General features: G+C 40.2%; 1 protein-coding gene and 1 long non-coding RNA gene across 2 annotated transcripts; both read right to left on the reverse strand.

The window, feature by feature from the left end:
• Positions 1–1496: 1496 nt before the first annotated feature.
• On the reverse strand, positions 1497–97669 carry LOC115788528 (retinoic acid receptor beta). Its single transcript, XM_030741587.1, has 8 exons — positions 96981–97669; positions 78935–79083; positions 55316–55457; positions 26354–26514; positions 9963–10139; positions 5867–6071; positions 2391–2549; positions 1497–1821 (listed from the first exon to the last, which is right to left on the reverse strand). Exons 1-8 carry the CDS (start codon positions 97135–97137, stop codon positions 1583–1585), a joined length of 1389 nt encoding a protein of 462 aa, XP_030597447.1. The 5' UTR covers positions 97138–97669; the 3' UTR covers positions 1497–1582.
• On the reverse strand, positions 88048–91204 carry LOC115788529 (uncharacterized). The gene is made up of 4 exons (XR_004020597.1): positions 90465–91204; positions 89968–90080; positions 89581–89683; positions 88048–89296 (listed from the first exon to the last, which is right to left on the reverse strand). It is a non-coding gene; the product is annotated as an uncharacterized LOC115788529 (long non-coding RNA).
• Positions 97670–144179: the final 46510 nt, after the last annotated feature.

Here is a 144179-nt window from a genome sequence, read left to right on the forward strand (position 1 = left end):
TTTCCTATGCAATGAAAAATTATTCTCAACATTCTGACTGTGCTAACTTTCAGTTTTTCCTCCAAATACAGTTATGTAGCACGACTAAATTGTTTTAAGCGTAAATTACAGCATTCCTTTGTGCATAAACCACATTACCACCAAAAGTACCTGGAACTTTAACATCCCCAAACTGTTTTCAGTAAACTAAAAGCTGTTTTTGGACTGTTGTTTGGATCTTTTTGTGAAGTAAAAATAATTTCCGTGTGATCTAATTCTGCCATGCAGTGGAGATGCACTGGCTTTCTTCTAAGGTTCCTGGTATCTTATGGAAGTATCTGTGGTGGAAATGCAGCTACAGACTCAGTTAGAACCAGGCCAGAACTATCTCTGCTTAGCAGAAGGCTAATCTCCCACTATGGAAACAGATGGTGTCTTTTTCCAGGTTTTACAGTTATTCCATCGTAGTTTCCATGTGGAGACAAATGAACTTAAATGAGCAGACAGTAAAGTGTACCAAGGCTAAAGCTGAATCTTGGTAAACCTGAACTACAGCGTAACGGGATCCTATGTGATCACAGCCCGTTGCAGAAAAACCTCTGGCATCTGTCATCAACCTAATTTCCCCAATCGGTTTTGACAAGAGTTAAACTGATTTGCTGAGGAGATACAGCCACAAAATGAGTTGATTTCATAGACTGGTGCATTTTAAATCTAATCTTCTGCATTAGGTCTCAGCAGTTTACCTGGAGATTTGAAAGTAAAACAGACATGGCCAGTCTGAGTGCGTATCTCAAGGCTTCTGCTGCTGTGCTTTCCTCCTTCGAGGAAACAAATGAACAGACTCGGCTGTCGATGTCGAGAGAAGCTCTGCATTCTGGCGGTGCGGACGTGCACTCATTCATGGAGAAACATGAACCAATAAATGTTATAAAAGACACAAACAGTTTTAAATATAATAACAAATGTAAAATATTAGACTTCCATAATGTCTATATGCAGTAACATTCTAGATAACTTTTTGAAGGACTTAGTCTTAGTAAGGAATTAGTCCTCCTTTAAACCTTGATGTATCACCTCAGAGATAATATTTAAGACAATGAATAAAGCACCACAAAATTCATCTTGGAAACAGAGACCTAACCATTCAATGGTATGTACAATGCATATATGCCAACAATACGAGAGAAGAAAAGAGATGAGAGAGAAAAAGACTGAGAGAGCGAGAGAAAACACTTATCAAACTCCCGTCATGCAGATAAGAATTTACACAGGAGACCTGAGGAGTATCATCTCTGGTGGTTTGTGAGAGCTGTGCCCTTCCTGTCAGTCTCAGAGGCATGCCAAATAAGAGCTCAATTCAGAAATTTACACAAAGCACTGATCCTTTGAGGCCTCTGTGTTGACATTTTCTTTTTTAATGAGAAAATTTCGGGGAAATCGGAGAGAAAAATAAGGAAAAATTGGGCAGATAATGTAATACCAAGCTAAGGAGTCGGGGTAGATAGATTTTAAGGGAACGGCACCTTGCCCGGCTTTTCATTTTTTAACTAAAAAAAAAAAAAAAAAATGCCAGAGAGTTTCAGAGGCTCCTGGGTTCCCCCTAGGGCTCGATGCTGGGTGGTGTGGCCGTAGCCTCCTCATTGTCCAAGGACTTAGGTGACTCCAGAGTGGCAGCATCCTCAGTGGGGCTCCCCTTGCTGCTGGGGCTGGACCGCACCTCAGCTGAAGTGCTGCTGCTGCTCTGGCCATCCTGGCCCTCCGAGTTCTCCAGCATCTCCTGGATGAGTGGTGGCATGGAACCTGGGATCTCCATTTTTAAAGAGATGACCCGTTCTGCTCCTGCAAGACCACGGAAAAAGAGAAATATTTTTAAAACTGGAGCATTAATCCTTACCATCTACAATAGCTGATAGTTTTATGGGCAGCAAGAATAGGGAAATTAAAAGTGAGGTGCTTGCTCATTTTCATCTTTCCTTGATATTATTCATGGAAACATAATAACACTGCAACAATGAAACTAAAGTGAACTGAAAACAAAAAAATATATAAATAAATAAAAAAAGAGAACAAAAAACTGTAAGAACTCGGGTTGGGAGAAGGTTCCAGGAAAGAAGTTTACATTCATAAGCGATACTTTTCCATAAACGATTCCACAAAGAGTTTGGGAGATTTGGATTTCCAGACCTAGGTTATTATTGTCATTCTCTGCAAAAAAACAAAACAAATAAACCCCCTGAACTTTGGTGTTGGTTGATCAGCAATAAAATCACATTTTATAAGTAACTACTCAGCATTAGAGTCTATACACGTACTAAATCCCACACCTGCAGCAGACCTCTCCTTTAAAAAACAAACATCCTGCTGTTTGTAAGGGCGACCATCATATCTCAGTACACGGTCCGTCCTACCTTTAGCACTGATACTGCGCAGGTCTGTGATCTTCATCAGGGTTTTGGGGAACATGTGCGGTTTGCTTGGCCGACGCTTCCTCACATAGATCTTCAGCGCTTCGAGCAGTGGCTCCTGTAGCTGGTCCACTTTAGAGGGCTCCTCTAGGTCCTGACGATCTGACACACACACACACACACACACACACACAAAAAAAAAAGCAAGTCAGATTTGAGACTCAATTATGACAAATCTGCGTCTTTTATCTGATGTAGACAAGCTTGGAGCTATTTCATATGTGCACGGTTGGTTTGATTAAGATGGAAAAGTTGATCTATTATGTCAAATCATTCATTGCAGAGGAGAGATTGCAAAGAGAGTTACTTGACTCTTGTTCAACAGCTTGAACAGAAAAAAAAATGTGTTTGAAGGTGTGAATACAAATGAACTGGGTCTTATGTAGCGCTTTTCTACTCTACATAAGCACTCAAAGTGCTTTAAATAGCATGTCTCATTCACCCATTCACACAAGCACTTTCTATCTAACACAGTCACACTCCGATGAACACATCAGGAGCAACTCAGGGTTCAGTATGTTGCCCAAGGATACTTTCACATAGAGTGGAGCAGCCAGGGATTGAACTACCAGCCTTCCAATTAGTAGATCACCTGCTCTACCTTCTGAGCCACAGCAACCCCACAAATACAAGCTTATGAATGGCTAAAGATATCTATTAAAAATCCTGATCCCACACTGCAAGACTGGACAGTCTTGCAAAAATGACCAAAAGAAAAGTCATTTTTATGTATTCTAAAATTTGTCCCAGTGAAACACTTTCTCCAGTTTACAATTTCAGCAGCAAACTTTTTGTGCATACACATGTATAGTCTTTTTATGGAACACCTATAAATATACATTAGCAAATAAGACACTGCAACTTTTTTCCGCATCTTTTCCTCCTGCCAGCTCCATATTAAACCCCCTTTGTCCAGTGTATCTACTTTGCACAAGTCCAAATCATCTCAACCTAAGCTGTCCCTCTGATCCAGTCATTTCTAATCCTGTCCATCCTGCTCACTCCCCCTGAAAATCTTGACATCTTCAACTCTACCAGCTCCAGCTCAGCTCCTTCCTTTTGGTTAGTGACATCATCTCCAGATCACAGCAGATCTCACTGCCATCTTGTAAACCTTACCTTTCACTCTCGCCGTTATCCTTCTGTCACAAATCACCTCTGACACTCGCCTCCACCTTCTTCACCCTGTCTGCACTCTCATCTTCACCTTGTGCACCGTCTGGTGCTTTGGCTGGTTGATCCCAGGTATTTAAACTCATCTACCTTCAGTACCTCTGCTCCTCGCAGGTTCACTGTTACACCTGTCGCCCTCTCATTCACTTACATGCATTCTGTCTTGCTTCTACTGGCCTTAATTCATCTTTTCTCCAGAGCATACCTCCACCACTCCAGACTCGCCTCCACCTGCTCCCTGCTCTCTTTACAGACATCATGGAGTCCATGGAGACTGCTTCCTGACCTCAGTCTACCTGTCCATCACCATCACCAACAAGAAGGGGCTCAGAGCAGATCCCTGATGTAATCCCACCCCAGCCTCAAACCCATCTGTCACTCCTACCACACACCTCATCACTGTCACTTTGTCCTCATGCATGTCCTGCACCACTGTCACATACTTCTCTGCCTCCCCTGACTTTCTCATGCAGTACCACAGTTCCTCTCTGGGCACCCTATCACATGCTTTCTCTAGATCCCCAAAGACACAGTGCAACCACTTCTTACCTTCTCTATACTTCTCCATCACATCTCTAATTAATCTCTGGTTAAAAGGTCCGCAGACGTCTCTCTTAGAATCTCTGCAGGTATCTCATCTGGACCAGCTGCCTTTCCACTCTTCATCCTCTTCATGCCTGCCCTCATTTACTCCTTAATAGTTATCTGCACTTCCTCCATCTGTCCTGTCTCTCTCATTTTTCATTCACCAGCTCCTCAAAATATTCATTTCATATTCTCAACACACTGTTCACTTGTTAGTACAATTCCATCTCTATAACCACATTAACCTGCTACACATTCTTTCCAGCTTGATCGCTCTGTGTTGCCGATTGATACAAGTCCTTTTCTCCTTCCTTAGTGTCCAGCCTCACATACAACTCACCGTAAGCCTTTGCCACCTCTCTCCTTGTGTACGCCCACCCTTCCAGTACTCCTGTCGACTTTCTCTATCTCCACTGGCTATCCCACTTTTCCTTTGCTATCTTCTTCCTTTGAATACTTTTCCTGTACTTCCTCATTCCACCACCAACTCTCCTTGTCCTCTTTCCTGTACTGTCCCTCCAATGCAGCTCGCCTTTAAGGGAAATTTGAATTAAAAAGCACATAATAATATGAACCCATCCTTTATAACAGATTTGTTCATTTGAATGAAATTCAGTTCAGTGAGATTTATTGAGCTGATAATTTGTTGCTATATAATTTTGTGTATTAGAAGTAATGTGAGGGAAATCTTAAGTATTAACAATTACCTGAAACATTAACAAGCAGATGAATGAAACACATTCTCTTCTGTGACTGAGTCTGAAGCATCCCGCCTAATCTCATGTGATCTTGAGCACACACTACACCATCAGGCCATAAGGTGGCAGTATGTACACTCAGATCTAAAGCTGGGGAACCTGTAGTCAAGGTGTGTGAATACAAATGCACCCTTTCATGGATTATGCAAGAGCCTGTAATATGTAGCGAGTCTTTGTGGGTGAGTACATACATATTCACTGTTGAATGAAACCCAGCAGCGATGCAGTCTGAGTGGTGAAGAAAATGATGGCAGGAGGGAGAGAGGAGTGATAAAGACAACTGAAGATTTTTGGTGGAAATACAGTAAATTAAACATCATTCCCTCTAATTTTATTCATGTGTTTGGCAGTCTGAACATTGCTGCCTTACTCATAGAAACCTGTGGCTGACCTACGTGGTTTCAGACTGCACTTACTTTCATCTCAAGCTTGACTGCAGTTCCACTCGATATTTACCTCCAACACTGTCCTCCAACTCCGACACTTCTCCATCAACTGTTCACCATCAGTTTTTGCTAAGTATATGATGCAATCAGGCTGCAAACTGCATTCACTCTGATGTTTCTATCTTTGGCTGATATCAGTCTTTCCTGAGATGAAGCTGCCCACTGGTTCCCAAACTCAGATTGAGGGCAATCCAAAGGTTCACAAGATCAACCTGAGGCCATGTTGATACCTATCACCTGTCAAGGCTCAGGCCTCTGTGGTCAAAATCATCATAGGTGATAATCCTAACCCGATATTTTCAAGAAATATTGATATTTTGGAAAGAAATTCCTCTCTGATGTCTACTCTTACACTGTTGTCATTTTCTTGTCATTCTTTGCTACTAACTCTAATCAACGCCCCCTCCCCAGTTCCTCTTCTCACTAAATGCCCTGTGCTCGTTCCTGACTCTCCCACCTCCAGAGATGAGACAGATAGCGCTGAGGAGGCCTGTCTCCGTGTCATCCATCTCAATGGGCAGAAGCTGGTTGGCAAAAGTGAACACCAAGTCAGTGAGTGGGCCGAAGCCAGCGTTATGCATCTGCGTCCGGTTGAGGGTCAGCCCATCTGAAAAGGTCATGGTGTCCTGGTCAGGAGTGTATCTTGTACAGATGCGCAGGATCTGAGAGGCAAGTAAGGCAGAGAGAGGATCAGTCAGCATTAATTTAGTGAAAGGAAGCTATAAGTGATATACAGTCCGCGGTTTGTTTAGAAAATGCTGGTTTTCAAGGGGACCTATTCTGCTCACTTCCAGCACTTTAGTTTTATTCTGAGGAGCTTTATGTGACAAAGTGTAGTGGATCATTTTAGTGCCAGAGAGACAGACATGTTTCCCTGTAGTAGGGCTAAATGCAGACCACATGCTGAACTTAAAAAGACAAATTAAAGTTGAATGAAAGTTACTGTTGCTCTGTGGCTGCTGGCTGATGAAGCGTTGAATGATTTGCTGACATATTCAACCTAAAAAAATGAACTGAACGCACATTTATCTACATAATACACCTAACAATGCACTCCATTCTTGACTACAGATCATTATTTACCTTGACATGCTGCTTCTTAACAGTGACCAGCTGATTTAACCCGTTTCACATACACGCCAGCAGACACAACCCACAATGAAAACAACGACCTTCCACAGACTCAAAGAGAGTAACCTTTGGATCTCCCTGCTGCACTGTGCATTTGTTTGTGTGTATGTGTGTGTGTGTGTTCACCTAATGAAGCAACTGATGGTGGATGTGAAGCTTACAGTAGCCTTTGAAGCTATTTGAGTGGGCTGGCTCTGACAGTGAGTGGCAGGCATGTCTGCAACATGAAAAAGAATAAAACATGGCTACTGGCGGTGACTCGCACCGGCTGGCCAGGCCTGTGCTGAGACACACATACACACATCTACACACATTGTGTTTGATCTTTCCTCTGACACTCCCTCACCCAGCCCTTGTGCATAATATCTACGCCCTTCACCATAAAAATGTGCGGGTGAGCGGATGTTGATGGTTGAGTCAGAGCCAGAAACTCATCACGGTCGGCCTTCAACTTCTCACCTCTGTGTCCCTGGGAGTTCACTCCACTGCTTTGTCACATCTAACAAGTATGATGGGTCAATACAAAGTCTCAAACTCATCTACAGCAATACCCCAAAAATAAAAAAAACTACAAAAATACATAAACTGAATAATAAATACTGTTGTAGGAGCCAACAAGTCCGCAGAATTTTACATTCCCTCTCAACAATGCATATCTTTCAGTACTGTACTGTATGTCACAGCCGGTGCTGGAAATCAGGTCCTTATAATCACCTGACTGCAGAGAGAGTTTAGGATACTACTTCATTTTAGATAATGGGTTTAATACTGGTTAATGAAGAGTTCGGACTATGGCGTATGTATTTGTTTACTGTTCATAAATTCTTGCTCTCACTTGGCTCAGCCACAGTTTGCCACCTTGCTATTATTAGAAAAGAGGTCCCAGTGGCCCACGAATTGTCATGTTTACTATTGTAACTAAGTGGAAACCTCCAGAGCTGAAAAATAAAGCCAACACCAAGTGCCAAAACGTGCAGTTCCTTCAGTGGCCACTTGAGGCTGATTCCAAACAAGTCAGATCCTGTAGAGTCTGTAAATTTTACAGCATCAAGAAGCATATTTACAACCACCTTACAAAAATGTATTTGGCTTTAACAGACAGTTTCCTCCTTCATAACAACTCTGACTGGGGTGAATTGTCTTATATCTCATCCACCTGGATACTGGTGTAAGGGGTGTGTCCTCTTTGATTGACAGGTGCCTAGACACAGCTGGAGCTGATCATGGTCTGCCAGGCCTCCCCTTCGCTAATTTGAATCACTAAACTGGCCCCTCCAACAGAACAGGGTGGAGGAGCCAGTTTAGTGATCCCAATTAGGGAAGGGGAGATTATTAAGAAGAAAAAGAAAAAGGGGAAAAATAGGAGAAAAGATAACAGTAAAGGACAAAGCACAAATAAAAGCATAATGGGTCACAAACTGCTGCTGCTGCGCGTGTGTGTGTGTGTGTGTGTGTGTGTGTGTGTGTGTGTGTGTGTGTGTGTGTGTGTGTGTGTGTGTGCGCGTGTGTGTGTTCGTGTTCGTGTAGAAAGGCAGACTTGGGGCCCCCCCAAGAGGACCCAAGGCCACGCATCCCAACAACAACTGCATGTGCAACCCCCCACCCTCCATGATCATGTCCTACAGTAGCCAAGGCTCAGAAAGCCTCCAGGCCCAGCCATACACATACTGGCCACACAGACACGCCACACACAGCTATGTTATGTTGTGAAGCACTTTGTGATATTTGTCTTGAGAGGTGTTAAATAAATAAAATTTTACTTACTTTACTTATACATAAGCACGCGCACAAAGATAAATGCAGAAAGACACACACTTCCCATTCTTAATCCATAGGGTTTATTATGATGTTGGCCCACCCTCTGCAGCTATAACAGCTTCAACTCTTCTGGGAAGGTTTTCCACAAGGTTTGGGTGTGTTTATGGGAATTTTTGACCATTCTTCCAGAAGCACATTTGTGAGGTCAGACACTGACATTGGATGAGAAGGCCTGGTTCACAGTCTCCGCTCTAATTCCTCCCAAAGGTGTTTATCAGGTTGAGGTCAGGACTCTGTGCAGGCCAGTCAAGTTCTTCCACTGTGCTTTGGCACTGGTGTGAAAACATGTTGGAACAGGAAGGGGCCATCCCCAAACTGTTCCCACAAAATTGTCCAAAATGTCTTGGTATGCTGAAGCATTCAGAGTTCCTTTCACTGGAAAAACACCAACAAGCACTCATACTGTCTGTATCGTTTTTAAAGGGTGGCCATATATCCAGTATTCAATATAGTACACAAAGTAGTGGATTCTGTTTTTGTGATCATTAATGAAGAGGTAACAGAAAATAGAAGGACACGTGTTCATGTTGCGTTTAACATTCTGGGAAACAAAAAAGCCTGAATTTTAGTCCAGCTCACAAAGTAAAATACACAACAAACCTGCTATAAATCAATCTTCCTTCATTCAAACACCACAAAAGCCAAACATGCACCATAGAGACGGGAGCCATTTGTTTTTTCCATCTCACTGCTGCTGTTACATTAGTACAGCGTATCGCTCCACTTAACAACTGCTAAATAACAAACAAGCATTCAGCTGATGACAGCCTGGAGATATTCCCACATCTGTACTCAATAAAGAGGACACCACATCATTAACAAATGCAGAGTGACTGCCCACTAATAAAAAAGGATACTGGCATGAAAAAATAACCAGGTAAGAGGCTGAGAAATGTCTGTGTTTCAACTAATCTCTGCTACAGACGGCTCTTCCACATGATGAAATGAATCGACTGGCACAATCAATTCATCGACTTCTTCGGACTAGCTCAGTAGAGCTGGCCAATAGGAGTCCAATTGTGCTTGGGGTTTAGGGACTTTAGGGTTTGAGTACTGAGCTATTGTGAGCTGGGTTTGAGATTACAGCCACTAATGGCCTGAAGATTTAGGCTGTTTTACACACCACGCAATTTAAAAGAAGGAATTGATTTTTACACAAAACTGAAATGAAAAAGCAAAAAAAAAAAAAAAAAATTGAATATACTCAGCTAGACAAGTTGAATTCATATAACTGCTATCTGTGTTTCCCTGAATAAACCCTGGCAACCTTTACAGGGTGAACTGTGCCCCAATAAACACACCGTAAGAATTCAGAACAAGTCTCAACATCAGGAAGTGAGAAGATCTCACAAACACCTTCCAGACGCAAGGATGATGGATGATATTTCAACACTGTGTAGGTCCCATACATATGGCAGTATTGACAATAAAGCTGACTTTGGCTTTTACTATATATTGTTGGCATCCAACAACAACTTGTATATTAAAAAAAAAATACTGCTTCAAAAGATAAAAGAAGCATTAAAATGTGTCTGCTATTGCAACAGGAAGCACTGTGCAATCATTAAACAAAAAGTTTGCTTCTTCAAAATAAAAGCACCCACCAGAATGTCCAGACAGGCAGCTTTCAGGAGCGTGATCTGGTCTGCAATGGTCAGCCCCGTGAAGCCAGGCACTCGTTTGGCAAACTCCACAATCTTGATAATGCACTTAGTGGCCAGCTCGCTGAACTTGTCCCACAGGCCCAGGTCCAGCCTCACACGGTGGTCTGCACTTGAGTTCTGCAACACACACATATACACATACAAACACAGGGAACAAATTGTCAGGCTAAGAGGCAGCTACTTTTGTCATTGCTCAGACTGCTGCTAATGATCCCCTCAGTGAGTTCTCTTCACTCCGCTCTATATGTGTCACACTTACATATAGAAAATGGGTGCCATAAAATCCAAGCTATCAAAAACACAGGCAAGATTGTTGTTGAGAATATGCTGAACCGAGCCTGGTGGCCAGGCCCCGCAATAATGAGCCTAACAGTGTCAGAGGAATGCTTTGGCAATGATGGGATGCAGCAACAGAGCAGTGACAGGTAGTGCAGAGCGGCTTGAAGCCAGCGGTGTCATTAATACAGCTACAGCTATACGGTGCAGAATCTACCCAAACACGAGAGGGAAGCAGGGACAGTTGGAAGCCATGGACCAGTAACAATAATGTGTGAAAACAGGAAAAAGTGGAAGTAAAAGTGGTTCAGGAGAAGAAAGAAAGAGAAGAAATGACAAATGAAAGGGAGAAACTGTGGGAGGGAAAGGCAATCCTTGGATATTCTCATGGGAATTGATGTGTACGTTAACATGCAGTAAATTGTGAATAATTGTCAGATATTAAAGGTTCCAAGTGTTGTGGAAAAAATGGGCAAAAGCACTTATTCACGGGCCATTTTCAGGCCCTTTGATCGGTCAAATAAGCAGAAAAGTCATGGTTAAAGGGTTAAGGTAAGAATCACTGCATGAGACTGTTGATTTGTGGAGTTTATACCAGCTTTCATTTAAAATCACAACACAGTCTGTGCCATCCACCTTTGTTATTTTTTGTGCTGATTATTACTTTAGTTATTTGCCAAGAAGAATCATAGATTGACTTTCAGCAGCAGGGGTGGGCAATTAATTTCACCAAGAGGTCACATGAGAAAATGGACTGTTGTGGAGGGGCGCACCAATAAGCTGAACTCAGTTCTGCTCAATATTCATTTTATCTCTTTATAAACTGCTACTGATGAGAGTAGATTAGTAGTTACAATTGAAATGTGAAATAGGCACAGCAAATACATCAACATTTTATTATTATTTAATCAACATTCCCTAAAACAAAATGTGCATGTTTTTGAAAACTATATACAAAGTTCTATTTTGCTATTTTGATTTTCTTTTAATTATGTTATATGCAGTTTTTCAATTCTAAATATAGTCTGTTTAGGGCTTTAAGAAGTGCATTCAAGTCCGGTTACATGTCTGAGGTGAAAATGTGAAGGACACCGGACAGGTGATTCACTGAGAGAGGATCTGTATCTGGATTTTATAACCCAATCCACCACGAATACAGAAAAATACTGTCAGATTTCGATCCATAGTGTAATACCATCTGGAAAACATCTGATAGGCAACAGCTTAATTTTTCAGTATGACAATGATCTCAAACACACAGTAAAAACATGCCTGGACTGAAAAAACACACACATTGAAAAACTATCAGTCATAGACTGGTTACCCCAGACCTCAACATTACAGAAGCAGTGTGGGATCATCTTGAAAGGTAACAGAACATAAGGCAGCCAAAGAAGAGCTTTGGATGTCCTTCAAGAAGCCCGGAGAACTCTTCCTGAAGACTACTTAAAGAAATTATGAATACCTGAGAGAGTTTAGGCTGTGATGAAGAATAAAGGTATTGTACAAACTCTGTTTTTGCCTTGTATACTGTATTTCCATGTATGTTTAAAGATGTTTCAATAAAGTTCTGCACCTATTTCCCATTTTCCTAGGAAAATATAAAGAAACAAAGGACAACTCAAGACTTTTGCACAGTACTGTACCTGAGAAGATGGCATTGAAGACATGACATGGAAGACAGTCACATTTAAATCAGGAATGTTTTTGAATTTCGTGGTTGTCAGGATTTTTTTTTAATCACATCTTTAACATGGATAGGCAGTCAGTGTGGTAAACTAATCAGGTGAGGAGCAGGCGGAGGGTGAAGTCGAGAAAACAGGCAAAAAGTCATACATGGAAACCACTGGGAACGCAGGAAATGCTGCAATGGAACAGGGCAGGATATTAAGGAATGAGAGAACTGGTTGGCTTACTGAACACAAGTGATGCTACCTGGAGCAGTAATCGCAAAAAGTAGGCACTGAAACAAAGACTGGGAGCAAAAATAACAGGGATGAAACAGAGGTAGTAGGACTGGCAAATGTATAACCAAGGAAACAGAGAAGTAGCATCTTTGGGGGGACTTTGCCTTTAGAGCGTTCTGTCACACTGTGGGAAGTATTATGAGGTGTATTTTAACACAAACTATACCTTGAAAACAAACATCCAAACCCAACCATATTGTTTTGGGGCTTGAACTGAACCAAACAGCCTCTATTAAAAAAATCAACCTATTTTCTCCTCCATCCATTTGTACCCTTTTGCAATGCCATCCAGAGTAAGTATCTGGTTAGACACCATGCTTCTAAGGGTACGTTCACACTGCAGCCTGAAGTGAGGCAAAAAAATCGGATTTGGGTCTTTTCTTTTCTTTTCATGATAGTCTGAACAACACAGATCTGATTTTTTCAAATGCGACCCAGACCACTTGGATATGTGGCCCTGAATCCGATACGTAGCCGATCTTTTCAAATGCGACCTGTGTGTGTACGGCCAGGTCGCATTCATCCGACATGCGTGTCATTGATACTCGACAAACGTCACTATTCTGTGTCCTGCTACGCGAAAGCGGGAAGAAAAACAATTTACTTCCGCAAACACTGAGCACGCTCGCTAAGTGTGATGTTATTGCGTCCTCTACTGCGCATGCGGGACACAGGTTTGTTTGCAGTTCACACACAGATCACATCCAAGTTGCATATATTTGGAAATGTAATGTAAACGAAATGTAAACGACCACACAAAAAAAAATCGGAATTGGGTCACTTCAGGCTGCAGTGTGAATGTAGCCTTAGATTTGTAGGGCCAAGTACAATAACCTCAGTTTTATCTGAATTTAGAAACAGGAAATTAGAGGCCATCTAGGCCTTTATGTCTTTAAGACATTCCTGCACTTTAACTAATTGTTCTGTGTAATCTGGCTTCATGGATATAGAGCTGGGTATCATCTGCATAGCAATGAAAATGGATGCAGTGCTTTCTAAGAACACTGTCTAAGAGATAAATGTATAGTGTAAATAAAATTGGTCCCAGCATTCTATTAGTCTATTAAACAGTCAATTAAAATCATAAATACAATATCTGAGAGATGCTGACAGAGTGCTTAGTCTCATCAAGCAAACTCTTTGGACAATTAGCTTGTTTAATCTTTGTTTATTCTTCATAAACACCAGAAAGCCTGTACATTTGAATTAGATATACAGACCATCAGAAGAGACTAATTAGAGTGTTTGTGTATTTTGTCTATTATAATATCTGAATAAAGTTTTAACATGTTGTGATATTTAATGTGGTTGCATTTCAGGGTTTTGTTTGAAAAATTAAACCTGCTTTCAGTTTTTGCTGTTAGAAGAAGGGAAAATGAAAATTCTTATATGTATCATAATGTATTTAACAACAGCAGTTTATAGCACAATAGAATATGTTTACATCAGTAGTTAATAGGTTAAGCCCAGCAGGGTACCTTCTTGGTTGCCAATCCAGTGCAAACATATACAACAGGGGGCTCAAACTACAAGCCTCGAGGGCCGGTGTGTTGGATCAAGGACACATCTAAAACCTGCAGGACACGCCCCTCGAGGCCTGGAGTTTGAGACCCCTGATATACAGTATATCTGACAAGAATACAAGAGAACAAACCAAAGATAGAAACAGAGTTTAAATCTTTTTTTTCTAAAAATGCGATAACCTTATTTATTCAGTTCTACCTGAGAAACATGCAGTAAAAGTTATCAAGCCTGATTCTGTCATTTAGCAGCAGCATCATTTGAGTAAATACATAAGTACAATGTAATAAAAACAGTTGAAATGTGTTGTATTCAGTAATATTTCCAAAATATCCCATTTTTATTAATGCAAAAAAAATTTCACAAAGAAAAAAAAATCATATTTAATTATCTGAGCTATCTTTAATTAATTAACTAATATTTTTTCATATTGCTGATGTTGAGTTACATTTACCCACTCTGTGGAAGAAGTTGGCTAATATTTACTCAATATCTGGAGGGCAACAGAATAAATCATATCAAATCAAACTGAATCTTTGTATTTTCTGGGCCTAAAGAAACCGCATAAATTCAGATTTTAAACAGTGTCAGTGATCTTTAAACTAGCTTGTCATTTTGTTGCCTAATTTATTTATTTTTTTAATATATATTTCTAATCTACTGCAATATCATGGTCTTTTTATAGATTACTTACTAACAGATCAGCATGCATAAAAAGAAGACCAGGTAACCATATAGTTGTGAAACTCTTAACATGTTTATTAATTCCATGTAAAAACTGTACAGCTTAAACAAATTGTTATCAATATTCCTTCATTCTGTGAGAATACTTGTACGTGCCACTGTACAGGGCAACCAAACAAGCATGGAACAAGCCCCTGGAGAATTAGCCAGACCAGTCCGAACATTCATTCCCACTGCAAAGATTTTGATGTCACTGGACCCTCTGATGTATCCATCCTGATTTTGTAGATTTTCATCCTTTGTAAATCAAGATCCTCACACTGTACCCATCAGCATTCTGAAAAACCAAAAGTGAAAAGCACCAAATGGATGATTTTTAATGTAATTCCTGGAATTGTTATGTATTCCTTTAAGCTGCAAGAACACAAAGCTAAATAAAAACTGTTGCTGTATGCAAAAAACTGGTTAAGTTACTGGTATTTACACAAAAAATACCTGGGAACTGAATTTACATTTCTTTTGATTTCTTTTTCTGGGCAGCTGTGTTTGGGAGGAACAGCGTGTTGCGCACTAATTGGAAGGTTGGTTGTTTGATTCCCACCTCCAAAGGTCAGGCAGTCTTTGGGCAAGATCCCAAATTACCACTGGTGTGGGTCACACAAATTTTATAAATTAAAATTATACCTTAAAGTTGTAGAAGACACTATGACCATGTGTGTGAATGGGTGGCCTATAGTTAAAAGAGTTATCGAGTGCTCAGTCGGAGCAGAGAGACTATAAAAGTACCAGTCCATTTACGGAGTACCAGCCCATTCATTTAGAAAATAGGTTCTGCAGATGACCACACTTGAACACACTCAGTAGCCTCTTGAATGAAATTCTGATGTACAATCTAATGGCTTCATTCAGTTCATTTTTTTACCTCCATCAAGGAGTTTGTTTTTCGTAGCATTTCTGTGCGTCATTCTGTCTGATTTGAATGAATTTTGATAAAACTGTAGGGTGGGGTCATGTTAACAGTCCTTTAAATTTTGGCTTAGATCCACCAGGGTCTTCAAGATCAACTTAAAGGATAAGCACATTACAAATGTACTGCTATGCATATATATATTGTAAATGTTATTTTTGCAAATTTTATATGTAAAATGTTATTTTTTGATGATGTGGCTCATTAATTGATGAGCAGAAGCTGTTTTATATCATCACCATGCACCCTAATCGGTCGTCTGCCAAAACTGATTGCAGGCGCCGCCTTCAGTTAGTCGCGCATTTCCATATATACGATCAAACAGCTTGGACAGTGTGGAGGTCAGTATTTTAGCTGACCTTCCTCACAAAAGTTTTCCAAATGAAAGTGAAAGTGATTCACATGATTAACGAATGATGAACTGGAAAAATCGCAAAGTTACGCCTGAGGCATGAGGCTATATGTTTGAGCACACCTACAGGGAGGGATGTAGCAACAGGTCCAGTGGCAGTTCAAGCTCTGAGGAAGATGGCAGTGTGAGGAATACCTTCTGTATTACACAAAATTCTTCATTTCATCATACCATATGCATCGGGCCAAGATTGATTCAGAAAATTGGAGCAATCGCAACGTAGCACAAGTCTATAGCAATGATAGAGATACCCTAGCTCTCAGATCCAGAGCTCAGTTTTGTCTTATGAGACAAGGATGGCTAAAATTAACTTTGATGATATACATTAAAATAATCCACAATCTGATCAAATGAATAGCCAGAAAAAAAATCCACGGTGTTCTTATCTTTAATGATTTATTGGTTGAAAAGTATGAGTCTTACAAGCGTGGCGGGTATTATCAATGTGTAGAAAATATCTACAAACAATTAAAATATTATGTCAAATTTGATCTCTGACCTCTCCTTCAAGGTCAACAGATTGACCTGAAGGTCAAAGTGATAATACCATGGAGAGCTACAACAGTTTGTGATCAAAAACTTTTTTCACTTGCTATTTATTACTAAACATTTAAACAAATTTTAAATGTTTGATTGAATAAATGAAATGAATGCTACACATACTATAGCCACATAAATAAATATACTCAAAATTATGTTAAAATACAAAATACAATGTTAAAATAGAATACTTTAAAAGTAAATACTGCCCGGAGAGTGGACTGCCTTGATGGCGTTTGGACGTTAACTCTGTGAAAGAAGTGTTAGGAAATTCTGTTTATAGCATAGTGTAAATAATCAAAACTAGTGGTTTAATATTGTACTACACCATTAGCTGCTTTAGGTTTAAATGGTCTGGTATTGTAAATGAAGTGGTTTGATGTTTTCACACTACAAACCACATTCACCTGTTCACACACACACGCACGCACGCACACACACACACTTATTCTGTGCATTTCAGCACTATCTCCCATGCACACACTCATACTCCGTTATATACATTGGAGCAATTTAGTGTTATGTTGCCTGAGGACACTTCAGCATGTGAACTGAAACCGCCAGCCAACCCTCTGATTAGTGGACGACCCATTCTACTTCCTCAGCCACTGGTGCCCCAATTAAGTAATAAAAAAATAGTTTCCAGTCTGAAGAAAAAAATCCTTAAAATAAAAAAAAATTAGCAAAAAAAGAAACTCACTGAAGAGTACCTCAATAAAATAGGCTGCGACCTCAACTATGGTTCTGCCCTGGAAATGGAAGAACAGAAGCCAGGGAGTGTTTTCATTTAGTACATGAACCTTGATTCAAGGTACATCCATCTGATTCTTTCACTCATCCTGGATCTTAAAGACAAATAATGAAAATAACATTAAAACCTCAATTGGTAAAAGTTGTAGATGCTGTTCTTATATTATTAAGAGGAAATATTAAGAAATATGGGACAAAGAGTCAACCTGAAATAGTATGACTTTATTACAAATTATCTTTGGGCAGGCGGGGTGACTTCTTCAGTTTTAGCTTTGTTTAGTCCATCTGCAAGAATGTCTGGAACCCAAATCTGTGACTGGTGCAGGGAGAACATGCAAACTCCTCATAGAAAGGCCCTTACTAACAACAAATTTCCAACCCCAAACCTTCTTCCTATGAGGCAGCAGTGCTAATCACTGTACCAACGTAACTGAAACAGTACAACATAATATAAAAAGTTAAAATGTATAGCCTACAGACTAACATAGCATTGTTCTTACAACTTAGTTTTTCCACTAACTTACTGATCTCGCTTAGCATTAAAAACAGAGTTCAATGATATAAGCTGCAACCACATAAAAAAAAAAGTTTTGATAAAATAACAGCAGTTAAAAAAGAAATAGTCTACCTTTTATCAAAAGTGAACAGAAGGCAAAAATACAGATTTGTCTCTTGAAAAACATCCATCCATCCATCCATCCATTCGCTTCCGCACATCCTGTTAAGGGTCGCGGGGGGGCTGGAGCCTATCCCAGCTGTCATAGGGCGAGAGGCAGGGTACACCCTGAACAGGTCGCCAGCCTGTTGCAGGGCCAACACAGAGGGACAGACGACCTTTCACACTCACATTCATGCTCTCATTCACACCTTGAAAAACATACTTTATAAAATTGAAACAAATCACTGTAACCAATAAATAATCACCTTGAGCATTAAAGTATGTTACTTGCCAACTTGTTAGCTGGAGGAGGGGGGAAACGCCGCAGAGACCTGGAAAATCACCTGATACACGAGCTGACTACCATTTTCAGTCTTTGGTGTATTTTTAGTCTAGTTCAAACCACAAGAGCACAAAAGCACAGCACAAAGCATAACTTTGACTTACATCAAAAATTAACATGGTTTGGTAACAGTTGTGCAAAACAACAATTAAACAGGTCTTACCTCTGACAGCGTGACAACTCCTGAAATGTGCAGCAGGAAAATTCCTGACTGGTGTCCGTGTGGTGCAAATGCAGTGGATTGAAGTGTAAGGGTGGTTAAAACCAGGCACGATGCCTGGATTCTGATTTTGGACGGGTCAGAGTAATTTAGGCTCGGCCTTGTAATTACAGAAGTTAATAGTTTTAATATTGCCACTTCTATTTACTACAGGTGGGTACATGTGTATGTATAGATTAAGAAAACGACATCTGAGCTATCATTATTATTTTTTTCTGTGGATTGTAAACTACAATATAGGCTATCAATAAACTTAAATACAATTAATTAATCCAATACAATTAAATAAATATTGTCATACAGATGACAGAGAAAGAGACTAATGGGTGAATTATATTGGCTTAGCTTTTATCAACAAACACAGCAGCACACTGTGCTGTAAATTCATTAACTTATCTCAATAAAAACCACCTATGCTTCTAACGGGCAGGAAGGATGGCCCCTTAGGCCCAACCACAATGCCATGGTAGACTAAAACAAAGACTTCCCACTGAGTAAACTTTCCTTTATGCTAAAAACCAATTAAATACCACTCATTGTATAACAGCTTATTGAATACAGCCAGAACCAAACTTGAACTGGTTGATTTAAACTTAATCAGCCGGTTTCCCAGTCATGAAATAAGCATGGTCCTAGACTAAAAGGAAAAAAGTCAATGAAGACCAAAACAGGAAAAAGTATTTAGTCCAGGATTAAACATAATCCCTGTCCGGGAAACTGGGCCAATGTGATTGTAATGTGTTATTTGTCTTCAAATGTATGGAACAGTCAAAAACAGTCAAACATATATGGTAAATGGACTTATATAGTACTTTTCTGCTCTAAATGAACTGAAGACCACATTCAGTCTTTCCACCACTTGGTCCATCCCTTGCTGTGATATACTGGCTTGTCTGCCTCAGTGACCTGGAGAACTATAACAGCGGGAGCACAGGAAGTATGAGGCAGGGAGAGCAGCACAAATGGCAGCAGAGGTGAGAACTGCAGAATTGCCCTCCTGAGACCAGGTGAACAGTCAAGAAAGCTGGGACTGTGGTCTGAAAAGACACCTCCACTGTGCAGCACAAAACATCAGCCCCACCTGTCACTTTAGAGAAGATGCAGATAAGAAAGGAAAAGAAGGCAACCCTGAATGACAGAAGTACTGGGAGGAGGATAAACTTCCTGAGAGCACCCAAGTTGAGCTAAGTTCCCCAAGAAAGGAAACTTGCATGACTACAGGGAACTCATGCTGCTGTCTGATCCTGGCAAAGTTCTTAACAGAATTCTTCTGGACAGAATGAGAGCAGCAGTTAAATCCAAGCCCTACCAGGCAGGCTTCAGACAGGACAGGTCATGTACGGACCACATCACCACACTATAAATGATCACTGAGTCAATGTCACGGACTATGAGAAGGCCTTTCTGTTAGGAGGCAACAAGAAAGATGGAATGGATGAAGTGTAGAGGTGAGAGCAGGGAATCTAAATGTAGGTTCAGATGGTAGTGGAATTTGAAAAAAGGATGGAAATGGCTGTGGTGAACACATGCTTTAAGAAAAGGGAGGAACATAAGGTGGCACATAAGAGTGGAAGAAGGTGCACACAGTTGGAGTATATCTTATGCAGAAGGTGCACTCTGAAAGCGACAGGAGACTGCAAGGTGGTGGCAGAGGAGAACACAGCTAGGCTGCATCAGGTGGTAGACTGTAGGATGACTTTGGACATCAAGAAGAGGAAGCAAGTGAAGGTAGAGGCCATGATTAAGTGGTGGAAGTTGAAGAAGGAAGAACATTGCTCAAAATTTAGGAAGATAGGCTTTGGGTGCTAGGGAAGAGTTACCAGATCCTCTTGACAGAGGAAAGAGAACAAGCAGATTTGGTGGTGGAATGAGGAAGTACAGGAAAGTATTCAAAGGAAGAGGTTAGCAAATTAAAAATGGGATAGTCAGGGAGATGAAGATAGTAGACGGTGAGTACTGGGAGGCTAGGCATCCAGCAACAAGAGAGGTTGCAAAGGAAAAAGCTTATAGTGATTTGTATGTGGGGCTTGTGTTGATTGACTTGGCAGAGAAATCAAGCTGGAAAGGATGTGCAGCAGGTTAGGGTGATTAAGGAAGGAGCATTTTAAGGAGATGATGAATATACAAAATGAAAGAGGTAGGAAGAAAGCTGGAGGACAGTTAATGAATCAGGAAATGCTCAGGATAAGTATGGAGGAGGTGAGGGCAGGTGGATGAAGAGTGGAAAGGCATTGGTCCAGGTGACATCATAATATATGGTATCAGTGATGTTTATAATGATGACTGAAAGAAGTATAAGGGGCTGATTCTGTAAATCTGCAATCTCCACAAATTTTCTGCTAAAAACAGAAGGATTCTGATGATAATAAATGCAGGTCAGAAAACATGTAGCTGTTGATCACTCATTTATCTGAAGTAGGTTATGACTCCTTGAAGGTACAGTACCAGTCAAAAATTTGGACACACTGTCTCTCCGTGGCTGTGTGTGTGTGGTTTCTTTTAAAGAAAAAAAGCAAGTAACATGTCTTACATAAAAAAAACAAGATGCCATGCATTATGCAATATAAAAGCTAACAAATGACAAAGAATAATCATTTGGAAAATATGTTAGCATAAATAATTATCAATAAAGGTAAGCCTCCTTGCTTATGAATGTGTATGCGTGCTTACTATTGATGCACTGCACACATGAAGCAAGCTCGAGAAATGTGGCATGGTCCCTTAGTGCCTGCATCAATGAGCTCATTTTATTATGGCAATACACAACTAATGAACACTAGTGAAAAAACAATATTTTGGATTATCCGCATTGTAACGAACGACAACAAGAAAGCAGCAACATTCAGCAACGCACGATGTGTTTGCTGCTGGACGACTACGATAACAGAACTAACCAGGTAACAGCTAAATGCTTAGATTCTCATGGACACACACAAGTAATATAGTAAAAGAAAGTGAAAAGTAACTGAATATTCCTGAATTGTGGACAGTCCTCTCAAGCTGTTCAGACCACATGCTCTCTGCCTTAGTGAACCTACTTAATTGAAAGATGAGCCAAATCTCCTGATTGGTGCAGAGCGAGGCCTGCATTATCACTGGTTATTAGGCTTAATTCTCTGTATCCAACTACAGACTTTTCTGTGGATGTGGACCTGTAATGAAGCTATGGACAAGTGACTTTTGAAGAGGCATACCTGACGAGATATGGAGATGTGTAGGAGAGAGGGCAGTGGCCTTTTTGTTGTTGTTGTTGTTTTTTACCAGACTATTTAATCCTGGAGAGTGCGAGTATGCCTGAGGAATGAAGGAGAAGTGCACTGGTCCTGATTTTCAAGAACAAGGGTGATGTGCATAACTGTAATAACTACAGAAGGATGAAGTTGATGAGATATTCCACAAAGCTATGGGAAATGGTTGTTGACGCTAGGCTGAGAAGAGAGGTGATGATCAGTGAGCAGCAGAGGTTTAATGCTGGGAAAGAGCACTACAGATGCAATGTTTGCTTTGAGAGTGTTGATGGAGAAGTATAGAACCGGTCAGAAGGAGTTGAGTGTTGGGGTAATTTGTGACAGAAGGATAACAGCAAGGGTGAAAGAGAAGGTTTACAAGATGGTGGTGAGACCTGCTATGATGAATGGTTTGGAGACAGTGGCACTGGCAAAATAACCAAAAAAAAAAAAAAAGTACATGGAGCTGGAGGTGGAAGAGTTGAAGCTGTTAAGTTTTCATTGGGAGCAACCAGAATGGATGACTAGAAATGAGTATATGAGAGAGACAGCTCAGTGTGAGTGGTTTGGAGACAAAGTTAGAGTGACAAAGCTGAGCTGATTTGAATATGCACAGAGGAGGGACATCTTCAACAAAGGATGTTGAAGGTGGAGCTGCCAGGCAGGAGGAAAAGAAGAAGACCTCAGAGAAGTTTCATGGATGCAGATGGTGGATGGTGACAGAAAAGGTTGCTAGGGATAGGGTGAGATGGAGGAAGATAATCTTCTGTGGTGAGCTGGATTGGCCACAACCTTCAGAAGCCTAACAATACCTAACATCACTAAGCAGGCTTTGACCTGGAATACCCAGGAAAAGATGAACAGAGCAATGCCCAGGAACATATGATGCAGAGACACCGAGGCAGAAATGCAGAGAAACGGAGGCTCGAATGACATTGAGTTGGCTGATGGGTGGGCTGTCAGTGGCCTATGTTCCTCATGGGGAAAAGGGGCTTAAGAAGAAGAAGAAGACATGTTCACCCATTCATACAGAACTTTGCACTGCCCGCCTGCTACACAGCACTACCTGACAACCCACTGCACCTCCTAAGCCACAGCTTAATAATTCAATAATCCAAAGATACCATCTGCTGTTGTCAAAATGTTATTTTTAAGATAAAAAAAATTAAAACAAAAAACAAAAAAACATAACTGGTTGGTAGGATTAGAAAGCTTTGTTTTCTCTTATAGGCAAGAGCTGGTTTATGGGCTCTGTAAAATAACTTGTAAGATGTGCTGTGTTGGGACATGTCCAAAAACAGTGTTTGTAATTTATATATATTTTAAATACAGGGATGAAAAAGCAAACTAACATAATCTTGCATCAGGATGACTGACACAAGATTATGTATGTCTGCATGTGGACTTTTTCATGTTGCTCTATACAAATAAAAATACTAACAAAAATGAAAAATAATACAAAAAACAGATGATTGATTTGTCTGTTACAGACGACAATCAGAGTGTGAAGCTGTCATAAATGCCTGACTGTCAGTTTAGTAAAGTTGCACAAACAGCTGGGTACAGATACTGTCTCAGAAAGGTGTGGAGGGGAACAGCTTTCTGAAGCTATCCACCACCTGACAAGTACTTCAAATTATATCCATAATTTTAAAGTATTTGGTCTTGTAAACAGAGCAACAATGGAAAAACATATTGATTTAGGCTGACTGTGTATGGGAAGATGAGACATCGGTGAGTCCATAAAGAAACAAGAAGCAGGTGGATAAAGACAACCTAATAAGACATCATTACCTAAAATCTAATATGTACTCATTTTGTTGACAAACTTCAACATCTGTCTAAGCCCAGCCCCGGGAGCCTTTTTCAGCCCCAACAGCCCACTGAAAAGACAAAGACAGCAAGAAGAATCCGGCTTTACAGCCCATTCATTCCTCTGAGGTTGTTACTGAGAGGCAGTTAGCACCGCCGATGCTGGACACCATCACACGCAAATAACCTATTGTGTGGCCACCCGACAGACAGAGGGAGATAAAGCGAGACAGAAAACAGCAGAGAGGGGGAGAGAGAGAGAGAGCTCATTAAATATGATCTTGGGTTAAGTGAGAAGCACATTAGGGCTGTGCTTAAATCACAGACAATGAGGTCTAGTTGACACAATGGCACTATGGACACACATAACACTGACTGACATCCAGTTTCATAGGGAAGGAGGAGGTGGAGGTGCAACACACCAAAACAGACACACATATGTGTGTGTGTTTTTGCTCAATGCACCTATGTTGGGGACGATGGCTGATATTAAAACAACTTATCTTGTTCTTCCTTCTGGGCGTAAAGGGAAAGGCTAGAATAAGGGGAATTTGGGAGGAAGAGTGGTGAGCAGTCTCCCTCCCTCCCTCTCACACACACACACACACACACACACACACACACACACACACACACACACACACACACACACACACACACACACACACACACACACAGTTAATTACACCAGTACCATAATTCAATAGGGCAAAACAAGGAAGTTGCTGGGGAATTCTAATTTCATTTAGGAACATTTATCCAAACAAATAAGACAAGTTGCAACATTAGAAAAGACACTGGTAGTGTAGAACAGAGGACTCTGCTGTACATCAGCAAGCTCATATCTACAGATGCAGAGAGGGAAAAGGCAGTAAAAAAGCAGCCAGCACATGTGAAGGATGGCAACAGCACACAAAACTCTAATGTGGCAAATATCACCAGGCTGAGCTCTGTATTGCAGCAGCATAAGCCGCCATCATCAGTGCCTGGAGCCAGTCTGGCTCAGTGCTTTATTTTGTCTTTGAAACCACCAGGCTCATTTTTCATCACCATCACTGTCAATGAAGCACTATTCATTGTTGAGCTAAGCCCTGTCACTTGCACAGCTATCTCGGCTAACCCAGCAATGAACTCCTAAATAACTGCAGACTAGGATTTGAATATTTCACCACATAATTGGAGCATTAACATAATCTAGGGGTGCGGGAGCTCAGCTACTGTTTCCGACAAGCAGGAATCAAAAGGCGCATCAGGATCCAATCGTTTGTAATAATGAGGAACTTTTCACAGTCTGTGAGCAAGTATAATTACCACGAGCCAGATTATAGCATTATATGAGGCCCAATTGCCACTCCAACAAACAGCAAACACTGGGTTATATCATCGCTGGAAAGCAATATTTTTGCCATGTCCTACTCTATTTTCAGCTGTGGACTTTGCCTCAATTGAAACTGTTGTCTCAAGAGGGAGGAGATAAGATAAGGGTGGTGTAGAGAGGGTTAAAGTAATTAGGAGCTTTGTCTTGGCATTGAAGGGAGAAAAATACACAGTTATGGAGATGGAAGCTCACAGTACACTGAGACAACAGCGTCAGTGTACAGCTGCATACACTGGAGGGAAATTGCTGCACTGTAAGCCAATTTGCTCCATATTAAGATCTCGTATCCAACGCCACTCTGGAGTTTATTATCACCCCACCAAAAAGAGAGTAACTGCCTGTGGATTTTTTTTTAAATCGCATTATAAAGAGTATTCAGTTTGATTGGTTGAGATGTCTAGAAGTATCACCACCAATCAACACCTCATTCTCCAGCTACCAAACACTGTTAAGTCAGTTTAAAAACCAAAAAATTGTTCCCATATGTACCTGTCAAGCAAAGCAACTTTATCTCAACTTGCTATCAAACTATCAGCCTGTCAAAGCATCACAGAATTTAACTGATTCTCCTCTGGAGAGTTTCTAAACATTTCTATGACCTCCGACTTTCTGCTAAGTCACAACGAGTGCAGGACCAGTCCTCAGCGGGAACGCTCGTCTGCACTCAGACACGTTAAACACAGGGTGGGCCGCTTTGAGACTGGACAAACAAGGCCCCGACGTTTTGATTGACAAGGCCCTTCGTGGATTAGCAGGCTGTGGCTATCTGGTGTTTTCATTGCTTTTTAGTTTGACATTTGATGAGACTGTGAAAAACTCTTGTGGCCTTGATGTCTACATAAAGATGATGGGAGGAGAATAAAGAACTTGCAAGCTTTGACAAGCATTCTTCTACACTCAGCTTAACTTGATGCACAAATCTGTGGTTTGATTTACCCAAGAAGATCATGACAAAAGTCGGATTAACCACATTTATTCCACTTTTCAGACACGTCAAAAACTAGAGGCCCGAGTGAGCCCCAGCCAGATGTATGGGCGGCTGCCTGGTTTGCAAGAATTTTCCTGATGAGTCTTCCAGTATTGACCACTTTTTAAGTTTCTCCAATCTGTTGCATCATATAAAAACTGTTGTAAACAAACACTGTTGTCATCAAACTCCAAGGTTGAGAATCATGACTTGGCTGATCAACAATGCTATTCTGATGCTTGACTTTTACTTTCTTATCATCACACTTAATATCCAATAAACTGCTACTAAGAGAGGAATAACAAGTGTCAGCAGGGGTCTGCCAGGACTATCAGAGGCATACATCTGAAGTCTCAAGTTGCATTACGGGGAGATTTAGAGTACAGTGCAAGATATTGATTATCTTTATGAGCTCTACACTTGTGTTGTATTTGCAAGACCAGATCAGAGAAGCACATTGCCATATAGGGATATGGTAATACAGGGGTATAAAGTCAAAGAATCATTGTTATGCATGAAAAAACGTACAACTAAACGCTCACTGATCTGTTATGTATATGTTTACATGCAGAAAGATGCTGTTCAGGCACCTCATGAAAACACACTCACCGTAGTGTATTTGCCAAGCTGGCATAGGGAGGGGAACGTTTCTTGATGAGCCTTACGGATCTTTTCAATGATGGTCTCCAGCTCAGCTGTCAGCTCATAGCTCTCTGCCATATCCGGCTTTGGGCTCTCCTTCTTCTTCTTATTCCGGTCATTTCGAACAGCTGGAGGAACACAAAAGAATTGGTTTATCCTCATAACAATTGTAGCTCTTGGTGAATCTAAACAAAATGAAAGGCACGCTTGGGTTCTTGTAATGATCCTGTCAGCCTGCGTTTTGAGTTCTCTATATAGTTTTGTTCATTATGATGTTTTAGCTTTATTTCCAGTTTTTTTTTCAGTTTAGGTTGTGTTTTCTTTCATAATTTGTATTATAGTTATTGTCTATAACTATTCCTGAGTTTCAGTTTTCCTGCCCTCCTGTGTTCCCCGTGTCTGTTAAGCCTGCATTTCTCTGTTAGTCTTGTGTTTAGTTACTTCCTGTTTTATTTTGATAGCTTCTTGTCTAGTTTCATTTTCCTTCCCTCCTGTGTTTCACTGGAGTTTCCCATTTCCCAAATAACCTTGTGTAATTTACTTTTAAGCCCTTTGTTTACCTTGGGTCTTTGTTGTGTCATACTGATTGTCCTCCACTGGTTCCCTGCCTGTAAGGTTTTCCACCTGCTTGGCTTCATGGACATTATTTTCTGCCACTTGCCATTTGAATTTATGGAGTTTTCTGTTTTTATTTTTACTCTGATCTCCAAGTCTGCATTTTGGGTCAACACAACATATGACATGTATTGCTAGTAAACATTTTTTTGATTAAATTTTAAAAGTGTAAAAAAAATGTTTAAAAAAGTGTAAAAGTGCAGCTAGTGAAGATATTGGCAACAGTGTACAAAGCCCCACAGGTTAAATGTCAGAAGAGAAAGAGGAATTCTAGATGGTGTTATGATGAGGAATGGATAGTTATGATATTAAGGACAAAAATGCAGAAGCACTGATGGTAAGTGCCTGCGGACTTAAAAAAGACAGAGGAACATAGGGTGACATAAGTCTTGATGGTTCCTGGGTTGATCCTGAGCATCCTAATCAATTTCCTCTCACCTGAGAATGAATATATAATTATGTATATACGGTACCAGTCAAAAGCAAAAGTTTGGGCACACTCACCCATTCATGAATGGCTAAGTTTTGGGGGAAATTGCCCCAAGTGTTCCATTTACCATCTGGACCAGTGTTGCCTTTGCCTTCCACATCCTCACTAGCTCTTCTCTCAGTCCTTGGTATTTCTCAAGATTCTCATGCTTCTTCTTCCTGATGTTGCTATCGCTTGGTATTGCTACATCTATTACTACAGCCTTCTTCCTCTGCTTGCCCACCGCTGCTGTATCTGGTTGGTTAGCCATTACCAGTTTGTCCGTCTGTATCTGGACGCCCCACAGGATCTTAGCTTGCTCATTCTCAACCACCCATAGGTTGTATCCCATTTTGACCTTGGGACTTCCAGGTCATATCTGGCATATTTTGGCTTGTACCATGATAGTTCCCGTTCTTGCTCTTCTTCTTTCTCAAGTTTCTGCTCCCTGAGGTATTCACTAAGCACATGATCAGTTGTGGCCATCTTCTTGATGTACGCATGGATCTTTGTTGTTTTATCCAGGATATTGGTTCAGACATTCACTAATCCTTGATCTCCATCCTTCCGCTTAGCGTGCTGTCTTAGGGAACTGGACTTGGGGTGAAACCTTCCATGCATGGTAAGGTGCTTTCTTGTCTTGATCTCAGTGGCTTCTATCTCCTCCTTTGGTTAGCTTATTATCCCAGCAGGGTATATGATGACTGGCTAGGTGATGACTAGGTGTTGTTTGTCCAAATCTTGTTCTTCCCATTCAGCTGAGTTCTCAGGACTTGCTTTGCTTTCTGCAGGTACCTGATAATTGCAGCTTTCCTAGCAGCCTCTTTATGGTTCCCATTTGCCTGTGGGATTCCAAGGTACTTGTAGCTATCCTCAGTGTCTACAATGTTGCCTTCTTTTATTGCAACCCCATCAGTTTGGACTACCTTCCCTCTCCCTGTTACCATCCGGCTACACTTCTTCAGATCAAATGACATTCCTGTGTCATTGCTGTAGATCTTAGTGGTGTGGATCAGTTAATCAATGTTTAATTCACTCCTGACATACAGCAACTGCAGACCTTGTTTGTCTCAGTTAAAGTCAGTGATCATGATTCAACAATACGAAAGAGACTGGGTGAAATGGCATCCAAAGGGGAGTACCAACATGAAAACCACTGCTGACCAAAAAGAAAGCAAAGGCTCATCTCACATTTGATCCCAAAAACATTTGGGAAATTATTCTGTGAACTGATGAGACAAAACCAAAATGAAGGTTTTGGCATTTGTTCCCATCTATAATGTTATATCTTGCAAAAAAACTGAGGCACTGAGGCATCACTTCTTTAACTGATACAGTTGAGAAGCTTTGTAAAAACACATGCACACAATTCACTTACAAGACCACCACAAACACAAAGAACTATATAACATATACACAGTGTTGTGCCACACTGCATTACTTGCCTGGTGGCTTAGCTACAGAAGAAATGAGGATATACACCAAGAGATCAAATAAAATTGTTTTATGTTGAGCAGTAACTTAACTTGAATATTGTTCCACGCAAGCAAGTTATTAAATCTGGAGCTGGCATCAAGGTGTAAGGGAGCGCAAAGAAAACATGAGAAGTTAAAGCCTGAGTTCATTCATTCATGAAGTCTGTACTCCAGACACAACAGCAGACAGAATGACTTTTGTATCAGTTGAGAAATGTGACTAGAATACAGACTAGACCACTATGATGTTATTTATTTTACAAAGTGAAAGAAACTGCTTATTATTGTAAATACTCATTCATGATAGGGTCTACACTAAAAAGAGAGTTGTCACTGTCTTAGGTACCAGCCGGAAGGGAACCAGTAATGTTTTTCTGAGGATACGTGATTGATACATAACATAAAAAAATAATACCTCTAAAAAAAAGGAGAGGATGAGGGCAGGCACAGACCAGAGATCATCTGATCCTTGGGACAGAGAATTGCTGAACAGATAGTATAGTCAAGTACAGTCAAATTAGGTGCTGTAAGTATAATCTACTATGTTGTATTTACCCCCAAACCATCTAATGCACAACTAGCAACAAGTCCAAAAACTACATTTGTCAGTAATAATGCGTCTGTCAATTCCACAGATCTATGTGCACATCCTGTTCCCTTAGAACAGTGGTTATCAAACCTTTTCTAGTTTCACGCCCCACATGTCCTACTTACACAGCAGACAGTGATGGTGGACAGTTTCGATACCTAACATCTGCTCATGGATTTTCCTTGTGCCGCTGTGAGAATTAATCCGATGTTCAACATTTGCATGACTTTTATCCCAGGTCGTTCGCACCCCACCTGTCATGACCCTGCGCCCCAGTTTGACAAACACTCCCTTAGAAGAACCAGTTTCTTGAAAAGATCACAAAAAGGACCTCTTGTGTCATCTATTTACTAACATTTCCTAACAAAAGCGCTGGGTCACACATGTTGGACAGTAGACTTTCACCATGGTGCAAATTAAGCCACTGCAGAGACTTGCAGATGAACATAAATAGGAACTGGAGCCACTGCAGTATTTCGCTATATGGTTTATTTGCAATTTTGTACACAAGAGAAGTTTGTGGGTATAAACTTCAACAAGGAGGGTAACATAAAGTCATTGCTGAAATGGCTGGCTGTATCCAGTGTGGTGCTGAATTAATGGAAAGCTGACTGGAAGGGAAAAATGTGGTAGGAAAAGGTGCACAAGCAACAGAGATGACCACAGTCCTCAGCGCAGCGTCAAGAAAAGTTGATCCATCAATTCACCCATCATCCTTTTTATTCTGCTTAGCTAATTCAGGTTCATACTGTGGGGGCTGGAGCCTATCCCAGCTGTCACAGGGAAAGAGTCAGGGTACACCCTGGACAGGTCGCTGTCACAGGGTTCAATTCAAGAACTGCAGAGCAAACTTGGATTCCTTTGGTATCTTTTTTATTACAGATTTTTCATAACCCTAATGAAATATTTTAATAGCAACATCATTAAAGTTCTGTACTTTCAAAAGGTCCTTTGAAAGGGTTAGATGTTGTTGCATCATATCGCCTTCAAGAAGGTACATGCTGTCCTCCAGAGGATGGTAGTGATCTTGATTCTCCTCCAGGGTTAAGGCCATGTTCTGTGGGAAAATAACAGTAAATCTTAGATTCTACTAAATGTAAGACAAGGGAAGATAATCTGTTACACTGAAATATACATAGACTGGTGACATTTAAGGAGAGCTTCCTCAGAAGCAGAGTTATAGTCTAATGTGGGTTTACAACACCTTAGAGAAGAAGGTGTACACAGTTTTAGTGCCTTCAGGTGACTATTGTGATTTGGAGCTTTATAAATAAAACTGAATTGAACTGAAAATTGAATAATATTAAAAAAGAAAATCACCCCACGGCATAATTTATTTTCCACTATTTGGCCACTTCACTTTATAAGGTCAGTGTTAATTAGTAAAACAAAGGTTTACATATTTTACTGTGGGCTGTGGAGAGGAATGATGTATATATTTGAAGCTTGCTCAGCGAGAATGAAAAATATATCCCTTCTGTGAATCACAACACTCCAAATAAGTATTGAATTACCAGGGTATCATTGGAATATTTCCATTGTTACTAGTGTTTAGACACACTCATTACAGTAAATATCCATGCACACACTATTAAGAGCATAATCACTACTTCAGATACTGACAGATTTTTTTGCTTACTGATTTAGTGGAAACAATGGCAGCTGTGTGTCAGTCCTGAACCCTTTCAATTCTCAAATATCTCTCCATCACATGGGCATTCTATGTATATGAATGAAATTTTGGGATTTTAGTGATTTCATTGAACCATTCTTCTTCAAGGGTGGAATGATTGTACAGCACAAGGGTGTGCAAGTTTGAACTAATTTTGGACATTCTCTAATTCACACATGCTCAATATACATATACTCTCAAATATATGCATACACACCCACTAAAATTTAGTTAAATGTCCCTTAGCAAGTTGGTACCACTTAACAAGCTTCTGGCATTATTCTGGCTGGATATTTGACCACTCATCTTGGCAGAATTGGTAGTGTTCATTTTGGCTTTTAAGTACAGTCTACAAATTTTCAATAGGGTTCAGGTGGGGGCTTTGAAAAGGCCATTCCAGAAGCTTAATGTTAGCCTGCTTGATTCAGTTTTGTTTGTTTTCCAAAACAGTTTTAATGTGTGTTTGAGAAGGAGTCACAAAGTCATTTCTAAGGCTTTGGGACTCCAAACGGAGAAAATTTGGAACAGTGATGAACTTTCTCGGGATTGGCCAGCCTACCAAAATTACTCCGAGAGTGCATCAATGAGTCATCCAGAAGGTTACAAAAGAACCCAGAACAACATCTAAAGAACTGCAGGCCTTGTTTGCCTCAGTTAAGGTCAGAGTTCATGATTCAACAATAAAAAAGAGACTGAGCAAAAAAGGCATCCATGGGAGAGATCCAAGTGGAAAACTGCTGCTGACCAAAAAGAATACAAAGGCTCATCATACATTTGCCAAAAAACATCTTGATGATCCCCCAAGACTTTTTGGAAAATATTCTGTGGATCGACGAGACAAAAGTAGAACTTTTTGGAAGGTTTCTGTTCCATTACATATTGCTTAAAACAAATACAGCATTTCAGAAAAAGAACATCATACCAACAGTCAAAAATGGTGGTTGCTTCAGGACCTGGACTACTTGCCATCATTGATGGAACCATGAATTCTGCTCTGTACCAGAAAATCCTGAAGGAGAATGCCCGGCCATGAATTTGCGCCCTGCTGCTCAAGAACACTTAAGCAAGCAAAATTATTGTCTGCATGCTCTGTTGTGCCAAACAGCTTTTCTGTGCCAAGAGGAGCTGTATTTTAGGCTCCTCTTGTTAATTTATTCCTTTATTTTCTTTATTTTCAAGTTTTAAATAGCATGGCCCAACAACACCAGAGCCGACAGGTGGGAAGTGCCAGGGTGTGCGTGGGGGTCACCAATTGCTGCATCTGTAATAAAATACGAAAGCATACAAAAAAGAACCCAAAAACCAAAACAACAAACAGCATGTATTCACGTGTCTTGCATAGACACTGCATGTAATAGGGTCATGGGAAAACTTTGTGTCACACATAACACTCGCTTGACTACCTACAACATGTACAGCAACCAATGAGTGATCTAATTTTCTGTGCTCTCTACTCCCTCAGTTAATCAGTTATCATGACAACCAATGACTGTTGCTGGCCAAACCTTGTATAAAGTTGACTGTGATCCGAGGCACTATATAAGGAGAAATCACCACATTTTAAAATGAAAAGAAATTTGTGAAGAATGTGTCTTCCCAACCGTGCACTGAAAGCTCTAACAACCAAAACAAGAAGCATACTACCTGAACACGATGCGCTTGACGTAATATATATACTAAGATTTAACAACTGTTTTGTGAAGTGAAAGAATATAATTGCTTGTTTTTTTTATTTTGTAATAAACCTGATTAAAAGTTGTGAAGCAGTTTTCAGTAGATTTGATTGGTGAGTTTTTGTCCCAGTAACCATTAAAATGAAAATGATAGTTCATTCCCCATTTATTTAGAGAAAGGCTTTTAAAAAAAAAAAGCACTCATACTCAATCCTAGATGGTTGCTAAGTTGAAAAATTCTTAAAAGACTTTGTTGCAATTGGCTTAACTATTGACAGATGACACAATCATTTGCCCCCCCCCATAGTAAATTTTAAATTTTTGTCCAAATTTTCGTTTTTTGGGAAGTGATCTCATGTAGTTTTCAAAATAGCTTGTTTTCTTTAGAAAACAAATTAGTTCTATTTGCACACAATAACAGAATTATTTCAGAAAAAACTAAGATTACCAGGGTCAATCATAATACCCCTGAAAAACTAACCTTTTTATTGAGCCATAGCACAAACCACTGCCGTGCAATGATCTGTTTTAACTTTATAATTCCCAAAGCTTTTAAAATGAAAAATGAGGGTTATCTTCCAATTTTCACACAGTATAAAATCAGTTTAGACTTGAGAAAAACAATTGGTCACAAAGCAGGAGATAGATATACAAAGTTATTACAGCATTTTCAAGTGTCAAGAACTGGAGTGAGAAGTATCAAGAAATTCAAAGAGTCACAGTGCAGAACAGGCCTGACAGAGGTAGAAGTGAAAGATTTCAAAGACTGGAAAGAAAACTAGTAAGAGATGAGTCTAAAGACCCCAGAACAACTGCCAAGACACCAGTGAATGATTTAGCCAAGTTAGGAACTGTAGTCTCAAAGAAGACAGTTACTAGAGCCCAGCCCAGGAATGGACTGTAAGGTTGCAGACCAAGAAAAACACCACTTTTGCAGAAGAGACACCCTCAAGCCGGACTGAAGTATGCTAAGCACAACCTGGAGAAAGATTATGCATACTGGAAGTGCATCCTTTGGTCAGATGAGACAAAAATAGAGCTCTTTGGCTGTAGAGACACTGCTTATGTTTGGAGAAAGAAGAGAGAGGCGTACAACCTAAAGAACACCATCCTCACAGTGAAACACAGTCGTGGGAGTATGGTGTGGGGATGCTTCAGTGTGGCTGGAACTGGGAATCTTGTCAAGGTGAAAGGAATCATGAAGAAAGGATATGTGAAGATTTTAAAGAAAACTTCAAGCAGTCAGCAGCAAGACTGGGTCTGGGTCATCGCTTTGTCTTCTATACATTGCTTCTGGTGAAGAACTACCTCCCGAAGACCAAATTGAACGTTATTGACTGGCCTGCATGAAGCCCTGACTTGAATACCATTGAAAATCTGTGGGTTGAACTGAAGACCAAGACCATCAAATCTGGAGGAGCTTGAGAGATTCACCAAAGAAGACTCATCCCTGTGAGACTTGGTGAATATTACAACAAATGACTGCAGACTGTTATTCAGCAAAAAGGATACACAACTGACTATTAGCATCAGGGGTGCTAATATTTTTAACCCTGGTAGTTTTTGTGAAATAATTTTGTTTTTGAGTGCAAAGTAAAATAATGTAAGCATCAAAATAAAACTGGTATGTTTGGAAAAACTGTGATAATAAAATCTTGCTCTGTTTAATAGCACTTGGGAAAAATTTTTAAAAATATATAATTCTATCTTCATCTGTAAGTCATAGAGCTCCTTGATCTATCTAAAGAGTTAGTGTCACAACCTTTAAGGAGATACAAAATACTTATGTACACAAGGACCTAATATTAATCAACTTACTGGCCTCTCCGAGTAATGCTGGTGTTGAACCAGAAATGAACGTAAAGAATCTTCTGCTAGGCAGAGCAAGGACTGATGACTCTTCTTTCTTCTTCTTTCTTCCAATAAATAAAACATAAAATAATAAAAAATATTTTTTTAAAATAGAATATCAGTTCAAATGCATGGCATTTAATAGTGCTGATTTATTCTTTTTTTTTTTTTTTAAATCAGTTTCCAAAATAAGTAATAAAACTATCCCAAAAGCTCCAAAGAATAAAAATGTAAATGTGGGATATAAAATCATGTTTCTCTTGTAAGTTTTTTTTTAGTAAATTCAACAGTTGGTCAATATATTGATCAACTTCTTTTCTTATAAAAACCTGGTTGCAGCAAGAGGATTATGTCAGGCTAAATGAATCAAATCCCAACCCCTAACAAACTGCTCAAAGAAGTGCCACAGGCTTCTGAGCCTGTAATCTTATGATCTTGATGATTATAACAGATTGCATAGTTGATCTATGACCTCAAACAAAGGCTTCTGTGGCTGTCAGGCTTAGCGCAGGACAATACTAATATTACAATACTATGGAGCACAATATTTTTCAACAGAGATTAGAATATACCATTGGGGTTGAAGAAAATGCAGCGCACTGGTTTGAACCATGGTTGTCTGATAAATTCCATCCATCCATCCATTCGCAATTTAGAGTAGCCAATTAACCTAACCCCAGTAAGTGCATGTCTTCAGAATGTGGGAGGAAACCGGAGTACCCGGAGGAAACCCACGCAAGCACGGGGAGAACATGCAAACTCCACACAGAGAGAGGGAGAGCTGATAAATTCCAGTTTGCTCAAATAAATGATGAGTGTTCCTCATCATCATCATCACCTTATGCCAGAACCTAGGATGTAACCTGATGTGCACCTCTCGAGAAATGGGTCAACGCAGCCTGCAAGGACTGTGATTGGCTTGTCAGAATAGATGTGAGGGTACAAAGAAAAAAAATACAGGGACAAATATGTTTGCCACGAAATAAAGCTGACCACAACAAAGAGCAAGGACCCAGGAGGGAAAAAAGTCCCAGTATTTTATTTGATTCTGTCGGTCAGCATCACATGTAAAACACCAGGACACGACCTCATGGTAATTAACACAGTGCATATAGCACAAGCATAAATGCCAGCAGTGACGTTGGCCACTTACTTAGGTTACGTCGTGAGCTGCACAAAAACCCAGTGCAGAAGTCTAAATCAGGCCTTAGCTGTTGCCCACTTCCACAGCTGAGAATGGCTTCCTTGACGAAACCCACACTGGTTTCAAAAGCAGATACCCTGACTGTCATGACTGAGACTATAAAAAACAAAAACAGTGGCTTAGGTCTTCACGCAGCTGAATGTCACAGGATATAGGACACACAAAGTTGTGAGTGGACCTGGCTACCTAATCTGAACCAATTTTGTGGGAACGGATAACTGTGGTTGTCAATGCAGTATTGACACCTCTGAATTCAGCACTCACAACATGAGTCTGGGTGATGAGAACAAATATCAACAGGACAGAGGGTTGCTGTTGTTGCCAGTTTTGACTTACCCAGTGCTGTTAGAGGAACAAGTGGAGGCATTCAGAACTTGTCTCACTCATTTTCGCTTGTGTTTATCTGTTCTTTTCAGGTTATGTCCCCACTCCCTGGGGCTCGCGGTATCAGCAGCTCCTATGGTCCATCTCGGCTGACTGTATATGAGGGATTTCCAATGCTGGGTGGCTTCTCATAGCCTACATGTTATGTTGTATAGGTCTAACAGTCATGTGACATCAGACCAGTGGCGGTTTCTGATATGGGCGACATGGGCAGCTGCCCAGGGCGGCATTTCATCTAGGGCGGCATGACGCCCCCCTTCCCCCAATGCATTGCGATCGCCGCAGCAACGCCTACCGCACTGCTCCACTTGTGGGGTAATGGGCGCCCTCTGCTTGCTGTGTATTGCATGTAGCTTTCTGCAATGGTCAGACAGGTTGTAACAGAAGGAAAGGGGCAGGCGGGGATTCTCTGTCTCGCTGTCACTGCTTCACTCGATCGTCACACACACACAGCGCTGCCCCGCCCCCTTCTCCTCTCAGCCTGGGGTGCGAGTCAAGTGAAGCAGTGATGGCGTGAGAGTGAGACAGTCAGCCGGGTTCATTCATTCATGCCTGTACAGTTTTGGCCTGGTTACAGCCAACAGTAACTGCTGAATTATAAACAAAGGCAACTCACCCAAAGCTCTGTATATTTACCTCCGCCAAGGAGGTTATGTTTTCGGTTGCGTTGTTTGTCTGTCTGTTTGTCAGCAGAATTACTCCAAAAGTTATGAACGGATGTCACTGAAATTTTGTGGAGCGGTTGGAAATGACAAGAGGAAGAAGTGATTAAATTTTGATGGCGATCCAAATCACGATCTGGATCCAGGAATTTTTTTTAAGGATTCTTCAGTATTGCGGGATACAGGCAGAGCCTTCCCCTTTAAGAGACACCACCCACTTTTCTCTGCCCCGTGTGTGTGTATGCGGGCTAGCGTGGGAGACGAGCGCGAGGGAAAAAGTGTGTTCGGTGGCGGTGGAAAAAGGAATAAAAGTTCTGTTGCTAAAATCCTTCGACTTGCTGCATTTCTCCGCCTTGCTAAAGGTGACCCACATGGATGAGCAAGTTAGTTACCAGCCACGAGCCAAGCGAAGTAGAGACCAGAGGTCTCCCTACTACGGTTAGGAGCCGCGATCTGGTCGAGATAACACACTATTGCGGGATAGGGGGTTATTGTTGTCTGGGAAAGATGAAAGATTATTTCAAAGTATTTAGATACACGTATTACAGCGTCAGTGACCCTATGGCCTTGGTGGAGGTTTGCGCTCTCTGAGTGCTTCTAGTTAAATATATATCACACCTGGTGCTATTAACATGAGTTTCAATGGAGGTTTTGTTGTGTTGGGCTGGCAACTGTCAGTCAGATCTGACAACCCTGTGGATGGGCGGGGGTTATAACCTATTCAGCTTCAGTGCAAATTACGGCAGATGGAAAGGAAAAGGTCAAAGCCATCAGGTGTGCAGTTTAGGAAAAAGAGAAAAGAACAACAGGAGAAATAAGCAAAGATGAAGGTAAGCAGAAGCTGTGTAATATTTCAGTTTCTTCCATGTTTTTTCAAATAAAATTTAAAAGAAATTCTGAGTGTGCCTGTGATGGTGGGGAGACCTTCAGTTAAAAGCTGTCTGTCAGACCATGGCAGAAAGCTACATGCACCACACAGCAGGTGCTCATTACCCCCCAAGTGGAGTAGTGCGGTAGGCGCTGCTGCGCGATTGCTATGGGGGGTTGGGGTGGGGGTGGGAGGGCGCCGGCAGGGATGCTCGCCCAGGGCGCCAAACAGGCTAGGACCGCCACTGCATCAGACCCAAGTGTGTCTGCCCCTGGCAGAAGTCACACGGGATGTTCTATGTGGTGCATGCGGCGCAGCGTTCTCCAGCAGTCCCAAATACATTTTCTGGAATTCACAGTAGTGTTTTTCCCCTTGATGTGCTTTGCTCAATTTCTGTATGGAATCAACATCATGGAAATACGACTACAGTGTTCATATCAACCGTCATGGGGATTGTATTCGTGCTGGTAACAAACACTGGGATCCAAACTGATTCTATGGAGCAGCAACTATTTTCTGTCTCCAGGAGAGACACATCCCAGGGCCTCCCAAGCTGGGGGTGGATCCGCTGTCCAGGGGTGCTACAGAGATTGGGCTTTACATTCAGCTCTTGTGGAACAGGTGTTGATACAGCTTGATCAAGCTGCGACTGATCTGTGTGTGTCAAGAGAAAATATGCAGTGTCTGCTTTTTTTCCCTTGGTGGACGATCAAAGCATATCCTTTAGACATGCATTTCCTTCCCACACGTTCTGATTATGTTAGCTCTGCATAGCCTGGAGTAAGAACATTAACAATGCACTCTTTGATTTATTATATCTGTATACTGTATGGCTGATAAGTTGATAAAACTTATTATGTGAATTTCAATATTTAGTTTACTGTATTTGTTCTTTTTTGTTAAAAAAAACCTTATATATATTAATAACAGGAGCAGTTTGTTACTCTTAATATTTTTATAAGATTCATAAAAGTGAGAACAAGTGTAGGCGACAACAGTAAGACTGAACAGATTAATGTATGGTGCGTCACAAAGATGGCCATGTTTTTCAAAGCACTGGGTTCCCCAGAGAGCAGGCTGAAGCTGCGATACCTCATGTACAGTGTGGGAACATTCTTGACAGAGAGCCAGACAGTCCTCTGTTAGGACAGCAGATTGGAAATGTTATGCAAGAACACTGGAAATGTAAACATCCCAGAGCGTATTGTCAAGACTGCAGTGACAGGCAGCCTCTTCCTGTCCCATCCAGAAAGCAGGATAAACACACTGAGTCTAAACATAGACTCAGAGTTGATGCCATGCCATGCCATATTCATTGTCCATGCTAAGTTCCATAGTTTATGTTCACGTTATGTTTATGCTAAGTTGCTATTAAAGCTTTAAATTAAATTAAGCTCCTCGCCTAATGAGTCCTGCATTGGGGTCCTCTGCCTTGCTTGCCACAGCCCCAAACCTGACAATCAGAGCTCCATTGATGATGATGATGATGATGATGATGATGATGGCATGGCATGGCATGGCATGGCATGGCATGGCACATAAAGCACACAGCAGGAAGCAAACAATGACGTGACAAGGACCAAGGGGAACTGCAGACAATAAATACACAAAAGGATGATGAGGGGAGTGGAAACATGTGAGGAGCACAGCTGGACACAATAACACTGATGAGACAGGGGAAGCAAAACTAAACACAAAGCACAAGGAACACAAGACTGTCAAAATAAAAAAGGAAGTGACTCACCATGACGCACACATAAAATTAACACAGAGGGAACCTAAACCTGACCAAAACAGAACCTAAATACAACACACAGGGAACACCAGGATGTCAAACTAAACACAAGACATGAGACGAGGGACTAAGACATGAGAACAAAACATACATACTGTAGGAACAATGACAGAACAAGAGGCCATGGGAAGCAAAACATAACACAGACATGACACCGGAGGGATTACACCTGAACACAGATCATGGAAAAAAATGAGAGGGAAACAGGAATTAAACACAAATAACTTAACAGAAAACTATGATAACTAAAAATCTTAATTCCTAACTAACAGCATAAGTCAAGAGCATAGAGTGCACTGGGCCAACGGCCCAGGAACATGACACTGATACCATAATTCACGATGGCAACGAGTAAATAAAGAGCAGACAATCCAGTTTAATCCAGTGGATCAAGCAATATGAATGCATATCACTGTAATGGTTATCTTAAAAAAAAAATCTGTTTAAATTCGAAAAAGTAGTTCCAGTCATTGTCATAATTTGATCAACTTGAATTTTTTATTTACTAAATTCAATATTTCACTATTAAATCAAATTAATTGTCTATAACCTAACAAGGAAAAAATCAGCAACTGCAGATAAAAATAGGACTCAGACAGACATATGGATCTGTTATATTATTTACACCTAGAAAGGCTAATAATGTTAAGGTTTGGACTATAAATTTTTAGACACTGCTCAACAAAATGCTTGTTAAATTTTTTTTTAATGACTGTGTTTGAACATATGAACATATTTCAACATAAAACAGAACACAGTGATATCACTCAGTGATGGTTCAGCTTTCTGATGACAGTGTTTAAGATCAGCGGGGAAAGTTAATCTTTCTGTTTTTCCAGACAGGATTTTAGGCTTTAGAAGTTCAGATCATGAAGATGTTAAAGCATGATTTGAGGCTTTGCTGATTATGGAAGCATGGTACTTTCTTTCATTAAAAATTCTCTATTCCTCCAGGTCTGACACTTTTCCTCTAAGGCATAAAAATTGCCCCTTACGTTTGTTTCTTGGACGGCTGCTGTTGTAGTGACGGAGCACATTGGAAGTTGCTGTAGACTGTGATATGCTTGCTTCCATCTTGGTGTTCAGAGATAGATCCAAAATGTTTGAGTTACCTTCCACTGTAAATGTTAAGAAGGAACTACTGAAATTTGAATATGCTTAAAACATTTTGAATTCTTCCATTACGAAATTCCAAAATATTGGGATATCATCCAAAAATAGTTTCCACAACTTTATCTTTGATCTGAAAGGGTTCACATTTGTACTGTAAACTGCCTCTGCCTTCCAATATGCCACAACCAGCGATGCATATGCTGGAGCAGCTGCTGTACCATTAATTAACAGCCTTAATCTGCATTAGTAGCTATTTTCCAATATTTTCTGTCTCTTGGTGTTAAGCAGGTAGTGTACACGGGGCTAATCTGGGCCTTTATCCCTGAAAACATCCACCTAGTTACAAACAATGCTCTGTGGGTCACAATCAGTGAGCTTAAACTGAAATAACTCAGGGGAACTACTTAACTGGTAATAATTCCCAGTGAATTATTCTACTAATTTATTGTTAATATAAAAATATTGAAAGCTGTGTGTTTAAACTTAAAAATTCAGTTAATCCATTAAGTGGTTTTGCAGCTCTACCTTAAAAAAGCCTTGGAATTCAGCACCCTGGGTACCTACAAAATAGAGCTTTCTAAGATGTTTAAGGTGGTTTTTAAAAATAGGCCAATGTGAAGCTAAATCATTGTCTGTTGCTAAATTTAACAAAGTGGTTTTGATGGATAGTCAAACAGCTACGAAATATACAACTTAAAAATACAACTTAAGGAAAACCCAGTTTTCTGTGGCATGCGTGTTCCTCCTAACGCGGCTGAATTGGTTGAAATAGAAACCAAAACCTACATGTTAAAAAATGCTTTCACCGATCATCATTTCAGACAGTAGTAAAACAGCTGATACGACTGTTTAGCTGGAGGACCTGTTTATCCAAACTAGTGGTGAGTAGTGACTTTTACAAAAAAGGCAAGCAGAGAACACTATGTATTATTAGCATTTTTTTTTCTTAAAGACTCATAATCAAATGTTTGTTTAGCCCAGATTTTAATGAGCTCAGAAAAACAGGCCAACGTCTTTATTTAAAAAAGTTTATTAAATAAGTATTCCACAATTTCTATATAACTCATAGAACACTTTTAATGAAACATTAACCTGTGATATCATGAAATCCTATATTTAAATTTGAGCAAATACAGGAGTAATTGGTGTTTGATATTGACCAATCTGAATAAAAAATACCACATTTACAGAAAAAAAATCAGTGTTGGCCACAAAAACTGTATTATCTCAGAAAAGGTTGAGCAGGTCACGAGAAGACTGAAGTGTTCCTGCACAAAGTATTTCAGTGCTTTCAATGACTTAAATCCAGAGTTGAAAGTTAAACAATGTGGGTGTTACGTAGGCACACTTACCGTGGCTCACTCTGTCAGGCTGTTAGGGAGTGCTGTGAATAAGGAAGTGTTGAGTATTTCTGGAGTGCTCTCTAAAGCGGATGAAGGGGTCACTGAGTTGAATTCAAACACACTTTACTGTCACACTCCCAACCCTCAGCTTTTCAGGCCACTCATTTTTCCTTTTACTCAGTGCACAATGCCCTAGAATCTCATCTTTTTTCCTTCTCTTTCTCTGTTTTTCTATGGCTGTCTTTAGCCTCACTGGTGCAGACTGGCATTTTTTTTATATTCTGCTCTGTTGCTACAGTTAAATTTTGTGTGGCAGCAGGCATGACTGGCAGTTCTTTTTTGGTAACATCTGTGTGCTACCAAGCTCTGCTCTGCTCTACAAGGAAACAGATGCAGCAACAAATAAACATCATCTATCTGGGGCTCACACACTTAACATGGCAGCACCCTAAATCTGACCATGTGGATGTTGAAGGAGCTGTTTGAGTAAAGTGTATACACTAACGTGCAAAAGTCTTGAGTCGCCTCTGATTTCTTTGCTAGGAAAATATAAAACTGTCTTTGTAGAATTCTAATGAGCACGCTTTCATGACATTTTTTAAAAAAGTAGTCTTCAGGAATAGTTCTCCACACTTAAAAGCTGTTCCTTCGATGTTTGCTCCTCAAACACACATGCCTCACGTGTGGAGTGGACGCTACAAGAGAAAGATGAAGTGAAATAATAGTAATCAAGCTGGTGAAAACGTGCTGAGAGAGAGAGAGAATGTATTGTTGTTTACAGGTTGTGGTAAAGCTTTTGCAAACATACAAAGAAAACCCCTTACTGTAGCGACCATGGAATACCTCAAACTGCAGCAAAGAGGTGCTGCTGACCATTTGGAATTAGCTTTCTCGGTGCTATGTTAGTTCTCCTGCAAGTTGTGCACTGCTGTTCATGCGTGGGTAAACACAGAACAAGACATAAAGAGTAAATAGGCTGGTACTTATGTAGCAATTTTTAACTGAGTGCTTCTCAAAAAAATAAAGATTTTTTTTTTTAAATTGAAGTGTTATCACCCATTCAGTCGCACTTTCATACTGCACTTTATTATATGCCTTTAAGCACTTTCTAACTATCATGCATACATGTATGGGTGGATTTCAGTATCTTGCCACTTCAAAAGACCACTTCTCTATATGGACTGGAGGAGGTAGGGGCTGAACTAGTAATATTCCAATGAGTGGACAACCTGTATTCCCGAGCCACAGCATCTCAAGTGAATGGTATGACTCATTATCCCAATCCACCCGATCCAGATCCATTTGACTCCAGCTGGTGAGTCCACAGCCCACCTGCCCATTTGGAAAATTTTGCTACCTAGCATCTACATTAATATTATTATTTTATTATTAGCCATAGCTGCTAGCTGCTACCTTAATCATAACAGATTGCTAGTGTGGCTATTGGATAAAGGTACTTTCAGCTGCTCCCTTATTTCCACAGAGGCTGCCACAGTGGACGGATCCGCACGCTTGATGTGGTTTTATGCCGAACGCGCTTCCTGATGTAACCTTCCCAGTTATCTGGTCTTGGGACTTCCCTGAGGCTGGGTTTATGTCTATCATTTAATTGCAAATACAGCAGTTAAGCGACTAACATTAAATTGTGCTGCCAGGTTAATATTCATGCTGACTGTGCAAACTTGAACTCGGAGCTTTACTGACCTCTTGAAATTCCTCCTAAAGTGTTGTTTAGTGCTGGGAATGTCAACAACCTAAGCTGCTAGTGAGGGGAAGTGTTGTGTGCCTGCCTGTCTGCAGCAGTGACTGTAAAAAACAACATCCTAAAAGCTCCCCAAAAGTGACGCCAAAATGTCTCTACTGGCCTCTGTATCGCTGTACTTTTTCCTTAAGTTAAATCTGTGTTTTATGAGCTAAATGGTAAATTAACATCCTCGGCTAGCTGTGGTTTAGACATTAACTCTGCTGCTCTGACTGTTCTGAACAAAAGTAAGTAGCCAAAGATGAGGCACTGAAACGGTTTATAGGACAAACAGAGAAAACATCATTGGGCCTTCCCTGTCACTTTTATCATGAGCGCTATAATGTAAGAGTAACAAGCTGGACTCTTCTTTAGCTCCTGAGCAGAGCTGATATGATTGTTACAGTATCTACCTGCAAACAGCAGCACGTTACTGTCTCACTCCACCTGCGCGTGGACAGTAACACTAAAATAACATTTGGAATCAATGATTTTGCTGCCATTTAAAAAAACGTGGACTTCAACAATCCCTTATTAACTGTGGATTTAATGCCGTAATAACTAAACATGAATTACTAAGAAGAGTGAAAACATTCGCACAGTATTCTGGGCTGACATTCACAAACTGCCTGTAATATCAGTTCACTGGTTTCTCAGTTTGTTGACAGTAATTCACACGTCTGAAATACTGAAAGCGCGGCTGAGGTCCACAAAATGAAAGAAACAGGGTTTTAATAAAGCTGTCTGTATGTGGCCGAGCTGTTTATCTCTGTAATGTACATTAAAACTAATTTAAGTCTTATAAAATCAGTCTGAGACAAACAGTCCTTCCTTTCTTTGTTTTTATTTTAGCACAAACTCTTTTAATATATTAAGCTTTGGTGCAGCACCCTGTATAGCCTAAATCCTTTGAAAGAAATGACAGGAGCCATTAATATATGCTGTCCAATGCTGAGACAGCTGATCAAAACACTGGTGATAATACCTCCATATGTTTTACTCAGTATTCCTGCTACCACAAAGCAGCAGCATGACTGAAGCCGGACTGGAAACCTGCACCATCATCTCATCTTTGCGGCTCTGCATTTAAAAAGCACCAAGGACTCAAAGGTAAAATACTCTGATGGATAGTTTGTTACCATATAAAGCTGTCTTTTTTTTTAAACAGTTCACAGGTCAGTTGTTAACAGACTACAGATTGTAATGTAAGAGCAGAGAACCTCAGGACCTGAAGTCTGTCTGAACAGGGAAGGCTCAGACTTCAGCTTTGAGGGATAAACTTCACAATTAAGAGTTTTTGATGAATTTCTCTTCATAATTATAGGAGCTGCCCTTAGATTCAGAGCTCAGTGCCACCCAGTAATAACATGATGAATACAATTCTTTGTTTTAATATTGGAGTATATTTGTATATTTGTAGTAAATTTTATAACACGAAAAAAGTACAATGGTTAAAAACTACTATATAATATGTACTGCCAGTGAAACCTGCAGCACTTTTACTGAGAAAGCTAAAAACAGACTAAAAAGGCATTATCTAGCCATGTAATTAGTATCATTATATACTGTATATCCTTATCCTACTTACATACGGCTCTTTACATTTGGGAGCACATTTGGTGTTTAAGGAGATATTTGAAAGCTGCTGATCTCAGACCAGCAAGGCTTTTATTTTTAACGCTGAAAGCTGTTAGGTGCATGAAAATACACGGTACATGTATTTTCTTTGACAGCATTAAATAAAATGTAATACACAGTAGTACTGCAAATGAGGGAGGGATGATCCCTCTTCCACTTAGCGCTATTTGGCCAAGTGTGCCATAGTTTCAATATTTTATATGAAATAAGCTCAAATTTCAGCAGCACAGAATGCTGTCAATTTAAAAAATATTAGATTAAATAAATATTCCACTATGGTAGAGTCCAAAATATTAATCATAGACAACAAACTTCTTTGCTTTCCTGCAGAGCGTCATTTGCAGAGCATCACCCTCTTTCACCCACATCTGCAAACCCCATTCGCTCACTGAGAAGTACACTTTCCAGTTTGACAGTTAGTAAATCTATGAAAATGACTCAGCTGTGTAACGTGTTCTACAGCATCTTGAATCACTGGTCCTCGACTGTGAATGATATGGTCAATAATGGTCAGATAAGGGTTGTGGAGTGTGTGTACTCCCCTCCATCAGTCTATCACACAAAGCCAACAAACTGTGTGTGTAATTTCTGCACGATGTGGCAGACAGCAGCCCGGTGCGTAGCTGCAATTCAGCAATGTGAAAGAATAAGCATATCTCACCTTTGTAAGGAATTCTGACGTCAATGCTCAGGCAAGTGGTGGACACAGTATTTCTAGGATGCTCTGAATCCAGATAACTTCTCTTATTTGGCTTGATGAAAAGCTGGAATGCAGCCGATCCTGATCATCCTGCCCCATGCAGTGTGATCTCAGGGCAAAGGTCACTTTCACACTGCTCACAAAGTGCCAGGTTTTTTCCATCTTCTGGGGTGGATTTTCCTCTATGGGAGCTTGTGAAATTATAAGTTTTGCTTGATCCCTGCAATGAGCTCTAGACCTCCTGATGTTTCTGACTTGATGTCAGATCCGGGAATCCAGACCCAGCTTGGCTGTGATGGTCTCCCTCACTTGTTTTTTCCTCAGGGTGGATGTAGCTGTTAATGTGGATTTTGGGCATGTTAGTTGTTAAATCAAAAGAGCAAATTACACTTCTATGAGACTAAATGCAAGATTTTATTTAAAATGTTCTATTTTCACATTACGAAGCTGCAGAGTGCTCTGTGAGTGTATAATGGGTGTAACACTATTTAAAACTTCAGTTTGTTCAAAATCCTCAGTTTTATGCTAAAATATGCTTGATATTTACTGTAACTCTGGGCCTCTGGAGTGTATGTGGTCATTACTTTGTTTAATCTGAGGATATCTGAGGATAAAACCTAAATGGTGACTAAGTATCCATTCAAACATACTCACTATGAGAGCAGCAGTTTTGTAGAATTGCTAACTAGCTAGCTACAAACTTCTGACATATAATTATGTGTGCTAACTGCTGATCTGGCTAACACATTAACAGTACAGCTACAAAGTTACATAGGGTTTGATGCTGTATACAATTACAGTATGTTACAATGTGTGCCTTTTAAAATATAGTGAAGTAGTTATATTTACCTTAATTAAATGAGCTGTCAATCAGCAGAGATCGTTGAAAATGCAGCAGCCAGGTATATAATAAGTGCAGGTGTGGGTAGGCAGGAGTTCAATCCAGCATGCAGCAACTCCACCCCAAATCACTACTGAGCAGACTCTGGCTCCAAAAGCTGGCAAGATGGCAGCTCCCACAACTGGCATGTCCATGTTTTATACAGTCATTGGTCTGCAGTGGTGCTGTGTGAAGTAGTGTCAACTGGAGGAGGTGAAGAAGGCATTGTTGGTATTGATACTGCTGCAAATGAGTATCTCATCTGATAGTAATTTTTTGTATCAATTCATATCTAAGAATCAGTTTTTTCTGACAACTCAGTTGTGAGGGTGGCAGGGGTCAAGGTGCTGTTATAGTAACAAGTGTGTGAAGTTTGATGGTTCTAGCTTGAACAGTATGCATCTAAAGAGTGAAGATTATCGGAAAACTTGACCTCTGACCTTTACCTTCATGTCGAGGTCAGCAAGATTTGAATTTGTGCATTTTTAGTAGATAAATCTATTGTGTGAATTTGAAAATCCTAGTTAAGATCCTTCTCGAGTTATGGCCAACATTAAGTTTTTGTGGAACAGATGCTGCTACCACGAAGGCGATGACAGTAGCTCAACTTTTATCTTCAAAACAGCCGAGCAAAAAGTGGCTGTAATTTCTAAGTAGTTAATGAAATATATTTGTAAAACCCACTGAATTAAAACTGAGAGTCTGCACTTTGATCTCATATTGATTGTTTGATTTAATATCCACTATGTTGGTGTACATAGGCAAACTTACAAAAGTTGCCATTGTCCAAAAGCTTATGGACATATGTATACAGCCACTTTACTACTTCTCCTTTGACTTTGGACAAGGACCTGGATAGAATAGAGGACTGCTCTATTAAAATAATTCTTAAGTTTTTGCATGTGAAAAAATAATGACACTGAATATAAGCTTCAGAAACTCATTTTATGTTTCACAGAAAAAAAAATACAGAAACATCTTGTGCGTAATTACTGACATCGTGACAGACAATCATTTTATTCTTTTCTGTCAAAAAAAAGCACATTACAGCACAAGTCATATGTCCAAAAGCAAATGTTCCACCTTTTGACTCAGACTCAGAGCTCTCAACACCCTGTCGCCACTGTGAAGTACCAGTACAGATAGCAGAGTTTATTGTACGGGGTATTGATTTGGTATGTTTGTCTGCCTGTTTGTTTAACAATATCAGAGCAAACTACCAGTCTGATTCATACCAAATTTCCACGAAAGATGGCAAGCGATCTTTAGATCACCTGATTGAATTTTTGCCATAACTGGGTCAAGTTCAGAGGTCAAGTTTTCCCCCAAATCTTGTGAATGCAAAAACTCGAGAATGATGTGAGCTATAATGCTTAAATTCACACCACATATGCATCCACCAAAAATCCCCACCACTCATGGTCAGAGGTCAAGTTTTTTTGAAAATCTTGTGAATGCGATAACTCACACTATAGATGCATCCAGTGGCGGTTTCTGATATGGGCGACATGGGCAGCCGCCCAGGGCGGCATTTCATCTAGGGCGGCATGAGCGCCCCCCTCCCCCCAACGCATTGCGATCGCCGCAGCAACGCCTACCGCACTGCTCCACTTGTGGGATAATGGGCGCCCTCTGCTTGCTGTGTATTGCATGTAGCTTTCTGCCATGGTCAGACAGGTTGTAACAGAAGAAAAAGGGCAGGCGGGGGATTCTCTCTCTGTCTCGCTGTCACTGCTTCACTCGATCGTCACACACACAGCGCTGCCCCGCCCCCTTCTCCTCTCAGCCTGGGGTGCGAGTCGAGTGAAGCAGTGATGGCGTGAGAGTGAGACTGTCAGCCGGGTTCATTCATTCATGCCTGTACAGTTTGGGCCTGGTTACAGCCAACAGTAACCGCTGAATTATAAATAAAGGCGACTTTTGCTGGCAGTCTCTCGCCAAACCTTTCATCCTCACGGACACTGCCATATCAAGATTAACGCGAAGTGTATGTCCTAATATTGAAAAGTTTTGCGAGATCTCGCAAAAGTAACTCAGGATCTCGCAAAACTTTTGCGAGATATGCAAAACTGACTCTTTTTTTTTTTTTTTCCTCCCATGTTCCACAGAATGAATCTGTGCGTCTAATAAAATTAGATGCACACAACTGATAGAACACAAAGCCAATTTCATTTATAATACTGTAAATATGGTCATTAAATCACAGTATTTGTGTGAACCCGAATCCTGATAAAAAAAATAACACAAATACGAATCTAGACAGTTTGGACAAATGTTGGTGGATGGCGCAGTGTTGCCAGATTGGCAAGGAAGGAAGAATTGTGGCAGATGGAAAGGAAAAGGTCAAAGCCATCAGGTGCACAGTTTAGGAAAAAGAGAAAAGAAGAAGAGGAGAAACAAGCAAAGATAAAGGTAAGCAGAAGCTGTGTAATATTTCAGTTTCTTCCATGTTTTTTCAAATAAAAATTTAAAAGAAATTCTGAGTGTGCCTGTGATGGTGGGGGGACCTTCTGTTAAAGCCTGTCTGTCAGACCATGGCAGAAAGCTACATACACCACACAGCAGTCGCGCATTACCCCCCAAGTGTAGTAGTGCGGCGAGCGCTATTGTGTGTGTGTGTGTGTGTGTGGGGGGGGGGGGGGGGGGGGGGGGGGGGGGGGGGGGGCCGGCGGGGATGCTCGCCCAGGGCGCCAAACAGGCTAGGACCGCCACTGGATGCATCTACTAAAAATCTTGGACAAGTCCAAATCTCAGCAACCTTGATCTCAAGATAAAGCTCCAAAGAAAATTATGTGCATGGAAAATAGGACCTTTGTGTTACCTTGGTGATTCAATGTTTGGAGAGTGACAATTTTGTGAGACAAACAACGTTCACATCAGCTAAAACATCTGCATGGGGCGGGGTTTGTTTTGCCCAGCACTACTTCTTATCTATTGCTGTCATTTTTATGGCACAATGCTAAATATAATTCTAGAAATTATGCGAGATATGTCACAGTTATAGATTTATATTCATTGCATATATTTAAAAAGTTCAAATACTGTTCCTGCACATAGACGCTGTGTGGCATGGTCATACACATCCAGCAGGTGCCAGTAGTAACTTTGTCAGAATTCCCTGTGACAAGACCAACATTGGGCATTATTTTACATGTGGTTTTGTGATGACTTACTCATACATAATTGCAATGAGAACCATCAACCAAGACAGAAATCTTCAAAATTGATATTCAAATGATACTGCTAATATAGCTGTAGCATATAGCTTCCCATTGCTGCAATTCAGTTTCATACAAATATGAACAAATATGCTCTACACACATAAACTTTGCTTGCCTTGCTAGCTAACAGCTATATCTTACACCAATAAAACTAGTAAACAACTGTGGTGAATATGACAAAAATGTCCCCGGCTGTGATGGATATTCCTGCAAATGATCCTACTTAAATCACCACTTTTAGGATAAAGAGCAGACAATTCATTGGCAAATATCCATGTTCTAGTCTAGTTGCTATAGTTTTGAGTATTCACTTTGAATAGCCCTTCCAGTGATCTCCCATTCACAGTAAGATATGGTTGCTCAAAACATACGTGAAAGCACTGAGCATCTAGTCAGTTAGGGTAGAAGGCTGAGGACAACACAACAAGAATATAGAAAGTAGAATATTTCCCTTTTTAATCAGGAGCCCTGTGGGGGGGCTTAGCCTAAGGATATCAAGATATTGTATTCTCCACTACTTCTCTGCTCAGATATAAAACTGCATCACAGAAAGGGATGGACCCCCTCCCCACTGAGGCTAATGGAGCATGAAGTGGACCTGAGCCATAAATGCTGATGCAATCAAGGGATACCAATAACCTGTGAAATGCAAACTGTTCCTATGGATGACTATGAAGCAGAAGAAACACGAGGGCCTTAACAAAAGCAAGTGACTAAGTACACACAAAGTGTCTGAAAGAACTCTTAGAATACCAACCAATATACCAATATAGTTTAATATAGAACAAAAACTATTGGAATGATGCTTTGATGATTGCTGACTAAAATATGGATCAGTATGGAACGCAGTATTCCATAAAGCATAAGTCAGAGTAGCAATACTTGCCCAGCAGCAGCGTTGCCTCGCTTAAATGTTATCCCTTCATGCTTGCCCACTTGTATTAACAGCTATATTAATAGCATTTCACGCTTTTAAGACTGCAGTGTGTATATGGTTGTACTGCCTTTGGGAAATCAGTTCCATGCATATATCTCTGTGTAGATTCTCAGTTATCCAGGTCATAGTAGTCTCTGGAGCTTGAAAAAAGGCGACTGGACTTCTTTTTGTTTCTTGAAGACGTTTCACCTCTCATCCGAAAGGCTTCTTCAGTTCTCAACCAAATGGTGGAGAGACCCAGGTATTTAAACCCCTGTGGGCGTAGTCCCCTGGAGGTGGTTATGACCCTCTATTGATCATGTGCTGAACACATGTGCCCAGGTGTGAAGGGGGCGTGGGTCATATTTAATCAGTGGTTTCAGTTGAAACCAACTTAGGACTCCGCTCCATTGTTTCCTGTGGCCTATTGAGGTCACTGGAACAAAGGTGTGAATGGGGGTTGAGACGTCTGGGAAGGGAGCTCAGGACAGCACTGTAAGCGGGGGAAAGTTGGTGACGTAATCCACCTCCTCTGTTCAATGATGGTTGTTCACAGTGGACATAGATGGCTTCTTTCACTCCTCTTTCAAACCATCTGTTTTCCCTGTCCAAAATGTGAACATTGGCATCCTCAAAAGAGTGCCCTTTTTCCTTCAGATGCAGATGTACTGCTGAATCTTGTCCTGTCGAAGTGGCTCTTCTATGTTGTGCCATTCGTTTGTGAAGAGGCTGTTTGGTTTCACCAATGTAGAGGTCCGAGCACTCTTCACTGCACTGAACAGCATACACTACATCGCTGATCTTGTGTTTGGCGGGTTTGTCCTTGGGATGAACCAGTTTTTGCCTTAGGGTGTGACTTGGTTTGAAGTATACTGAGATGTCATGCTTGGAGAAAATTCTTCTGAGTTTCTCTGACAAGCCTGACACATATGGGATGACAATGTTGTTCCTCTTGTCCTTCCCATTCTCTGTAGTTTGTGTTTGGCCTTCATTCCTGTGCATCTTAGCTGATTTGATGAAGGCCCAGTTGGGGTAACCGCATGTTTTGAGGGCTTTCTTAATGTGTGTGTGTTCCTTATGCTTCCCTTCTGCCTTAGAGGGAACACTTTCCGCACGGTGTTGTAGGGTCCTGATCACCCCAAGTTTGTGTTCCAGAGGGTGGTGGGAGTCAAAGGGGAGATACTGGTCTGTGTGTGTGGGCTTCCGGTAAACTTCAATGTTGAGGCTTCCATCTTCCTCGATAAGCACCGCACAGTCCAGGAATGGTAACTTGTTATCTCTGGTGTCCTCCCTGGTAAAACGTATGTATTTATCCACTGAGTTAATGTGACGAGTGAAGGCTTCTACTTCTCGGGTTTTGATTTTGACCCAGGTGTCATCTACATATCTGTACCAGTGGCTAGGTGCCGTCCCTTTGAAAGAACCAAGAGCTTTACTTTCCACTTCCTCCATGTAAAGGTTGGCTACAATGGGAGACACTGGGGAGCCCATGGCACATCCATGCTTCTGTCTGTAGAATCCATCATTGTATTTAAAATATGTTGTGGTAAGGCAGAGATCTAAAAGTGCACAAATCTGATCTGGGGTGAAGCTGGTTCTGTTCAGTAAGGAATCGTCTTCCTGTAGTCGTCTTCTGACGGTCTCCACTGCCTCAGTTGTAGGTATGCAAGTGAAAAGTGAAACCACATCAAAGGACACCATGGTTTCATCTGGATCCAGTACAAGATTCTGGACCTTGTTAGTAAAATCTGTAGAGTTTTCAATGTGGTGGGGTGTGATGCCAACAAGCGGTGATAAGATGGTGGCGAGGTGTTTGGAAATGTTGTAGGTGACCGAGTTTATACTGCTGATAATGGGTCGAAGTGGGACTCCTTCTTTGTGGATCTTTGGGAGTCCATAAATGCATGGAGTGGCTTCTCCAGGGTACAGGCGGTAGTAAGTGGGGGCGGTCAATGGCTTTTTCCTTTTCAAGTTGTTGCAGGCAGCAAACAACTTTTTTCTTGTAGTTGCTTGTGGGATCACGTCTCAAGACCTCATAAGTATTGTTGTCACTGAGGAGTGTAGTAATTTTGTTGTGGTAATCCGATGAATTCAGCACAACCGTGCACCTCCCCTTGTCGGCTGGCAGTATGGTGATGTTTTGATCCTTGCTTAGGGCTGTGATGGCCTTCTTCTCCTGAATGGTGAGGTTGGATGGAGGAAGTCTTGCACTGGCGAGAGTGGCTGAAACTTTCATCCTGATCTGTTCTGCTACAGGATGAGAAAGTTTGTTATTTCTTATAGCGGTTTCTGTTGCTGTGATGAGGTCTACTATAGGAAGCTGTTGTGGGGCTATGGCAAAGTTGAGTCCTTTGGCTAGCACATTTTCTTCTGGTTTGGTGAGGACCCTGTCTGATAGGTTCTTCACCCACTTTCCTTGGTTTCCATTGCTTATCGTGTCGTCCTGTTTGTTAACAGATGAATGGTATGCCTTGGTTTGCAGAGTTTGATAGTTGGTTTCAACTGAAACCACTGATTAAATATGACCCACGCCCCCTTCACACCTGGGCACATGTGTTCAGCACATGATCAATAGAGGGTCATAACCACCTCCAGGGGACTACGCCCACAGGGGTTTAAATACCTGGGTCTCTCCACCATTTGGTTGAGAACTGAAGAAGCCTTTCGGATGAGAGGTGAAACGTCTTCAAGAAACAAAAAGAAGTCCAGTCGCCTTTTTTCAAGCTCCAGAGAGTACCATGCATATACAACATCATTATCAATTTTTATAATGCTTAATGTCAAAATCACAAAACACTCCAGTTTGGGCTTCTCTTCATTGGTTGCCAGTAAATTTTAGAATTCATATTAACATTTTAGTTTCAACTTTTAGGGTCCTACATGATCAGCTCCCCAGAATATCTCTGACTTGCTGAAACCTCATTTTTCTTCCCAGGCTCAGGTTGATGCTGGCCCCGCACATTCAATTTAAAACTCGCGGGAATTGGGCTTTCCAGGCAGTGGCACCAAGACTGTGGAACTTTCTTCTGCTGTCTTTACGCTGTAAAGACTCCACTGACTCTTTTAAAACGCAGCTGAAGGCATTTTATACATTAAAGCTTTTAATTAACTTGGTGTTTCATTATGTTTTGCATTGTTATGTTACTTTTATGTGTGTATGCGTGTTTTTTGTGAAGCACTTTGTGATTTTTATTTGTGAAAAGTGCTATATAGATAGATACATTTACATTTTTACGAAAACAGTCCTTGTCATGTGATCAAAATTCCAAAGACCTTTAGCTGCAAATAACTTGGAGTAACTGTTTTCTGTATGACTTTATCAATCACATACATTGTTGTAAAGTAGCTTTGGTCCAGTTTTCTTTACGTTGCTTCAGCTCATTGAGGTTTGCAGGCATTTGTTTATGCACAGTTCTAAGGTCAAGGTCAACGTTGCAACACCTTGATTCTTTTCTTTTTTACAGTTTCTCTGAGCATTGCATGGGGTGAACTTGGATGTCCACTCCTGGGAAGATTGTGGCAATGTGTCAACATTCACCTCAATGTTCCAGACAAGCGACCTGCCAAAAGATGGTCACACTTTCTGATGATAAATTAATCAAATGTAATTCCTACAGAAGTGAAATGTGTATACTGTACTTAGTTTTTGACAGTCCTGACTTTCTTCCTTTGTGGAATACGGTAAGAGCCCTCAAGTTTGATCATTTTGGCCATTTAGTTCATATTTCGGAGCCAAAAGTGACTATATTGGACAAGAGGGTGGATCAGGTGAGCGACACTTCTTAATAAATGATTTATTTTCAAAAGGATCACAATCCCACAGAAGAGAAGGAGTAAGTTTAGCTCATGCTCATTTCTATACGGTCCTTGGTCACATAGCACTAAATCTGTTAAGCTAAACTACAAAAGCCGCAAAGGCACTAAATTAGCATTTGCAAATTTGTGTCTAACAGTATTTCCAATTCTATCTTTCACTTGATCTTTTCTTGTTGTGGATATTTTATACTTATTAAAACAAATATATTTGGAAAACAGACCATTGGAAATACTCTCTTTCAAACCAATGGCAAAATTTAATTGCTCACATCAGCACTCAGTGTAAATTGTGTCTGAAACTCACACTCTTTGGACATTCCGACTGCAAAGCACTTCTGCAGGCGGCAATACTGACAGCGATTCCGCGTCACCTTGTTGATAATGCAGTTCTTGTCCCGGTGACACGTGTACACCATGTTTTTCTGGATGCTTCGGCGGAAAAAACCCTGCAGAGACAGACACACAGACAGAAAGGAAGGCGGGTGAGGGGTGGCGATGTGTTCTAAAATCTTATCTTCTATAGCTGCCTATTTGCTAAAACATCCACACAGCTCCACTGAAATTCACTGGATATCATAATGTCACAACACTGTTTAACAATGTGCTGGATGTTTTGTCTTTTAAGACTGAGAGAAAAGAGAGCCAGTGTGTCCCAGCTGGGAGCTCAATGGAGCTTCAAATGCTGGATTTAAGCTGGGAAACGGAGTACTAGTGGGAACAGACAGTGAAGAACCTCATAGTATCAAACAGTAAGGCTGCTTGTGCAGTGTGGAAGACTAACCAAGGACTCGAAGTGCCATGTCTGAACTTAACAAGGTGACATGAAACTTCTGTGGAAGAGCTAAGGCACCTTCAGATGAATGTTTTATTAATCCAGTACTACAGCACTGTATGGATTGCAATTAAATGCATTCAGTGAGACTGAGTCCAAAAAGATACAAGCAACTAAGTACCAAAAAGTCTTTAGATAGTGGAAAGGTTTGTGTTGATGGAGAGGATCATTACAGATTCAGACACGCTGCTGTGGGATGTACGTCAAGCTCAGGAGCCGTATTCATAAAAAAGTGATTTATTTCTTCTAAACAGCACTAAAAGTTCCAAGAGTTCCCTCAGAGTAAGAGCTGCTCCTGAAATTCAGTTCAATTCAGTTTTATTTATATAGGGCCAAATCACAACAAATAGTCACCTCAAGGCATTTTATATTGTAAAGTAAAGACTCTACAGTAATTACAGAAAAAAAAACAACTATAAAAACAAAAATGACCCCCTGTGAGTGAGCGCTTGGCGACAGTGGGAATGACAAACTTCCTTTTAACACATGCTTTCTGCAGGTCAATTAATGCGCCATGCACAATATTTCTCTTGTAGTTGTTGGACTGCAAACACGGTATTGATGATGGACATGCCAGAAAGCCGAAAAGTTCCTCACTGATGGTCACAATCTGCCTAAGTCAGTGTTCACTGACTCTTTCACAAAAGTTCATATTGTGGCATGTTTGGCATGTTGATAGTTTCCACAGTTCATGATATGTCCTTGTTCTTGTATATGGGCACTAGCACGCTTTTCTGACACTTTTTTAGGATCTTCCCTTCCTCTGCAATCTTGTTCAAGGCCTCTTTCAGGTAGTTCAGATCTACTATCCCCATGCATTTCCAGACTTCAGCTGGTATGTTGTCCGGTCCAACTGCATTGCTGTTCTTCATTTGCTTTGGTGCTCGCTGAACTTCTCTGTATGTGATGTTTTCATAGTCTTTGTGCACTTCATCAGGTCACTGTTGTCTTACTCCTCTTGGATTTTCTTCTTTCATTTTTGGAAGTTGTCTTTCCTCCGCTTCACTTTCAACAAGAATCACCCCATCTTTATCTTTGATCAGTTTTGTTCTGTAGATATCTTCTGAGTTCTTGTCTCTCTGCTTGGCCATTCTCAGTACTCTTCGCTGTCCCTGAATGGAGTCCAAGTCCTCATACAACCGAGGCCACGACTCTTTTCTTTGCTTCATTCTACATTGTTCTGTTGGTCTCTGTGTTATCCAGGTCTGTCGTTCTCTTTGCTGTTTTCTTTACTTTTCCCTGATGTTCTCCCTAATATCCCTCAGATCCTGGGTCAAAGTCTCCCAATTTGGTGTTCCATCTCTCATTCTCTGTGGATCTTGCTCGTTGCCTCTGCTGTGAAGGCTCTTCTATTCTGTTCTCTTTGTTGCTCAGTTTCCACCAGTTTGGAGACCCCAGGAGTTTGTTCTCTCTTGTGTTTCAGATGTTTCATTGGGCAAACCAGGTGGGCTGTTATTTGTCAGTTCAGGAAAATACAAACAGGAGAGCTGTTTTTATTACAGTGTTCTGTAAATACTTTCTGTCATTGAGTCCTTGAAAGAGGAACAAGTACTGTGCTAAAATCAAACAGAGCACAGAGAGTGATATTTGGACTGGGATTTGAAAGTCATTGCCCTTCTGTGGGGGTGGGAGAGCTGTTTGAATGATTGCCTAATGTGCAGCAAAATAATCCGCTGTAATGCTAATGATAGTCTGGGCTCTTTTAATTGCAAAGGTAGTTTTTTTTTCTATCAGGGCACACTTTTGGAGGAGAGATTTAAAAAGATAACATGAAGTGGTTTGCAGCAGGCAGTTTACTGTATTTTAAAATCCTGCAGTCCATGCATTGTTATTAAAACTGGTACGATGATACTGTATAAGCTGATGTCGCATTGACTACATCACCACAAGAAATGATATAGAAAAGGTTTAAACATCAGCTGTAAACTATCTCTTGATTGCGCAGTTAAAAAATGTCTCCCATGGTCTCATAGTATCTATCCAGTAAATCAGACAAATGTACTGTGGTTTAAAATTAAAACGAAAACAGTTGTGTTAACTAATCAAGTTGTTGGACTTTTCATGGGGGAAAGTTTAGCAGACAATTTTTTTTCTTCTTGTTTGCAGGTAAGAGGAAGGTCTTCATCACTGGATCATTAAGAGGTGATGAAAATGTCACTGCAATGCAAATGATGTGCACCAGCAAGCAACAAGTAGCAAAATGGGAAAACCAACAATCCCTCATTTTAATGCGAAGGATTATTTTGATGCTAACATTCTCAAAATATTTGTTTGTGATGGGGATTTGTGATAGAAGGATAGCAGAAAGAATGAAAGGGAAGGTTTACAAGATGGTAGTGAGACCTGCTATGATACATGGTTTGGAGGCAGTGCCACTGACAAAAGGGCAGGAGGCCGAGCTGAAGATGCTAAACGTTTCATTGGGAGTGACCAGAATGGACAGGATTAGAAATGAGGGACAGCTCAGTTTGAGATGGTTTCGACTTGTACAGATGATAAAAGATGTTGAATATGGTGCTGCCAGGCAGGAGGAATAGAAGATGTCAGAAGAGGTTCAGAGATGTAGTGATGGAGGACATGCAGAGGGTTGGTGTGACAGAAGAGGATACTAGGGTTGCCACAGATGATCCGCTGTGGCAACCGCTAAAGGGAGCAGCCGAAAGAAGAATAGTTTTGTGCCGTGAATTTGCTGAGAGGTATGACAGACTAAATATTAGTGACACATCAAAGTGTGTAATTTTTTGCAATCTGCATGATCCATTGCAAAGGAAGAGCCAGGTACTGACATTCAGAAAAAAATTATGTAAACAGTGGAGTCTCAGGGTGTTTTGTTCCCAGCCTGAAAAAAATGAAAAGATTTGAGCTGCACCAGCAGGATAGTCTGGAAGGCAAATTTAACCACATACACACTGTATTCTATAAACTTTTATCTACCTCTAATCCACAGCCACAGTACCCAGAATAGACCCATCCAAGTACAGTGATGACATGCAACCTCCACACAGAAAAGCCCCAGTCAGGGTTTGAAGTAAGAACCTTCTGGCTGTGACAACAGCGCTGACCGCTGAACCGCCATGCCATCCCAGTGTGGTGCTCTGTGTCCCTATTGGTCATGAATGTTTTGTTAGGAACAAAGAAAAGATACTTTATCCAGTGAAGAAACACTATAGGGGATCAAGTCATTTATTATTATCATTTTCAGTTCAATTTACTCACCTTGGGAGAAGAATTGAGAACATTGACACTGTTTTTAGGGGGGAAGAAAATCTGACACTTGCACCTGAATTTCAAAATTAACAAAAGCTCAGGAATAAAACAGATTTAAACTATAATGTAACCCCATGTGGACTTGGGTTTGTGTCCCATGAGGTTTATTATTTGCTTTCACTGTCTTTAAACTTCTCTTTCACTCTTTGTGATGTTCATTTATTTTTGGTTAGGTTTATCCAACAAAGCTCGTTGGTTAGATTCACAGACACTCAAACAGTCTGCAGTTTAATCAGTTATTGTCTACACTGAAGCACTAACAAATATTTAAAGCTTATTTGCAGTGTGTCCTGTTTTTCTCTCATTGAAAATATAAAGCATATTTTAATTTGCTCTGCTTCAGGAGAAGTTAAAACAGCGGATGAATATTCTCTTGGAGCCTACCCCATAGCTGTGGACCTTAGTGCCTTTAAAATATTTGCGTGACTAACATATAATACTTTTAAATGCCTTTTAATCACCATACCTTTCATTCTGAAGCCATCAATAATCGCCATAGTCCAATGCATCATATACTCATTATAACTATAGTTGTTTGTGCTCCAAAAATGACCTCTAGATTCATTCAGTTCAGCTCAGTTGTTGCACTAATTCACAACAACAGTGGCTCCAAGACACTTTAACTGTAAGGTAAAGACCATACAGCATTGGAGAAAGCCCTAAAAATCAAGTGACCCCCCCTATGAGCAAGCACTTTGTGACAGTGGGGAGGAAAAACTCCCTTTTAAACGGAAGAAACCTCCAGCAGAACCAGGCTCAGGGAGGGGCAGTCATCTGCTGTGACCAAGTGGATGTGAAAAGAAGGCAAGAGTACAGGGTGACAGGACAAAACACAAATTAAGAGGGAGAGAGAGGACAAGATTTTTAGCTATGTGGGGTGACACTGCATGCACACTGGACAGCCTATTCAAAGGAAAGCAATCAGGAAGATGATCAGAAAGATTTGGGACACAGCATTAGGTTTAGGGACATGTTTGCTGACAAGCGTAGTCGAAGAAAGCAGGTGTGCAACTAAAGGAAGTAAAGGTGTGCAATATCCTCCTTCACAGATATTCATTTACAATCATTCTGGGGTCTTTTACAATGATCATATACATCATCCAGAACCTTTTGCACATGGCTGCAGGCATTTCTGCCTGAGGAACTTCACTATGGAGGGGTTAAAATTCCATTTGCAATAGCTGCCTGTGACAGATGGGACCTTGCATTTTCTTTAGTGAAGCGGGATGCATGATTGGTTAGAAATTAGATCACAGAACTGAAACTGCAGTCTCCGTAGCCCATCTTGCCTCAGACTCAAGCATCCGTCAACTGCCAGGCAGCACCCTTGGCAGCACAGATACAAGCTAAAATCAGCCAATTGTGTCTGAGCCATGATGGCACGTGGCTGCTCCGAGGTCACCTCCCCTCATTTGGTACTATTCATTTCTTTAATAGAGGCCTTTATACTGGCTGATGTAAGCTGAGTGAGCTGGTAGACATTACCTGTGAGGTCTGATGGATAACAATGGCAGCAATGAGCCTGCCCATCAGCTGATGTATAAGTGTGTTCAGGTTGGATTCCAAATCCAAGGTTACTCGGGTGCTTATGTCATTCAAAGCAAAGAGCATGCAGGTCACTTAGCCTTGGAAATCTATGTGTGTGTGATAGTATGCGAGTGTGTACGGGGAGTTGGCCCTGCAGAAAGTCATGTGTTGGGCGCGCGCTACAAAATGTTTCTCAAAATTTTCAGGCATACACAACTTGGTAAAGACTTGTTGCCAGATCAAGACCTGGGCTGCAATGCTCCTCATTTACACTTTCCTCACTCACATTATATTACAATACTGTGCGGAAGTCTTGAGCCCCACTCATTTCTTAATATTTTGCTTCCGAAGAACAAGACTTTCCTGTAATTTATTAAAGTGGTCTTAAGCAATAGTTCTTTAGAGTTTTTCTTTGGACACTGGCTGCTTTTTCACTCACTTTCAGTCCAGTCCTTGTACCTGACCACTTTCAGAGGTGTTTTTGTTTGTTTTTTGAGCAACTTAACAGTGACCTACGAATCACTGAAGCATTAAGAAAGGCACCTAACTTAAGGGATGACAGTATTGTGTCTACATATAAATGATAACCTAGGAAAAAAAATTATTTTAAATTGTATCTTTAGGCACTTTGTTACTAAAAGCCTGTTGCAAAAACACATAATTTGTTCTCATTTCTTTAGTGTTTGTGGATTATGTTCACATGCAGCCTCTTCACATGAGAAGAGCTTTAACCTACATTTGTACATGGCACAACTAGCTGTGTTCACAGACATCGATTTCTGGAAGTATTACTGAGCCGGTTATACTTTTATGAGCTATATCTAAACAAATTAACATGATCAGTCTCAGTGTTACCCAGTGTAGCAGTGTGAGAGTCAAGGAGGTCTGTATATGATGCAGTACTGTGGAGAAGTCTTAAGTACTCATTTCTTTATATTTAGATCCACGTAGCCATCCATCTATTTTCTTCCACTTCTTCAGCCAGTGTAGAATCACCAATTAACCCAACCCCACTAATTGCATGTCTTTGGACTGTGGGAAATGGGGAAGAACATGCAAACTCCACACAGAGAGGCCCCACCAGGATGGTAGATTCGAACTCAGGACCCAGCAGTGCTAACCACCACACCACTGTGATGTCCATCCATGTAGCCAGACTTGCAGTTTTGTGGTGGTCTTGAGCAGTAACAACATCCAGGCTTTCTGAAGGTCTTTCAAAGTTTTAAAGTCAAAGTTTTTCAAAGCATTGGCTGCCAGTGGAGTTAAAGCACACCTGGACAGAAAAAAACAGACATGGATTGGCCTCCCCAGACCCCAGAGCAGTGTGGGATCATCAGGTTTCACATTTGGATTCATCATGACAGAACATAACAAAAGGCAGTGAACATCCAAAGAAGAGCTTTGAAAATCCTTCACAAGACCTGGAGAACTATTCCTGAAGACTACTTAAAGGAATTAAAAGAAAACTTGGCAAACTGTATGGAAGAACAAAGGTGGTGGTCATACCAAATATCAATTTTCAAGCTTATTAGAATTGTAAAAACTCAATTTTGCCTTATTTACTGTATGTTTCATAGACCCATATCCCATTTGCCTAGCAAAATATAAAGAAATGAGCAGAGGCTCAAGACTATTGCATGGTACTGTACATAGAATACAATTTATCAATTTGTATCCAAACATTTGACAATAAGAAAAAAGATAAAATGTTGTCAGACATCTTTAACATAGGTATGCTTCACTCAGCACACACACATTGATGCCCCCATTAGAGCCCATACCATTTCTCTTTTAAGAAAAATTTATTCAGAATTTCAGAATCTTTTTAATTAAAAACTTATTCAAGAACATTTTCAGAACATGTGAAACTGTGACACCTGTGGGCTCTTATAGTTGTGGTCAACAGTTTTGACAGTGGCACAAAGGCAAAAACAACATTTTTATTTATTTGCAAATAGAAATTGTTGAAATCCTTGTGATCTTTACTATATTATAGGAATGTAAAAATAATCTGAATGAAAACAGAGGCAGTAAGATGCATGAAAAGCAACTTTGTGTCATTGCTAAAGGTTTAGACAGCAGGCAATGCCAAATCTAGAAAAGTAAATGGACTAGTTCTTATATAGCGCTTTTCTACTCAGATATGAGCACTCAAAGCGCTTACACAACACGTTTTTACATTTACCCATTCATACAAGCACTTCCATGATTAATTAATTAAGCTAAGTGCTTTAATTATCTAACATTCACTCACATTCATACTCCGACAGAACAGTCGGAGAGCAACTTGGGGTTAAGTATCTTGCCCAAGGATACATTGGCATGCAGCCAGCAGTAGCCAGGAATTGAACCACTGACCTTCCGATCAGTAGGTGACCTGCTCTACCTACTGAGCTACAGCCACCCCGAAAGCTACACCAAATGTTGTCTGGAGGGATGGTAAACTGAGGAGTGGGTTAAAGGTCACTTGGCTTTTTTTTTGCCGATGTTTTGCCTAAAGGTTTATTTTGTTCTGTTTTTGAGGATGTTGAGGACAAGAAATAACCGCAAATCAAAAACTGAACAGAGGCACAACTTGATCCCTTCAAAATATAAAACCAACAACCAAAAAATATCTTTAAACTAGAAGCACTCAGAGAGCGCAAACCTCCGCCAAGGCCAACCCCCTATCCCGCAATAGTGAAGAATTCTTTAAAAAATTCCTGGATCCAGATCGTGATCCGGATCACAGCCAAAAGCTTCTTCCTCTTGTCATTTCCAACCACTCCACAAAATTTCATCGAAATCCGTTCATAACTTTTGGAGTAATCCTGCTGACAAACAAACAGACAGACAAACAGACAAACCAACGCGACCGAAAACACAACCTCCTTGGCGGAGGTAACAACTCAATAATTCAAATTAACAAAAAGCAGGTATAACCTACTATAGCGCTAATGTGCATTAACATGCATCATAATCTTCAGTGAACAGATATAAGTAACATTCACTGCAAAGTTAAGTGTGTTTGCAGTGGCAAAAACAGCCCTCTTCATACCAGAGCTCTCTTTATTCTGTAGATAAGGCCATGTTGAGATGAATAATTGGGACTTCAGGGGACACGGGCCCGGCCACCTGGGAGACAAGGCCACTTCCCTCTGGACTGATAAACTGCACCTTAACCAAGATCATTATCCAACATCTTGTTATTTTAATGGGCCAGGGATAGGGTGTCACAGCCAAGGCCTCGACATCTTGGGCCTTCTCATTTACAGATTAAAAAACGAAAGTGCTGCCCATTAAATATTTAGATACAATCTAACCCCTTGCCCACCTGGCCTGCTCCTTCTCCCTCCTCTCATGTATGCGCGGCCTCTCTTTTACTCTCACTTTTCTTTTTAGCTGCTTCTACCTTCAACTGGCTGTTCGCCTCAGCAGGATCTGGCTATGGTGTTTTGTGTTGCTTGAGCATTCAGTACAGCTGGGTTGGGGGGCGGGGGGGCAGCAACATATTAGCTTTCACTTTTAATCATGCCGCCATCTTATCGCCACCATGAAAAGTGGAGAGGACATTGTAGACCCAGGGGGCTCCAGAAAAATGAGGGGCTATAGGGAGTGGCCTTTGGTTGGCTCAAAGTATGTTTAAAGGTTTCTCTGAAATGGTATGATGACAAAACCTTATTACAATTATTTATTTTAATGCTAAACAAACATTAAAGGTCAGGAAAACTGAACCTTAGTTAAACATAAAATAACGATAAATGACATTTTCAAAGAAATTTACTTTATAATTCTCCCACACATTTATTTCAATATTAAAACACACTTGAATTACAAGAACACAGAGCCAATTTTAGTGTTTTGAAATACATGTTTTTCCAACTTTGTAGTTATTTTCCATTTCTTTGTGAATGTTTTAAATCTGGAGTCACTTTATAGCTCAAGTAATTTAAATAATCTCTTTATAGTTATTTTGCAAAGCTTTGTGGTTTGTCTAAGGCTTACAACCACATAAGATCCATATTAACACTGCCCTGCACACACACTATACCTAATACTGCAAACAACCATTAAATATGGCCTCACCAACCACTGGGGCCTTGAACTGCTGGAGCTCTGAGAATGTGCAGTTTGATTATTTTACCAAAACATATGGGAATACTATAATCAAATTTTAATGTGATTGAGCACATCTCTCAATCATTTATACAACTAGGACATTCAGTGGAACCTGTCCCAGCTACCACTGGGCAAAAGGGAAGGTACACCTTGGCTGGACTGTGAGTCAGTCACAGGGCTAACAGACACCTACGGCCCATTTAAAATCACCAATTAACCTAACACTGCAAGTACAGTGCATCTGATCGGCCCCAGAGTGATTCTCTTTGTCCAGCCTGGGTTCTTCGAAGCTAAAACCTTTTTGGTAAACATAAAATGGGGGGTGGCACTGATGTTATGGCTCATCGTCTGTATCAACTAAAACTACAGAACAAGAGGAGAGAAAAGGAACCTGGAGTACACAAAGACCTGCATTGTTAGTGTGGAAAACATGAAACTTCAACAGATAAGGTACAAACAGAGCAGCAAACAGCTAACACAGAAAAAGGACACATCTCTATCAGACTTCTACTCGTTTCTTCTATTTCTCCCTACACCCCATCTCGAAACCCAATCAGTGCTTATCTAGCCACCTGAGCACCTAAAGGCCACAGATGGACCAGGAGATGCAGTACAGACTGACAACCAAATAAGAGGGAAAAAAAAAAAAAAGAGAGAGAGACAGAGAGAGAGACAGAGAGACAGAGAGAGAGAGAGAGAGAGAGCAATAAATAGGACAGGAACCAGAGGAGGAAGGAAAATGGAGAGCTAGCTAATGGGAGTCCTCAACAGAGGACCTGTGTGACTCACCCAGCCTGCTCTGAATAGCTGCGACAGAGAACCAGAGACTAAGTGAGAGGCATCAAAAGACAACGGAGAGAATGAAGAGGTTTCAGATCACCCAGTCCTCCAGACATCCCACTGTAGCTCTATTGTTCTTGCCATTCTGGGCTCATCTTTCGGCCTAGACCTGCTGAGGGCTCCCAGAGTGATCAGAAGCCATCTTTAGGCTCCCTCACTCTCTGATGGGAGGCCTCAGTTCTGCTCACTTACACACACTGCACAGACTCAAGCTTGATTAGCCTCTTTGTGTTCAAACCTACTGCTGGCCCATGACTGGAGACAGGAGGCACTGCTTAAGTACCTTAAAATGTCCCATTTGTAATCACCAATTAACCTAATATGCATATCTTTGTACTGTGGGAGGAAACTGGAGCACCTCGAAATACTTTAGAACAGGGAATGCATGCAAACGTCAGTATCATACTGATATGTCTGTCATCAGCATACTTGTAACTTGCCAAATATGTAAATGAATAACATTTTTTATTCCATTAATAGAAGCTATAAACCAGTGGCAATTACATTTCTTTGAAAGCATATTTGCTGTTGTAGATTGGCACTCTATAAACCGGATTGTTATTTCTTTGTTTTATAGAACTTGTTAGGTCGAAGCTGGCCTGATATCATTATGTCGTTACCAGAATAAATGCGTTGGCCTGCGTGTAATCACTGCTACAGAGAGAGTAGACAGCTTATGCACAGGAAAAAAAAAAGAAAATCCCCCCAAAAAAACCAGCAGCAAGAAGACAAATTCTCCAACACAGAAGCCAAAGGACGGCTCACGTATGATTACTTCAGTTTTCGCATCTGCATCAACCTGTTCTGTCCAAAAATGGTGGCTTCTAATGTGGCTGAATGCAGCATGCACCACACTGTAGTGGATTGAGCAGTGGACTGCATTACAGCGCGAGGAGAGAAATATCATGGTATAACATACATATCTATTTCCTGTCACAGCTCTGCCATGGCGACCCTCTCCAGTTGATTTTTTTTCCTCTCTATTAGTGCTTGGGCTTATTTTATGCTGTACAGTGTTGACAAATCACATTATAGAGTGTGTGCTAGCACAGAGGGCGAGAGACTGTAGGAGAGAGATTATGGCGACAGGCAGAGAAAGGCACTGGTAGATCCATGTCCTCTTTTTTGCTCTGCAGTAAACTATCAGCACGGATGAAGAAGTCATCATGACCATTAAGCAACAGCAGGGAGTAAATAATGATATGAAGAGGCTGCAGTGTGGAGCGGTCATCATAAGACAAACATTAAGATTTTGAAAACAGTATTGCACACTAAAGTCAGAGGCACAAATGTTTAACTAATTAGCAGATTCAAGAGCGTAGTTTTGAAATCAGTACAGAGATATACAGATGCAGTATTGTTACCACTTTTAGAAATGTCTGCATAATTTGTGGTTACACCAAGAAGGATAAATTGTCAGTCCTGTTTATGTTTGTTAGTCAGCAGGATATATAAACCATAAGCATGCCAAGATCCTCTGAACAGAACAGGGTTTTGTGCTGCACACAATACCTCAGCTACACAATAACGCCACATAATAATCTGTTCTACAGTGTTGTGCAAAGGTGGTCTTGAGCAATAATTCTACAGGCTTTCTGAAGGTCTTACAAAGTTTTTCTTAAGACATTGGCTGCTTTTTCATTAATTCATTTTCAGTTCAATCCTTGTACCTGAATACTTTCAAAGTTTTTTTTTTTTATTTGTTTGTTGAACCACTTAACACTGACTAAAAGGCACCTGAGTCAACAGACATGTAAAAAAAAATTAATGTAGCAAGGAACCCATTTTAACCTGTATTTTAGGCACTTTGCTAATAGCAGCCTAATTTGTTCTCATTTCTTTGATTGAATCTATGAAAAATGCCAAAGTTGCCAAAAAATTTGATGTCTCAATAGGTGTGCAATGCATCCTTAAACAATTTGAGCAAACTGGAAAAATGGAGGACAAAAGAAGGCTTAAAACCTATCTACTGCAGATGAACAGTATTTAAAAGCCATGTCCTTAAGAAACTGGAAAAATGTAGCAAAGACCTGATATAAGACACAGACACTGAGAAATGCATCTGGCCCTTCAGTTGTTGATCACCAGAGCCTCATGAGAAATAGTTTCAGTGGAAGGGTGGCTGTCAAGAATCCATTCTTAAAGAAGGAAAATAGGAGAAAAGGCTGAGTTACACCAAAATCTGAAAATCAGTCTAAAACAGGTCGGCTGAATCAAACTTTTGGTTCAGATCATCATCGATATGTGTGGAGGAGGTGAGGAGAGAGGTTCAAGTGAGTGTCTACAGCCATGTGTAAAACACGGTGAAGGCTCAGTCATGGTTTGGGGTTGCATTTCAGCCAGTGGTGCCGGGGATCATGTGAAAACTGATGGAATTATGAACAGAGAAAAGTACTATCAGATTTTCATCCACCACGCAATAACATCTGGAAAGCACCTGATTAACAACAGCTTGATTTCTCAGCATGATAATGATCCCAAGCGCACTGCCAATACAGTAAAAGCATACCTGGATAGAAAAAAAACCCACACACACACACAGTGAAACACTCCGTCATGGATTGGCCTCCACAGAGCCCTGGCCTCAGCATTACTGAAGCAGTGTGGGAACATCTCGACAGATAATGGAACAAAAGGCACCCAACAACCAAAGAAGTGCTGTGAATGCCCTCCAAGGAGCCTGGAGAACCATTCCTGAAGACTAATTAAAGAAATGACAACAAAAGCTTTCAGGCTGTGTTGAAGAATGAAAGTGTTCATTTCAAGCTCAGAATTGAACAAGCTCTATTTCTGCCTTATTTACTGTATTTCCATGTATTTTTTGCATGTACTTAAATATACCTATTTGCCATTTTCCTAACAAAATATAAAGAAATGAGGGGTGACTCAACACTTTTGCACTGTCTACATATTCTACACCTTTCCTCCATAGTCATGTCTCAGTTTACCTCATACCAGCACTGCACCAGCAATGCTTAGTATTAGAAGTGATCCTTTACGGCAAATATTACACGCGCCTAAACATGAATAAAAGGAAAAACTGCAGTTTTCAATGGCTCTGTAGAGATACTCCATTTGACTGAATATAAGTATATACTTATCAAAGAATAAGTTACTAAGATTTTCCTTCTCTTTGCCACACTGGCATGTATCAGTCAGAACACTCTGCATATAGTAAAACTGATACTAAGCAAAGCAAGTAAGGAAGTTGTACATGCATTATTTTTACATCAGGACTCTGCTTAAAAGTTGGTCCCACAAAGCAAGGCAAAAAAAAAAACTTGATTCAACCTTAAAATGTAAATGACTGAGGTTCTGTACCCCCCCCCGCCCCCCCCCCCCCCCCCCCCCCCCCCCCCAATCCCATTTGGGTTTGAGGTGAAAAAACAGAGCAGTGGGAGTTCACAAAGAGAAGTGTTTCTTTTGGTGAACTGTGTAAAAAAAGTGTTTTATTCACAGAGGTTATGGTCTCGCGCTTGTCAAACCAGTTCCATCAAACTAATCCCGCTGTGTCAACGCCCCAGGACCCAACAAGTAGAAGGGAGGGGGTGAGGAGTGTTCACGGCTCAAAGTTTTGTCTTCATTCCCAAAGACCTGTCAGCACTGATGACATGTGTACGGATTCAAGCCATCTTTCTTTTAGGACATTTCAAGGCTTTTGGAAAATGACCAAAACTGTTCTGCAAAAAAAAGAAAACTCAATCACTGAGTAAACATTCGGTCTGTGTTACCTCTAGTGGTGGCTGGCCATATACATGGATTTGATTCTATTGGTCCACGTTTGTCCAGTCACATACAATAGAGGTCAAAATAGCATCCCATGAAAAATGACATATATCTATCTATCTATCTATCTATCTATCTATCTATATATATATAGATATATATATACATAAAGATGCTGAAAAAAACCACTGTGTATATGTTCATTACATGTTTATTCAAATAAGACTGGGCCAATACAGAATAGCCAGAATATTCAAGATTAAAGTTCAAAGAGTTTGCTGATAGCAATGTATCATTTTTACTTACATTTTACTCTTCATCTTAACTTTTCTAGAAACAGGGTTGGGCAATTTTGCTAGGAATCCTATTTCCCAGATATAATTTAAAGAGAAGTACAAGGCAAGTGCAACTTCGAAGAAGATGAATTTTCAGTGGGTTTGTCACAATCAGCAAATTATGCAAAAAATCTGTCCAAAACTGAATTCTGCACAGAAATATATTATAGTGTCAATATAAAAATATTAATTGATGCTCCTTTACTTTTAATTTTTAATTCAGTTACATTTTATTAATATAGTGACAATTCCCAACAACAGTTGCCTCCAGGCTCTTTATGTTGTAAGGTACCCTACAGTACTGGGACAAAACCCTAACTATCACACGACCATCTGCGAGCAAGCACTTGGCGGCAGTGGAAAGGAAAAACTCCCTCCTCAGGCAGGGGCAGTCTTCAACGATTAAATACTGTAATGGTGTATAAACACACAGGGAGTGAAAAGAGATGAGCGAAGAAGAAATGCTCAGTGTATCATGGGAAATCCCCAGCAGCCTAGGTCTATCACAGCATAACTAAGAGAGGGTTCAGGGTCACCTGATCCAGTCTTAGCTATAAGCTTTATCAAAAAGGAAGGTTTCCAGCCTAATCTTGAAAGTAATCCAAACTGGGAGCTGGTTCCATAGTAGAGGTACCTGATAGCTTTGCCTCTCATTTTACTTTTGAAACCTCTAAGAGCCACAAGCCAGCCCCTTTCTTTCTTTCTTTCTTTCTTTTGAAAGAGCATGTTTGGAAGGGTCTTTAACAATTTCAACAGAAAGCATTGTTTTCATAATGTGTGGCAGTGAATACTGCTTCTGTTTTTGTAACCAAATCTTAAAGAGGTTTATTCCATAAAGTTATGGGGCACTTGATTATAAACAAAACTCATATTTCAAAGAGTTTGCAGGTAGACAGCCAGCAGTTCATCATTCTTGGAAAGTTGTGGATTTTTCACCTTTAGTTTCAGAAGGACATGTCCCTTCTCAGCAGGAAGTGTAAGAGGTAACTGAATGTGACTTTGGGTCAGCACAGATGAGACTGTCATCTTTTGCATATGCATGCGCTTCTGGAGGCCCATATGCCTGCACCCTGGTTTAACAATTCAAATCAGCTCTGTCCACACAGCAGATCTGCCAACACACTAACTTAACTTATGATAGAATCAAACACTGCCAAAAGGACAACCAGCATCTATTATTGCTGTTTCCCCCCTGAAGTTCATTGTTCTGGTGTTATAATGTTTGGTAAACTGACGGGGGAAACTTATAAAATGTTTTCCCCCGTCAGTTTTTTCTGTAAACTAGGAAATAATCCCTATTTATTGGTTTATTTAGACATTAGAAGTTCTCACATGCAAAATGAAGATTGTTCATTGTTGAAGAGGTGGCCCCTTCAAAAATGTTTATGTGGTGCAACAGCAGTTAGCCTGTTGAACAAGTTTAAACTAGTTGTAAGCTGGTGAACACCAGCAGCCTCAAATGCAAACATGGCATAAGCACAAAACAAGATCTGAGCATGTGCCCATTGCATGTGTGCATGCATACATACGGTGACTTGGAGGGCTGAAGCCATAATCTACAAATGTGAGGATTTGTAATCGATTATGACTTATATACCCATATAACACATGACATAAAAGCAATAATAACCTGTATAAGATACAAGTCAACTCAGATCTCAAATGCTGCTCAGTACCAGAAATACACCCGGAGTGCAGTCAGCAAGGCCAGGCTGCGTGCTAGTGACGGCCATGGTGAGTGAAACACTGCAGCAGAAATCCAGGATGATGCCAGGATGTGGCACGTGGCAGGTTTCAGGACAGTTTGACTTGTCTTTCCCCAGCATGGCAGAGCTGTGATATGACATAGATATGACTGTTTCCCCACAGGTGAGTCCTGTTCATCTCATGTTATTAACTGACCAAAGTATCAGCATTGGTTGTAGAAATCTAACATAATATCAAAAACTACATCTTTTTCAACAATAGCATCTAATACTGTACATCTATCAGCAAATACAGTGTCTGTTCTCATTAAATTTCTACGTTTAAAATCGCTGCATTGAACATGGCTCCCGTTGGGTACACAAAGCGCACTGGAGACACAACAGAAGCTGTCACCAGTCATCTGCCCCGCACATCGCTGCTACCTGCACATATAGAATGAGTAAATTTGCAGTTTGGAAAGAAACATGTTCTTACTCAATTAGTAATTTTCACATCCTCATTGCAAGTCCTACTTACTACTTTCTACTTGGCTACAGATAAAACATGAAGGTATGAAGTCATTCTGTGTGTGGGGTGTGGGGGCAGAGTAGGATGTGTTTGTTAGTACTGGGTTTGACCCTGTTTTATCATGGGTCAGCTGTGACTCAGGCAGGAGATGGACCCAAGATGCAGAAGCTTTATTTGCTGATAGACACAATTGGCAACAGCTGTGCAGGAAAAACAGAAAGCAAAACTAAATCCAAAGCACCACGACCAAAGGCATACCAAAATAAAGCAGGAAGCAGCAACCACAGAGACCAGGACTAAGACACGTGAACCTGACATAATGACAAAGGATAAGCAATACAAATACACGGAGATACAAAACACCAGCTCAACCTGAAACACAAACAAATCCAAAACCCAATAATGAACTAGGAATCTAAACAAAGAAACATGGCAGAAGAAACAGAACTACAAGAATCAAACAGAAAACACTGGGCAAAAGACCCAGGACCATGACACGTTTTGCCTTCATTCTTTGTTGCACAAATTATCAAAGTGCTGGAAATATTTCTCAGAGATTTCCGCCCCTATTGACAAGATAACATCTCACAGAGACTGAGATCTGTTAGACTGAGGTCTGGTGACTGTGGAGGCCATTTGAGTACAGTAAACTCATTCTCATGTTCAAGAAACCAATTTGGGAGGCAGCCATCAGAAGATGGGCGAACTGTAGTCAAAAACGGTCAGCAACAATACCCACTTAGGCCGTGGCCTAAGTGGGTATAATTTCCTGGCCTCAAAGAGTGCCAGGAAATTATTCCCCACACCATCACACCACCACCAGCCGCTTAAAGTGTTGATACAAGGCAGGCTGGATCCATGCTTTTATGTTGTTTACATTAAATTTCGACCGACCATCTGAATATCAACAGTCATCAGACCAAGTAACATTTTTCCAATCTTCTCAATCTTCTACTGTTCTATTTTGGTGAGCCTGTGCAACTTGTAGCCTCTATTTCTCATTCTCAGCTGACAGGAGTGGCACCCAGTGTGGTCTTCTGCTGTAGCCCCTTTGCTCCAAGGTTCGATGTGTTATGTGTTCAGAGATGCTCTTCTGCATTCCCCGGCTGTGGTTATTTGACTTACTGTTGCCTTCCTATCAGCTGGAGGCATCCTGGCCATTCTCCTCTGACCTCTGGCATCAACAAAGCATTTCCACCCAGAGAACTGCCGCTCACTGGCAGTTACTTTCTCTTTTCACACCGTCCTCTATAAACACCAGAGATGGGAATGCAGAAATTCCCCAGATATAATCCTACACTCATGTTTTTCATTGGAGGGTTGATTCAAGATTCAAGAGACTTTATTTGCCATGTAGAGTGAAATATACATGAAATGTAGTCTTTATTTTACTAAAATGTGGTTCATCAATAAGATAAAATAAATAAATAAAGCAAAGGATGGAGGGCTGCCCTCACTATTTTTAGAGGCGTGGGACTCTCAGCCACTCTCGAAGTTTGTCTGTTATAGTCTGCACACATCTGCTGCTCTCCCCTCCTCCAATGAATGATTTACTGTTGGGTGGGGGTCTTAGCTATGCAAGTACATGAAAACAAAATGAGGGCCACTAAGAGGATAGCAAGTCTCTCTGGTTGGATAGTAGGTAACAGGGTGCAGACCCCTACCAGCAGAGAGAGATGTATAAGTATGCCCTGCTGTGAAATCTACATCTAAACCGAATGAGTGGCAGGCTGGCTTACAACCCACCAAGACAGGAGACGCTGGCTTTAAGATTAAAACTTTTAACTTCAGGCAATCGACATACTTTTCTTATACTTTTATAGTCATTTCTAAAGTGTAGCCACTTAAAGTGAAAAAAATCTTCAAATAAAAATGTTAAGAAATTGAAATTAAAATTACTTTAAAGAAAGTTACATTTCACAGGCTAGTGGGAACCCTGGATATTACACAAGGTTTATATCCAAAAACAAGTATAGTAATATAGTAAACAAGCAAGTATAGTATTAATCAGTGCAGCTTTTTTTTTTTTTTTTTTAACTCAGAGAATTGATTTGAAGCGGTGGACCCTATGGTTGCACAGGCTTGGAGCTCAGCCTCAGTCGTCTGGGCTGAACCCACACAGTTCAGCCCAGACTGTAGTGGTGCGTGGTGGCTCTACACTGTTCTTCACCAGCCTTTACATCTCACCTGTTCTTGTAGCAGGGATTGCAACAACAGGACTCAAAGCACCCTCTCACAGACAGAAGAAATCATAGCATAGGCCTACTTTCAGTGTCAGACTGAAATTAAGTTCAACAGCTGTCACCTTTCAAATAAACAGCAGCATGACAGCATACAGAGTGGTAAAACATACTCATATTAACAGCTTTTTTGCTGCACTGCTGCTTTATCTGCAGTGTCTATGTAGCAGTTATAATATTAATAAAACATTGTTCATAACTCTCCTCCTGTTCCTCTTGACTGAAGTAGACGGCACTTTGTGCAGAAGAAGAGTGAGCACTGAGCCTGATGCAGAAAGCCTGGGTTAACAATGAGAGTTGATAACCATAATGACTGATTACAATATGCTCGGCTGGGGTTTTAGTATTTGTTGAGCCAACTATGAATCTTACAAGTGTGGTATTAACTACATATAGAAAGTACCATATTTTGTTTTTGTTATTTTTTTTTCAGAAAGCCTCAAAACTCACCATTAGTATTACCGTTACATATAATTACATGTTTCTTAAAGGTTGATATAATTTTATTTATAGTCTGGCTTGTGCATAATGACTTTATTTATTGCTGTTAGGTTCATAAAGTTTTGGATAACATTTTTTGCTTCTTTACACCATGACTGTGGATCTTAAATCAAACAAGATATGATTGCAGTGCAGTCATTTTTATACAAGCGGTATCTCGGCTCTGTAAGGCCAGATCCCTCGTTATTCCATGACATAGGTTCAATGCAAGTCAAGGTCATCACTAAGCTGGAAAACCAAAATGACCCTATCAGAGAGATAGCAAAAACTTTAGGAGTGGCCTAAACAAGAGTGTGGTACATGCACTGTCCAGCTCAGCAAACCCCTTCACAACAGAAACCCCAAGTCAAGAATACTCTTGAGGACGCAGACACAACACTGTCAAAGGCTACAATCAAGTGACACCTTCATGAATGTAAATACAGAGGTTTTCAATAAGGTACCACTGCTTGCACTCAAGAATAAGAAGTCCAGATTAGATGTTTCCAGAGAACATCTAAAAACATTCTTTGACAGAAGAAACCAAGATTAACCTGAACCAGAATGATGGGGAGAGAAAAATATGGAGAGCTCACAATCTGAAGCACACCAGATCAGATATGGTATTATAGCACGAGCGTCTATGGCTGGCAGTAGAATTGGGTCAGTAGTGTTAATTGATGGTGTGACTGCTGATTAATTAATTCTGAAGTGGATACTCTCAGATTCAGCCAACTGATGAACTGATGGCACTTCACAGTGCAAATGGATAATGACCCAAAGCACATCGCAAAAGCAATCCAAACGTTTCTCAAAGCAAAGAAATGGGATATTCATCAATGGCTAAGTCAGTCATTGGATCTCAGCCTAATACTGCATGCTTTTCAGTTACTCAGTTTTCAGGCAGAGAGACCCACAACCAAGCAGCAAGTGAAGGAAGCTACACAACTGATGATGCCCATGGGTTCTATATTTCATGCAACTATACAAGCCAAACACGCACATTCAGCAGTTGAAGGGGTGCAGGAACAAGGACAATATCAATAGAAAAAGACAGTCCACACACCGGAAAGCTCCTAGAAAAATATTTAATTGCCTTCAAGGTGAAGTAACGTTTCGGGCATTAAAAACCAAAAGCTGACATCTGGAGAAACTCATAGGAGGTAAAAACAGGAGGGTATACATCAAAAGGGGCAAAACATCGGCGGCAGAAACGTTTCGGGCATCCATGCCCTTCTTCAGACTGAAGGAGGGCATGGATGCCCGAAACGTTACTTCACCTCGAAGGCATTTAAATATTTTTCTAGGAGCGTTCCGGTGTGCGGACTGTCTGCTTCTATATTTCATGCAGTCATTGACTGAAAACGATTTTCATCTAAGTATTAAAAACAATCCTCATATTAAAACTTAACGTTAATTTCTCCAGTTACTTTTGAGCCTCTGAAAATGGGGGACTACACAAATAAATGGCTGTAATTCCTAAACAGTTAATGCAATACTTTTGTTAATTAAAGCTGAAAGTCTGCACTTCAGCCGCATCCTGACTGTTTGATTTAAAGTCAACGCTGGTGGTGTCCAGAGGCAAAGTTATAAAAATGTGTCACTGCCCCAGAACTTCAGGACCTATTCTGAAAATCCGTTTTCCTTAATAAATGTTTCTTCAAACATTCATCCAAAGAGCCTACACGCAGAAACTCTCCCGCTCTGCCTTTGAGTATATTTGCAGCTCTAATTGGCACATTCACTGGGCAGTAAAAGGCTGTCTTTGTTGGCCTAAAGCCTACAGCTGTACCGCATGCTTGGTTGCACCTGTCCAAAAGAAGGGGCTTGCTCCATGCACTGCAGAAAAAAAGCCTTTGTCACCAAGACAGAAAGATCCAGTTGTATCGAACAAAATGCTGGAATAAAAAGTATAATCTGTTGCCTAATCCTAGAGTCAGGTTATCACAATAATCAAGACCATGCTGCCACAATTTCAACTATTTTTAACATCAGTGTTACAGTACCCCCTTCCTGATTTCTTTCTTCTTTTTTTTTTTTGCACATTTGTCACACACTTAGTGTACTGTATGTAACAGAAGTGGACTGAAACTCCATATTGTTCATAATCTCAGAAACACTCGACAGGAATTTCACAAGTGCTTTTCTTTAGGGAAGAACAATCTGCATTCAGGGTGCTCAGCCACGTGATCTAGAAATCTGACAATGATTCTTTAGTTATAAAGTGTGAAAATACCACACTGAATGTGAGTTTCCCTTAAACCAAGGTCATAGCAGGAAGGTCAGAGGTCACGACAGGCCTTTATGACAAGACATAAATGTAAAAGGCGTCTGCGGAGCAGCGAGTTCGAGCGAGAGCCTAGTGAATGCGCTGATCACCACCTCCCTCTGTGCCAGAAACGCCAAAGGATTCTTGTCATACCACTGCTTCAATTACAAAGGCAGGAAGGGGAGAGGTCATCACATTGCCGTCTGACTGCATGGAAGAAAACTGCAATGCTTGGGAAGAAATAATACAGCCAGCCTCCAACAAATACATGTGGTTTCCTCAACAAACTCTTACTGTGCTTTGCTCCTACTAACAGTGCTGCACATCTTTCCATTAGAAATGTGAAAAGCCAACGTGTTCAATAACACTATAACATCCACACTGACCTACTGAATATTGTTTGTATGTGTGCATCAATGTGCATACAGGCATGAGCTGTTGCTTAGCAACAGATATGGAAGTGTCAGAAGACAGACAAGTGCTGGCAGCGCTGATGTTGGGAGGAATTTCTAAAAGTAGAACACCAGAATGGCAGCGAGAGCTGAAATGCACTCGTGTCTTAAAGGTGCGGTAGAGTCAAATTAGAAAAACAGTCACATTTCCTCAGTGGCTTCTAATGTTTTTATTCCTGCAGACATGTAAATGAAATTTACTTCGTGGTGTTCGAGGCCCTGAACACAACATAAATGAAGCCAGTGAGAGATATGATCTGATGCAGCTAAGTTCTGTTTTAAGGGAAATGCATTTTTTCCCCACAAATATAGCTGACCTAATTTAAGAGAACTCCAAAGTCTCCATAAGGAAGCAGGCGAGGCTGGTGAAGGGATAATCTACAAGCCCATAATCCAGCAGTGTACGGTTTAACTACAGACTGGCGCCATTTAGTTTATCACTTACTTTCACGCTTTTCTCTGACTTCTAAATTTTGTTTTTACTTTAATCATTCGATTAAAGTAAGATTAGATTTAAGCAGTTAAACAACAAACAATATTTCAAGCACATCTGAAACATTCACTACCTTTTTCTGCTTATTAGTCAGTTTGTCACTCTGTAAATTTCAGGTTCGTTGAACCACTTTTACACTTGACTTAGACATACGGTGCTGTGAAAAACTATCTGCCCCCTTCTTGGGTTCTTTTTTTTTTTTGCACACTTGTCACTCTTATTTCTTTAAAAAATGTATTAGACCACCTGTCTAATAATTTTTTTTAGAAATCTGTCAAAAACTTGTTTAAAACTATATTTCAAATTCTATTGTTATTTATTAGGCAAATAAACTGAATTCACATTTTATATCCAAATTTGAGCCAGCACTCTGAGAAGTCAGAACTTTGGTGCTGATTTCATTTATTAATAATATAATTTATTATGTTTAAAAGTAATTGACACCCCACCCCTCCCTCCTTGGTAAATCATGAATTAACTGTGATTAACCACATTTATTAGTAAGCTGAGTTCAGTTTCACTAACTATACCTTGGCCTGACTGCTGTCAGGTCCGCTGAATCAAGAAATCACTTACATAGAACCTGTCTGACAAAGTAAAGTAGGCTAAAAGCAAACATCATGCTCCAATCTAAAGAAACTCAAGAACAGATCAGAAACAAAGTCACTGACATCTGGAAAGGGTTACAAAGCAATTTCTAAGGCTTTGGGAATCCAGCGAACCACAGCGAGAGGCGTTATCCACAAACGGAGAAAACTTGGAACGCAGGTGAAACTTCCAGCCTACCAAAATTACTCAGAGAGCCCATCAACGACTCATACAGGAGGTCACAAAAGAACCCAGAACACCATCTAAAGAACTGCAGGCCTCACTTGCCTCAGTTAAGTTCAGTGTTCATGATTCAACAATAAAAAAAAAAAGAGATCCGGACGACATGCCATAGTTGATGGATAAATTCTGCTCTCTACCAGAAAATCCTCAAGCAGAATGCCCGGCCATCAGTTCATGCCCTGAATTCCACCACTAGGTTCTCAAAGGAAAAAAACATAAATAAATAATTACAATAAAAAATGGTGCGAATCGCTTATCTCAGCATTGTAAAGAAACAACAAAACTAATTACTTTGTGTGACGAGGTACAGGAGTCCTACCTTGCAGCCCTCACATGCACTGACACCATAGTGGTATCCAGAGGATTTGTCCTGGCAGACGAAGCAGGGCTTGTAGACTCTAGGAGGGGGTGGTGGGGATGGTGGGCTGGGGACAAGTTCCTCAGAACTGGTGCTCTGTGTTTCGATGGCTGCGGGGAATGCAAACAAAAAGAAGGAGATGAAGAAGGTTGTTCTAAAATAACTAAATCACTTAGACATCAGAGATGGTCCACCTTCCCATCGAGACAAACTGTTTTCTTCTGATGGACAGTATCACTCAAAGGTTTGGACACACTTGGCCACTCCCACCAGGTTAGAGAAGCATTAAACAGCAGTGTTTATGGGCAATGTGCATGTGATATGCAGATAAAAAGGCACTGAAAATAGAGAGAATGTAGCACCATCAGTAAAAATGTACCAGAACCATAATCTATGCAGAGACCAAGCAGCTGTCTACTCATATACTCAACCTATCTGCATAAAAAATGGAAAGTATTCTCTCCAGCATCTCTGCAGATTAGATTACATTCTTCCGTACTTCATCAGAGTAAATGCAATTACCAATCTTGAGGGACAAGCTCTCATAATTACTGGACCCTTGTCCCTGTATGGAATTCCCTGGTGGTTTAATCTGATCTTCCGTCATACTCACCCACTGTGATTTTTTTGCTGAATTTCCAGCTTTGCACTGGGCAGTGGCCCGAGGGAGGTTTTTACTAGTCTACAACACACACAGTTCTGTACATGGCGATGTGGTAAAATATGGGAAAAGTAAGAGGACCAACAAGGTTATTTCAAATGATGTAATTTAAAATATATTGATTCTCCATCTTATCTGGCTTTGAAAAGAAGTTTTGGCAGCAAGTAGAAGTTTGTCATTAGTCAAAGCTAACAGCATCAACTACTTCAAACATCTGAATCTTTAAGCAAATTTCCATAAAGCTGACATAATGGGGCTATGTTATATGAAAATAAGGGATCTGGGGTATTTATATCTGGGCATTTTACCCTTACTGCATTCAATTCCATTTTATTTATATATTACCAATTCACAATGCACTGCCACTTTGTTGAGGACAGAGAGACGGCCATTGATTTTCATTTCATTGCTCTAAATGATCCAAATGGTTTCCCTGTGTAGCTGGCAGAGAGCGAAAACATTTGCACATAAAGCAGATGTACGCTGAGATGCTGTGCTGGAGACAAACCAGTGATCTGACACACAAAGCCATCTGATAAAGGAGGATGAAGAAAAGAGACACTTTTGTGCACACATGTATTTACAGCATGGGTTCAAGAACAAGCTGGGCTCTAGATTATTTAAGGAATAATGGGGAACTTTTCCCCTTGTTTTTTGCAAAATTCATTCATGTTACCAAACCACAGATAAATGCACACAGATACCCCACTGTACATTGCTTTTCACTGGAATGATGCATTAGTACATCATTTTATTGTATTCTAATGAGACAGGATGTTTATCCGAATTAAAACAAATTAATCTACGCTGAATTTTCAACTGATTTTTTTTGCTCATTTTCAGGTAGTCTGGTTTGTTTGAAACTCTACTTATGGAATGAGATTATTATTAGGATATGTTATGAAAATTAGGATTTTCATACCAAAAAACTTATATTTATAGCATCCATTTTGTAATAATGTCTGTTCAGTGCTGTCAAACTCTGACCTCAGATGACAGCTGGGCAAACAAGCCCATCTGAATAACACTCACATGACAAAATCATAGCTAACAGTACAATATTTTACCACTCGTCACCTGTGAAATGTTACATCCTGCTGCTTAGTTTTGGTGATAGTCACACACACACACACACACGTATATATGGTCAAACAATCAACAAAAGGACATGGGTGGAGTAAGGTGCAAAAAAAGGTGCTGTTTGCCTTCATGTAGATACGTTTCCATTGTTGCAAAAGCAAGACACTGTTAATGGGTATTTCCACAGATCACTGACTGAAATCGTTCCTCTTTAAGAAACTGACTGAATCCCACCAAGAAGCAGCTGCATCGGATTTGAGTTGTTGGCACAGACATGGCCACTCATGAAAACTGTTCTTCTGTGTTTCAGAAGCGCTCCAGAACTCTGTTCTGCTTAAAATACTTGCCTAGTATTTTTTTCACTTAGGGAACATCAAGTCCCATAAAATGCATTTTCCATCCAGTTACATTTCAAAACGCCCCCTGCAGAACACCTGTCACATTTCCATTTCCAGTGGTATTAGACTAAAGGCTAGAACTCAGTTTAATTTCAGAAAATCAAAAACACAAGATGTCCCACGTCACCACAGATCTTTTTCAAAAGGACAACAGGAATTTTGGATGTAAAAATCTACAACAGAAAAACTTGATTTTGACAACTAATTCTAGTTTTAAAGGCTATTTTCTGTATCTGTAGGTTGCCTGCAGATGGTCACTGATTGAATGTCCTGGTTGTCTAGTCTGCAAATCAAGAGTTCTTGGATTAGATACTTAACTCCAATTTGTGCAACAGATAAATTACATAGAATAAAGAGCTGCATGCATGCGTGTTTGAATGGGTGCTTGTAGTATAGAAGTGCCTTGCCCAATAAGACTAGAAAAATATTATATAAGTACCAGTCCAGTCCGTGTGACTTAACTTTAAGAAGAATTCCTACAGCTTTCCTTGTGGTCACAGTCAAGTACTTAGACTTGTACTTAGTTCAGTCAAGGGTTTTTTTTGTGTGTGAATATAACACAAAAATACAAAACTTTACTGCAACTACTCATTTTGGCAACACTGGCAAGCCTTAAGTCCTCTGCACATACCTGCTTTCACATGTCAACTAATACATTAATTAGTATTTTTAAATATGCGTTACTTTTATATAATTCATCCTGTTGTTGTGACTTAAAATACGAAAACAGCTACTTGTTCCCCACAGAGGAGCCACATAATAACATTCTGTATCAAACATTTAATAAGTGAAACAAGGTGTTTGCACTGGGTGATGAGGACGAGTGAAGCATGGAAACAATGTGCCTTAGCCTTCACCAGGTGGTGCAGCACACTTTAACACACTTCTAGAGGAAACATACTTTTGCCTTTGGTGCATTTGTGATGGCTGGGTGGTTACACACACTGAAGCGACAACAATTCAACCCCACTGCCTATTTGAAACTCATGGCTGCTTCTAAGAGGCAGTGTGACCACCTGCAGACAGATGGGACATATAAACATAGATGCATTACACCCCTCAGTACGTGTATGCGTGGAGGTGTGGGTAGCTACATAGGCCCTATCAGGTGCAGGGGGGCCTTTTTCCATTTTCTGCATGATTAAACTTTGAGTCGACTTCTCTGCATGTTAACATACAGAAAAAGCTCCATTTGAGAAATAAAAGTCGTTGACACACAAGCCAGCGCAGCTAGTCTGGCTCAGGAGCAGGGAGAGAAAAACGAGAGACGGCTGAACCTTTAGCCTCTGGCTGAACCTGCCGGTGGGGTCAAAAAAAGCACAGCCTCCCTGCTGGAGGCTGCAAGCTGAATATGGGGAAGGACTAAAGAAAACAGTTGCTGTGATTGGCTGTCTTCGAGGACTGAGGTTACTGACACCAGGAGGATGCTGATATACAGAGGAGACCCTGGCTACAGCCAGTATGACAGTATGCCAGTATAACTTATTTTTACCCTTTCAACTCAAGTTGTCCCAGCACCAGGACCAAGCCATATCTGGCTCTCAAAATTGCTAAAACTGACTAAAATAGTGGTACCACAGCACAAGCTTGTTCATTTCACCCTTACAGTTTTGGAGCTGCTCCTGATTCAATCATCACTTTATATTTTTTGTGCATTTTTGTGCAAAAATGGCTTTGTGCTTAAGGAGAAAAACCAGAATTTGATTGTCTGATACTGTAAGATAAAGTAATGACCTGAGAATCTCTCCATGACTCGATCTAATAAATGTAAGTGTAATTTTATTTTCAAAAAAGTGGCAGTGGCGCAGTGGGTAGGCACTCGCCTTGCAGAGGGTTGCAGGTTCAAGCTCCTGTCCCTGCGCTACATTGTGTCCTTGGGCAAGACACTTAAATCACATTACCTAATGGTAGCGCCGGTCTCTGGCTGCATGACCGCAGATGCTTGTGTCTGGATGAGTGATCTGGAACAAGCATTGTGTTGTGTGCCTTGTGTGCACAATGAAATGAATTCACATTTGTGAATCTAACATCTAACAAAAGGAGAGGTAACACAATGTACTTACTTACAGATTAAAATAATTCAGAAGCACTAACATGTAATATCAAAGGTGTTACTTTGCAAGTCTGCATTTACCACTTATCCAGCTGGTTTCAAAGGGACTGGAACCTATAACAGCAATGATAGGGAGAGAGGCAGGGTACACAAACACAGCACACCACAGCCAGTTTAGAATTACCAGTTAACCTAACATGTAGGTCTCTGGACAGTGGGAAGAAACTTATTCATAGGGAAAGCATGAATTCCATACACAAAGGCCCAGACCGACCAGGAGGTTCGAACTCGGAACCTTCTGACTGCGACGCGCCAGACCTAACCGCTGCTGGTTCCACTTAGCACTAGCCTTTAAATAAAAGAATAATGTGTATTTACCACTGTCATTTAACACATTCACATTTCCTTAGTTTTTAGCAGCCATCCTGTTATTTACTTCTGATAGATCTTCAGTTCTTTGTGTTATGTATTAATGAATACACACCTCAAAGGCTCAGTTGAAAATCTAGCTGAAAATCTATCATTTCAATCTATCATTATCAACACGTGCAGCTGAAAAATCAAAGAAAACAAGCTAACCTACTGCTACAGGAAAAATGGTTTTAAATTATGTCATAGTGAATGCGCCATTTAAACATTTTAGGTTTTCTTTTTTTTGTTGTTTGTGCGAATCTTTGGTTAAAGATATTCTTTGTAGCTTTTTAGATTGCGAACAATTTCAGTTTCTTAGTGTGGATGACTTCATTTATTTATTTGCCGACCAAAAGCTACAATCTAAAGATTTTATGTGCTATGACTTTGCGCATTACGTGTAATGTTATTCATTGATTAATACTGTCATCAATCAACTTGTAGCATGCAGACTGTGTACTCGAATGCAGGGCCCAGGAGACAAGAAATAAACTCAAAAGCAGCTTTAATGCTGATCACTCCCAAGAACACAAAAGTCCAACACAACTGCAGGGCAAGAGCAGGAAATCCGAAATACTACAAAACATTTAGGGAAACACGGGGCAAGGAGACACACAGCTGAATGAGGAGACAAGATTTACTTGACACGACTAAACTGAGGAACAAGAAAGACAAATATACAGAGATCAGACTTGGGTAAACTCAATATTGATTTTTTTTTTTAATATACACTATATTACTAAAAGTATTCGCTTCTCTGCCTTCACACACATATAAATTTGAGTGACATCTCATTCTTAATCCATAGGGTTTAGTATGATGTTGGCCCACCTTTTGCAGCTATAACAGCCTCAACTCTTCTGGGAAGGCTTTCTACACGGTTTAGGAGTGTTTATTGGGATTTTTGATCATTCTTCCAGAAGCACATTTGTGAGATCAGACACTCGTGTTGGATGAGACCTGGCTCACAGTCTCCGCTCTAATTCATCCCAAAGGTGTTCTACTAGGTTGAGGTCAGGACTCTGTGCAGGCCAGTCAAGTTCTTCCACACCAAACTCACTCATCCATGTCTTTATGGACCTTGGTTTGTGCACTGGTGTGCAGTCATGTTGGAACAGGAAGGGGCTGTCCCTAAACTGTTCCCACAAAGTTGGAAGCATGAAATTGTCCAAAACATCTTGGTATGTTCCTTTCACTAGAACTAAGGATCCAAACCCAACTCCTGAAAAACAACCCCACACCATAATTCCCCCCTCGATCATGCAGTCAGACAAGTACAGTTCTCCTCGCAACTGCCAAACCCAGACTCATCCATCAGATTGCCAGAGGGAAGCGTGAGTTGTCACTCCAGAGAACGCGTCTCCACTGCTCTAGAGTACAGTGGTGGTGTGCTTCACGCCACTGCTCCTGATGCTTTGCATCGTGCTTGGTGATGTAAGACTTGGATGCAGCGGTTTGGCCATGGAAACCCATTCCATGAAGCTCTCTACACACACTACATGAAGTTTAGAGGTCTGTAGTGACTGACACTGCAGAAAGTTAGCAACCTCTGCGCACTATGTGTCTCAGCCTCTGGTGGCCTTGCTCTGTGATTCGTGGCTGAGTTGTCTTTGTTCCCAATGAGTGAGTGAATACTTTTGGCAATACTTTTGACCAAACTGGCATTTTCCGGTTACTTTTTTAGGGGACACAATATGTTTGAAACTGCAACACTTATGTTCATTCAGCTGTAAATAGGCAACGTTAGACTGGATGCATTACTTGTAGGTAATGCAGGATCTGGAGATCTGTTCTGTGCCCTCTACCTCCTTATATTGCATTTCTCCAGTTGGAAAACCAGTGACATGTAAAACTCTGCCCGCATGGTCCACACAGGTGACATATGGCACAGAACATGAAGCAAAGTTTGTTGCCACACAGGCAGTTTAACACACTGATGGAACTTTGGAGGAAAAAGCTGCTTTTCTGCTGCAGATAATGACAGGGAAGGTGTGCTAAAAATCTATGTACTTACTTTTAATGCAAGTGAAAATCAATTAAATGGTACCACATTAGTGACAGGATTTAATTAAACTTGACAAATTATAACAAATCGCTAGAGACCAGATGAAGAGAAAAAGATCAAAAAGAGGAGGGAGAGAGACAGAAACAGTATTTGGTTTGTGTTAAGGAGAAAGCTGTGATGATTTTGATGTGGGCAGGTGGGTATAACCTGAGAGGCTACGGAAAGGAGTGTCACTCAGCTGATACTGTTTTCCACGTGGAAAAGAGTCAAACCAGGTTTTGTCTGCAGAAACTCCAAGCACGCAACACACATACAGCAGGCCCAGTCTGAGGAAATGGTCTAAGTTCACCCAAAGTACACCACATTAGAAACAGCTTTGAACGGCCCTCCAATATGTGTCATGGAAAGTGAAATTTAGAAGAGCTTGAAACACTCAAAGAAAAAAAAAAAAATTCAGAACAGTCACTTGACTTCATGTCTAGAGAAGAAGAGAAGAGCAGTGAGGGGGAGAGGCATCTTTTTATCTGTCAAAACTTCATCTGCAATTGTATAAAAAGAAATCTGCTAAATCTGGCTTTCGTTTCTGACACGTTATTACATGGGTTTAAAAGAACAGTCATTCATATGAAAAAAATCACACAGTAACCCTGGAGTGACTGCAGGACTGAGGTCGAACTACATTTTGATGGAGAGGGGGTGGGGTAGGGTGGATTAAGCAGGACAGTAAAAGAGAGACTGCAAGCACTCCTTAACTTTCTCTGAAGATAAAAATTTAATAATTGTTTTTGATTATTACAAATCAGCGACCATCTTGAATGTCACAAACGGTACCTGAGATATACTATATAAAATATATATAGATATATATATATAAAATCACCAATTAACCTAACCCCACCAGTCTTAGGACTGCAGGAGTACCCGGAGAGAACCCACACAAACACAAGGCATCCCCACAACTAGTATCACTGAAACCACTGAGCCCATATATGCCACTGCGACAGAAATCCTAGAAGCATTTGGGTATAGGATCAGGAATGCATGTAGAGGAAGCCGCCTGTGGATAAGAAGGCTGGAAGCCAAAATCAGGGAAGTCTGGAAGGATGTTACAGTAGATGGTTAACTGAGGTGCAGAAGGGCATCATGAGAGACTGGGCCTGGAATAAAAAAGAGGTACAGCAAAATGTCTATAACTGAGGCTATAGAAACTGCCAAACAAAGGCTCATAACTCTGGCCACTAAGCTGAAGAAATACCCGAGAAGCAGAGGCCAAGAGAATGAATGGTCTGTTCTCCAAAGATAAATCCAGGGTGTACTCTCAGCTACAAGGGAACAATAGCACAAGGGCAGATTTACCCAGAACTGAAAATGAAAAATACTGGAAGAACATCTGGATGAAAGAGGTGTCACACAACACCAAGTGACTAGTGGCTAGTGGACCTAAGAGCAGACCAAAGCAATCTCCCAGAACAAGAGTCAGTCACCAGACTAGCTAACACAGGGCAGAACGATCCTGATCATCAAGGATCCCCACAAGGGTACGACACCATCAAACTACCTGCAGATTACCTGCCTCACCACAGCATGGAAGCTCCTCTCAGGCATCATAGCAACCATGACACTGTACAAGGCTAATAGTCCACTAATACCATTCATGAGCAACTCAAAAGGACTGTGGAAGACAACACTGGAGGCCAACTCCAAGGCACTTACAATCAAGTGTGGCATGTACTGAACAGGAGTGGCCCTCCAATCTCATTGTACATTCTGTATAATGACAATAAAGGTATTCTATTCTATTCTATATATGAAGGAGATGTACTGTCCCCACGACTGTTCCACATAGGCCTCAAACCCCTTAGCCTGCTCATCACTAAGAGTGGATACAGATATTGATTCAGGAAGGGTGTGACCACCTCCTGAACATGGATAACATCAAGCTGTATGCCAGAAGTGAGCGAGACACTGACTCACTGATCCACCTTACAAGGATCTACAGTGAGGACATGGAGACGTCATTTGGGGTGGAACTACCAGAAGGCAGAATAGCAGATATACAGGACAGCCAGAAGTAGCTGGGTATCCCACAGGCCAATGGGAACCATGATAAAGATGCAGTAATATTCCTGCAGGTGGAATAAAACAACGGTAAATTACCATCATGTAAAAGTATTTACTGTCCTCTATTTCATATCAAAATACAGTTATATTAGCTTTAAATTATATGAAATATTTTGTCTTTTTATACATTTTTTATATTAAATAAAAAGTATTTACATGAGTAAAAACAATTAAATTATCTAATAATATGATCAAACACTGCTGTAATAAAATAAATCAGGCTTAAAATTGCAGAAAGGTACTGTTATTAGTTCGGTTTTATTATGTAATTTGATCTTGTACTTTTATTCCATAATATAATAAAATGATATACCATCCATTAAAAAAAGTCAAAATAGATATATATATAATAATATATTCATTTTTTATTATATCAACTGTAAAAGGGTTTTTTAATGTGTTTTCCAACATAAAGTTAATGGATTTACCTTTTTAAAAATATTATTGTAATTACAATAATTACTGTTAATTACAGATCTTAGTACATACGGCTTAATCAGATATGATTCCACATAAAATTGTGTATTTAATGGACATGAATGTTAAAAGAGTTGCACTTAAGAAAATATTAGCTTTACTTTGTATAATAACGTCATAATATTAAATTTCAATTCAACTGTATTTATATAGCACCAAATCATAACAAACAGTTGTCTCAAGGTGCTGTAGTACAGGATTACTACCATTTATTTTGCTATATTTGTCCTTAAAACATTTTTAAAAATTCTGTTGCTGCTGTACAACCACATCATTTTTTTTTATAATTTTAACAAATACATGGTGGTTAAATGCCATAAAGTAGAGAATGATGAGATTATGTTTTACAATGACAACTTTTAAACAGTTTGGACACACTTATCTCCTGTTCGTCAACATTTAATTCTGTTAACAAATGGACCACAACAGAAAACCTCTAACAATTAGTTATAAAAAATAAAAATTATCTTTTCCAAATGGTTTTTAATGAGCCATAAAACCAAAGGCACCATAAACTTAGAGTCACTGAACATGACAAGTTTCTCTGGTGCTGTAGAAGATGTTTGGACCTTTGTAGACAGCAAAGTTATGTTTGAATCACACCCTCAAGGAAAGGTGGCCATAGACCACTGTTCTCTCCTACTGGTAGCACGAGACAGTACACGTTCATTCAGGTTGCACAGGCAGTCCAGCTCAACCAGGATGGCATGTCCATAGATTCCATTGCTAGAAATTTTGTTGTGTCTCCAACCAAACAAAGTCTCAAGAGTGTGGTAGAGCTACCAGGACATGGGTGATTACACAAGGAGACCAGGACAGAACTGCAGAAGGGCATCAATCGAGCCGCAGGACCAGTGTTTGCTTCTTTGTGCAAGGAGGGACAGATAAAACACTGCCAGTCTTGTGGGACTTGTGCTCACAGCCCAGCACCATGCAAATCGATTGGAATTCCCCAGAGGATACCAGAAATGGGTGGTCTGTCACTTGCATCCTGTCCTCTTCACAGATAAAAACAGATTCACACAGATTCAGGGAAATATGACCACCAGCTGCCTGCTTTAAGTGTTCTTCTTCCTTTTTTCATCTTTTGCTGGGATGTATCTTGAAGAGGTGTCTGCTGAATTAAATAAAAAAACAAAAAAAAAAACAATTAGTAATCAGTAGCTAAACATGGACTTTACTTTAATATATATTACCTAGAAAATAGTGGGAATTTGCAAAGGGCATGGTTGTGGTGTGATTATAAATAATAAATTACAATTTTAGTAATTAAAAATGTGTAATCATTGTGTATTTTATTGTGTAGCATTTGCATATGCATCTGTGATCTGTCATGAAGTGTGGAATAAAAGAAATGCAAATGCAGTACTCAAACACCAGCAGGTTAAACTGAAAACTAACCTTGAATCAGGATGTATGCTGAAGTCCACAGAGGGAAAAATTAACAGCAAAATCCAAACTTCTTCAGAAGCACGGAGCACATGAGTGGAGGTTCACAAATGAACTGGAAAAGAACAAAGGAAATCACTATATTGCCAAAAGTATTCACTCACCCATCCCAGGGGGGATTATGATGTGGGGTTGTTTTTCAGGAGCTGAGCTCGGCCCCTTTGTTCCAGTGAAAGGAACTCTTAATATTTTAGCATACCAAGACATTTTGAACAAATTAATGCTCCCAACTTTGTGGGAACAGTTTGAGGGATGACCACTTCCTGTTCACACTAGTGTGCAAACCAAGGTCCATAAAGACATGGATGAGTGAGTTTGGTGTGGAAGAACTTGACTGACCTGCACAGAGTCCTGAACTCAAGCTGACAGAACAACACTGGGATAAATTAGAGCGGAGACTGCGAGCCAGGCCTTCTCGTCCAACATGAGTGTCTGACCTCACCAACGTGCTTCTGGAGGAAAGGTCAAAAATTCACAAGAACTTTACAGAATGAATAATACTGTATCACATAGAGGGAACACTGAGGGAACAACTTATGCTCTATAATTAGAATTTGATTAACTTTGTTCTTTTCATATGACTCCGTAAAGGGTCCCTACAAAGTCTCACACTGTAACGCAGAAGATGAAAGCTGATGGTGATACTAAAATGTGAAAGCACTAATTTTTGAAGTGAGACTTGCAACCGGCTATACAAGGTAATGTGGTAATGTGCCTCATTTTTGTGTAACCCTTCATGATGAGAAGATAACCTTTTAGGGTTTTCACAAAAACACCACAGCTATAACAAGTATAATTTCTGAACATCCTCTAAAATGCTTATGGTGCAAACTCACCTTTTCACAATACACTTGACACCAACAAGTCATATAATGAGTCTGCTGAGAAAAAGAAAAGCAAGTCTGTGTGAGTACAGGTGACACTTTAATAGATAAGCCTGTCTACATACAAAGAAGCATGTGTACTGAATGCTAAGTATTATGTGCAGGTAGCTTAAAGGGTAAAACCCCTAAGCTCACCTCAGTCATTAGCTTTGCTAGCAAGACCGCTCTCCTCACAACATCACAAGAGGGAAGAGTTGGTTTAGTAGTTTAATAGTTAGCTGACACCTTTGTTAACTATGTGCAATATGACTGGTCATAGAGATTTAGTGCCAAACTGGAGTAAAGACAGTGTATTATATTATCAAACTAATACTGTGAGTTTGGTATACTTGCCTTACAGATGCAATGTGTTGTGCCCACTGCTGACTGTACATGGTCCTTTTTCCTCCCTCGAAATTAGCTATAGTTGTTTTTACATCAACAATTTTTAAATGTTCCTGTATCCACAGTGTTTATCCAAGATTAAACACTGGTTGGTCTTGTAAGGTCCATTTGTCTTCACCTGGTTCAAACTAGAAATGGTCAGTTTTCCTCCCCCTTTTCCTTCCCCTTTTTTTAGCTGTTCTTGACTATTCAAGCAAAGTTTTCACATTCAATTCCAAAGGCTTGAAAATTCCACACAGTCCCCTTTTAATGGTCCCATAATCCATGAGGGCCTCTCTGTGTAAAGTCCATTTCCAGATCTTTGATCATTTGAAAGTTAACTTCTGTTGAGGTTGAACTGCAGGGTGCCCGACCTACGCCTTTTGTTTCCTACTCAAAATTAAACTGCAAAATATTTTTGGTTACAGAAAGGGTTAAATGAGGAACCATTCACTTCTTAATGATACTTTTATATTGCAAAAATATTTTGATGTTTTAGTATTCCAAACTTTTTGTTTGTCTGTGCCATCAGGGTTTTTGATCTAGTACATATGGAGAACATTGGGGGCTGCTTGGGAGCCTTACTGAAGCACTTTTCATGTACCTCAGAAAGGACCCCAAGTCTCCCCCAGTTCATGGGAATGGGCATGCTGGTTAGCCAGAGCTACGGGTCTCACAGTATTGATATGATGGAGGTATATACAGCACATTATCGTCCATCTACCCATTTTCTTCTGCTTATCCAATTCAGGATATCCAATTCTTTCTCCAACTGAAGGTGTGGAAGACGCACTCTCAGCTTTGCATCCATTTTAACATTTAGGGAATGTTTAGCAGTCACACAAACTGTGGTAAAATTCTTATACACTGTGTATCAAAAGTAGAGCTAGCAGGCTGCCGATAAGTTGCCTTGACACCACCACACACACCTCCTATTATGGTCACAGGTTAAAGGAGTTGTGAGGAGATACAAACTTACTCAGTTCCAGGATTACTCCAAAAATAAAATTAAAAGGCAAAACAAGAAAAGAGTGCTTAAAAAGCTCAGCTGGGCATTCACCTGACTTAACTGGGAAGTCATATTTTCCACAGGTTACACTGTATCACCCACCAACAAGGAAAATATTATCAAAAGACAAATAATGCTATTTCCAGCAATTTTATTCCAGCTTTTCAGATCCTGGACAAACCCCCACTCATTATGTTCCCCTTTAAAAAGGTCCAGGGGATGTGGGAAAGTAACAAAAAAGTGTTTGAGTTGGAAAAAAAGAGACATGAATGCAAATTTGTTAAAGTAAAGGGTTTCTTTATAATTAAACTGAAAGAGCTGCTATCACATTCAAAAGAAAAAAATAAATAAAGTGCAAAAGCTAATCCCCAAACAGAAGACTAAGTTAAAAAGACTAAATCACCAAAAACACCTATCTCTCCACAGAGCAGGAGAAAGCAGCCACAACACACACAGATCACCAGAACCAAAAAGGCTCTCTGGCCCTTGAGCGCTTCTCTCTCTCTGGCCTTGAGTACTCTGACTTAATTGCTGAGTAGAGTCAGCTGTACAAAAGGGTGGTACCTAAAGCTCAAGAAAAAACAAGACACACCCACCCAGGGTCAAAATCACAGAAGGACCTGCTCGAGCTGTAACAAGTGTTAGCATACTTTTATATATTTTTCAGATGTCTGTGTAATTTGTTTTGTAGTAGTCCAAAAATTAAAAAAAAAAAAATCTCTGCAAATATACTTTTAGAGGGTATTGTATTTGTTATACCGTGGAGTCCACAAAAGACACAACAGATCATTTACTTACATTTGTAACCAATTTAAATAAAATTATGACACTTATGTTTGTGTTGTTTGCATGGCATTGTATTGTATTAGTTTCCTGTTTTTTACTCTTTTGTTTTACCCTATTTGTTATCTTTTATTGCATTTTTATCCCCGTGTAGATTCATCTCTGTTATTTGTATGTTTTACCTTAAGCAATGCTTATATCTAATTTAAATTAACTGTTTAAAAAAGTCTCATTTTAAAAAACAACATTTAGGAGGGGCCGTCTGAAACTGTGTGTGTGTGTGTGTGTGTGTGTGTGTGTGTGTGTGTGTGTGTGTGTGTGTGTGAGAGAGAGAGAGAGAGAGAGAGAGTATGATAAATCAAATTCTCCGTGTTATAAAATATATCAAAATCATACCTAGTATTTTTATCTTACCACTATGACATAAGAAAATCTTATGTGGAAAATCTTAAAATGAGTCAGTCTTGAAAATATGAAACATGAATAGGTGAATGTATCAGCAGCTGTGGTGATTTAGTAACTTCTTGGTATTTAATATTTATTAATATTATTATTTATTTTTATTTTTGACAACATGCAATATCAGTGCAAACACAGTGCGACCTTAATGCCATCCTAACCATGTTGATTAAACACCCCTGATGTCAGACAGCCATCCTTTCATTTTACTATTGTACACATCTTTTTTTTTAATTTCCCCCCATTCGCCCGTCATTTCACACAACCACTAAATTAGTTTGGTGTGCAAGCTGTGCTAATGGCCTTCATGTCCATATCAGAGGTGCTTAAGCCTTGAAGACAAAAAGACCCCAATTATCTCATAACACACATCAGATGTACAATGTCCACGGCTGTCTCGTGGCTTTTTGAATTTCTTTTGATGTGATGAAATTGCGCTTTTAATGATAAAATGTCAGCTGTTTGTTTCCAGAGTACGGATATCATGTGTAGCTATTCCACAGCCCATTTCGCCTCTGAAAAGGAGGTCATTTCATTCTTAATTAACATCTAAACTGAAACAGGAAACGCATCAATGGTTGGTTTGTTGTCATTGCAGCTAATTAACACCCAGGAGGTTTCCATTACCCTGAAAAAATAAATGATAAACCCACATTTCAGTGACCCCAGGAGAGGTTTTCTCAAATCAAAATCTTATTTAAACAGCATCATATTGAGATGGGTAAGCCAGGAGCGGTCCCGGCTGACTGCACATTGGGCTTTACAGGCAAAGGATGAGTTCCTCAAGAGTAAGACTTCCGTCGCTTTTAGTAATTAATTGAGGCTATCTTAAGTGCCCTGAGAGATGAGGAAGGCTTTATTTGGTAATATGAATGATGACTGGAATAGAGGGATGCCTGACGAGGTAGCATAATGTCATGTTTTTAGTATACAAGGAGAAGAAAATTTTCTGGTGAATGGGGGTTGGATAAGAGCACTTGTGGCCTCCGTGTCCTGCTTACGACGCTGTTCAAGAGCTTCTTAAAGGTACTAAAGTAAACTGTTCTCTTCAGTCTGCTCTTAATTTAATTTGGATGTTTCTGAAGTGTGAAGTTGAACGATGCTTCTTAAACATCTAATAAAAGAGCTGATCCGACATTGAATGATTGTAAAGGATAATAAGAGCATATTTAAGTATCTGGGGGAGATGTTTTCCCAGTAATTTTCTGGCTTCTACTTGACTTTAACAATGAATTTGCAAGCTTTTATCAAAAACACAATTATTAATAAAAGGAATATTGACCCAGTCAGAGTTCACCAACTGTTTCATGGCACTGACGTGCACTACAAATATTTAAATATGTAACTGTTAAATACTCATAAGCTACGGTATTGTCACCAATCGATTCTTTAACTTCATTTAACTTTACTTCAGTAAAGGATTAAAGGATTTAATGAAAGAGTGGAGTTAATGTTGAGTGTTTGTATAAGAGCTCAAGGACATTTTTTGCACACACACTTCTTATTTTGGCAATGAGCGAATGTTAATAAATAGAAGAGTAAGTTCATGGGTCATAAAATTAACTGCAAAATGTCGCAAATAAAAAAACATCTGCTTTTCTATTTAAACTGAAACAAGTGTGAAGTCAGTAGGATTTCAATCAAACTAAAAAAAGGGAAAAAAGGGAAAAACTGAGTAGGAAATAATAGATCAAATATCGATTGTTTTCAGTGTTAGGTCCATATTTACAGAGAGGAACAGGCCTCTGTCGTGATGACAGTGTATTTGAACATCCTGCATACGGGCCAGTCCAAAAAAAAACAAAACATAATGGGCCTACTGGGAATTAAGATGGAGGGTGTAGAACTCCAACAGTTGACTGGAGTAAAAGGTTGTTACAAGTGAAAGCTGAAGAAAGTGAAATGTTTGAATATAGACCACTGGTTAAAAGATCATTTGGACTTTGTGTCTATGGAGCATTATTAGTTCCACAGGTTCTTGGCATTGGCCATGTACATGAATCATGTCAGCTTTGAACAAGAGGCCAAAGTGGCAGTTACAAAGACATGTTATTGTATAGCACTTTGAATTGCCTGGGTTTTATATAGACTGATGTCATGTCTGTATTTTTAACCTGGGATGGTTTCTTTCCTTCCAGATAATGTAAAAAAAAAAAAAAAAAGGTTCATTGTTGTTGTAAATGGCTTTAAATTGAGCACCCTACACTCCCAGTCCTGAACAGTTTCCTGTTGAAATGAAAAGCTTGGCAGCCGTCATTGCTTTCTGTGTTTCTGGTGTCTTAAAAAAATATGTGAATAAAAGTAAAAAAAAGCAAATAATTGAAAGGCTACATGGAATAACTGTAAATGAAAAAGAGATCAATTATGGGATTTCATTTTTGTTAGGCTGTTTGTTAATACATATCGAAAAATTTACAGAGTTTTGACAGATCACATGATGTAACAGAAATTATTTTACAGGAGCATATTTATCAAGTTTAAGAGCAGGATCACTGTTTCATTTTTATTGCCTGTTTTAAAGCCAAAAATAATAGGTGATTAACTCATCAGTGGATACCCCAAAAATTAATACCGACTGGATATTTTAAGAAGAAGGAATAAAAGCTCCTTAAAGATGCTCTATTTTTCTTCGCCATGCTGATCATTTAAAGACCCCTGACCACCAGGAACTAGTTTCTGAGAGGTTAGAAATAAATACAAGTAATTAAGAAAATAAGGAGCAGCTCTAAATGTGAGGTAAATGTTGCGGTTTCAGAGCGCAGACATGCAGCAGAGCGCTGTGAGCTTAAAGGTTTCAGCTGAAACTTTTGGACTTGCTTTTGCCTTTGAGCAATGGCTTCCTGAGGAATAACAGCTGGAGGCCGGTTATTATCAGATTAAGACAAATCACAGAGCAACAGAAAGGGGGGACGGTCAAAAACAAACACTGACAACTGCCTCATGAGCGCAGACTTAGGGTTATGGGGCTATTTTAAATATTGTGCGTTAACTAATATGTAAGCTAGTTTAAAAAAATCTAAACAGTTTCCTAAATAACAGTCAGAATTCATAGAAAGGTGTATAATAATTCTGCAGAATAATTCTGTGTATAATACCGGCCTTAAGGGCAGTTAGACTGGGCTGGATTCTCCTCGGATTTTTAGTGCTAATTAAATGTTAAATGTATTTTTTTTTCTTTTCCGTTTTTAGAATTTTATTTTATTAATAGCACGAGTAACCAGTTAGTATCCTCCCCTGAGGGATCCACTGAGCCTGCTGAATAAAAACCAGCTTCGGTCCATTCGTGTTCCGACAGTGATCCGTCCGCGGGCTCGTTTATCTAAATCAGTGGCAGAGAGCGCAAGTCGCGGTCTGTCAGGCCGCCCCTCCTGTCATGTGCAGCCCGGGGAGGGAGGTGTGGAAACACCGCCCGTGTTTACGGTCTACATTCCTCCAGCCAGCGTGCTGCTCTCTGAACTGAACTGATGTGAGACAGCCATTCATCAGCAGATCGGCGCTGATGGGAGGCAATGGAGGCGTGAAACACGGCGTTTAGTACAGTTGTACACTTAATCTGACATCGAATGTAAACTTTGTTACTGAGTTGCTCCATAAATAAGTCTCCCTGTGAATCGTGTCGCTTTTGTTTGCAATATTTAAAGATGCGCCCTGTTCCCCAGCATACGAGTGAAGTGCTGCGGGAGTTTTCATCATGTTTACCAGTTTCGCTAAAATTGCCATCTGCGGGCCCTTTCGTGGTCACTTGTGAATGTTGTGGATGCTGGACTCTGCCAGCATGACTTTTGGAGCAAGAGAGACAATACGCACAAGAAAGACAACAACAACATCAGATAATGTGGAGAAGTTGGACCTACAGTGTGCGCTCCGGCGATGTTGCCACTCTCTGTGCGCCAGTCCGCTGATGCACGCTTTCAGAGCCTTCTCCTGCAACATGCAGGAGGATGGGCTGGACGTGTAGAAATCCAGCATCTGTCCGGGACTTACGGTCAACATGTCCATGCAGTCAAACATTATAGGAGGGTCTTCGTTCAACTAGTCTTGTGCGTGATGGATAAAAATCGCCGATATAAGCGCACACAACTCCGACAAACTCCTCTCCCCTCCCAACCCCCCTCTCCTTGGCACGGCAGATTTTGTTCCTCTTCTTCTCCTTCGTCCCGCACCGAAATCAGAAATTATTTCAGACCGAAACGCTCCGCGCCTTTTTCTAAATCCTCATTTGCCATTTCTTGCGCCGAGTCCACTCGCCACCCTGTCGCGGACCTCTGAAAGAGACTCCATAATAATAAGAGTAATCCGACGTGTTTTCTGTGAATCGCCCCGTCCCGCTCGCCCGCTTGCCGACAGCAAGAACGAACAGCAGAATCTTTCTCTTGTAAAATCAACAATAATAAGGACGGCGTTTAAAAGCTCACGTTTCTTCTGCGATGACGAATGGGTTATCCATCCCCCCGTGCAACTCATTTCCAACTAGTTTTGCCACAGAGAGTGAAAGATTGAATTGCCTAATATATGCGAGTGAACTTTGTATGAACCCTTCCGAGGCTGCTGACCTTCAAATGACCCAGGCAGGCTGACATCACTGCAGCTCCGCAGCGCGGAACAAGGCGAAGTGAAGAAACGCAGGGAAAATAATAAAGACTTTTTTTTTCTGTTGGAACAGAAGACACGCACGACTGACCCCAAAATTTGGAACGACTGTTTTTATTTTTAACTTAATAATATTATTATTATTCGTTATACAGTATAACCACAGCTCTGTCTGTCTGTCTTTGATGGCTGTTGCTTTTTTACGATGACAGGAAAACCCCCATTCCTACAGAAATAGCTGACCAGTGTAAACTCCACACTACCGATTTATGCTCTTAGAAAAATACAACATTTTATTTACAGTAAGAGTTTCTATCATCACGATTGAGAACTGTTATATTATTATCTTGGTCTCAATCATGGGAAGGTCACATTATTTATACAATTATTGATAAGAACTTTAGTTTTTATATTTCATTAATTGGACTTTGTTCATCATTTAAAATGAACCAAAACGTTTTTTTAATGTAAAATATTCTGGCTAAGTTGAATTTTTGTTCTTGGTTTTTGTTATTAGTAATAAAATGTTTTATATGAGTACAAAAAAAATGAGAAGTATCTTCTTTACTAACTGCAAGGAGCAAATGTGATTCTAAACATTTCAGAAATTTCCTGACTTTATTGTTATGTTGGTGTATTGAACTTATTGATACTATTGGCAGCACAGCAAAATATGTGAGGGTGGATAAAGATTAATGCCATAAATGATCAGATTTAATATCCTTGTAATTAAAAAGCTGCCTTGTAAAACAAGAGTTCCAGTTAGAGCCAGCACACAGATTTATATTACTTTGACTTAAATTAAAGTTTGCACGTCAAAAAATGAAGAAATTTAGTGTTCAGTAACTTTAATAATTTTAATCATTTAATTGATGGTGATTTTTAATAATAGATTATTTTTGGCTATAATGCAGCTACTATGAAACTAGAGTAGAACAGAGTTCAGCCTGCAGCTGCACATGTGGCAGGAACAAGCTGATTATTCCAGGAAGCTTCCTGATATAAAATATGTTCTCAGTACAATATTTAACTTCTTATGATCCACTATTTGTAACTGCAAACAGCACAGTTGATCTAACTGTAGATTTTCCAGTCAGATGAGTCTTTATCTGTTTTCAAACATGAAATTGTGTCAGTGTTGGCAGAACGAAGCAATGAAAACTCTCACATTTAGCAATATGTGTGAAGGGGGAAAGCTTAATTAAGGGGACACTTAATCAGGAAAGTACACCATAAAGTCAGATAAACTTTAGTTAGGAAGCATAAACCATTGTGACCACTGGAGAGGCAACAACAAAAATAAATAAATAAAATAAAATAAAATAAATAAATGTGCATGTGGTAGGCATAGACCATTGTTGGAGAACAATGTTTCCCAGCTGAATTTTGTCAGGCTTGATTTTTGCTCGTCTACACCTACTGCTTGTACGGTTCCTGCAGCCCATTCAGGTTGCACAGGTAGCCCCGCCCCCCTAAAAAGGCACAGCCATACATGCCATCACAGGAAGGTTTGTTGGGTCTCCCTGCACAGTTTCAAGCTGTAATAGCTTGTAATAGTTTTGCCAACCAACTTAGCTATTACAGTGGCCACAGAGAAATGTTGGAATGCCTCAATATATGTCTTTTTAAATCATAAATCCATTGTGCATATACATATATGAGAGAGAGAGAGAGAGAGTCACCCCTCATTTATTGGGAAATGGGAAACAGATGAAGTGATTTGTTGCAACAGGAGCAAATATAGATTTAAATACAGCATGTGAAGCATATGAGTTTTTACAAGTCTAACAAGTTTGTAAATCAATATTTGGTATGATCACCTTTATTCTTCAACACAGCCTGAACTCTGTGAGGCAGCTTTCTTCTAATTTATTTAAGCAGTCTTGAGGAATAGTTCTTTAGGCTTCATGAAGGACATTCAAAGCTCTTCTTAGGATGTTGGTGGCCTTTGTTCTGTTCTCTGTCAAGATGATCCCACACTGCTTCAATAATATTGAGATCCGGGCTTTGGGGAGGCGAGCCCATGACTGATAGTGTTCCATTGTGTGTATTTTTCTGCCCAGGTTTGCTTTTACTGCATTGGCAGTGTGTTTGGGATCACTGTCGTTGCTGCAAAATGAAGCGGATCAGATGGTATTGCTTAGCGGATCAAATTCTGATGGTACTTTTCTGTGTTCATAATTCCATCAATTTCGACAAGGTCCCCAACACCACTGCTTGAAATGCAGGTCCAAACCATGACAAAGCCTCCACTGTGTTTTACAGATGGCTAAAGTCTCTCACTGGTACTTCTTACCAGCTCCTCTGAACATATTAACAATAATTTGAACCAAAAATGTCCAGTTTGGATTTATTACTCCATAAGACCCATTGTCACAGATTTTCAGTTCAGTTTTCCCTTCCTTAAGAATGGCGTCTTGACAGTCAGTTTGCACTGAGGCTGCATCTGATGATGATTTACATTAGCTGTATAAACTAAAGGGCAAAATTCATCTCTTAGGTCATGTTTCAGGTCTTTGCTGCATTTTTTCCCCCCTGTATCTTCAGGACATGACTTTCAGATACTGTTCAACTGCTGCAGAGAGTTTTTTTTATGCCTGTCACTTCTTTTGATCTCCCCTTGTCCAGGACACACTGCAAGCCATGTCAAGGTATGCCAGATTTTTGGCTAATAAATTTATTTTTAGCTAATATTGGTGCAAAAATACTATTTTATGCCTGCCAAACCATGTTATCTTTGAAACTGGAGTAGAACAGAGTTCAGTCTGCAGATGCATATGTTGCAGTAACAAATTCATTTAATTTTTTTCAAAAGCTCAAAAAAACCTTTTTTTTCAAAAAATTTAACTAAAGAAATGAGAACAAATTGTGTTTTTGCAGCAGGCCTAAAGATGCAATTTGGAACTGGTCCTTTGCCAAGTTGTCTATTGTGTGTAGCTCCTGTACAACACTGGTTAATCCGTTGAGTTAGATGCCTTTTTATGCTTGAATGATTCACAGGTCAGAGTTAAGTGGCTCCCAGGTGTTCCACAACAGCACATATTAACTTGTAGTTGCTTGAGCTGTCCCAGAGAAGAACCTCTTTCACTTTCACAGCGTGGCATGGCAGTGCTGTGGTTAGCACTGTTGCCTAACAGCAAGAAGGTTCCTGGTTCAAATCTCCTAGTTGTGTCAGGCATTTCCATGTGGAGTTTGCATATTTTCCCTGTGCCATCTTTGGTTTCCTCTGGGTACTCTGGCTTCCTCCACAGTCCAAAGATGCACATGTTGGGTTAACTGGTGATGCTAAATTTGCCATGGATGTGAGGTAGATAAAAGTGCTGTGTGAAAGTATGTTGTATGTGACATGTAGTCTAAAGCACTAGTCAGCAGAAGTGTGACTTTATTTCTATATTTATTATAATTATTTTGGGGGGAAATAGTTTAAAAGGTACTCACATGTGCTCCAGACTGATTTTAAATCAGGCCAGTGCAGGTAAACAGCCAACTCATTGGTAGAGAGGGTAGCTCAGGTGTTAGAGAGGGGAGTCCACTAATTGCAGGGTTGGGGGTTCAGTTTCCAGCTTATGTGTTGTTGGGCCTGAACTACAACTTGCTCTTAATGGCAGGTCAGTACATTGCATAGTAAGTGTGTTTCTGAATTGGCTAATGAAGTATAAAAGGCACTAAAGTTGACACTACTCAGCATTCACAAACCCTAGGGAAATATATTTTACCCCAATAAGGCTAAAGTTTACAGATATGTTATAACACAAGAACTATGTCTGAAATTGTTCATCAATTTGAGTGGCTTTATTATATATAGGTCATCATTTTGTACAATTGGCCCTGGTTTAAAGAAACTAGCCAGCTGGAGGAGTTGTTTAAAACCTGTTCCTGAATGCTCTCAGTTGTAAATCGTCTAGCAGAAATGCCACATCCATTGTTGGATGAAGCAGCTATTTATTCACTTAAACTAACAGCATTAATTTGGTATCACCTGATATCATACTATACCAGGGATAAAAATCATGAAGAGCAGAGAACAGAGTCCGAAGGTCTCCATTTCAACTAGAACTGACACAAGGGCACGCAATCTATTCATATCACATATTACCATCATTATAGTCATTATGAAAGGTACTATGCAGCCTGTGAAGCCTTTATATACAGCAATGTTTTCTGTGGCTCTATGGAGGTATGGTCATATCTGTAAGAAACAAACAAAAGACCTAATGATGTCATAGTGATCTGATCAGGGTTGTCGGACATTTACCCGACACAGTGGTGTAAATAGATGCTATTGAGTTGCAATATGGGAAATGCAGATTTCAGGATTTTTGGAACTTGATCCAAAATAAATATAAAAATTCTCTCCTTCAGTTCCACCCATTCCTTCTATCTCAAGTGAGTCTCCCACCGTTATACATTTGTAATACACAATTGTTGGAAGGAACAAGATTATGAGGGTTTTTTTCTAAAAGCTGATGAAATCAAGTCTTTCACTTTGTTTACAAGAAAAAAAATTGAAAATTGTGTATGAATGCAACACACACGCACACACACACACACACTCAGTGTTCTGATTACCACGGGGACCACTGTTGCCTTCACCTTCCACATCCACTCTTGCTCTTCTCTCGGCCCTTGTTATTTATCGACCTTCTGTCCTTCTTTTTGATGTTGCCATCACTTGGTATTGTAACATCTATCACTACGGGTTTCTTCCTCTGCTTGTCCACCACTACTATGTTGGTTAGCCATCACCAGTTTTTCTGTCTGTATCTGGCAGTCCCACAGGATCTTAACTCTGTCATTCTCAACCACCCGTGGGGGCGTATCCCATTTTGACCTTCGGCCTTCCAGGTCAAGCTTGGCACAGATGTTTCTGTATACTATGCCAGCCACTTGGTTATGACGTTCCGTGTATGCCCTGCCTGCTAGCATCTTGCACCCTGCTGTTTTGTCTCAGGGGTTGTGATCAGTCTGGTCTTACAGTCTTGAGTGACTGTTCTATCTACCAACAGCTGGTGTTTTGCTCCCCTGGCATCTCTGCCAATTCTGTTCTGGGCCCCGCTCATGTATTGACCATGTTATTCATTTTAGCCACTATGATGCCTGACAGGAGCTTCCATGTTTTGCTGAGGCAGGTTATTGGCAGGTAGCTGGATGGGACTGGTCCCGTCTGGGGATCCTTGGGGAACAGGACTGCCCGGCCTTCCTGGCATTCTGGGTGTGTCATAGTCTCTAACAGCTGGTTCATTTGTGCTGCCAGGCACTCATGGAGTGCAGTTAGCTTCTTTAGCTAGTAGGTGTAAATCATATCAAGGCCTGGTGCTGTCCAGCTCTTCATATGTGAGACTTGCTCTTGGATGTCTGCCGCTGTGATGGTCTCTGGAGCTTGTTCAGGGAGGTTGCTGTGGTTGGCTCTTAGATCCACTAGGCACTGAGCATTGGTGTTGTGGGTTGCATCCCTCTCCCATGTGCTTTTCCAGTGTTGCTCCATCTCCAGCCTTGGTGGGGGTGCTGTTCTCATGTTGTTCCCCTGCCACTGAAAGTACACCTTGAATGGTTCAGTGGGGAACATCTGGTTTATTCTTCTGGCTTCTATGTTTTTGGTATATCTCTTCAAGCTGTTCGCCAAGACTGTGAGTCTATGCTTGGGAGTTTCTAAAGCCTCAGGTATGGACAGCTTGTTGCATTTCTTAGGCACCCCTTTCTTCAACGCACCTTTCTGCAACTCTGATAGCTGGCTAACTTCCCACCCTGCTGCCTTGATCTTAGCCTATAGTCTTCTTTTCCAGGGAGGGTACTGCTCCTTGTGGCTTTTCATCTTAAAGCCAAGCATCTCTGTTGCTGTGGTATAGATCAGTTGGTTGATTTCAGTGATAGTCACAAGCAGGGATTGTCTGTAGCACTGCACTGAAATTTTCTAGTAGACTTTCAGAGGGTACTTCATGTAGTCTTGGTAATCAGTCACAGAGGGTCTGGATTTCCAGCTTAGCCATTATTTTCTCTTTCAGGTCAGCTGCTCTGGTATTCAACATACCAGCTGTTCTTGGGGCTTGGTACCCAATCTCAAAGTGTGGGGATGATGATGTCTCCCGCCTGACCTGACGTCCTGGCTCCCCCTTCCCGTAGTATTTGTGTTGTACCTCATCAATCTCTAGTAGTGATAGCATTTGCTTCTTGCAGCTGCTGGGACACTGAGCTAGTAGTTGTTTCGATGTAAGTCTGGATATTGGGTTTTGAAGAATCCATAGGTCCCACATCCTCTTCATGTAACCCGCTGGGGTTACATGCGTAGCAGCATTCCAACAGCTCCCTATTCTCATCTCTTGTCCACTTATGTGATATCCTTTTTCCAGTAATCCACTTAGCATCAGTACGTTGTGATGTTGACCTTGTTAATGTCTGAGTCAGTAATGCTGGACTGGGTAGCATGGGGGGGGCTAGGCTGGAGACCCTTACTGCATACATGCCCTGGCCGGGATTTGAACCCCCAACCTCCTATTCTAAAGATGGTGTGTGTGTGTGTGTGTGTGTGTGTTTGTGTGTGTGTGAGACAGTAATCAGTGAAGCCTGATGCACACTGCCACTGGTGATTGTATATGATAGAGTAAAGGAGGCAGTTTCAGAGGCAGAGCCAGTTTGAGTGCTACGCAGCACACTGATCCCACAGAGCTCATGAATTTTGCACCGAGCCTACAGCAGAGCTGAAACAGAACCCCCTGGAACACAACCCCCCCTAGCCCCTCCCCAACACACACAAGCTGACCCCTTGGAGTTCAGCAGGTGTAACACTAACTCCTGGACACACACATACACACAACCCCAGTCAGCACAGGTAATGAATACACCTGACAATCCACCTGTAATTAGAAGGTGATAATGAACCCATCCATCAAGATAAGCCACTTTTTGGCATCATTGCTTCGCAGCTCATGGCTGCTGACAAAACTCACTCTGCTGTGACAATAAGCAGTGCAGCTGATCATTTAATAAGGCCGGGTAAAGCTTGACAGCCTCAAGGCAGCATGCATACAGCAGCTGCTGTTTTTTACTCTGTACTGAAGTTCAATACAAACAGTAAGGAGAAAGGTACCGAACTTACCCGCATCATCAGCACAATCATGTATAGGCCCTACTTTTAAATCCCATTTCTTCTCCACAAGAAACCCTGATTTTATAGCCTATTTATGAGAACAGCTCAATTTGGTAGCCACAATTCATCCGTGGGTCAAAATCCGTTCACACAGCTATATTTAGTTACACTTGCACTTAGTCTATTGCTAATTTAATTGAAGCTGCATGGAAGCAGCAAAGAAATTTTCCACTCATGTATCATGCCAAAGCATGATTCCAGTACATGGAATTATGCCCCTGTGTGTCAACTTGATACAGAGTGAAACCGAAGATTAGGATTAATTTTGCTAATAATCATTAACATAAATTCTTAATATTTGAGGGAAGCATTTATGCATTTTAATATCGTTCCTCTTTAGACTTTTTTTTAAAATCTTGTTTAAAAGGAATCACATGCAGCTAGATTTAAATGGATCCACATTTTATCCATGTCGAGCACACACTGAGGTGTGATAAGGCAAAGAATCAACAACTTGTTCCTGTCAGGCTGTATTTAAATATTGAGCCATCTGCTGTCAGGGTTTTATTGCATCAATAAAAACAGAATTTCTAAAATAAAAAATAAGTCACAAAACAGAATTAGTCAATTTCATGAATCATATTAAAACATGGAAAGTTGAGCAAAATCTGGGATGAGGCTGCGAGTCTGAAGAGGCAACGGGAGAAAGCAATTTATCCGGAAAATTTAAAGCAAGGAGAGCCAAATGTCTGAAAAAATATAATTCCTTCATTATATTTTGTTGCAGCACAACTCAGTAAATCCACTTTGGCAAACATTAGCTCAGCTAAAAGTTTGCAAGTTTTAGTAATTTTTTATTTGCTGCATGAAAGGTCAGTGAGAAAAGTATTTTTTTCTTACTCTTTGTTTTAAAGTAAGATAATAGAGTACTGAAAGTAAGACACAAACACACAAAACAGGAAGCAAGTTGACCGTGAGGAAAGTAGATTGTGGGAAGCTTTTGATACAGCACTAAAAGCAACAATGAGAGTGAGACAATATTTATCTTTGGTTAAAATATGTTCTTAGTACAATATTTCACACAGCATGCACTTCTTATGATTCACTATTTGTAAGTGCAAACAGCACGATTTATCTAACTGTAGATTTTCCAGTCACATGACTGTTTTCAAACATGAAACAGATAAAGACTGTTTCATGTTTGAAAACAGATAAAATAATAAATATTATTATCAATAAATATTATAAATAAATATTATTTATAATATTTACAGAACAAAACAGAATTTCTAAAATAAAAAATAAGTCACAAAACAGAATTAGTCAATCTCATATATCATATTAAAACATGGAAAGTTGAGCAAAACCTAGGATGAGGCTGTGAGTCTGAACAGGCAACGAGAGAAATCAATTTATTTATCACAATATATCATATTAAAACACGGAAAGTAAAAAAATATTTATCTTTTGTTTAAAAATTTAAATAATATAAAAAAATAAAAGGTAAATATTAACTTTTTAAAAATACATCAGATTTATTTACAGTAACATTTCTGTTTCCTTTCTTGGGTAGACCCTGCTCTTTGAATTTGCATTTCTTCTACTCTGAACAGTGTTTCTAGTAAGACAATCGTCATCACTGCAAAGCAGCAGGTTTGAGTACTTGGGCAGGAGTAAATGGTAAACAGACTGGTACTTATACAGCACCTTTCCACTCAGTTGAGCACTACTACAAGTCTCTGCACCTAAGCCCTTTCTAAGACTCTGATGGATGCATCGAGGGCAACTTGGGGCTCAGTTATCTTGCCAGAGGACACTTTGGCAGATGGACCGGAGGAGTCAGGGATCAATCCACCGACCTTTCGACTGACAGACAGACCTTTTTACCACCTGAGCCACAGCTGCTGTTTATATGCCTGTCTGTCTGTGTACAGATTTTGTCAACAGAATAGTGTGGTGATTGTGCAAAATAGCCAGGAAACTTTACAGGTCTGCAGTTGGGATCAAAATAAAGGTTGAGTTTGAAGATGGTTGTGGTTGGACTCATAGATGGGAAAAAAGTACTGGAAATTAGTTTGGTTTTTTTTTGTTTTTTTTAGAATTGTATTTGTAAAAATCTATTTTTATCTGGTGCATAAATGTACATGTTTATGATGAGTGTGGTCCAAGGTGAATGGAGTTTAGGTAGGTGTGCCACAAAATGACTTACAGTTACAGGAGTACTACAAATGGTTAGGAGTTGAACTACTTTAATTCCTTTTTACATGGTTTGTTTACATGATGTATCATGTTCAGGGATACTGTGCTCTTTCCACTGATTGTGTGCCGTGTTTGTCTGATACAGTAACAACAGTCCTGCCACTCAGCTCACCCTGCGATCTTCAAGAGGCTAACTGTGTCCCCCTCTTCACTCAATAAGGGACAAAGAAACAATAATACATTAAAAAAAAAAAAAGAAAGAAAGAAAAAAGAAAACCACACTGCTGAAGTCGTATGGACAGCTTTCCCCCCATGCTGGTATGAAGTATGAATGCCATTGTGATGGCACAATCTATTCAGTGACAGATATCAAATTCTTCTCATAGCGCAGTAAGTAATGATTAACTGGAACATTTCTTGTTGCACGCATCACAAGTTATCCTGTTACATTCTGTGTGAAAGAGTGCATACATACCATAACTACTGTACACAACAAACTGCTACAGAAAAATGAATTCATTCATCCTCACAAAGGTTCCCATAGAAACTTGACAATGTACTAACTATTTAAAATCTCTCACTCGCTCCACAATAACTAATCATAGGCAATATATATACTGCATGGGCTCCAGTTTCTGACAAGGCATCGTAAGTTCATAAGCTTTTATTAAAAGCTAAATTAATAGCAATACATAAATCACTAATGCTATGCACATCAGTTATTGCTTGTAGTTGCTTTTCTTTATAGCAAGCTCATTATTTTATTGGGAAATTATCATGATAAGAGCAAGAGGATGGATGGATGGATGGATGGATGGATGGATAAAGATTCATCAACTAACACAGTGGTTCTTAGCTGCTGATATGCATGTTTATACTGACAAAGTTGCAGGAAATCGTTTGTAAAACCACTTTTCAAATTTTCTGTATATAAATATGTCCTTAAACATCATCAAAGTCCTAAAAGTAAAAAAGCAAAACAAAACATCTGTGCAAAGAAAACACACACACACACACACACACACACACACACACACACACACACACACACACACACACACACACACACACACACACACACACACACACACACACACAGATATCCAGCATGATTTGTTTTTTTTTTCCATAGAGAGCTGATGAAATCTGATGTGTTTTCAAAGTGGTCCTTTAATTTTTTTGAGCAGTGTGTAGCTCGAGTGTGCTGTGCAGTATCTTAGCTGTTCTGCTTGAAGTGTTACAATTACCAAGGGGACCACTGTTGCCTTCACCTTCCACATCCTCTTTAGCTCTTCTCTCAGACCTTGGTGTTTATCGAGCTTCTCGTGTTCCTTCTTCCTGATGTTGGTATCATTTGGTATTGCAACATCTATCACTACGGCTTTCTTCCTCTTCTTGTCCACCAATATACCAATACACTGTGCCAGCCACCTGGTTATACTGTTGTGTGTGTGCTCTGCCTGCCAACATTTTGCAGCCTGCTGTTATATGCTGGAGTGTCTCAGGGGCATCTCTGCACAGCCTGCACCTGGGGTCGACCCCAGCCTGTGTCGATCTTGTGCTTATAAATCTTGTTCCTGTGTTCCTATGATTAGTACGTCTGTGCTTTCTTTCAGCCGAGCTTTGGCCAGCCATTGGAAGGATTTTTCCATATCAGCCACTTCTTCTATCTGCTGGTGGTACATGCCATGCTGGTTCCTGTCCTTTCTCCACTTCATTCTCTGAGGCTGCCTGAGGTATTCATTAAGCACATGATCTTAGTGTGGCCATCTTCCTGATGTACTCATGGATCTTTTGTTGTTTCATCCAGGATAGTGGTTCTGACACTCACTAGTCCTTGGCCTCCATCCATCTGCTTAGTGTACAGTCTCAGTGTGCTGGATTTGGAGTGAAGCCCCCCCCATGCACAGTAAGGAGCTTTCTGTTCTTGATGTCAGTGGCTTCTATCTCCTCTGTTGGCCAGCTTATTATTCCAGCAGGGCTTAGGGGTTCACTGCCCACAGCTTGTTCTTCCCATTCAGCGGACTCCTGAGGACTTGCCTTACTCTCTGGAGGTGCTTGGCGGTTGCAGCTTTCCTAGCGGCCCCTTCATGATTCTCATTTGCCTGTGGGATTCCAAGGTACTAGTAGTTGTTCTCAGTGTCTGCAATATTGCCTTCTTATAGTGCACTCCCCTTGGTTCTGACCACCTTCTCTCCCTTTATTACCATCTGACTACGCTTCTCCAATCCAAATGACATTCCAGTCATCTGGTTTATTCTCCTGTCTTCTGTCTCTCTGGTATACCTCTTCTAGTGGTTAGCCAAGGCTGTGAGTCTTTGCTTGGCATTCTCTAAAGCCTCAGGTATGGACAGCTTGTTGTACTTCTTAGGCACTCCTTTCTTCATCACAGCTTTCTGCAGCACTGATAGCTGACTAAATTCCCTCTGTGCTGCCTTGGTCTTAGCCTCCAGACTTCTTTTCCAGGGAGGGTACTGCTCAAGGAGCTGCTCTGGCATTCAAAGTGCCAGTTGTTCTTGGGGCTTTGTACCCAATCTTGAAGTTTGGGGAGCTCCCCCCTGACTTGACGTCCCGGCTCCACCTTGTCGTAGCATCACCTCCTCAATCTCTAGTTGTGATAAAATTTGCTTCTTGCGGATGTTGGGACACTGAGCTAGTAGTTGTTTTGATGTTAATCTGGTTCTTGTGTTTTGAAGAATCTATAGGTCCCACATCCTCTTCATGTAACCCCTTTCACTGGGGTTACCTGCATAGTAGCATTCCAACAGCTCCCTCTTCTACGCTGCATCCTTGTTGCAGCAGCCTACTTATTGTTGGGCCATATATAACTTATAATGAAAAACTCTAGTTGCAGTCAGCCAGATACTGAAGTGCATCTTCATGTAGTTTTTTTTTTTTTATCCTTTCTAGTTATGTAATATTGGATCCATCTATACAGTTTCTCTCACTTATTCATTTCAGGGCTGTGGAGGGGACTAGAGTCTGTCCCAGCTGTCACAGGGCAAGTGGCAGGAAACACCCAGATCTCCAGTCTGTTGCAGGGCTGGATCCTTTTCCTCAAAGAATATATGGAACAGACTGGAGAGACAAATATATATATTAGTCACTGCCAGTCTGTTGTGGCAAAAAGAAAGCTAAGAATGAAGGCAATGAAGTAGATTTATAAGATTGTGTATACGAATGATGGAAAACAGTTTCCATTGAAGGAAGTCTGGGCTCATCCTTAGTGATAGGGTGAGGAACTTGGTCATTCAGGAAGGGCTCAGAGTAGAGCCGCTACTCCTCCACTCAGTGGAGGTGGTTCGGGCATCTGACTGTGATGTACCTGGACACACAAAATGACGCCTTGTGTCATTTTACAAGTGTCTATAAAAACTGTGTTTCTCTATTGGGCAGTATGCTGTATTTGTAGTTACTGGCTTTACAAGAAACAGATGTTTTGTATAACCACCATAATCCTTTTGTGCCACTGGTCCTGTAAAGAGCAGGGCCATTTAACAATCAATAAGTCAGTTCTGACGTTGTCCTGTTTACATTTATGACAGTACAAATTACCAAGATGAACTTGCTTGGTTCAATCCTAAGTGTGGAGCACAAATTTTGCCTAGTTTAAATTGTAACAAAGATGAAATAGCTTGCTTGGCCATGTCCAAAGTAAGAGTTCATATAGTGTGTGTGTGCGTGTGTGTGTGTGTGTGTGTGTGTGTGTGTGTGTGTGTCCCAGATCAGGTGCCAACTAAGAACCAACAAAGATCATTAGCAGGTAACTGATTTGTTGATTTTTCGGGTTCAAGCACACTGCTAAGAATCTGCTGCTGCTGCCTGTTTTCTCCCCCTATTATCCACCCATCATCTCCTTGTGGTTCTCAAAAATAGTTTAGTTGCAAATTTGCAGATACTAAATAACAAGGCTGAGTCTTGCGGCCACTGCAGTGTTTAACACTGATGCTGATGTTAACATGCACAGCAACAAAAAAAAAAAAAAAAGGTTTTTGTTCGCAGTTTAGTTTATTAGCATGTGATAATTAGCACCAACACAAAGTAACATGATGATTGGATCAAATTTAGTCTAATGAAGATATTTCACTGGATAATTTATCACTCTACTGATAACATTAAGAGACTCAGGAGGGGAAAAAAAAACACCAGTAGGACAGGAAAGATGCCTTTCTGCCATATTTTATAGTATTCTCCACAATATTTGTCAACCAAAAAGACTTCAAACTGCACATTGGACTTAAATGTGCCAAGTTAAAGTTATAAGCGCAAGCCTCTCAAGGTCATGACAGGGGATTTAACTTGAAATACCCATTACTGTTTGCTCTGCACAAAACAATAGGTAATAAACACTGACTGTGAGGGCCGGTTGTGATTGGTTAAAGGCATGTACCGCTGGCCAGAGGTGTAGAAGAGAGACCCATTACAAACAAGAGGGCAATAAAGTGAGCTCATTTACTGCTAACAACCTAAGTACCTTCAGCAATGGGTCCCCTGCTGGAAATTTGGGTCGATGGAGGAGCAGTAATTACACTTCTGTCTAAGTGTCTTAATGTGACTGCCTCCATTGTTTACTTTTCTGTCTCCCACAAAACACTGGCTGATGGATCATTTTAATTTCCAATCTGTGAGCACATGTGTGTATCTGCTTGTCACCATATGCATGTGTATGAGCGAATTTTCTGTGTCACAATGCAATAAAATGTTATAATCACGCTAACGCAATTTGTTTGTTTCTCTCTTACAGCAAAGGCTTTCTTGGAAAACTGTTAATGTTTTAATCTGTTTTTGTTTTTATGTATTTTATTGGTGGTGCTAAGCACTCTTAACTCTTTATTTCCTATATTTTGTATAATTGTAGACATCACAGCTCAATCCAAGAGTTTGAGATGTGATGTCACATTAGGGATTCAGGGATTCAGATGGAAGGTATGCAGCGCTACTGCAGAGAAATAAGCTTCATTCCTTGTTTTGACAGTGATGAGTTTGACATGAAATTTAAAAGAAGTCCACAAGTAGGAAGCTATCATTCTAGCACAAATACACATCAACAAATTCATTCATTTCTCCATCAAATCCTACAGCCCTGATATTGTGTTTCCAACTCTTCCTTACCTCTTCCTTGGGGATTCCAAGATATTCCCAGGGCAAATGTGCTGTGTCCAGTATGTTAAGTGCCTGTCCTGCAGTTTTCTCCAAGTTGTGATCTAAAAATATCTGCTCTCCCTTTTCCATATGCCCTGCCCACATATTGCTTGCTGCATCCATAGACACAGAAGCATCTTAAATCTGTATTCTTCTTAATGGCCAGCAGGGGGCAACACCTGTGATTGCAAGAACACTGTCAGCTGTAGAGAAATTTATAGGAAAACAGACAAGATAAAAGATGTTTGTTTTGTAAAGTATGGTAAGTGTTAGAATGGAGAATTATCCACTCATTGTCTAACGACTTGTGGTTGACAAATCTATGAAACCGACAGTCGGCTCTGACTGTCAGTTTCTCAATCAGAGCCAACACAGGCTCATCAAAACAACAACAAAAAATCTGTCTCTGTATTTTGTTTATTTTCAGTAGATTATATTTAAGTAGACCTCTTGTGTGGACTCGCTCTCTTTGTCACATACTTTGAGCTCGTTTGTGAGAACCAAGATGGTGACAGCAAAAACAGTCAAGGCTTCATACCAAGACTTCAAACTAGTGGGTGACATCACGGTTTTTATGCCCATCTCTTATATTCTCTATGGTTGCACCTTTCTTTGGAGCTTACAGCTGTTAGTTGTAGCCTCAAATTTGAGAGTGGTGTAATTTAATACCTGATCACGTTGCATAGTTAAAAAGATGCCGAATTAGATTAGATACTTTCTGGGCAGGAGTGGTGCTAGTTTCTTCTTCTGTGTACACCTTTGACAGGTAAACCCTGTTGACTTTGGTTACAATCATGAACAGCTGAGTATTAGAATGCAGATTAAAAAATATCCCTACTGTGAAATATCAGAGTACCCTATTTGTAGTCTGGTAATAATGTCTGAATTATTTATAATATTTATAATGCCTCAAAAACCTGCATGCTGATGGTCTTTCAGTCTTATCCTGTTATGACCAAAACCCTTGGACTCCCTCACTTGAGGTAACAGGTCTGTGCTACTTAGTAAGAAAGCATGTTTCCAGCAGTTTAGCATAGTCTCAATTTTCTGCAACCTTTTTCTGCTTGGTACAAGCTGCCCACCAAAACAAACAAACAAAAAACACCCCATTACATATATATCACAAATATCTGCCATGAGGTTAAAATGAAATCCTTGCTTCTTCATGTAAAAAAAAAAAAAATCAAGCAGATCACGCAATCTGATCAGATGGATAATGGCTACTTGTGCAAGTGATACAAAATGTGTTAGAGAAACTCCACTTTCTATTAAGCTGGGAGCAATTTGGACATGTTTGTGGGTGATGCTGAACAGGACATCTAGACTACTGCCATTATATAAAAAACATGGATTAAATATAGCAAACCAATAAAGCTGGGACTCCAAAATGTAACTTGGGAAAATCTGATCCACAGTGTCTTTTGGCTCAAAAAAAGTGGCTACATGGTACCGCTAAAACAAAAGCCCTGTTTCTACTTTTGAAAATATTGCAGGCATGCAGTGTCTTTAAAGACATAATTTGCAAAGACAAAAAAGGTAACACCTTCCTCTAGAGGGACTAGATGTGATCACCTTTCTTTTCTGTTTGGATCTTGTCCGATGCTGCTGTTGTTTTCTCGTTCTAACTTTTTCCTTGTTGCATCTTGATGTATAAATTATGGGAGGTCACAGCCTGGCTGCTTGCTAACTTCAGAAGAAATACTTGCTGCACAAAAATTAAAAATATGATGTTAATTTTTCACATTGTGTTGAATATTATATTTTTACATTTTGAAAATCTTACAAATTGAAACTTAAAGAACTTTTGGCCACTCAAGTGGTCAGATCACATGTTGAATTTCAAACTGCAAACTTCATTTTAAGTGTACCCTGGCATTAGCAAGTTTAACAAATGACCAGTGCTGTTGCTTTTTATGTGAGGAGCTGCTGGGAATTAAATTTATTCCAACAAATCCCTCAACACCCAAGTCCCTGGTTCATGTTTTATCCCTTCTCAGACTAGCAGTACTTACCGCTGCTGACCAGGAACGCTCCAGTACACCTGGAGATTCTCGAACCAGGTACTGTAATAATGATTCCATCTGCCCTGCTTTTTACATCTGCCCCTTTACACCCAAAGACATGCAAAATTTATAATCAACATTATATGTTTCATCTATGCACAGCCACAATCTATCCAAACGGCTGGACAAAGCAAAGCATTGCTGTGAGTTCTCTGGTTATTTGACAGCCAAACCAAATTTCTCCTCACCTCCCCCCATTAAACCGTCACCTCAGCCCTCACCCCCTTAGCTCAGTTGTAGTCTTCCCAGTCCTGACTGTGATGAACAGTTTTAGAGGCAGAAGCCTGGTGTTTTGCAGAGAGGGAAGCTGCCCATCATTCAGGCAGGCTTCTCTGTGGCTTGGGGAGGGATTACTAAGCATTCAGACGGCTTCACACAGTGAGCCACAGCCCGTCTGATCAGTGAGGCACTTGCCTATCTCCCACCTTACTCCTGGGGCCATGATTTCACAGGGATTAGCACACAAAGTCGCCTAATCTCTCCCTTGTCTTTCTCTTTCTACTGATAGCCATCTCAAACCTGAATGCATACATACACTAGCAGTTACACATTCTCGTATGTACAAACTCATAAAATGGGATAAAATCAGAATGAAATAACCAACAAATTGTGAAAAAGTAACTCCAGAAAACAACTGCCCAGTAAATATGTAAATACAGATCTCAAAATGAGAGACTGGGAAGTACGACCATTCAAAGAACCTGAAGCAAAAAAACACAAATGTGCTTTCATACAATACTGAGCTTTCCACCAACAACCATCATGGAGTGGAAACGTAATGGAAAAGGCCATCATTGATGCTACCCTGGTGTTTTTCCTGCTGTCACATGCTGTAGATAAGGCCATCCATCCATCCATCCATTTTGGGTTGTCAGTCTATCACAGGGTAATTGAAAAACAAATGTGTGTGTGCGTCATGCCTGTGTACTTTGCACATTATTAAAATTGTAAGTTGAGACTTCTACTGCAAAGCAGACATAAATTTTCCTTCTCACTGCATCAACCCAAAAAAACTGCAAAATCTTCCTCATTAGCCTGGCACATACTGCTAACTGAATAAAAGAAGATTTAATTAGCAACTAACTTTAACACAAGCAAGAAAGCAACTATCCAAGGAGAACAAAGGGAGTGATGGTGTTCCTTGGACCTGGACCTCAGCAAATCATCTACTGAATTATTACACTTCTTAACTACTGGACCTGCATTGGATCAACAGAAACACAACACATGACTGAACCTCTGGACTACCACAACTGGACTAACTAGCTGGATGAAACCACCTGGTCACAGCAGGCATGGCACAGCACTTCTGATAGACAGTGTTACACATGTGAGCGCTCCTAATGTTAACAAATGATCTTTGTTAACTTATTTATTCTTTTTTTTAATTTTTGTTCTGACACATCTTCAGTCACATTCCAGAGAAAAAAGGCACCCATTCCCGCAACACGCACACACACACACACACACACACACACACACACACACACACACTAAAAGATCTGGATTTTCATGTGCTATCAGCCACAATGATAAAAATTAAGCAGAAAATATTTGATTTTAAGTGTAATGAGTATTGAATATAAAAGTGTACATTTTGAATAAAATTACAGCCCTCTCAAAGCTGGAAGCAGCAATGAGAGGGCTCTCACACTTCAGCACATGTTCATGCACACCACAATTGAGCCCTGCTGTAGCTGAACCATGCTATGCAGGAACAAGGAGGTTTTAAAAGCCCAGGATGCTAATTGGGTGTTGCATAATCTATGTACTGAATGCTTCCTATGCCTACTAGGGAGCATTCGAGAAGACTCACCAATTATATGTCGTGCTGCTGTATTTCATGCCTGGAACCACCAATGAAAATTTCGTGTACATGGGATGATGATTATCACCTACTGCTTTCCTGTTGACACTAGGTGGCGCTATGAGTGTGATCTAATATTGTCATGTAGATCTCTCCAGATCTAGACTCTCATTAAACGTGAAGTTTCAGACAGACTGGACAATCTAAGTTGTCCAAACTTTTGAGTGGTTCTGTATACTTGAGATATGACAGTTCTGTGTCCTGTGGCGAATGATCAAAATTCAGTGTTCTGCTACGAACACGTCCTTTCATGAGAACTCAAAAGCTGCACAATTTAACATCACAAAGGTCTTTAGATTAAAGTCATCAAAAATCATGTTGATCCAAAGAAATCTCTGGGAGGAGGCGTGGAAATATCAAAAAATGCCCCCAAAATTACACCTTAAATTAAAAAAGGCTGACTTCCTGTCGCATTTATGGTATGGCTCAAAGAAACTTGGTTTGCCCATCTCAAGACATTACATGAGGCTGCCAAATTTCAGATACAGTACCAGTCAAAAGTTTGGATACTGTTGTGTCCAAACTTCTACAGTTGAAGCACAGCGCTGGGGCTGATTTTTTTTAAAAATTTTGTAGGGTAGTGCTATGGAACCAGTTTGAAAAACTCACTGATAAAAACCATCAAAATTTAAAGCTGTGCTCTTCTTGAAGGTGTGTGCCGAGTTTCTTGACGTTTCTTGTTTTTCAAGCCCCTCAACAACAACTTCCTGTTTCATGGAGAATCATCATATCACCAGGGTGTCCAGGGTGTTAAGATTAAGTCACAATTTTTTACACAAAAACAGCATTAGTGTCTGAAATTGATTCAAAGTTGACAATAAAGGCATTCTATTCTATTCTATTCTAGTACATAATAAAAATAGAATAGAATAGAATAGAACATGACATTTCTTGTTTCCACTCGGAGGTGCTCTGACTATCACTGATTATTGGCACATCAATGTGTTCAGGGCATGACTCTTATAAGTTATTACTTAAAATGAGATTCATATATGAAATCTGCTGATTCATTATGCATCAGGCAGTCACAGCATAACAATGTAAAAAACAAACAAACAAAAACTGTTTATCTTGTCTCTAAGAAAACTGGGAATAAACTAACTGTTGGATTTATGAACAGAAGCATTGCTTTCTTCAAATTGCACTTTTAAGCAGTAAATAACTTCTGCCCCCATTAAGTGTTGGGAATACTTCAGGCTAGTACCAAATGGCAGAACACAGACACCTAATTCAATCAGAAAGCCCGAGGGCCACCCAGCATACCTAACTACATCATGGTTAAGCATCTTGATTTTGTCAGAATTATAGAAAATGACAAGTGAACTCGACATGAACCAGAGAGTCGGGGTGGAATCCTTGTATTGGCATTTCTTAATCTAAGCAGGGCACAGGGCAGTGCTGGAAAATCAATACTCTTCAGTCAAGCTCCTGTTCTGCTGTTTTCTCCCCATGAGTCTGAATAAAAGGACTCACAAGCATCAAAGTACAGTAAGAAAATAACAAACACAGGCTCAGTAAAGTCACAACACTCAAGGGATAGATATGGAATACTGTACAAATAATTATTCATTTTCTTAGTCATTCATATTTATTATTTCTTAAACCTGATTCATAAATTCTCTTAATCTCCATTATATTAACCCACATTTTAGGAACCCATGCAGTTGTTCAAACAGAGAAAGGCAGTTATGTTTCCCACAGAAGTAATAAATTATACCTTAACTCAGCTTTTTAAAACTGGGACAAGAAAAAATTAGAAACATTAACATCTTTTTCACCAAGAGATGATTAACATATAGAGTATAAAACTTTTCCTACAGTCATTAGAGTTTAGTTTCTCACATATATGTCATGGGTTGTGATTTAGGACCCAAGTGCAGACTCGGGAGGCAGAGTGGGTTAAACAAAAAGTGAACCTGTTCATTTAGGCGATTTGCAAAATCCATGAAACACAGAATCCACGAGGCAAAACAAAACCCACAGGAACAAACGGAGGGGCGGGAATACACGAGGGAAGATCACAGTCACTGACAAAGAACAAAGACAAGGGCAGACCCACACGGACACAAACACACTTGAGGGCTGATCAGGGGAACGTGACACAGCTGGGGAAAACAACATACAGGTGAAACTAATCAATGCAACTGACTATCAAAGTAAAATAGGAAATAATAACAAAAAACACAAAAACAAGAATTTAACAGAGGGAAAAGCTGACAAGTACTGAACTAATACCTGAAAAAACCAGAAAGAAGTAAACTAATTGCTAGAAGAACAAATGGTAACAATTCTATAGCTAACAAAGTAAGAACGTAAGACTCAAATGATGGAACAACATATACAGAGGACACAAGGGAAGAGTAACAAAAAACACAAGGAACTAAATAATAAACTTGGAATCAAAAGTAACAAAAACCAACCTTAAAGAAGAATTATACAAAATCCAAAGAACAATAAACCATGATCAAGGACGGTCTACAATCATGGTGATAATGACTCACACTTTACATACACAACAGCAACCCAGCTCGTATTTTTAGTTTTAAAGTGGGTTTTTGTTTTGGCCACAGCAGCTTTATTTGTAGTGTAGACAGACAGACTGAAAACGGGAGAAAGAGGTGGGGAAGACACACGGGCAAATGAGCGACAGGTCGGGACTCAAACCTTCACCGCCCACACTGCAAAGCAGCATTTGTATGTGGTCGCCTGCTCCACCACTGAGCTACCCTGGTGCTCCTCTTGTGTATCTTCTAAAGATTCACTATTTCATGGTAATATTTCAGTTATATTAAACACAAAGGTAAAATTAACCCCTTTTCATGGTCAAGGTCTGTAAATTAATTGTTGGTAGACATCCTATATACACAAAGCTTATGAAGAAGTTCAGTAGATCTTTATTGACTCATTTGCCTGCTTTCCCGAGTGTTCAGGCTGCTAGTTTGTTTTTTACATTCTTTTCATGTCCACTTTCCCATGCTGTCAAATTCAGTATAGACATCATTACTCTAGTCCAATCATTTTCTTGCCCTCCTTCTGCAGGCCAGTCAGCCTCAGTTCTGTATGCTTTAAATGCATCTGACTTGTCCGCTTTGAACCATGCCAGCTGAAGGCAGACCTGCATTGTTGCTCCTCTTCAATCAGTCCTCCTCTTTGAAGCTTCTGGCTAAAACATTACCAATCCTGCACCCAGTCTCAGTGCAGAGCGTTTACAAGAGCTTGCCTCCATGTTCTTATTTGATTCAATCCAGGCTGCTAGTCATTCCAGCTTCACAGCAAGCCCCCATTCCTGCTCTCTCTGCTCCATCTAATACACCCTCAAGCACAAGAGAACCAGAAAGTGGATCGGAATCTCTTCCTCATGAAAGCACAGATGCAACACAGGTTCTGCTCACCTGTGCACTAGCAATGCTGTAGTGTTACAGTCCATACAATCAGCGTGCACTTGACACTGTCCCACTCAGCCAGCTGTTCTTCCAGCTGCTGCTTCTGCCTCACCACAGTTTACTTCTGGGCACCTCTGGAAATTTTCTTTGCTGGCAAAAGCCAGATACCTGTCTAGCACTGATAGGGTATCTCCATCTCAAATATGGTAAAAAAGAAAAATGCATTCTATCTGTATCACAAAGCTCTATTCGGTCAACATGCCCTCTATATTTCCCAGTACAATACTCACACCAATTGGTCACTTCTCCACATCAAACTGCTCATCCCGCATTTCCTCCTCTACCTGCTTCTCTGTGCCCAGACTACAATTTGAAATGTTGGGTTTGATCAATCTGGGTGCTCCCTCTCTGCCTCCCTCTCAAGCTGATCACTGAGGGCAGCAAGTATTCATTCTTAATAATAACAGATTTGCAGTGATTTTAATGAAAATGTCTGCACTTACCCCCACTGTAATTTCCTCCATATATGGACTTACAGAGAAGCGTCTAAAATCAGCTTGTTCTTGTGTTTTGCCCAGGTCCTGTGCTCAGAAGGGGAATCAAGTTGGTTCCAAAAACTTTTAAGAATTCATCCTTCCACTGTGATCAGTGTTTATGCCCCAGCAAATGAACTGGCTCATCACCCCAATCCTGTGTCCGTGGATCATTTAATAGCTGGGCTCTCACAAGGGTTTCATGTTGGTGTTGTTCCACCAACTTTACTCTGGCCATGTGGCATATGGTCACCTGCTCACTGACCTAAACCAGCACCCTAAATAGTTTTTTTTTTTTTTTTTTTTTTTTTTCACGTAGGAACTTATTATTAGGCAATTAAAGGTCTGGCTTTTTCATTTGACAATTAACAAGCCAAATCTGGTTCCTGAAAAAAATTGTGTGATAAAGGTTATGTTCTCATCTCCTCCACTCCAGCTATAACGCACAAGCCCGATTGGCATCACAACTCGCAAATACTCAGGAAGAAAAGGCTGACATTTGAGTTAGCCAATCCTCATTCAGCTTCTAGCGTTAACAGCAGGATTCCTATCAAGTTGTTTTCTCTCCACTATGCTTCAGTTGATAATGCCATCAAACTGATAAACTTAGCTGGCCCTGGCAAGAGCTGACATCACTGTCTGTCAGAGATAGAAAATATGTTCATATTTATTATCCCTGTCTCTGAAACACAGTGAGCAAGTCGGGAATCTTGGCATCATTATGGATAGTGATCTCAGTTCTGATAATCGCATCAATAATGTTAGAAAAGTCCTATTTCAATCTGGCTCTGAGAAACTGGTCCATGCTTACATATCGAGCAGGTTAGGTTATTGTAACACTCTATTTGCAGCACGCTCCAAATCATCAGTAGTGGATGACTTGAATGCAGCTGCAAGAATCCTTACAGGTACAGGGAAATTTATATTACCCTAGCAATTGGCACCCAGTGCAATATAGAATAACCTTTAAAACTGTGTGTGTCTGCCCCCCAATGCATCTCTGAGTTGCTCACTGTCTACAACCCAGGCAGACCACTCTTTTAACTGTTCCCAGAATTAGAGCTAAATATGTTGAGGATGCTTTCAGTTATTGTGGTCCTGTTCTTTAAAACAAGCTGGCTGCTGACCTGAGATAAATTACATCTGTGCATACATTTAAAAACACACTCAAAACCTTTATATTCACACAGGCCTACACTTAATAGGTGTTGTTTTGTTTGATTTTGCTGTTTTCATTGCATTAAGGCATTGTCAACCTATACAGGTTTTAATGTTTTTATCTTCTGTGTTAAGCACATTGAGTTTACATGTAATGAAATGTGCTGTGTAAATGAAGTTGCCATTGCCATCACTGATGCATTCAAAATCGTCCCCATTCATCCATCTCACAGGCACCTTTTCAGCATCAAGTGGGATTCCAAATTCTATTTTGCAGTCAAATTAACATTCAGGTGTAAAAGCAGTTCAGCCACATTCAGTCTAGTCCATGAAGCTCTCTGGTGGATTCTGCTGAATAAAGTTAAACACCATGGTGTCCTTCACCCGTTGGAGGTTTTCTTCTTGTTGATCCTCCGCTTGATAATTCCAGCTCATCTCTCTTCAAATTAAAATCTTCATTCTGTTACTTACTCATGTTTCAGATGAGAAAACACTTGGTTTGGCTACTAGTCTGGAGTTTTGGGGGCATATAACCCTCATAACTCTTTGTTCCCTGGCCTTCATCAGCCTCTAATCACTACAGTAAGCTCTCTGCTCCCTCTCCTGGCCTCCAACGGCCCTCCAACATTTATTGCAGCTTCTCTGCTCTTTCTCCTGGCCTCCAGCAGCCCTTGAGCCTTTATTGCAGGATCTCTGCTTTCTCTCCTGGCTTCAGACAGCCCTCCAGCTTTATTTGCAGGTTCTTTGATGGCCTCTGATGGTTCTCAAGCCTTTATTGCAGACTCATCTGCTGTTCAGCTTTTGTTCAATTCTCTATTGCTATCTGGACCCTTCTCTCAGTCCCTTTAATCTCCGCCATTCATCTCAGTTAGTGTCATGATGGTATTCTGTGCCTTTGGTAATGTTGCAGCTAACCTATTTTTTTGTATAGCGACAAACTTCTCCACCATGGTTAGATTGCTTTTATCAGTTTTGGGGGGATCCTGTCCTAATTCCTATCATTGGTCTGCTGTGATGATTCAGCTAAGTCTAATCATCTAATAGCTTTATTCAAGTTCTGTATCTCAAAAGATCATATTTATTTTTTTTCCAAATAATCTCTCCTTATTGAAATTGCATCAGTTATACAGTATATATGCTACATCTTCCCAACACAAAATATATTTCCTTCTCTTCTAATACTCCCCTTTAAACAATTGTGTTCATCTGAAAACTATTACTCAGACAGACTCCTTTCAGTACAAGCAAACTTACATTTCATCAGGTGCTGTTACACATCTCATTCACATTTACTGGAGTCCATGCAGCATACTGAAGGTGCTGACAGCGGCAGATTACTCCAATAAGTCTTGCAGCCCTAGAGCAGGGGTCGCCCAAAGGACAAGAATGCAAAAGGGCCTTCGTGATGGTCAACAATGACCCGGACTGGAATCCTGCCCAAATGATGCCAGACATCCACCTCAACACTGAACCTTTCCTCTGCTACACTCATTTTTCTTCTCTCTAGCTTGCTGCTTTCCAAAAATCCTGCTTCCTTACAGTTTTCCTTTCTCCTGTCTTGATTTTTTTTTTTTTTTTTTTTTGGCTCTCCATGATGTCTGTGAATTTAACTGGTTTAAAGTTTTTATACATTTTCCACATTGAAGATAAAACTGCGGAGTCAAGATTTTTAATAAAATGAGGAAATTTAAAAAATTTGTTTCAAACAATAAAACATCAGAATATCATAACTGATCTTTGACAAAAAAAAACATTATTTAATTTGAAGTGGTTGTGGCTCAGGAGGCAGAGCAGGTTATCTACTAATCAGAAGGTTGGTAGTTTGACTACTGGCTGCTCCAGTCTGCGTGCCAAAGTTTTTCTGGACAAGATACTGAACCCCAAGTGTCTCCTGCATTCACTGGAGTGTGAATGTTAGATAGAAAATACATGTTGTATAAAGCACTTTGAGTAGAAAAGCACCATATAAGCACCAGTCCATTTATATAGAAGAGATGAGCTCTTTCTTTGAACCAATATAATACAACACATTTGGATAACATCATCTAGCATTATGACTAAATCCAAAAACCATATCTTTGCAACAGTTATAAATTAATCTTTTTTACTAAGATGAAACACAAGCAAAAGTAGACGGTTGTAGCTTGATCCAAAAAAGACAGTACTGTACATTCCCTGCTAGAAATTCACACACATACTAAGAGCACCAGATCAGAGATTTCATCTAAGGCATTTAAAGTTCTTTGGCAAGACGAATACATGACCAAGGTAGCTGTATACCTCTGATACAAATAAATAGCTTTATGGTACAAAACTATTTATGTGCAATCCTTTATAAAAGTACGCAAAATCAATCAGTTTCCTGTCATTGCATGATGACTTGGTATTCTTTTTCTTAAAATAATTTGGCATCAGCATCATTTCATCATTATCATCAGTCTGTCAATTTGCTCTAAGTTTGTCTTTCATCACCCTCGACTGCTTCCTGCTTCAGCTCCACATATCCAGTAGTTGTTAGTCAGTTCTTGGAGCTCTGCACTCTGCCGCTGTTCTGCAGAACCCAGGAGTATGTGGCTTAGCGGCTTTCAAAGCCTGCCTGATTGCACAACAAACAGACACAGCAAACCCAGCTTACTCTACGAGTGGAGAGCTTCCACACACTAACAGCCTTTTGTTCTCCTTTTGTCCCCCCCAACACTCACACCCACCCACCCACCCCACATACACTCCACAGACACCCTCCAAATCTCTTTTTAAAAAACTATGACCGTCTGCTGGCCGTTCCCTAAGACAAACACTCATTTTCATGGATCTATCCTTGGGTTGCATTTGCTGGTGGAGGCCAGGAACCAGCAGCCAAGTAGAAAATGGACAGACTGAATAAAGCAGCTTATTTGTGATGGCCAAAGTTCTGATAATGCTGCGTGTTAAGCCTACCACTGCAAAAAAACAAAAACTGATCCAGTAGCTGTATGCTTTCAGAATGCACACTGTAATGTAATTAAGGCGTTTGGATCTTGGTTGTGACCGTATGCTATGCAAAGGGTTCAACAGAGGCAGGCACACTGCAAACACAGCCGCTGAGGGTGTAGGACACAGATATCAGATCAAAGTAGAGACAACAAGGTTCAGAACATCTGTGGGAATGTGTGACTGGGATGTTGCAAATCTTGTTAGAGGTCAGCAGCCTCACAAGGCAGTAATACCACTGTATTTATCAATTAAGTGATATGTTTAAGAAATCAATTGAGTGATGTCCAATGGGGTAAGGCACACAAAGATTTAGGCAGATTATCTATACCTGTTTATATATTTCCACATTCTCAAACACACTCTCAAACTTGATACATACAACGATGTAATTGGAATGGGGACCAAAACTATCAAGACTGTACCCATGTTGTCAGTTTTGTGAACTGCTTCTCCAGCTCAGGTTTGCAGCGAGGCTGGAGCCTGAGCTGGGAACAGGGTGTGAAGCACGGCACACCGTGGAGAGGCCACAAGTCTATTAATGTGCCAACACAGAGCCAAACAACCATTCACACCTACCACCACTGGAAAACCATCTTCTGGACTGTGGTGGAAAATCAAAGTACCTACAGCTACCCGACCCATGCAAACTCCACACAAAAAGGTCTCAGCTGATCAGAACCGAGAACTATCTTGCTGTCATGGTTCCTCAGTGCTCCTCATTTAATCCCACAGTGTCATTCCCCTATGTTCAGTTCATGCATGTTTCTGCAGCCCGCATTTAGTTACAGTTTCCTCTGTTTTATTTTGATTAATTTCAGCTGTGTTCCCCACCTGTTACCTCTCCCCTCATTATCGTGTGTATATATTGTCTGAGCCTCCCCTCGTCCTTTGTTGTGTCGTCCACAGTGCTGTGTCTTCTCCTTGCAGTCCTTCCCCCGAGTTTCCTAAATGTATTCTAGTTGTTTGGATTTTTTGGTACCTTTTGGATTTCAGGCTTTGTGTTTTTTTTTTTTTTTTTTTTGACCAAGAAAGCTTGTTTTAAGTTTATTCCTGTCTCAAGAGTCCTGCATGTGGGTCCATAAAATTGTGCAGCGCTTCATAACAGAACCATGCAACAGAACAGCGGAACCCGCACACTCAAGTAGCGTTTTAGAGGCGATTGAGGAAGCTTTCGCCCAGCATCAAAAACACTCCCTAGGCTGTGCATAATGCCAGAAGCCCAATTTAAAAAGCTAATACAATTAGTTTTTGTGGATGATCATGTCATCACGGCCTTGGCGCCTGACTCAACCTGTCACAGCAACACTGGCAAATTCAGTCTCCCACCATTTGAATTTTTCCAATAGAACAAACAGTCGCGTAATTACGGTAATTCAAAGTGCGTTTGATCAGGCAGGTGCAACGGTGGCAACTGCCCACAGTTAAAGGGTTAAAAGGAACCTACAGTATGAACTGTTTCACATGTGCAAACCTGCTGAGGAATGTGTTGTATCGAAATCACAATTATTTAACACAATTACTCACTGACTTTTTAAACACACCGCATTTATCTGCATTTATTGCACTTAAAGAATAGTGAATACCTTGAAATCTTCCGTAATCTCTTGAAAATAATTAAATACTAAATTGAAAATAAAATGTAGAAAACATAAATAAAATATAAAAACAATAAATAAATTGCAAGACAAATAAATACACTATAAATTAAACACACATAATAAATAAATAGATAAATAAATAAATAAAAATGTAATAGCAGTTATCATGACTAATAATACTAAGAAGAAAGAGGGCCAAATTATTTAGACCAAATCAATTTGCTCACATTGTAGTGCACTGCCACAACAAACTGAAAGATCCTGTACATGTATGCAAATTTATATTCAATTAATTCAGGTCAGTAACACAATCCAAGAACCTGGAGGCTGGCCCATTATAGCCCAGATCAAACAGAAAACATGTTCAGCTTCAGACTAAATCAGAATTATTCAGGCCAATACAGCATATACTGGTTACAGTGGCAGCTTCAGGTGGTTGAACAGATTGGTTGTGTTGCTGGATGGTGCAGATACCACCGTGTAGCAAATCTGTGTTGATGTATGTGTTTATTGTGTCCTGGTGTTTTAATGTTTGGTGTGACAAAAAATGCTGGGACTGTTTTCCCTCCTGGGTCCTTGCTCTTTGTGGTTTGTATTTTTTTTATTTGTTTGTTTGTTTGTTTTTTCATATATTTGTCCCTCTGTTTTTCTCACTTCTTTGTTCATTCCCTCATGCTCATTCCAATAGTTTCATCAATCTCCCTCCAGGAATGTACTCACATTTGTGTGTCCTTATATTGATGCTTTGATTATTATTCTTTACATTTAGATGATGATTGTTATTATATCACTTATAAATTTAAAAACTGTGATGTAAAAGTAGTTGGAAATGCACGGGAGGAATCGACCATGCTGAACAGGCCAATCAGAATTGTTGTGGGCTGCGTCATCCCCACATGTAGCTCCATTTCTCAGGTGTCAGTCAGGTTCTGACGTAGGTTACGGCATATATTCCCAATGGTAATTAACATGATGCCCTTTTGCACAAGCTTAAATACCAGCAATGTTGCTGGCAACTTATGTAGGTTACCTTGTAGGCCCTGCAAAGACTCAACAGTGCAGCATAAATCCGATTAACTGTACAGTCACACACGTAAGATTGTGCTGAAAAAAAAAAAAAAGGTAAACAGTTTTTACAGTGAAATTATAAAGATAAAATCAAAAGTAGTCAACAATAACCAGTTACATCCTAGACTCCACATAGGGCATAATCTTTAAAAAAAATCATATCACAGGGCCAAGAACTAATGCCAATTCACACACATACTAAAAGCACCAGATCAGAGACATGATCCAGACATGATCCAGCCTAGGGAACTCAATTTAAGGCATATTTTTAGCCATATCACAGCTGAAAAAAGCTTTTATAGAAAATGGAAGTTGTTATAGTTCAACTTTTTAAGCCTTGGAAAATTATGGGCATGGGCAATAGGACCTATGTGCTACCTTGGTGATTCAATATTTGGAGGGTGACATGTTTGTGAGATGGATAATCAGTTAAAACATCTGTTTCATCATGTTCCCTCAGTGTTCACCAAGAAGCATTCAAACTTGTTTCAAGTTTATTCCTGTCCCAGGAGACCTGTATTTAGGTATTTAGCCAACAAACGTTGTCATCCACACAGTGTTTCATGACACTTAATGTGCAGCAACTGTGCTGCTCTACCCAGGTTGCAAACCTATCCAAACCCTCCCTGCAAATTCAAAATAGTACTTGAATATATACACATTTCTTATATTTACTCAAGTGTTTGGCTGAGCCTTTTCACTGATATTTCCATGTTTTTCCATCATCTCTGTGTGTATTTCAGAGTCACGCCTCATCTTGTGGAGTATCCCTAGCTCATTTAGCAGAGTAAAGCACATTGGCTCTCTATGAATGAGAGTGTATATTCATCCAACTTATCTCTGAGTGCAGACTTGGGCTCTGTGCCTCATTTCTTGCAGGTTCATGCAGACAACTCATGGACACACTAAGTAGCTTCTTTGTGGGAAGCCTAAGAATACGTAAATTTCCCAAACCCTCTGGACTCATTTTTGAGTCTGTATCAAATGAAGGGAAACACAGTGGTAACTTATTGTTATTTGTTTCTTCTTTTCTTCTTCTTTTTCTTTTTTTTTTTCTTTGCGACCACTAGGCTCGATCTGCATTGCCACATAAGACTCCGATAAAGACCATAGTTGCAATGGTAGGATGCATTTCCTGTAATAATTTTTCAAATCACAAATCTAAACCAAATGATGGCAGACCTGAATGTAGTAAAGCTCCTCAAAGAAGTGAATAAAATTTAGCACATGAAAGTTCATAGTGGCCTGTGTTTGACTCCTGAATCTCCAGCTCCAACCTGCACTCCCTGCACCCTCCTTTCCTTGCTCTAATGAAATTTACTCCTAGTGGTTAGTTTCAGAGCCCCTCCTCCACTCCCTATCTATCCTTGAAGCAAGCCTCATTTCTACGGGCCCCATCAAACAATGAGATGCTCTCTGGCTGCTTTATGCTGTGGTTCTCTAAATGCAAACAGATCTCTGAGAACTGCTTTTTCATTGTCTCATCTTCAAGGGGTAATAAGAGCTCAGACAGCTAGACAAGCTGCTACAGGCCAAGAATAACAATGGCATTGTGAAATAAGGCCAGCTTTCAATCAAAGTCCATTCAAAGAATATTTGGGGTTCTGCATGTTGTGCCTATTAATGACCATACAAAAGGAGCCATTTCCTTCATTTATGGACAGCTACCATGAAGACTACACTGTGAGCACAGGCGGACAAGGCCATATGTTATGATGCACCTTTGGATATTTACCTGTGATAAAACACCAGAGTCGCTTATAAAACAGGATTTTTTTTTGTTTGTTTGTTTGTGTTTTGGTGACTAACAGTTTATTTTCCAAAAGAGAATTATAAAATGAGTTTGGATTCAGTCCCAATCTCTTTCCAATTATGAAGCAGATTTGCTTGGCTCTGAAATGCAAACATGATGCAAAAAAACGGCCTTTGGTCTGCCCACAGGCAGCACAGAGGCGATATTCATAAACTACACTAAACTCTGTAATCAACACAGCACAGTTCACAGGTTGCTTATTGCTTTTTTTTTTTTTTCTTTTTTTTGGGGGGGGGGGGGGGGGGGGGGTAAATGCCATTAGATGCATTACCAAAATGAAGATCATCCCAATTAGTATTGCTCTTTATTATTATTATTATTATTATTATTATTATTATTATTATTATTATTATTATTATTATTATTATTATTATTATTATTATGCCAGGTGTGTGTGTTATCAGAACATGAGCAAAAGACACATAACTAAAGCCATACTAGTCTGGACATTGCTGGTCTGCATCAGATGTTGGGGAACCAGTACATACTGATGAGAAGTGGGCTACTGGAACAAGACATACACAAACAAGGACTAAGAACATGCCAACCACACCAGTGAGACAGGTGATGTGCAACACATGTGGGCACTATGAATGAGCAGGAGACCACACTGACCAAGAAGCACCTGATAGCTCAGTGCTATAACAACAATAGAAGGAAGCTATTAATGAAGCTGGAGACCCAGAGGGTACAGCACAATGGGAACAATAGTGGGCAGTATGGCTATAATGAGCTAACCCTGGTAGAAGAGAGCATGCCCAATCGGAAGCATGCAATGAGCTTATGAACTTTGTGGACAGACTCAGGGGAGTCACACAATCAAGGGCACGACTCCCCCAGCTCACTGACAAAGACCCATCAGATGAGATGCTTGTAGACGTGAACATGGCTCTACTCAAACACTTGGGAATAAGATCAAGAATGCATATAGAGAAAGTCGCACATGGAGAAGAAAGCTGGAAGCCTAGAATAATTGACGGTACAGGTACAGGAAGTAAAACTAAACACAGCATGAGAGACGAAGACTGGCAAAGTAAAACAGGAAACACATAAGCACAGAGACGCAGACTCATCACTGCACTGAATACAAAAACACGAGACGAAGGACGTAGAAGGACAGGACAGACCCTAGAACAGACAGGAACAAAGGGAACTAGGAAATCAATATGTAAATAACAATAACTAATAACAGGACAGGAAACTATGATGGATAATCAAACCCAAAGACAAATTGGGAACATAACAGAGAAACTCAGTGAAAACAGAACCTAAAAGAATTAAACACAAAACGCTGGGCACACGGCCCAGGACCATGACACCCAACAATCAGAACAGCCACCTATGAGCAAGCATTTGTTGATAGGGGGAAGGAAAAACTCCCTTTTTAAATGGAAGAAACCTCCAGCAGAACCAGGCTCAGGGAGGGGCAGCCATCTGCCGCGACTGTTGAGGGTGAGGGGAGAGAGACAGGACAAAAGACGTGCTGTAGAAGAGAGAATAACTAATGATTAAGGAGCAGAGCTAACTGAGTCTCTAAAAAAATATCAGTAGTACTTAAAGTAGCTGTACACAAAGATTAGTCTGTGAGATGTTATGAATATTTTATTCTAATGTTTAAAATTTTATTTGTGAAGGAATTCATGAAGTCATTACTAGTTAAAGTTTAAGGAATACTCGGCTCTACAGAGCTCTGACTCTTTGTCAGCCTGGCTACAGTGCAGAAAACAAACCTGGGGTTCTTATTTTCTCCAGTCAGTGAGTTTGACTGAAATTTGCTGCTGCCCACATGGACAAGCTGAACACCTTCTGGAGAAAAGTTTTATGGTCAGACGAGACAAAGATTAAGCTATCTGGCCACAATGGCTATCAAAACTAAGAACACTGTAACAACTGTCAAACATGCTCTGTGTTGCTGCCAGTGGTATGATACATTATTAAAATGGATAGAATAATGAAGAAGGAAGACCACCTCCAAATTCTTCAACTTCACCTCAAATTAACAGCTGGACGACTGAAACTTGGACACAGTTGGGTGTTCCAACAGGACAATGATCTCAAATACACATCAAATCTGGTTTTGGAATGGATAAAAACAGGAATGCATGGAATTCATAAACTCAGCACGGAATTATGGCCAAACATTCAAATATTCCTCTATGCAGTGCCAATGCCGATATTTTGTTTTGTCTGAAATACTTGCTCTCATCACCCTCCAGTACATGAAGACAATAGATGAAAAGCATACTGTACTGAGTGAAGGCTTAGAGCTGTTAAACCTTTTGGGTACAGTATGAGATTTGCTTCTCCTCACAGAGTGTCGGTGAGTTAGCTCAGTTCATTTGCCAGACGCTACAAGCGTGTTCGTCTGAGTGTCGTCGTCTGAGTGTTCGCCAGAATTTTAGATAGGCAACACTTAGGCATAGAAAAAAAAAGCATGTGTGTGAACGAGACATGCTGTACTGTATCTATTTTATCCAAACTGTGTAGTGATTTGTAACGGTGTTTTTAAAAGTGCTCCATAAATAAAGTTATTATGCTTTTATTATTCTCTGCCATGAATGTCACTATCCTCTGTATGATGAACACAACATAAACTGTATTCATACTACATTTTGCAGTAATATTGTGATATTTTTATGTTACAGTAATTATACACACTGAAAGTCAGTAAGTATTCAATTGACCAGGACCAACAGGAAATATGTTTTTTAAGGAATGGAACTTGTGATCCTAAATATGGATCATGTTGACAGTTAATATATTTGACAACATGGCAATACTTTCATAACATTTTAGATATAATGTTTTTTTTCCTGTCATTTTATTAGTTACCATGATTGCATTATAAAACATAACAAATATTTCCATCATCTGGGATGTTACTATACTTGATAAAAAACAAAATTCACTACGAAGTCATCTAGCAAAATTCTGAAACGGCAACAGTACTTATTTTTCTAAAGTACTGTTGGTACCAAAAGTACTATATACTGAATAACAACCATTATACAGTAGAATGTAGGAGTTTTCTCAAGGTGAAATGCATTAAGTCTCAGGACCACATTAACTGGCTAAAAAAAATTATTGCTTAAAAAATATTGTGAAATTTATTATTTTGGGGTAAAAATCACATTGATGATGCAGAGGTCTCAAAACTCACAAAAATACATCTGCTAAATGAGATAGACTTGGTGTCACAGGGTTAAGAAATATCTACAGTGTGAAACTAAACTTTGCTTGATTACATTATTTTTCATTTGTCCTTATTTATTCTTTTCATCTCTCTCTCTCTCACACACACACACACACACACACACACACACACACACACACACACACACACACACACACACACACACACACACACACACACACACACACACACAAAACTCAGAGGTGTTTACTTGGCCATTGGAATTCCCAGAAGGTGTATGATTTATGCAGCAGCACTCAACTTCCTTTGTGAATCCCACGGTGGAAGTAGAAACAGGCTGGGCCATCCGGACGGCTGACCCACAACAGTGTGTTTGTTTGAGTGTGTCCCCTGGGGATGCTGTGACAGCGATCATTTGTGTGAATTTACAAATGACACTCAACAGCAGTGCTCATTATCTTAATGTTTGTTCCTTCTGCTTTTATTCTTTATGTCCAAAGTTCAGGCGTGTTCAGACACACAGTATCTGCATCAGGCAGGCTTGCATGTGTTCTTTTTGTCTCTATGTTTCTGATGTTGTAATAATGTGGTCTCTGCTTTAGTCTGTTTCACAAATGAAAGGATGTTTATTGGAGATCCAACATTTGTTCTCTTTTTTTGAAACAGCATTTTATTTTCTAAATATTGACACTTGTATATTTCATGATAAAACTTTGTCCTGCTTCAATCAGTAAGGTAAGATCATTACAACATATATTTTTCATCTTGTCTAAAATCACACAACGAGCCTTTTTGAAAATGTCATTTATAGCTTTTATAGCTTTGTTATAGTGGTTATTGTTAGGGTTTCTGACAACTTAGGCATCAGAGGATTAAACAAACCCTGCATGCCAGTGTACTCCTAGTGCTGGTCCCAAACCATGATTAATCAAAAAGTTGCATCACAAAGGGCATCTGGCATAAAATCTTGGCCAAATCAAACATGCAAATCATCAAGAACGAGGTTTCGATACCAGGGCAGTCAGGACCCGGATTAAAACGACCATCTCTGGTGCTATTGGCCAACAAAGTAAGAGGAGGCAGCAGGAGAGAATGAAACGTAGGAGTGTGGAGGTGAAAGTGGGAATTGTGACCGGTGAAGGGAGCTGATATGATGCAGAGCAGGAAGGTAGATATATTGTGTGTGTAGGAGACCAGGAACAAAGGAAGCAGAGCCAGGAGCATTACAGGTGGATTCAAGCTGGTGTAGATAAGAAAAGAAATGGGACTGGGATTATCTCGAACTAAAAGCACGTGAATACCGTTGTGGAAGTAAAAAGAGTGTCAGACAGGATCATGAGTTTGAAGCTGGAAATCGAAAGGGTGATGTTGAATGTTATCAGTGCATATGCCCCACAGGTTGAATGTCAGTTAGAAGAGAAAGAAGAATTCTGGAGTAAGTAGTAAAGAGCAGTAAAGAGTGTCCCCAGGTGGTGATCGGAGTGGACTTCAATGGACATGTAAGTGAAGAGAACAGAGGTGATGAGGAGTTGAGTTGTTAAGGAGAAAAATGTGGAAGGACAGATGGCAGTAGTTATTTCAAGAAGAGGGAGAAACACAGGATGACTGATTAGAGTGGAGGAAGAGACATGAGACTGCAAGGTGGTGCCAGGGGAGAATGTAGCTAGGCAGCATTGGATTATAGTCTAATCAAGAGGAGAAAGGGAATGAAGCCAGTAGCACGGATTAAACGAGGGAAGAATGCTGCAGAGTTCAGGGAGCAGATGAGGCAGGATCTGGGTGGTAGAGAAGAGTTGCCAGATGACTGTGAAAGCACAGCAGAAGTGGTGAGAGGAAACTGTCAAGAAGGTGTTTGTGTATCCTCTGGATGAAAGAAAGAGGACAAGGAGACTTGGTGGTGGAATGACGAAGTACAGGAGAGTTTTCAAAGGAAGAAGTTAGCAAAGAAAAAGTGGGATAGTCAGGGAGATGGGGATAGTAGACAGGAGAACTGGGAGGTTAGGCATACAGCAAAGATATCAGTGGCAAAGGAAAAGGCTTATAGTTAGTTGTATGTGAAGTTAGACACAAAGGAAGGAGAAAAGGACTTGTATATATTTGCTAAACAGAGGTCGAACTGGAAAGGATGCGCAGCAGGTTGTTGTGATTAAGGCTAAAGATGGAAATGTATTAACGAGTGGAGACAGTAGGCTGAGAAGATGTAACAAGCATTTTGAGGAGCTCATGAATAAAAAAAATGAGTGAGATGAAGACAGATGAAGGAAATTTAGTGAATCAGGAAGTGGAGAGAACTGGGAGGGAAGAAGTGAGAGCAGCTATGAAGAGGATGAGGAGTGAAAAGGCAGTTGGTCTAGATGACACACCTGTGGAGGTATGGAGATGTCTAGGAGACAGTGGGCTTTTTAACCAGACTGTGTAACACAGTCTTGGAGAGTGAGAGGATGCCAGAGGGATGGAGAAGAATTGCACTGTGAGAGTGTTGATGGAGAAATATAGAGAAGTTGCGCTGTGTCCTTGTAGATCTAGAGAACGTATATGATAGGGTGCCAAGAGAGGAACTGTGGCAATGCATGAGGAAGTCAGGGGAGGCAGAGAAGTATGTAAGGGTGGTGCAGGGCATGCATAAAGACAGTGAGACAGTGGTGAGGTGTGCAGTAGATGTAACAGATGGGTTGGAGCGGGGGGGGTACATCAGGGATCTGCAGTGAGTCCCTTCTTCTTTGCAATGGTGATGGACAGGTTAGCAGATGAGAGTCACCTGTGGTGAGAGTGGGGAGCAGGTGGAGGAGAGCCTGGAGAGGTGGAGGTATGCTCTGGAGAAGAGAGAAGTGAAAGTCAGTGTGTGAGTGAGAGTGGGCAGCCGGTGTAACAGTGAAGCTGCAAGGAGTAGAGGTATTGGAGGTAGATGAGTTTAAATAACTGGGGTCAGCAATCCAAAGCAACAGACAGAGAGGTAAAGAAGAGCATGCAGGCAGGGTGGGGTGGGTGGAAACGAGTGCCAGGGGTGATTTGCGAGAGAATGATAGCGGCAAAAGTAAAAGGGTAGGTTTACAAGATGGTACTGAGACCTGCTGTGATGGAGACTAACAGGAAGACAGAAGGCAGAGCTGGAGATGTTAAGATTTTCATTGGGAGTGACCAGGAAGTACAAGATTAGAAATGAGTACATCTGCTCAGGAGCTCATCCCACCGTCCACAGGGCAAAAGGAAGGACACACCCCTGATGTTTTTGTACCCAGAGAGAACCCACACAGATATTGGGAGAACATGCAAACTCCACACAGAAAGGCCTCACCAGATGGTGGATTCAAACCCAGGACCTTCTTGCTGTGGGGCAACAGTGCCAACCACCGCTCCACCGTGCTGGCAGGACTGAATTATATTGAGCTATATTTTTGGGTTAGTATTTTAATTTAGTTAAGTAGTTCTCCATCAAAATATTTAATCTAGAAAAATCTGAAACATTACATATAATATTTAAGTATGGTCTATTTTTGCGTTTTATGTATATAATTAATTAGCCTTTGCTGCAATCACTATGGGATATTTGCTCTGTCTTCATCCACTTTTTTTTGCACTGCATCAAGACTAGAGGTTGAATTTATTCTCAAACTTGTTAGGTATGTAACATGCAGAGGGGATTGGTACTCTTTTGTGGGTTTGTTCAGATCCTGTGAGCATCTGGTGACACGTTTGGTGTCACATGATATTTTGTCAGAGCTGAATTTATCGGTTTGTGTGCTGCAAAAAATAGCAAAAAGATTGGGTTTTGTTAAGGAGTCTTTGGATAGGTTTAATAAAGAGCAGTTCTTAAATGAAGCATGTCACTGTAAATTTTAGGTTTCTTATAAAAGTTTGAATGATAAAGTTATTTTAAAGTCAAACACTTGTGAAATGTGTTTTTCAGGAGAAACTTGCACCAATAAAACTTTGTCACTGGCATCAGAGACAAAGTTTTTCCCCATTATTAAAACATCATTAATGTGCCTGCAGGTTCAAATGGCCAATAATGTTGCTGAAAATGTGTCCAACATGTATATAAACTGGATTACCATCATCTTTTTCCAAAGAAAAAATAAATAAATTTTCATTTTAAACAGAAAAACACGAATTTAATGAGATCTTAAGTATAACATGGAGTGATATATTTATATATTGTTGAGTTACTAAGACAATGTGTAAGCTAAAAAACCTTGGCAACTATATGATCACTTAAAATGTTCATTAGATTTTCATAAATTTAATGGAGAATGCAGAGTGCAATGCACATAAAAATTTCAGGGCATGCCTAAATAACTGCTGCTCTGATGATGAGAAAGCTAAGCTCCTTTAAGAAATATGAAAATGAATAGCAACAAAACAAAATTGCCTTACAAACACAACCAATATTAAAACTGCCTGCTGTTTATTTATATTTCAGAGTTCAGAGGCACACAAAGATGTGCACCTGAGCGCCTCAAGAAGAATTTCCCCTCCCCTGCTGGTTTCATGTAACAGCAGATTTTTTTTTAGGTTGTGATGGAAAAGTGAGTGAAGAAGAGAGAATATGTGTGTAAATATGTAGAGCTCAAGGGTGAAGAATCACGCTAGTGATGTAGATGTCTCAAAAACAATATATCAAATATAATACGCTTGGTGTTACAGGTCTAAAAATCCCAGAGAGAAAGACACCACTTCATAAATGTAATTTCTGTGAAGCCTGAAGTCTTAAAACGTAATAATAATAAAAAATAACCTAAATGAATGATTAATTGGTCACCTGTTTTCATCTATTGTCAGTTACTAATAACATAGGAAACATTCATCCATCCATGGAGTGTGGGAAGAAACCGGAGAACCCGGAGAGAACCCAGGCAAACATGGGCAGAACATGCAAACTGCACACAGAAAGGCCCAAAACCACCACGCCAACATGCCACCACTGGGAAACATCTATACACACAGTATTAACACAATAATCACTACTTCATATACTGACTTTCAGTTTAAAGTAGAAAATGGGAAAAATAATAAACCCAACGAGAACTGTGGAGCACTGAGCGCATTTTAATCGTTTAATTGGCCGCCTGTGTGACTAATATTCAAGAATTCAGATATTTGTTGGTTTGGTAGATAACATGATTTCAATTTTGGCAGTATTTCCAACACAAAGACTTTTAGACATTTTGATTTTCTCATCAATCAGTCTGATCACTCTTATTTTGAAAGTATAGCTGTTGCTAACCAGTGTTGTTGTGTCTCCTGGTCTCCTGCGGGCAGACTGCCACGATTGTTCTTGTAGCAGTCGTCAAAATAATTTAGCTGCATTCAGAAAGAGTCTCTTATCCCAATGTCTGACAAATTCAAACTTCAAAATATTCCAAAATACTCCAGTTTCAAATAGCTGTGGATTACTTCCCACTCTCTGGAGCCCAATATAATTTTCTATAATTCACACACAAAACCTTTAAACATTTATTACATGTAATTGGAGAATCAGGAGAACTCACCGACAGGAGATGGTGTGCTGCCGCTGCTGGATGGGTGCTGAATTTGAAGTCTCTGAGGTAGTGGTGGTGGCACGTGAGGCAGGGGGCTGATGACTGATGGGATAAGAAAAGGGTAGACCCCAGGTGTGTAGTGCTTTATCTGGGCCAGCGGAGAACTGCTGCGAGCCTGGGCACGGCTGGCGGTCTTCATCACAGCGATGGTTAAAGGACGTGCTGAGCACTGAACGGTCAGAGGTTTGGAGACAATGGGAGACCATGGTATGAGCCCCTGGCTGCAGTTAAAGTGTCAGGAGCAGGCGTGGCACCACCTCAGCACTCCACAGATGCATGGTGGTAGATTTTAGTGTCATCCAGGTTGACTCACAGACTTGTTCCACTAACCCTGTAACACAAAAACACATGTGGAGCTGTCGAGTCTGTATTTCTATGTTAATCATTTCCCGTCTCCCATTCCCTCCTTATTGACTCCTGTGGGTACAGATGGATCAAATTCCCGCTGGTATCATGGCCCTGTGTCTCTGAACCAGTGTTTTTGAGTTTTGTGAAGTTTATGGTTCTTTGCGTGTTGTATTTTGGGCCGTCTTTGTGGTTTTTAGTCTTTTGCTCTGGTTACTTTTGTATTCTGGGTTCTGTTTGCATCTTGAGTACTGGCTGGTGTGAAATGATCCCGTTACTATCTGCGTTGTAATTAAATGTGATAAAGTGATTTATATAAGTAAACCGGGAGGCGGAGCATTTACCTATTAGGCTCCTTTACTGTGGAACCAGCCTAGCTTAGGCCAAGGAAACAAACACCCTCAATCTTTTTAACAGTTAACAAACTTTCCCTTTTTTATATAAACCTTATAATTAGCACTCTATGATGCCCCCGAACACTTATATGAAATATGATGTGATAGGCCCAGGCTGCTGGGGGATCTCCCATGATGCACTGAGCACCTCTTCTCTGATGTCCTTTTTTCACGCACTCTCATGTAAATAATGTTGTTTTCTTCTTGGGGTTGGGGTTTTTTCCTCAATACACACTCTGTCCTTCTACCTTTTTGCAGCTAGGTCTGGCTCCATCTCTGACCAGCCTTCTTAGTGTTTACTGTTTGTTCTTTTTCAATGCTCTTCTTTAATCTTTCTTATCACTCCAGCCATTGAACCAGAGAACTGCCCTCCCTGCTTCTGTTTTTTTTTTTCCTGTTAAAATTTAGTTTTCTTTCTGAGATATTGTACTGTGCTATATAAAATGAAATGAGTTGTATTAAAGTGGTGAATCTCTGACATTTCTCATGTTTTTCAATGGTTATATAAAACTTCACCTTGTGCAATACAACAATAAGAAAAAAAAAACACACACCCTGGTTCATCGTGCTTAGTGATAATTAACAAAAGTATGCTAGCAATACCCACTTACCAATACCTAGCTTAAGATTGACTTTCTAATTTAAATCAATAATTGGTATACAGCCTCACAAAATCAGAACGGCTCAGTCTTCTTAGTTCAGTAAGCAACAAAAATGAAACCCCGGGGGCAGCCAGAGATTTTTAAATACTGACATAGCAGTGGTTCTCAAACTGCAGGGCAGTAGGAAAACTGTGGAGTGAAATTAAGCTGAACAAATTTGTATTTTGTAGTTAAAATAAACAAAGATGTGCTGATATTATCACCACAATTTAATGAAAATTTAACCTGAATCGATTTTTTTTTCCCCCCCTTTGGTAATAACTGAAAAGCCTGTGGTGTATGAACCTTTTCAGCTTCTGAAGGGGGGCATGCCATAAAACATTTAAGAGCCACTCATACTACAGTACTGTTAAGGCACGACTATTTTGCTTATGAAACTTAATGCTAGAACTGGTTATCCGCTAATCACAAAGATGGAAGGTAGTGTCACAGCTCCTCCGCTGAAGTGTCAAGACAATCAGTCTGACACATGAGCAAAAGGATATGTTTGTGAGAATGAGTTCATAAGAAATTCATTAGAAAGTAGAAGCAGATAAACTATTTACTGTAAGTGGAGGCTATTTACCGGTTTATTTTTCAAGGTTCCTCCCATCCATCCCCACTTCAGTCCTCTAAATTGAAAAGCTGAATTCATAAGTAATATTCATATTCAGTCTGTAGTAAGCTGCAGAAATGGTCTTAGCATTTTCTTTCTCTTTCTTGCTTTTTTCCCCATTAATTGACACCTGTTAGCATTAGCACACTGAAATGAATATTTATTCACTTCAAATGTTAATTGACATGCAACCAATTTAATTCAATTCAATTTTATTTATATGGTAAATGGACTGCTTCTTTCTGCTCTACTTGAGCACTAAAAGCACTTTATACAACATGCCTCATTCACCCATTCACATTCATTCATACAAGCACTTTTTCTCTACATCCAAGTGTTTTCTATCTAACATTCACACTCACACATTTATTCATTTATATAGCACCAAATCACAACAACAGTCATCTCAAGGCGCTTTATATTGTAAGGTAAAGACCCTATAATAATAGAGCAGCCTAACAATAAGAATGCTTTACCTCTGAATTATCAGAGCCACTAGATGTCAGTCCTTACGAATGGCATCCAGACACATAAGTATAGCTTTGCAGAGACAGAGAAGTTGGTGAGAGGAGAAAAAAGCCCCCAAACCATCCACTCTGTAAAATAACACTATAAGCTGGTTTTGTTGTTCAACCTGAAAAGTTTTGAATATCTCCACTTTGCAGAGCAACTGTCTTTATAAATCAACTGCAGCTAGTTTCATTTTACCCAAAGATTCCTCCCGACAGGGTTGCTGCCAACTGACTCTATGTGCAGATGAAGATCAGTTGGGTGAGACTAAGATGTGATTAGTGGCCTCTGTTGAATTCTGGTTAGCAGAGTTATAAACTGCTGCAGTACAGTGGTGCTCTATTTTGCAGTCAGAGGATCCATTCAAGTGATGTGTGAATATGCTTTGTAATTAACAATCACCAGTCTTCGCTGGAATGGTGACTGGAATGGAGAAGAATCTGCCTGCCCACTCAACACTCAGCTGTGTGAATCAGACAGATACACATGGGGTGTTGGGAGTGATGGAAATGGTCCATCTACAACCATCCCCGTCACTTGCAGAAATGTTCTGTCATTTCTGGCACCATGGGAGAAAATGATCAGGATAAATGAAAAAAAAAAAAATAGGTGATGAAAGAGAAAGACATCACCCTGGTTTAAAAAAAGGAAATAAAATAAAATAAAATTGCAAAAAATATTGCAGCTGCATCCAGCACTTCTTGGAGAAACAAAAAACAACCAGTACAGTCACAAAATACAAAAGCACATATAAATAGTATCAGTGCAGGTGCTGTTTAGATGTTAACACCTCATTAGATGATTCTGTATGTATGTAAGCGTTCATGATCTGTGGTCTTCGACTCCACGTCTTGAGTTAAATATTTTAGTTTTGTTTACAGTCACCTCAAGGTACTTTATATTGTATGATAAAACCCTACAATAATAGAGAGAAAACCTCTACAATCAGACGATCCCCAATGAGTGAGCACATGGCAACAGTTTTTAGCAGAACTCAGCAAGTGCCAATAATAATAAACTTCACATTGAAGGGTATATATTGGAATTTCACAATGAGGCAAAATAAAACGCAGAATATTTTTTAACATAAAATTTTTAGTCACAAAAATTAAGAAAATTTTATTTTCATTCAAATTTCCTGCTGGATTGAGCAAAAATGACAAGTTGCACCACAAAAACCAAAATATCAGTAGATTTTTAAAAAAAAAATCAAAATAGAACAAAGTCCCGAAGTTTCCAGAACTATGTGAACCTGAGAAAATAACTTTGCATAGTTTTCATTTTTGAGAACTGTTCTACCTACCATTCTGAGAACTACTGGACTGCAAGAGTCTTATAATTCAGGTAAAAATAAATATAGCAAAACAATAAGAGTAATGAAAAAGGGATCATTTCATGTGAGCAGTCTTGCAAGGCCACGCTGCTGTGTCCACATGGCGTGATTGGAGTTTGATCCAAGATGCTAACCCTAAACCCGAATCCTAACAGCTAAACTAACCCGAACCTACCCCATCGCCACAACTGCTAGAGGCAAGCATGGATCAAGCAATTAATACACTGACTGTCTGAATGACAGCTACAAGAATTGGAATATATCCACTGCTCCAAAAAATTAAAGGTACACTTTAAACCACATTTGATGTCAACGGGAAAACAAATCATGCTGGATATCTGTACTGATACCGGATAATGAGAGTTGTCAGCTGTTATGGATGTTTCTGGGCCAGGCTGGGCTGCTGGACAAAACTGACCACACCTCATTCTCTAGAAAAGTAATTTTGAGAATTTTTGGAGCATTTTTCATTCAGCTATATGCAATCCCATGAGGTCCTCAGTAGAGCAGAATAAGATAGCCCAGAGTTAAATACAGTTTTGCTATTAGGATCCTGCTTAAGGTTTATTCTGTTTAGTCTCCTGTTATATTCTTAATCTTCCTCTTGTGTCCCATTGCGTCAAGTTTATATATTAGTGTGTCATCTCTGTTCAGTTTTTTCCTGCTTTATTTTGATGCCATGTTTTAGTTTTACTGTCATCCCTCATCCCGCATGGTTGTGTGTCTCTTAGTCCTCTGTTTCCCTGAAGATTCATTGTATCTGGATTTCTTGCTCCTGCACATTAGGTTTTTGTACACCACTCAAAAAATAAAGGAACATTTTTTAATCAGAGTTTAGCATCAAGTAAATTAAACTACTGAGATTTTGATCTGGTCAGTTCAGTAGCAGAGGGGGTTGTTTCAGTTTCAGCTGCTTCGGTGTTAATGAAATTAACAACAGGTGCACTAGAGGAGCAACAATGAGACAACCCCCTAAACAGGAATGGTTTTACAGGTGGAGGACACCCCTCTCGTTTTTTCGGACTGTTTTTTTCACTAGTTTTGCATTTGACTATGCTCAGTGTCACTACTGGTAGCATGAGCCGATACCTGGACTCCACAGAGGTTGCAGGGGTAGTCCAACTCCTCCAGAATGGCACATCAATACGTGCCATTGCCAGAAGGTTTGCTGTGCCTCCCAGCACAGTCTCAAGAACATGGAGGAGATTCCAGGAGACAGTTAGTTACTCTAGGAGAGCTGTACAGGGCTGTAGAAGGTTCTTATCCCATCAGCAGGACTGGTATCTGCTCCTCTGTGCAAGGAGGAATAGGATGAGTGCTGCCCAAGCCCTACAAAATGAACTCCAGCAGCCCCTGGTGTGAATGCCTTAGACCAAACAATCAAAAACAGACTTCATCAGGGTGGTCTGAGGGCCTGACATCCTCTAGTAATCCCTGTGCTCACTGCCCAGGACTGTGGAACTGCCATTTTCCATAGAATACCAGAACTGGCAGATCCACCATAGGTGCCCTGTGCTTTTCACAGATGAGAGCAGGTTCACCCTGAGCTCCCTGAGCTCCTCTCCTTCTAGAGAAGCCATGGAGAACATAATGCTGCCTGTAACATCATTCAACGTGATGTCATTGACTGGCCCCCACACTCGCCTGACCTAATAACTAATGTTTTTCTCATTATAGTTTTCTTATGCACAAGAGTGACACAGTGTGAAGCCTTTCAAGGAAATAGATTTTCACATTCCCAAATTGTTAATATTATTGAAACAGACAATGAAAAAACAGATCTATAGAGAGGTTTGTAAGGTGTTCTCAATAAATAAAAATGATGAGTTAATAGAGACCATGAAGGAAAAGGGCTCACAGAAAAAAGTATTTATTGTGGTTCTTATGTACACCCCAATTCCAAAAAAGTTGGAAGAAATTTTGGACCTGTATATAAACTTACCACAAAAATTAAGAAAATTTGTGTTTGGTTAATTATTTTTTTGTTGTAACAATGCTTCTTGGCCAGAATTCTTATATTGTTGGAAAGCCTGTTTATTTCCCCTTAAATGGAGCCACATTTGTAAGGAAAATACATTTGTGGGTTGAGCAGCAGAGTTGAGTATGTGAGTTGCGCCCAGGGAAAACTTGCTAAATCTTCTCTGCCAGTGCCAAACAGCTTATTCTGCTGTTGGCTCTTGTGTCATTTATTGGATTGGATGATTGAAGTCTGAAGAAACAAGACAACTGGTGATTTACCAACTTATTCCTTTAACAAAAAGGGGCCTCAGTAGCATATGAAAGAATCACACACACCCACAACAGCCTGGCACCTCCTCCTTATGTTAGTCACCGCTCGGACCTAAACTGCTGTAGGATGGCATCCTATTCTTCAAACAGCATTTGTCACACAATGAGCTGGCATTGGCAGAGAAGATTTGATAAGTTTTTCATGGGTGCATCCCACATACGCAACTTTGCTGCTTAACCCACATTTCCCTTAGAAATGTGGCTCCATTTAAGGGAAAATAAACAGGCTTTCCAGTGGCATGAGATTTATTGCCAAGAACACCACTAAGGAAACAACTCTGGTTGTTGGTGACTCTGTTTTAAGAAACGTTATGCTAGAGACACCAAGAACCATTGTTGATAGTCTTCCTGGGGCCAGAGCAGGAGCAGAAGGAACCCATGAAACTGCTGGCTAAGGCTAAATGTAGATTTCATAAAATAATAATTCACGTCAGCAGTAATAACACTCGGTTATGTTAATTGGAGGTCACTAAAGTTAATTGACTGTTGACTGTGTCTGCTCTCAGGCCACCAAGAAAACAAACCAAAAATCAGCAAAAACAATTTAAGCATAAAAACTGACAAAGGAAGAACAATATGGCAACTCAACTGCACCAAAGAGTAAAACAGTTAAATGTGGATTATTAAACATTAGGTCTCTCTCGTCTAAATCCCTATTTGTAAACTATTTAATAATTAATCAACATATTGATTTATTGTGCCTTATAGAAACCTGGTTACAGCAGGATGAATGTTATGTTAGTTTGAATGAATCAACAC

Source organism: Archocentrus centrarchus, chromosome 11 (assembly GCF_007364275.1).
Source record: "Archocentrus centrarchus isolate MPI-CPG fArcCen1 chromosome 11, fArcCen1, whole genome shotgun sequence".
NCBI classification, from domain to species: domain Eukaryota; kingdom Metazoa; phylum Chordata; class Actinopteri; order Cichliformes; family Cichlidae; genus Archocentrus; species Archocentrus centrarchus.

Coding starts and splice junctions, on each gene's coding strand:
- LOC115788528 (XM_030741587.1), bottom strand. CDS start 97,137: ATGTTTGACTGCATGGACATGTTGACCGTAAGTCCCGGACAGATGCTG. Junction 10,140..26,353: donor AGCTTGGCAAATACACTACG/GTGAGTGTGTTT, acceptor TGTGTGTTGCAG/AACTCAAGTGCAGACCACCG. Junction 6,072..9,962: donor CTGCCTGTCTGGACATTCTG/GTGGGTGCTTTT, acceptor CTTGCCTCTCAG/ATCCTGCGCATCTGTACAAG.